This window comes from Oryzias latipes, chromosome 7 (genome assembly GCF_002234675.1).
Source record: "Oryzias latipes chromosome 7, ASM223467v1".
In the NCBI taxonomy this organism is placed as follows: Eukaryota; Metazoa; Chordata; class Actinopteri; order Beloniformes; family Adrianichthyidae; genus Oryzias; species Oryzias latipes.
Window position 1 is genome coordinate 21,798,104 of NC_019865.2, and position 142,942 is coordinate 21,941,045.

At 40.7% G+C, this 142,942-nt stretch overlaps 7 protein-coding genes and 2 long non-coding RNA genes across 11 annotated transcripts; 4 read left to right on the plus strand and 5 right to left on the minus strand.

The window, feature by feature from the left end:
- Positions 1-1,959: 1,959 nt before the first annotated feature.
- Positions 1,960-21,025, minus strand: LOC101155110 (lysine-specific demethylase 5B-B). Of its 2 annotated transcripts, XM_011477513.3 has the most exons (28): positions 20,682-21,025; positions 19,375-19,452; positions 19,016-19,138; positions 18,781-18,951; positions 18,362-18,418; positions 17,386-17,523; positions 17,181-17,274; positions 16,887-17,005; positions 16,633-16,791; positions 14,035-14,154; positions 13,795-13,953; positions 13,506-13,687; positions 13,217-13,379; positions 13,017-13,136; positions 11,438-11,632; positions 11,125-11,306; positions 10,861-10,985; positions 10,613-10,763; positions 10,397-10,511; positions 9,274-9,629; positions 8,553-8,691; positions 8,290-8,469; positions 7,771-7,926; positions 6,240-6,719; positions 6,069-6,153; positions 5,784-5,992; positions 5,450-5,710; positions 1,960-2,917 (listed from the first exon to the last, which is right to left on the minus strand). In XM_011477513.3, exons 1-28 carry the CDS (start codon positions 20,865-20,867, stop codon positions 2,780-2,782), a joined length of 4,641 nt encoding a protein of 1,546 aa, XP_011475815.2. In that variant the 5' UTR covers positions 20,868-21,025; the 3' UTR covers positions 1,960-2,779. The 2 variants fall into 2 exon arrangements, with proteins under 2 accessions (XP_011475815.2, XP_020560513.1); XM_020704854.2 differs by lacking the exon at positions 18,362-18,418.
- Positions 21,026-24,961: 3,936 nt separating this feature from the next.
- Positions 24,962-30,691, minus strand: LOC101155351 (tubulin alpha-8 chain). The gene is made up of 5 exons (XM_011477514.2): positions 29,649-30,691; positions 28,438-28,663; positions 27,830-27,978; positions 25,960-26,640; positions 24,962-25,879 (listed from the first exon to the last, which is right to left on the minus strand). The coding sequence occupies exons 1-5, from the start codon at positions 29,649-29,651 to the stop codon at positions 25,586-25,588; spliced, it is 1,353 nt and encodes a 450-aa protein (XP_011475816.1). The 5' UTR covers positions 29,652-30,691; the 3' UTR covers positions 24,962-25,585.
- Positions 30,692-32,954: 2,263 nt separating this feature from the next.
- Positions 32,955-44,748, minus strand: klhl12 (kelch like family member 12). 2 transcript variants are annotated; one of them, XM_004070865.3, is made up of 13 exons: positions 44,397-44,748; positions 44,183-44,297; positions 42,757-42,983; positions 42,190-42,343; positions 40,343-40,560; positions 37,107-37,256; positions 36,879-36,993; positions 36,680-36,786; positions 36,411-36,606; positions 36,149-36,307; positions 35,910-36,008; positions 35,027-35,213; positions 32,955-33,801 (listed from the first exon to the last, which is right to left on the minus strand). In XM_004070865.3, the coding sequence occupies exons 2-13, from the start codon at positions 44,238-44,240 to the stop codon at positions 33,675-33,677; spliced, it is 1,797 nt and encodes a 598-aa protein (XP_004070913.1). In that variant the 5' UTR covers positions 44,241-44,297; positions 44,397-44,748; the 3' UTR covers positions 32,955-33,674. The 2 variants fall into 2 exon arrangements, with proteins under 2 accessions (XP_004070913.1, XP_011475818.1); XM_011477516.2 differs by lacking the exon at positions 44,183-44,297.
- Positions 44,749-44,775: 27 nt separating this feature from the next.
- On the plus strand, positions 44,776-57,142 carry ptpn1 (protein tyrosine phosphatase, non-receptor type 1). The gene is made up of 9 exons (XM_004070866.4): positions 44,776-45,184; positions 45,731-45,821; positions 46,595-46,695; positions 48,290-48,388; positions 50,057-50,194; positions 52,670-52,879; positions 53,004-53,165; positions 53,254-53,414; positions 55,718-57,142. The coding sequence occupies exons 1-9, from the start codon at positions 45,128-45,130 to the stop codon at positions 55,995-55,997; spliced, it is 1,299 nt and encodes a 432-aa protein (XP_004070914.1). The 5' UTR covers positions 44,776-45,127; the 3' UTR covers positions 55,998-57,142.
- Positions 57,143-59,088: 1,946 nt separating this feature from the next.
- On the plus strand, positions 59,089-63,070 carry LOC110015371. The gene is made up of 3 exons (XR_002290569.1): positions 59,089-59,188; positions 59,408-59,629; positions 62,924-63,070. It is a non-coding gene; the product is annotated as an uncharacterized LOC110015371 (long non-coding RNA).
- Positions 63,071-73,680: 10,610 nt separating this feature from the next.
- LOC101155601 (CCAAT/enhancer-binding protein beta) lies at positions 73,681-75,209 on the minus strand. Its single transcript, XM_011477517.3, has one exon. The coding sequence runs from the start codon at positions 75,011-75,013 to the stop codon at positions 74,153-74,155; it is 861 nt and encodes a 286-aa protein (XP_011475819.1). The 5' UTR covers positions 75,014-75,209; the 3' UTR covers positions 73,681-74,152.
- An 8,906-nt stretch (positions 75,210-84,115) lies between these two features.
- On the plus strand, positions 84,116-104,163 carry LOC101171992 (transmembrane protein 189). The gene is made up of 8 exons (XM_004070867.4): positions 84,116-84,307; positions 84,998-85,117; positions 85,193-85,284; positions 86,990-87,134; positions 87,282-87,494; positions 97,437-97,585; positions 101,177-101,302; positions 103,653-104,163. The coding sequence occupies exons 1-8, from the start codon at positions 84,172-84,174 to the stop codon at positions 103,797-103,799; spliced, it is 1,128 nt and encodes a 375-aa protein (XP_004070915.1). The 5' UTR covers positions 84,116-84,171; the 3' UTR covers positions 103,800-104,163.
- A 2,658-nt stretch (positions 104,164-106,821) lies between these two features.
- Positions 106,822-112,234, plus strand: slc52a3 (solute carrier family 52 member 3). The gene is made up of 4 exons (XM_004070868.4): positions 106,822-107,056; positions 109,037-110,084; positions 111,471-111,594; positions 111,740-112,234. Exons 2-4 carry the CDS (start codon positions 109,087-109,089, stop codon positions 111,950-111,952), a joined length of 1,335 nt encoding a protein of 444 aa, XP_004070916.1. The 5' UTR covers positions 106,822-107,056; positions 109,037-109,086; the 3' UTR covers positions 111,953-112,234.
- Positions 112,235-142,194: 29,960 nt separating this feature from the next.
- On the minus strand, positions 142,195-142,564 carry LOC110015374. Its single transcript, XR_002290572.2, has 2 exons — positions 142,524-142,564; positions 142,195-142,436 (listed from the first exon to the last, which is right to left on the minus strand). It is a non-coding gene; the product is annotated as an uncharacterized LOC110015374 (long non-coding RNA).
- Between the last annotated feature and the right edge of the window lie 378 nt (positions 142,565-142,942).

Here is a 142,942-nt window from a genome sequence, read left to right on the forward strand (position 1 = left end):
TCCGGGACTTCCCCTGCCTCTTCTGGAATCCCTGCGAACACTAGATTGTCCCTCATGCTCCTCGCCTGAAGATCCAGGAGGGTTTCCTTGATGGATCGGTTTTCCTCAGAGAGACGGGCGGTGTCGTGGCCCAAGATCTTCACGGTCTCTCTGAGGGCCTGGTTCTCCGCTGCGAGCTCCTGCACCTGCTGTTGGCTGAACTCCAGAGACTCTCGCAGACCTTGGAATTCCTTATGGAGGATCTCCAGCAGATTTAAACGGCAATCAAGGCTGGAGAGCCTTTTATCAATTGAATCCAGGATATCACTCATGTTGCTGCCTGGGGAGGAGGCAGCCCCCGGGGAGTCTTCGGGACGGTTGCGTTTGGTGGACGGAGTGGCGGTGTTGGATTTCTTCATGAGGCAGGTATTGAAACACTCGTCGATGTAATTCTCCAGATCCTCCAGGTCCTCCAGGTCATCCAGGCTGGCAAATGCTTGACAAACTTTTTCAGATTTTTATTTTTTAAACTTTCTGGATTATTTAAATATGGCGGTGTAATTAAATAAATCAAAAATGTTTGTTCACAACTTACGCGCCGCCAAGTAAACTCACCACACTCCTCTCGTCGGATCTCGCGATACTACAGCATCACGTGTCCTACTGCTGACTCCTGTCCTATGAATATTTCAAGCATCAGTAGCTCCCAACCTGCACATATTGTTGATCGCGCAATTAGAGTTAAAGCCACAATCTAATCATCCAGCCATGATAATCTTCAGCAAACAGAGCCTGTCAACAAAAGTAAAAGAACTGTGGCCATTAGCTGGACAAATAATTACTTTAAGGAAGTGTAATCAACAGTGTTTTACATTATTAACCCCCTCATGCCTGAATTTGTTTCCAATTACACAAAAAGTATGTTAATGGTTTTTCCGTTTAAATAAAGTGAAGTCCTGGAGCAAATGCTGTGTTCCGAATTTTTGACTTGCAGAGCAAAGGGATAAAACTATCGTAAAAAAAAACAGTTTGGCAAATTGTTCATTCTTTTGGTTAAGAATGGAAGAAGGTTTTTCTAGAAACTTAAAAAGCCTGTAACAAAATGAATTAAAAAAAATAAAAACTCTCTGGAGCATGAAGGTCCATGAGAATCACAGCAGAACCCAATGCAGAATCCTTCTGCTTTGGATTTGAACTACAACTACACATGGAACAGGCAGCTCCTCTTTGAAGATTCAAAAATAATTGCAAAAATCCTTTAGGCATAAGGGTTTTTGCTTTTAACAAACATATTCTGTATTTTAAAAACTAATTTTGTATGTTTATCAAAATTACTTTGCCAAAGGTTTCCTTTTCTTAACCCCTCTCGAATAACCTTGTTTGGGTTTGACATGTTTATCATTCACCTGGCAACATTCAGAAAGGCGGTGCTGTTTGGAAGGAATGTGATTCATGGCGGTGGAGAATAGCTGAGATGTTTCCCAATTTCACAGCATATTTGTACCATAGTCAGAGCAGACACCATTTGCCCACAATATAGAGGTGAATATTTAATGAACTACTGCCGCTCTGCAGAAACTATGTCCCAGAAAACACGTTTTTTGATTTTGGATAAAAATGGCATAATCCTAATTGATAGACCACTAGGAATGCTTTTACAGTAGATGATCTGATTGGAACATCAATATGATTAAATAACTTTATCTACTTGAGCGCTTTTCTTTTGTCTTTTCACTGCTGCCTTTTAGAATTAATGAATGAATGCTTCAGAGGCTTTGGCGCCCCCTGCTGGCTAACTAGCTTCTGCTACATCTGCTTCTGTTGACCTTCCCATGGCTTTCATGACCCATCACGTCCACAGAACTCCAGTCTCTGCTAACATGTTGGCAATGTAAGAGTTAAAGCCTAAAAAAGAGGCATTTTAGAACAACTTTTGAAATGTTTTCACCCCAACTATAAGGCAATAAAACAGGCTGTCACTTAGAACAAAAAGGGTTTTATTCCACGATATAACCTTAACATTTTGACTTCCGCAATGCGCCCCTCTGTATCATACGTTGGTTAGATGCTGTGGGTCTGCACGTCAGCAGCGTGTGTGTCCGGTGCGTCCACCAGAACTGCAGCCCATCCACCTGAGCAGCTTCATCATCATCATCGCTACAACACCTATTGAGACGCAGTCACTTCAGTCAACTCGTTATTGCTCAGATAAATAAACCTATGCTACAAGAAAAGAAAGATAAGGACAGGGAAAGGAAAAAAAACCCACAATTCTTATATTAAAATGAATGTACTACACACTGAAGTTAAAAAAAAAGTAATATTTTACTTTGGGGAGAGTTTTAGGGGATGAATACCTCAACTTCAGACCCCATGACTCTGACTGAGCATGCAAAGAGGTTCCAACGGAAATAAATGTAATCCTCCTCACTCTTAATCTGGGATTTTATGGCGTAAAACTCCTTTGCGCTGACGTAAAATCCCATGCAGCACACTTTACATCCTATTTTTGTTCTTTTTTTTTATCATTTACACAATCACAAACAATTTATAAGAAGAAATATATATAATATATGTAAAAATACAAAAAAACCCTAAACATTGTAGATCTGGACAACAATTGAAAGAGGAGATAGCACCGTTGTTACAATGGATGGAGGGACGGGTCAGGGTGTGAGGAGACGAGGGAACGCATCAGTGACACATCCAGGCTTGGGACTCCAGTAACGGTCAAACTTCAGAAACATCAACATAAAATGTTTTTTTTTCTAAAAAAAACGGCTGATTCTCCTCCATCTCTTCATTTTCTCATGTGTCCGTCCTTCAGTGTACAAGTGACACAAACGTAGTCCTCCTTCTCGGCCATCTCCGGCGTCACCCCAACGCACACCTGGTGGAACCACTGGTTGCAGCTGCCATCACACTGGACCCAGTCCACCTGCAGACACACACCACCACCCAAGCGATCCATGAAAAAGCAACAACAAAAAGAACTCTTTTGAGCTGTTTTAAGAGTTCCCAGTGGTCTTTTATGGTTATGATTATGCAGTTTTTGGGCGAAAATGAAAAAAGTATGTGCCATTTTCTAGGACATAGTTTCTGCTAAGCGGCAGTAGTTCATTAGAAATTCACCTCTGAGTTGACTTCTCTGTTGTAGAGTGGACCGCAGGTTGTAGCCTGCCTAGTGTAGTTTCTACGTCACAAATAAACTCTTTTTCAAACAGCAGTTTTGCGTCTGCTCCTGATTCACAATGATTTGAATAAAAAAATACTTAGAAATGCCATTTTGAGCTTAACTTTCTTCATATATGTCCTCCATCATCAGAAAAAGGCCACAAGGACATTTTAAAAACACCAAAAACACATTTTATTAGCAGAAAATCTGTTTTCAGCTGTTCAGAGACTTCTTGCAAACGTACTTGTTAATAAGTAAACCGCAGTTCCTCCCGTGACGACTTTTTAAAAAATTGCATCTGATCCATTTTAACAAGAAAAAACGGTGTTGAAATTAGGGTTGCACGATATGAGGAAAACTCGCGATATGCGATATTATTGATCAATGTTGTGATGACGATATAACTTGCAGTACATGAAGAAGTAGCAAAAACAACAAAAACATTTCCATTTCACAGCATATCTTAATTTAAATAAGAGTTAAAATACCTTAAATTATTCTCCAAATGACCCTCATCAAATTAGGACGGCAACGTCTAGCATAAAGGCTCCATCCGATTGGTCACAGGAATAAAGGGATTTACAGTGATCCCTTGCTATATCACGGTTTACTTTTCACGGTTTCGCTACTTCACGGATTTGGATTGTGCATTGTGTTCTGCATTCTAATTGGCTAAAAAGTCACTCAGCGAGTAGCTCAAGAATGGGACCCTTTGATGAGCCGTTCATTACAGTTCTCCAACATAATCGATGGTGGCATGTCGGTGTATAAGGATCTTTAGCAAAGAAGAAAAAAGAGCGACAACAACTGCCTATCAATATGTTCCTCTCCCGAACAAACACACCTGCAGCTGCACCGCGGGCTTCAAAAGGAAAAAACGCTGCAGAGGATGCAGCGGCTCAGTATGAAGAGCAGTGAAAAAGAAGACCGGAGTCACTATCTGTCCCACTGTACTTTTTTATTTTTTTCATAATCATTTTAAATTTTCTTCCGTTTAATCCACTCGGGTCGCGGTGGGCGGGGCTAATCTCCGCAATTTAAAGCCTTCTGTTCTTATCGATGATTGGAATTATTATTTGACAGCACACTACAGAAGTTATTTGTTGAAAAAACGTTTCTAAAGTACTTTTATTCTTTAAAAAAACAATTGATTTAGCCTGTTAAATGGTTTGTTCTTTCTTTTCAATGTATAATAGTGTATTTCATTGTATAATAATTGTAAAAAAAATAAAGGTTTCTACTTCACGGGTTTTGCTTATCACGGGTTCTATTTGGAACGTAACCCCCGCGATAATCAAGGGATCACTGTATTCAATTCATTAAATAGTTCAAGTTGCCATAACATTTTTTTGGCACATTTACGGTTTACCATTTATTGCGATGTTTGCTGCGATAAATTTGTGATTAATTGTGCAGGCCTAGTTGAAATGCATTACTAACCTTACTCCTCCGACCTTCATGCGCTGCCTCAACATGCAGACGTTTGCAAGATACTTAACACCAAATGAAAGCTCGCAAGATTTTCTGTAACAAGTTGACTTGGGATCTCTGAGTAAAATATAGAGATGTAGTCACCTCAAAAGTAGACAATCCAGCCTTTTTCCCTCTGCTTTTGAGCAGAAACAGCTCAACTCAACTGGGACGATCTGACAAACTGATAGAATTGAATGTAAAACTGGTTTAGGATGAGTTCAAATGTTGGAAGATTTGATACTGAGCACAACAGTACAAGCTACAACTTGTTGGAAGAATCGGTTGTACAAAAAATAGAAAATAGAATTTCAATTTGATAAAACCATGGAGGTGCAGGAGTTTGGAGATTGAAAACAGGGGAGAGACTCTGGTTTGGTTTTTGAAGTGACTTCACTAGTGAATAAACTAAAACATAAGAGTAAAATGTATGTTAGTAGAACTGCATTCCTCACATTTTTTTTTACATTTTGCATTCTGTTTTGCAAGTACAAGTTTGCAATGTGTGTTATGAAAAATAATATTGTAAAAAATATTAAGAACGAGGATTGTAAATAAAATAAAACTTGTAGTGTAGTCTAGAGAAAGTGCGCTTATTAAAAAAAACAGAAGTTTTCAAACAGGGTAGTTCAAAAGTTTCTGTTCCCAGATACAGATTTGAATCTCTCTTACTGAATATCACCTGTTGATTGGGCGTCATTTGAGAGGTGGAGCTGTTTTAATCCACAGAACCTTAAGCTCATTAAAACACTTAAATATTTAGCTTTGAGTTTCCAATACCGTTTGTTTTGAAGTCAGGCATAGACCCTGCTCATTTTTTCTCACCTCGTCTCCTTCTGGTAACTGACAGTCCTCCGCTGGACACACAGCCATCTCCTCATCCGAGTCCTCGGACTGGGAGAAGTCGGAGCGTGGAGAGGATGACGTTGAAGCCGACCTGCGCTGAGACTTCTTTTTAGTCATCTTCTGTCTTTTGTGAGAGTGCTTTCTGTCCTTCCCCCTGTGTTCTGCATCCAAACCCTCCTTCTCCAGATGCCTCTTTATTTTCCTCTCAGAACCAGCTTCTTTGGAGCTGCCGGTACCATCCTGAAACACCGGATCAACCCATTACAAACAAACCCCCCGAAAGGGTGAGTTTGTTCCCTCTGCACTGCCTTACCTGGTTGAGCGACACGTTTGTTCCCTGAGAGATAAACTGCATGTGTTTGTCGCGGTCCGTGGGTTCCTCCAGGAGGGGCGATCTGCATCTCTTGGCTTGCTGGCTGCTGGCTCTGTCCAGTAAAAAATGATAGAGGCTCTGGACTTGGGGCAGGCACACCTGCAGCAGCAGCCCTTCCACCATCAAACCCTCCAGCTCTGGGCTCAGGCCTGACAAAGACACAAAGGTTTTGGGGTGAAGCAGAGAGAGGGCTAGTTTTTATCAGCCTCTGGAGGACGCCCGTACCCTGCAGGGGGATGCATCTCTGCTCCGTGTAGAAGACGGTCTGAGCATGGCTTGTCCTGTTCCACTCTGGAGTCAAAGAAGGAGCCTGCATCGAAACATTCAACCCCAAATTTAGCATCTACAAAAGGTTACCTGCTAATATGACGTATCAAGGAAGACAATATCAATGACCTGAGTGTTTTTGGGATCGTTTTCACAGCCTGACACCCAATGGGTTAGAGTGGGAGGAGTTCTAGGCCTCTCCTCCAGCTCTGGTAGCTTACACAAGACCTGCTGCGCTCGCTCCTGCCAGTTGTGTGTCCTCTCCACCAGATATCCAAGTGCATCGCCTTCTGGCAGGCGCACCCCAATGCGCTGTAGGGATTCCAGCAGAGAGAGCACTTTGCTGAGCGGAAGCTTCTCTGAGCGCTGGCAGTGCGGGCAGAGCCACGGCTGGGTGTCGCAGGAGCCCGACGAGTCCCTGACGCAAACGCTGTGGAAGGCGTCCCTGCAGAGCTCACACTGCAGCATGGCGCCCATGGGAGCCTTCTGGCAGAAGCACACCTTCAGGTCCATACAGTCTGCTGTGGGAAGGAGCTTTGATTCATTTGCTGCCCTGAGATTATAGAAGGTTTCCATCTCCCTCACACGCAGCTCCTCCAGAGTCGCCACCTGTGGAATAGAACGATAGCAGCCGCTCATTTCCCTCCAATCCTAAACCAAAAGAATTCCACCAAAAGGATCTGCCCATCTATCTTTGTTTCTGACCAAAAAACTAGTTTGTGCTGCCTGCTCAGTGTTTATGTCGTTAATAAAATGACACACATTTTCTCCTCCTGGGAAAAAAACTCCAAAATCATACACATCCTATTTACAGGAAACAGATTCACAAGCAAACGTGGAACCCTTAAAGCAGAACTGTTGCTGTTTTTCTCCAGTGGAGGAAAACCTGCAGTCATCTGAACTGCAGACGTGCCTTTACGGAGCACAGGTTATGATATTTTAACAGGGAGAGATACCATCTTCTCTGGAAGAGCATCATTGCAGCAGGCTCGCTTCACCATTTGTTTCTAGTGAAATTCATGTTTGTCAGAAAACAAATAAGGAAGTTTGCGCTGGAAACTCACATACCGGTTTGTTCTGTTTTAAAACCAGCTCTACTGTTATGTTTATGGAGCCTAAGGTTTGCTGTACATTTTCAGAGAATTGCCTGTCTTTAAATTATTATTTTTATTACTTATATCTCCAGATTAAACTAATAAAAAGGTATTTGGACATTTTTTTCTTGTCTGTGAAGGTAACACGTGGCCTTTTTGAGTCTCCTACTTTGTGTTTTACAGTTTTATGCTCAAAACTACACATAAAACTTGTGTTTTTATATTTATTCTGACACTTGCTTGTGATATAATCGACAGAAACGAACAGATAATCCCATAATTGCCTGGATTCTGTCCTATAAAAAGCTTAACATTGTTGTTCACCTAAATGTGAGCATTAGGAAGGACTTTATTGGTGTGTAAACTGTGCCGGTAATTAAATTGAGGTGTTTTACAAATGTGTGCAATTGTGATGATTATTGCTTCATAAAACAACTTTTAAAAACTCAACCACTTTAGCTCTAAATGTCGTCTTTGTATCCAGAATAACGTACAGAGCCGGTCTGTCTGTTCCGGTATTATGCCGGTAAAAACAGTAACATGTACCAGCTGATGGTTAAACTCACTGCAGAGGTAGGATCTTTGGTCCCCAAAAGACTTTTCTCCACGTCGCTGATGGTGTTGAGCCGCGCCGTTTTCTTTTTGTTACTTTTCATCGCGTCTTTTCCTTTCCTGGCCTTCCTCTTGAAAAGACCTGCAGCCTCAAGCCGGGGACACAGAACCTGGACGGAGGATAAAGACGTGAGTTTTGACTGGGAGACGATAACTAGAACGTCTCTTTCTGCTGCTCCTCCCGTCTGTTTTTTATAAATACGAAATAATCCGTAATATTAGGTAAATGACTCATATGCTATTTAACATGTGTAGTTTGTCACTATTTTAACAGTTAGAAATATTGAGGCTAAAATAAAGACTAGTGTTTTTCAATGTGCCGACCCATTGCTTGACCATTTTAAATAAAGATTTACCGGTAAATGAATTTTTTTTTTTACAAACCTTATATTTTTACACAAACAGTTAGTTTTACATTGAAATAAGAAACCATAAGGGGGAATTTGCGATTTCCACTTTAGTGAAGGACTTACCTCCAGTAAGTTCTTGGTTAAGTCCTTCTGAAGGAAAGCGGCTGCAGCAGATTCCTTCCACTCCTGCACAGCTACCAACAAAGTCTCCAGCTGGTCCAAAGGCTCCAGGTGGACCTGAATGGCTTGTCCCCGTAACACCATGTCAGAGAGGCTGTCCACCATCAGCACACAGCCACTGGTCTAAATGGAACAGATTAAAGCCATAACTCTTAGAATATTCTTTGCGTAAACGCATCAAAAATGTTTGACTTTTTTGTTCTAACCTGAAGCTCGTCGGCCTCCTGAAGCCACTCGCTGGCTTTTCTGATGGTGTCCTTCAGGAGGAGACAGTTTGGGAGGTAGGCGGGGATTCCAGATGCTTTTTCAGCAGCAGCGCTAAGAGTCTCTATGGAGTGGGGGGGTCTAATGGGAAAGACATACGCCTCAGTACATTATCAGCTCAATTCTCTTTGTAAAGATCCTTTAAAATGACCTATTCTCCAAACATTTAGTAACTGATAAAAGCTCTTCTTTTAAGCAAAGCTTCTTTATGAAAGTATAAAATTTCAATTATGTCAAGCTCTATTAAAACTGTAGTAAACTTTAAAAAAAAAAAGTCTAAACACTTAAGAGAGTTCTAGGAATTGGCCCTGAGATTAGTTTTTTGAATGAAGGTAGGAAGTGAAGTGCATTCCTGACAGCCATGCCATTAAAGCCATTAAGAAGCACTAATGACAGTTAAACTGAGTACCAATGAAATGAGGGCAAAACTAAACGGGATGCTCACTTTTTTGTTGTTCATGTTGGATATTCTAGCAGCAGCATTTTGCACTAGCTGTAATTAAAATGAAGCAAAATCAGGAGCACCGACGACTGAATTTAGTCATAATCAGTGCGACTCTAGGAAAAAGGCCAATGTTTAACACATGATCAGTGTTTGGTTCACAGGATCTTTTTGGTGTCCTTCCTCCGTTCTTCGGAACATCCTGGAGTGCTCCCTCTCACCTCGCCTTAAGGAGGCTGCTCGCTTTGTCCTCCCAGTGCTCTGACATGGTGAGCTGCTCCTGAAGACGTGCCATGGCTTTTTCCACAGACGAGTGGGGTGCCAGGCCCACTCCCTGGTCAATGAGCATCCTCATGGTCTCCAGAGTGAGGGTGGCGGGCTGGGTGGCGGCCTGCTGCACCGCCTCCAGCCACCGCGCCTGCTCCAGCCTCACTCTGAGTTTGGGCAGCTCTGGCAGATCCACGTCAAAGTCGAAGCTGACGTCTAACAGGCTCTGGATCTCGGCCACGCTGAGAGATTCCTCTGCCAAGACCTTCTCGCTGTGCTGCTGGAAGTCTTCGATGCGATTCAAGAGTTCCTAAGAGCAAAGAGATCAAACACAGAGCGAGTAAATACCAATGAGGATGGTCAGGTTTGAGTCCCACTCCAATCATTTGTTTTTATCTATTTTCAAAGCTTTCCCAGTGGTCTTTTAATTATAAATATGCCGTTTTGAGCTAAAATGTAAAAACCTGTGTTGTTTTCTATGAAAGTTTCTGCAAAGCTGCAGGAGTTTATTAGAAATTCACCTCCGAGTTGTGGGCAGGACGTCTGGCGCAGAATAAGCCCGCCCCCACTTTCCGTCACCCATCTGTGTACACGTTCTCCTGCTAGCTTACAGCCCTTTACACCCCCCACCAAACATTAATGGTGCTACAAAAATGGTGAGCAACATTGGAGTTATCCAGTCGTACAGTTCAGAGCCAGATTCCAGCTCAGACTACATGGATCTATTTGTCTGCTAGTGGATCCATCAGAACGCAGCGGAGCGGGGAGCCTGTGACCCGCTAATTTTAATTTCTACGTCACACCTCCAAGCTTTTCCAAACGGCATTTCTGCATCTGCTCCCTGATTCACATTGATTTGAATAAAGAAATACTCAGAAACACTATTTTAAGCTTAACTTTCTTTGTAAATGTCCTCCATCATCAGAAAAATGCCAGAAGAACATGTTAAAAACACCAAAATGATGATTTTCATCTGAGTGGGTCTTTAAAAAGAATTAGCGATCAGGCTTTGTGCTACAGACTTAAACATGATCATACTGCTGTAGGACCAGACATTGGAGCTTCTCCTCCGATTACCTTCAGCATGGGGGCCTGAGGGAGGCTGCAGCACAGGTTATACAGCTGCCTCACAAAGGAACTGAGCTCCTCCACAGTCAACTGGCTGCGTGACTTCCCACTTCCACATCGATACCTGTTTGACGATGATAACCATTTCTTTGGAGGTACAACTGGATAAGGAATGTGTTTATCAGATCGAATTCGATGGGATGTCTGGTCAGGTCTGAAAGTTACCTGGTCTGTTTCTTGCCGTTTAGCAGCTGTTGAGCCACTGAGGCGCACTTCTCTGCATCCTGTGTGACGAGACGCAACCGCCGCCGCAGGTCGTTGTCAGGGAACAGCTTGGACTCGGACTCAGAGAGTAAAGAGCGAAAGACGGGCAGGCCTGAGGAGAGAGCACAAAGTCAGTCACAAACACAGGTCTCCAAAATGAAACAACCCCACTCTCTGCTGGATCCTTTTTCTGCTGGTTTTCTCCTCACCTTTCTTCTTTTCTAGCTTAGCTTCCAGAGTCTCTGTCACACGACAGGCCCATTCATCGTACAGCTCAGCTCTCTGCTTGACAGCACTCATCATGGGGTACAGCTCATCCAGCGTGTATCTGTAACTGCAGCCACAAGAACTTCTCTCAATTCATGGATGCAAGACCCTAAACACCAAACTAGTTCTGCCGTTTACCGTCAAAACCTGCCTTTAAAACACACAGTCACTTTGATGCATCATGAGTCTCAATCCACTGGACTTACTTGAGTGTGTAGTTGGTGACGGGGCAGCTGCAGAGGTCACCGATGTGGTACAAACAGACCAGAACTCCAGGGCTGCAGGGGCAGGTGATGGCAGAAAGGTAGCAGGTGGTCCTGCACTTGGCACACTGCCGCTCGTCATCCTGGAGGTGATCGTACTTTGCCTCTTTGAAGTCCAAGACGCCCTGAAGGAAGGAGGGAGAAAGAAATAACAAAGCAAATCAGGTAAAAGCAACAAAATATAAACTTTTTTTTTAAAGCGACAGAAAAAAACCCATATAGCTTTAAGACGAGGATGGAAGGCAGAGTGCAGTACCATTTTCTTCGCTTTCTCTCTCAGTTCCCGCTCCTCTTGGATCATGAAGACCATGTCTTTGTGGACGGCTGAGGCCAGGACCATGTTGAGCGTGTCTGCTTTGGCGGCCATGTTGCAAACCATCTCATCGTGGGAGAACACGTTGTAGCGGTGCAGCATGCGGTAGTGGTCCACACACTGTCGGCCAAGTGGCATCTGGAGATGTGTGCAGAACAAAAGACAGAAAAAAAAGAGTTAGTTTAGATTCTGAGCGATGGATTTTATAGTGCTGTATTTTTTACAGATTGTACTTAATTAATCTTTCATGAAGTATAAACGTTTGATGTCAACGGGGATAGATGAGAGTTTGAATGACAGTGTTCCCTCGTTTAATCGCAGTTCACCTGGCTCCTGCTCTCACTGTTTCACAGATTGTTTTTTTTTGGTGCAATTATTCAGCACACCGTGTTCTGCGTCCAGATTGGTTGTTGACCTTGTCAATCAATCCCCTCTGTGCCATGTCTCCTGTTTTCAGTTTGCCACATTTACACAAATCTTCGATGGCGATCAGATCTTGGTTTGATCCTATAATCCTGGACTTATTTCTATGTGGGGGTTTGAACTTTGAGAGTTTAAACAGAACAGAAAAGTGTGAAAATGTTCATGTCTGTCTGAAAAAAGTGCATAAGGTGTGTAGTGAGGGGTTTTACAGCCTTAAAACATCTATTATCCTACTAAATTTCACATATCGCAGGTTATTTTTGGGACGCAACTCCCACGATAAACAAGGGAACACAGCACTCTTTTTTGTCATTTTAAACCTGCATAACTTTGTGTGTAAGGGGGGGGAGCGACAAACATTTTAGGGCTGAAAGAAACACGGCAGCTCAATGGAAACACTATAACGGAGAGACATAGCGGAGGACATGAAGAAATAAAAAAGGGCTAATTCTCCAGCATAGAAACAGCAAGACAGAAATTAAATAACTTGATTACTTTTCTAATTTTTTTAATGTTCTGATTTGGGCAGCCGTGGCGCAGAGGTAGTGCGGTCAACCTATGATCAGAATCTCGCAGGTTTGGTTCCCACCATGCCTGTCCTTGAGCAAGACACTGAACCCCACATTTCTCTTGGTGGTTTTGGTTGACACAAGTGTTAGGCACCTGGGCTGCCGTCAGTGTGTGAATTGGATTGTGATTGTAGAGCGCTTTGGGCCTTCAGGTAAGGAAGACAACTGCTATACAAGGATACACCTTTAAAATAAACTTCCTGCTGTAAACCGTAACAAAACAATTCTTATACTCTGACTTCAATATTAGAATGTGAACCTGAAGCTTTAATGGTTTTGTTTTCCCTCTCCAGGATCCAGGAATGGAGCAGAACTCTTTTGTTCACAGCTGGAGCAGAAGCTGAGATTCAGTAACTAACAGAGATTTCTAGAATTAACTTAGAAGTGGTAAATTAACATTTAAAGTAAACGTCTGAACACGCAGCGGTTGGATTTTCTAAAATGTGAATGACATTAATGTTTTGGGCTTGTGTGACTGTAAGGCATAAACATTTTGTTTTTGGGGTACAGCTCATATGAGTGAAGCATACCCAGTCTACAGTGCAGAAGTTGACCGCCTCGGCAAAGTTAAAGCCTTGGTTGAAGCCGCTGTGATACGCTCTAGGAAACGTGATGACAAACTCTCCAGCACACTGGTTTGTTCTGTAAATCTGAAACAGAGAGACGTTCAGAGCGTTGCTCGCTTGAACAGACAGCAGAGGATCGTGAGCGCAGTCTCCTTCATATTTACTGGGACTCCGTAGGCCATCAGGGTGTTGGGGTTCATGATGGTGACCAGCTGGTGCAGCAGGTCAGGCTGGGACTCGAACAGCTCTGGAGCCAGTTTCTTCATCACACTCTCCAGCTGCTCTGCAGCAAAACCAGGCGCTCCGTACCAGGTTTTGGGTTCCCCCCTTACAGAGAAAAAGGATCAGAGCATATAAACTAAAGCCAACCAGCTTAGTTTCTCTAAATATTTTCTGAGAAATAGAGAATGCATAAACAAAGGAGGAAGGCTGGAATCACTAATGAGGTGGTACCAGTGCAGGTAGTTGATGGAGTAGCTCCAGTGATCCTCGATGTGCCAGCAGAAGGAGGAAAAGCACATGCCCACATAAAGCCACGGCAGTGTCATCCCACAGATGTCAGCCGTTACGTGAGTCAACACAGACGGGTTCATCATTGCCAGGTTGTTGAGGTTCCAGCCACATTTGAGGTATTTCTGCCAGAAGGACACAGAAATGAGGACAAGTCAACAAAAAGATCAACTCCTACAGAGAAAGCCACCTGTCTCCAGACGCTTTTGGGAGTTTGGTTTCAGAGTCTTACCTCATCTGCTGGGGAAACCTTAAATTTCCCGTTGGGAATGGGGAATCCACTCCCAAACTCCTTCGAGGCAATATCTGCTCCATATTCAACGGTAACGTCCTCATCGATGGCTCCAACCAGACGCCAAAACTCTTTCTCCACCAGCTCTGTGGGTACCATCTGTATGGATAAAAGCAGAGATGTCTACCTTTATTAAAAAAAAAAAGGAGTATAATTAAAAAAAGAACTCAATCTACTTACATGAACTGGCATATTAAAATAATCTGATTTGAATGCATCAGCCATTTGTCCAAAAGCTCGGAGGGAGTAATCTCTGGAGGCTTGTTCGAACCCAAACGCCTCATGAGGTTTGCTGCACTCCTGTGGGTACAATTCAAAACAAACGTGAACTTCGTGTCACAAATAAGTTAAGTGGCTGTTTAAAAAAACGCTAAACAAACATAATATGGTTACTTGTACAGTATTTTATTGTTCTTGTCAGTAAAGTTAGAGAGATTGCTCTTCGAATACCAGTTGTCTGCTTGTCAGGATTGAGTAAGTATTAATTTTGTCTTTACAGACACTGGCTATGCAATGCATTGTGGTCCATATTTGCCAATCTACTAAGCATCAATGCACACTAGTTTTTTGCAGAGACTTTTGGGAAATTTCTTTTTGGAATAGTACATTTGGACAGCACCACAAAATGGCAAACACACTATATAGCGCACTATGTAGTGAGTAGTGAAGGAATTCGGACAAAGCCCAACTCTACCATCTTAAAATTTCCTGTGAGCCAACTGCATGCCCCTCCCCCACCTGTGAGGGCGTTTCTGTCTAAAGCCCACAATGAATAAGCAACGCTTTCCATTGAAGTTATTGATGTTTCTTATTATACTTTCCTAAGTAAACTCTGGCTCTAAAAGCTCTCAACTCGAATGTCAACCATTTGAACAAAGTTCCATCTGCTAATCTCTGATCAGACCCACAAATGGAAGTGAACTTTTGTTAGGAGGGCCGGCCAGCTTTTCTGTCTTTAGCGGATCAGCTTTCAGCTTTCTTTAGTTTTTAACAGAACACTGTGTCTCTTCAGAACTACAACTGAATTTACACCTGAAAAACAAGCTCAAACTGAAATGGGTTCTTTTTGTGAATCATTTTCCCCGTTTTCTGTCTTGTTCCTACCTGTTGACTAACTGACCACATGATCCGACTTCACCTTGGCACATTATTTATTATCTGATTATTATAATCTCTCTGTGGATGCTGTCACATTGTGTCAACACTGGAAACCTGACTGGCCTTATAAACTGAGGGCTAAAAACAAAAGCTCTCAATTCAAGATGTATAAAAATGGTTCAAATATGGTTGGCAGCTTTACAAGAAGGACATTTTAATATGCTTTACTCAGATAAAAAGCTTGATCACATCTTAAATATCTCATGGCAGCATATTTTCCTAGAATGAAAAAACTAGAATAGGATGGAGAGTGTTCATCTGTCAGGCTGGTCTGTAGGGAAACAATGTTCCTGCAGATTGAACTCTCCTTCTTTATGGGTCTGGGTGACCATGACCCATGCTCTTAGTTATGCTGCTCTGAGCTAAGGCTGACAGGGACGTCTTTTAGGGAGCACTGGGTGTCTTTCCTCGCCTTCTCCATGTCAGACCTTCAGCCACCTGATCTCTACTTGGTCCTTAAATGTAAATTTCATTGCTTTAAGTACCAACTTGTCTTTTTTGTGTGTGTTTTGGATCTGTGTCTGTCTTGTTTTCGCCCAAGAACAAGCTGGGTACAGGGGAATATGCTAAAAATAATTGAATATTTTCAGTTTGTTATTTTTCCTTTAACAGATGGAATGACTGAACTAGACCCAACTGCTTTAAAAATAATCTTGAGTAGCTTCATTTTTTGTTTAGCTCTTTAAAACAAACACAGTTAATGCTTTACAAATGAATATCATAGAACTAAAAAAAACAAAAAACTATTTTTTTACTGTGAAAGGATGCGCCCCATGTGGGTTTGTCTGCAGGTCAGGTGCAGGTGGCCCCTCCTAAGTGGAATAACTGTCACTATCATACCCATTTGCATTGCTTATGGGTTCCATGCATTGACTGTATACGAGAACTGAACTGAGTGACCCCTCCCCTCTCGCGTCCAAACAGGAAGTACCGGTTTCCACTGGTGCCAAAAAATCAAAATCTCATCGACTTCTATTGAGGAATAAACAGCTCTTACTCCGTCATTAGTTTTTGTCAGAATAATCATTCTTGCTCGGATCCGTTTTTTTAACATGTTCTTGCAAATCTTTTTTTTTTTCCAAAATATTTTTATTTATTTCAAGTTATAAACCGATCAATCGGATGCTTCCATAAAACTATTTGGTCTCGTGTCAAACATTTGAAGTGTTTGATTGGCAGATTCTCCCGAGCACACTTTCAAGTGGTAGTAGGGACGAACAAGATCACTCCTGGTTAGTGCAAATGGTTGCCATAGAAACGGTGACTCAGCCTGATTCCTGACCAATTACTCCTTCCTGATGTTGTCTGGTTCCAACATGGTGGCATCCATATCGTGAAAAAACGGCGACTGAATTGACTTCATTTGGTTGGAGCTGGTAGTAAGTCGTGGATCTATGGATGACATCACACTCACTGGCTCCTGTTCTCATATAGTCAATGGTTCCATACTTTTTGACCTAATGTTCCTGAATTCCCATGGGACCCACGTTTTGGTCCGTTTGCAGCCCACTCCCATTTACAACCCAAACGGATAATAAACGTTGGGCTCATTTACCCACATCGGCATGGTTTGGGTTAAAAACCTTTAAAGAGGTTAGTCTAGGGTGTGTTTATTGTCACCTGAGCCAGACACTTGGGGCACCTCCAGTCTCCTCTGGGAACGTCGTGGAGGGGGGGAATCAGACAGTAGGTGTGGTAGCTGTCGTCACAGCCGTCACACAGCAACAGGCGGTCCTCGTCTCCCCCACTGGCACAAACCAGACACACAACCAGATCCACCTGGACAACAAAATAACAGAACACACAAACTAGCTTCTTTGTGTCTCTGTTTTGTTAAAAGTTTGCAAAAACCTGAAACAAGGTGGTTTACTGACTGGATTTGAAGTAACCAGGGGGATCATCTTCTTGTACCGTGACTTGGATTTGTCATCTTCACTGATTGGTTCTTTACTTTCCAGCGGTTCCTGCTTCACTGAGATAGGAATCTCTTTTTCTACAAGACAGCAACAAACACCAACATGATTGGAACTTAATGACTTTGCTTTTACAAGCAACAAAACTGGGTTTTAGACGTTCATCATCTTTTCTATCAGGTTGGTAGATCTGAGTAGGAGTGTAAGTGCTTTCACATGGTTTTAAATGTCACAGCAGATAAAAAAACGTCTGACCTGGTTCTGGTTTGGCGACAAAAGAGCCCATCCTACGCCTCAAATTGGGTTTGTTTTCCCCGGCCTCACCTGGTTCCGTCTTCACACAGGTGATCTATTTAAGAGGAGACAAGTGAAACTGGTGGGCGCTTGAGACAACATAAAACGTGACGTTACAGGAAGCGTGCGGCGAGCAGAGCAAAAGCCGAATGTGTGCGGTTCTCACCTCACACTTCATGCGCTTGGCTCGGCGCGCACTGGGGCAAGTGTCAGTCATGGGGGGGGGCAGCCTCTGAGCCTGTTCCTGCAGCTTGTGCTCCTTGTTGTCGACAGTCTCCTCTTGTGGGACAGGCTTCTGAACGCACTGCAGGAACACAGTGGGCTGTTAAAACCACAACCTGCCGGCTGTTGAGCAGCACTTGGGTGACTGTGGAAACACCTTCAAGAGCAGCGAACAACTGGACTAGTAAAAAAATTTAAAAAACAGGTGCAGAAGGTCAAAAAACATGAGAAATTAAAGCAGAAAGTGGATTTAAATGTATATTCTAATTTGTTGGCATAAATATTTTGAAGATCCACCACTGCAGAGAGTAAACTTGGTAGAAAAAGTAGGTCAAACTCCATCACAAGCTATTTGGCATCCATAGGAAGAAGACTGTGAGGAGGATTTGGTTAGTAAAAGTGGGTTGCCTTATCAAAAGTATCGGAAATAAAACATGCCGAATCGAAAAGGAAGGACTGAGTGGTGCTGAGGCAGCAGGCTACTTTCATAGATCACTGTGTTCACAAAACTGTTAGAAAGCGTGTGCAAGACCATGACACGTCACAATAAAAGCAGGAAATTAAAAGGAAATATGTTTGCAGAAAGAAGAGAGCAGTTTGATAGCTATATAAATTGATATTTGTGTAGATATCTGAGCCTCAGACTGCTGTTTAAATGTGGAAGTCTGCTTTAAAGCCTGATGTTGATGCTTCTCCATAAAGTCTCTGCAGCAGCAGAACATACATCACATTTTAAACCACAAAAATAAGACAAATAGTAAAAAGTTCAAAACAAAAAGATATATTTTTTTAAAATGATTTAAAAAAACAACAACAACCTGTGCCTGCTTTAAGTCTGCACATATGAACCCCCAAAACCTACGGGTAAACATGCATTTTGTTAATAATGATGAAGAGCGGCTTCGCGATCACAAACATACCTGTTCAAGTTCAGGATCAGCCTCCAAACGCATCAGTTTGGAAGCCAGATCTGGTGCCTAAGGCAAGAGAGAGCTTTTGTAATTACACAATTTAAAGTGACCCGTCGAAGAGGCCACGCAGAACCAATTCAGAGGTCTTAGACGCTCTCTTGTTATGGAATGTTAGGGCTTGAAAGGACAACACATGGCGCCCTCTGATAATTAGACTTCACGTTCATACTTTTTTTAAAAAGGGAAAGCTGGATGAGCTTAAAAACGACAGCAGTGTTATAGAAACTTATCTTTGGTCAGTTTGGGATAGGCACAAATCTTTTACACAACCGTTTGGTCCTTAAATACAAACGTTTCAGCTGAAATAACATGCTCACTAGCAGGAGAAGGGAACCATTTTTTGGGCAGAGCGTCCTTCCAATGCTCACCAGTAGGTTGGCGCCGTTCTGAAACAGGGTGTAGGGATAGAGGATCCTCTCATAGTGCCCCCGCAGGTGCGACCCGATGGCTTTGCCGGGTGAGTAGCCCATCTGCAGAGCAATCTTGGTCCATCGCCGATCCTGGCAGACAATTTCGAATCCCCCCTCATCTGCTACCAGCTGAGACGACAGAGACTTCGGTCAGAGCTGAGATCAGCACGTCACACTGCAATCAACAACCAACCTTATACAGCTTATACAGATCCAGAATCTTCCGCTCTACATGAGGAATCTTCAGGGAACATCCCTGCAGATCCCAAAATTTGGCAATCTTGTCCAAGAAGTTGAGCTTGACTCTGGTTTGTGCCTAAAAGAAAACAGTGAGACAATCAGAAAAAGACCCAAAAATACAACAACAAATCAATAAACTCTATAAATATAATAATAACAAGTAAAAAAAACAGTTAATAATCACACAAACCCGGTAAAACAGTTTGTAATTTAGCAGAAGAGTAACAGGAAGAGGGAACTAGATTTTTTTTTAGCACAGCAGCACAAAGAGATAACAGTCAAAACCGACATAATCTGATTAACAAAACTCACCTCCAGCTCATTGAGCCTCTGAATACGAGGAACAAAATGCAGTTTGTCAACATCACAAGCAAATGGAGGCTGCCAGTCCTAAAAACAACCACAGGGAAGTTTGAAGGTCAAATATCTGTTGCAGTCGCCGAACATCTCACCAGCAAAGCTTTTGGTTTCTGCCATCAAACTTTTGGGGGACTTTGAGGCCGATTTTCAGGGCTAAGAAATGAATCAAAGGTGATATAGAAAAGTGAAAGAATTCAAATGAGGACATTTTTTTTAGGTTGAGAATCAGGGCCTGCTGGTAGTGAATCACACACTGCTCCTTTTTCACTTAGACGCACGATCAAAAGTGCAAAATGGACTTTAAAAGTGCAATAAACACATGAAGGACCCCAGGTTTTGGGTGCCAAGGGTAATCAACATCCCCCCTAACGTTGCACAAAATGGCCAGATGGAAGACTCACTCACCATCCAAGCTTACCACAAAGCCAACATGGAGGACAACACCCTCCAACAAGAAGACTGTTGGACTGTTTATCAGCTTGTTTTCATGTCAGTGTTGAAGATCGTGCTAATTTAACCACAACTTTTAAGATCACGCCAATTGTAGTGGAATATCTTTGGTTTATTAATAAAATAAACTGTATTTTCTTTAGCTTCATTGTAGGTTAAATGGTTTAAATTTGTATTTTATTGTGAAATAGAATATAAATAAAATGTTTTTGTTCTGCCATGATGAAGGTTTCAGAGAAGGGCGCGAGCTCAAAGAAAGTGATCAACCTTCAACTGCCACTTCAGGATGCCAATATTCACGTCAGTTTTACGGGACATTTTGTTAGAAATATTGTTTACTGTTTTTAATTTTGAAGAATATGTCACGCATTTGCACGCTATTTTACTATCAGAATGGCTTCCGCATTGCCACTTATGTCAACGCCGCGAGCCTCATGATGACAGCTCGCGGGTGAGCTGTGCTAGCCTTAGCCGAGCTGAGAAGAGGCTCGCTCCGGCCGGGCTGCGAGCACCAACGGCGAGCAGGGACGACAAACCCGCCGTAAAATCACCCACTAGGTCGCTCCCACGCCGCGGGGTCAGCAGCGGACCGGCAGACAGAGCGTTTGGGATTAAAAAAAAGAGACGGTAGAAAAAAGAAAGAAAAAAAAACGGCAGGCGGCTAGCAGCGGCAGCACAAAGAATGAACACAACCGAGCATCCGCCATGTTGAACAGTCCCTTTAAATCCCAGGGCTCGGTTCATCCACGGCCAAACTAAACTCAGCATCCGCGCCGCGGAAACGTTGCAAAGCATTTCTTCGCACTCACCGGGGGTGGTCGGACTTTACAAATCCCCGTTTTCTCAGCGATGGGGCGGATCTTATTGATAAACGCATAAGGATCTCGAAATTCTTCCCAGCTGGGCTCGAAGACCGGGCACTCCGGAGGAGGCTTAAACTCGTCCGGTCGAGGCTGGCTTCCAGTTTCGACCCGGTGGAAGCTCGGACTGGACATGTCAGGGCAGGAGCCGACGTGTTATAACTGAGAGACTTTTCACCCCCTATTAGTTTGATTGGATCCCGTATATCGGTCGCCAGAGTCGGTTGCAGCAAGTCGACATCAACACGAGATGAGGCAGATTACACACATACTCTATACACACACACACACACACGTACACATCCACGCACAGTGAAGAGAATGTTCCAAGGCAGAGAGCACGTCCGCCCAAAAAACTAGTTACTAGACAATTTTCTAGTTAAATGGCCTCAATTTCAGCAATTTTTGGTTATCAAATTGCTTTATTACACAGGTATTGACAGTAAGATTTGCGAATTCAATCCATTTCCTTAATGTGTTTTTATTTATACTTTACAACTACTTTACAGTTAATGTCTAAAATTATGAATATGTATGAGGGTATGTTAAGTTAAATTGCAGCACGTTGGAAACAAGCTGAGTTATTAGAAAACCATTTAAAAAAATATTCACTAGAGTAATCAAGACTCCAGAAAAATGAGGAGCACATTTATGTACTTCGGATGTTTTTCCCCCCTAAATAAACAATGTACAATAATTTCATCTATCATTCATGTAAAGTTACATAAATGTACTAAATTTTAGCAAAGTTGTTCATTCTTAAATAGATTTAGATATACCTGCAACATAGTTTTATTTCAACCCTAGCTATCATAATAACAATAATAATAAAGATTATTATTTTCTTTCTTTTTTTTTGGGGGGGGGGGGTGTTTACTTGACACTGCTTTCACTTTAACTTTTAACAAATACTAAAGCAGAATGCATGTTTATGTTTTTATTTTTGTTGATTGTGGTGTACTTTAATCACATATATGCCATTTCTGTCAAGTTTTAAAGCATTAAAATCGGAATGGAGCAATAGTATGATTTTTTTAGACTCAAATGCAGACAATCTTTCATGGTAACAGCGTCAAAGGCGGCCATAATAGTAAAAAAATTCTATTCAAAACTGAATCAACGGATTCTGACTTTTTATTTATTTTTTAAACCGTCGAACAGCTGGACATGACAACGAAGTGTGGTCAACGGGAAAGACCAAATGTTAAACATTTGGCCACTTTCTGCTGTAATATTGACATTGAAAGCCTGTTTTAAGACGTTATTATATGTTTACACTCGCGCGGATGGATACCAGCAGGTGACACCTCCTGGCTACCGGGAGTCGTTGTTTAAATAGCCAGAGTGAGAAATTTGATTGGTTGTTGCTCACAAATGTTTGAAAACATCTGCCACTCAACACCAGCTTCGTCAGTCAGTCAGTGGAGGACAAAAATGGACTCCATTAATAAATAGGGCTTTTTCTCTATTTATTTTTTCACATCTTATTATTTTTATTATTTGAGAACCGTTAAATATATTTATTTTATGTGGCAAAAAAGGAAAGTTTTTTTTTGATGCTTCATTTTTGCTGGCAGATTGGAGTTAGTGTTTGGAGGTTTGGGGGAAAGCAGATTCAACTAACACTGATCAATCTTTGTTCAAAAAAAAAAAAGCAACAATTTTTAATAGAAAGAACCACACACGATTTAAAGATCTGACCTGGATCATAATGATGTTCTCAACATCCCCTTATAGCACTTTATTTTGACGATGGAGGACATATATAAATACAAATAAGCGTAAAGCTGAATTTCTCAGTATTTCTTTATTCAAACCATTGTGAATCAGATGCAGATGGGGAAAAAAAGCCGCTGGAATAAGCTTGGAGGTCTGACGTAGAAACATCAAGACACCACAAGTTCCCTGCTCCACTCCATTCTGTGGCGTCCACTTGTAGTCAAATAGATCCATGTACGTCTTTGTTTTTCCTCGTCCGAGCTAGAATCTGGATCAAAACTGTACAGCTGGATATCTCAGATGTTGCTTTTCATTTTGTTGCACCATTAATGTTAGGTTGGGATTATGAGGGGCTGTAAAACAGCAGAAGAGGGTGTATACAAAGGCATGATGGGAAGTGTGAGAGGCTTACACTGAACCAATAGTCCCGCCCACAACTCAGAGGTAAATTTCTAATGAACTCCTGCTGCTCTGCAGATACTATGTCCTAGAAAACAACACTTTTCTTTTTTATTTTTGGCATTTACAATAGATTTGTACAGATTAGAATAGACAGTACACATCAATGTCTTTTATTTCTGGTCCCAAAAAGTAGTCCATCTAAACATTTTCCAAAGCCACTGAATACCCTTCGGGGTCACAGGGTTGCTGGAGCCTATCCACAATGTGCGTAATCACATTGTGGATGAATTAGAGAGAATGAGACAAAAAACTCATTGTTTTTGGGATAAGTGTAACAAAATTAGTAAATATAATACAAAAGCACAGCTTATGGGAGTGAAGCTGAAGATGCGATGTTTATTTTCTAAAATAGGCTAAATAAATGTGACCCTCATTTTATAGAATCAGTTAAACCAGTTCTGGTGTAAAATTGTTTTAATCAAGCATTTGTTTCTTCCCTGACATCTCCATCACGTACATAGTATTTTTTCAGCCAATGGAAAAGAGCTGCAACCTTCATTGCAAAAGCAATAAATTACTAAAGTTTTAAAATAAATTATTTTATCTCAGTAAAATACAGTACTAAAGTAAAAGATTACTTTTTTATCTGTACCTTTGTGAATTTTTAGAAATATTTTCTTTATCACATGTCCAGTATCTTGTAAAGAACAGACCAACTACACAAAATTTAGTTGTTCAAAGCAGCAAGACCACGAGGCCTGAACAAATAAAAAATGCCACAAATAAAAACTTTTTTGTGCTTGTTCTCAGTCACTTTAAGCATCTTAAGTTCATGTCAACTGAAATTAATGAGCCATTTTTTTGGTTATAGGCTTCACTGACACTAGTACCGTATTTTCCAGACTATAAGTCGCCCTTTTTTTCATAGTTTGGCAAGGGGTGCGACTTATACTCCACAGCGACTTATATTAGAAATAAATTGAAATAAATACATTGTTGACCCTCCTGTTATGTTCATTTGTGAGGAACAGAGATGATGTTCCTGGGTCAATTTGATGTATGAGGTATGTTAAGTGTTAAGAGTATGTTAAGTGACACAGAGAATCAGTAAACTTTTTTTTACAACAAGATCTTGAAGGCAAACAACATAATATTTTATTTTCCAATGATTTCATAGATTCAGAAATGCAATAAAAATGACAACTGTTTCTACAAATACAGGATGAAAACAGAGTGTTAGTTGGCCAATGATGCTTCATGAAAGGAATAAATAAATATGAGAAAGAATTACTGTGAAATTATGAGATAAACAGTCTGCTATGATTGTGTCATATGAGTTTGTGCAAGTTATTATATCTTGGTCTCAGATTTTGTCAAAAAAAATTCCCGTCAAAATGCGACTTATAGTCCAGTGCGACTTATCTGTGTTTTTTTTCTACTTTATAATGGATTTTTGGGCTGGTGAGACTTATACTCCGCAGCGACTTATAGTCCAGAAAATAAGATACTACATTTGAGGGTTGTGTTCTTAATAAATGTGTTTATTCCTCTAATTCACATAGCCATTAGCTGTTGGTCCTGTGGTTGAAAGCTGTAGGTGAATCTGCTTTTTTAAATTTTACGTAGCATTATTTTTAGCACACAGGTCTCTGCTTCTTTGGTTGGTTTCTGTCTTCTTGTTGTTCACAGTAGATAGCATGAATTCACGGCTTTGAACTAAACTGGATGAACATAAGGGCCCTCTCATTGTTTTCCCCGGTGCTTTAACTTTACCCCAAATGTACAATATTATTAAAGTTATCTATACAGTATATCACCAGCCCTGAAATACATTAATCGCTTTATATCAAATCTGCTTCTGCAGGTGTTGCATAGAAAATAAGCAGTTATTTGATGAAATGTAGTCATCCCTACATCCATCCATCTAGCTAGAAAAAAAAAATGTTAAACTTTATTACATTTTTAACTGTTTGCAGTTGTTAAATTCTTTCAAAGTATGTGAACCTGCAGCCACAACTGTATGATCAGTTTATAGAACTTGAAATGGAAGGATTTGTGCACATTTTTATTAAATCTTTATTCAACTCTGTGTAAAGAACAGCAACAAACAAGGAGAAGAAAACTTTATTTGGTAAAATGAAAATTGACATTTTAAGAATAATAATACCCATTTTTCATGGTAACCAAAAGGTAATAGCGTAATGTGACATCATAGGTAATGATTTTCACAGGTTTCAGATTTAAATGCCTACCTAGAAGATATGTTTTATTCAATTTCTGTGCTTGAGCTGGAAACAAGCTGGTTGGATCTGGTAGCGAAGTTAAGTCAAGCTACGTGTACACTGCAATGGGCATTCACTCCCCACAAAAAGTCTATATAAACATGCGTAAATGTGGTTCGGGAGTTCAGGCTTAACTTAGACCAATCAGGGACTCTGGTTTGGTAGTGATGTATAAATGGAGTCCCTTTTAATTCACAGAAGTACCAACCGTTTCAAAATTCGATTTTCTTTCACACCAAGGGTCTCGTATATCGGAAAAGAGCTGTGAAACAAAAAGCCTGGAGCAAGATTTACAAGATTTGCACTGCTTTCACATTTCGCACCAAGCCTACTCCAACTGTAGGTGGTGGACAATCGCTATAAAAAAGTAGAAGAAGAAGCCCCTCCCTGCTTGTCCAGTGTGAACACCATATGCTAAACTGCTGTCACATGGCCAGTGTGAACCCAGCATTAGACTTCTTCATCATCATTTTCAGAGTCAGAACTCATTCGGCCCAGCTCTTCATAATCCTTTTCCAGGCAGGCTAGGTCCTCTCTGGCCTCTGCAAATTCCCCCTCCTCCATGCCCTCGCCCACATACCAATGAACGAACGCACGCTTAGCGTACATCAGGTCAAACTTGTGGTCGAGGCGGGACCAGGCCTCAGCAATGGCGGTGGTGTTGCTCAGCATGCACACAGCACGCTGGACTTTGGCCAGGTCGCCACCAGGGACTGCAGTTGGAGGCTGATAATTGATGCCGACCTGTCCAGAAAACCCCCCCACAATATTTGTTAGAATGTGGAACGCCAAGCCGCACTTTTACGTTTGGTAGCTGTACCCACCTTGAAGCCAGTGGGGCACCAGTCAACAAACTGGATCGAACGGCGGGTCTTGATACTTGCTATGGCAGCGTTCACGTCTTTGGGGAGAACATCCCCTCTGTAGAGCATGCAGCAGGCCATGTACTTGCCTTGACGAGGATCACATTTGACCATCTGATTGGTCGGTTCAAAGCAGGAACTTGTAATCTCGGACACGGTCAGCTGCTCGTGGTACGCCTTCTCCGCAGAGATGATGGGCGAATAAGTAACCAGAGGGAAGTGGATGCGAGGGAATGGAACCAGGTTGGTCTGGAACTCCGTCAGGTCAACGTTTAGGGCTCCGTCGAAACGGAGAGAGGCCGTGATGGAGGACACAATCTGACCTATCAGTCTGTTCAGGTTGGTGTAGCCAGGACGCTCGATGTCCATGTTGCGCCGACATATGTCGTAGATGGCCTCGTTGTCCACCATAAAAGCACAATCGGTGTGCTCCAAGGTGGTGTGGGTGGTCAAGATGGCATTGTAGGGCTCCACCACAGCCGTGGACACCTGGGGAGCTGGATACACAGCAAACTCCAGCTTGGCTTTCTTGCCATAGTCTAGCGATAGACGCTCCATTAGGAGAGAGGTGAAACCAGAACCGGTGCCTCCTCCAAAGCTGTGGAAGACGAGGAATCCCTGTAGACCCGTGCACTGATCCGTCTGAGGAGAGGAGTTAGGGGTTTAATGAAGCCTCAACCATTTCAATTGATGTCTAAACTTTACCATTTGTATTTATGGTGTCTCTATCACCAAAAAAGATCATCCAATATCACTTTATTGTTAGCATCCACCAGCAGACAGACAGACAGACAGGGTTGTGAACAAATTCCCTTCTGTGATGGATTGATACTGACCAAGTAAAAACAAAAACAAAGTTCAAGAAAAAAACATTCTAAAATAGACACAAGAAAAATTCCGTAATCATTTCTCGTAGAAAATCTACTGTTTTCATTTTTTTTAACGGTAATTGAAAGTTGTGTGGGAGTTCAGTCTATGCCAAAAAAAGAAAAAAGCACTGGACAAACCATCAAAAGAGGGTGGTGGTTCTGAATGGACTCAGCTGATGCTTTAAATTAAAAGATAATTGTTTCAATATGGAAGCGGCATGTTGATGTAGTGGTTAGCATTCTCGCCTCGCAGCAAGAAAGCTCTAGTTCAAATCCCAGCGGAGTTCCCCGTGTGCATGCTCGGGTTTTCTTTGGGCACTCCAGCTTCCTCCCACAGTCCAAAAACATGCTTCATAGGTTAATTGGTTTGTCTAAATTTCCCCTTTAGGTGTGAATGGAAGAGTCTGTGCGTCTGTGTGGACCTCCAACAGACTGGAGACCTGTCCAGGGTGTACCCGCCTTTGCGCAAGAGTAGCTGGGATAGGCTCCAGCAACCCCATGACCCCCAAAAGGGATTCTGGTTTATTGATTTTCCTGAAATACGTTTTCTTGTAACTGCAAAAAGAATATCCTCAGACAAAATAAATGAAAAATATGTTAGTCGATGCTTGTTTGTTTGTTAAATAATTGAAAGCTACATGGAGTTGATGGTTTCACTCAATGAGATATGGTATATGAAGAGTACGGTAACCTGCATCATAAATGCACCAAAAGCTTTGAAGAAAGGTTAAGGAGCATCATGTGCTGTCTGTGCAGCAAGAAGGTGGGTGCAGTTCTAAATCTAAAAATAATATATTTAAGAAAAAAAGGAAAACTGATTCAGCTGGAAAACGTACACATAAATAAACAAGCAAACTAATAAAAAACAAAGCTACAGTGTCATCTTGATAATTTAGAAGTGGTACCTTCAGGGTTAACCAAAGGTTAGATGGGCTAAGTAAACGCATCGACTATCTCCTCACCATTTTCCGAATCCGCTCCATGACTCCATCGATGATTTCTTTCCCGACGGTGTAGTGGCCTCGGGCGTAGTTGTTGGCTGCATCTTCCTTTCCGGAGATCAGCTGTTCAGGGTGGAAGAGTTCCCTGTACTTTCCAACCCTCACTTCATCTGAAGAAACATCCAGATCAGTCTATTACCACACATTAACATTGAGGAAAATAACATGATTAACTTTTAGCCAAGGAGTTTTATATGCAAATCTCAAATAGATCAGATCAGCAACTTCCTAGCAGAAAGGTCAAAGGTCACAGGAATAAGAACATTAGATCGACTCGGAATTTTTTGGAACAATATTTAGCTTTTCTAAGAATTTTTTGCCACATGTAGTCAGTCTAAGAAAGCATTACTTCTAAATCTGTTTGAAACTTTTAAATTCACAGCAGAAATTGGACAAAAACCTTATTTTTGGCTGAAATCTGTTTCCTGTTGACTTTCTATAGTTTACTTACTGCCTAAAGAGAAAGACTGCAGTTGTTGCTTTATAGTTCTTCTGAGCGGTCACCTCCATGTTCAGTGTGGATAAGGATGGTGGAAGTTAAAATGAAGAATGATGTTAGAAATGTTTACCAATGACCGAAGGCTCCAGGTCGACGTAAATGGCTCTTGGAACGTGACGGCCAAAGCTCCCGGTGTTGAAGAAAGTGTTGAACGGATCTTCTCGTGAGTTGGGCTCGGACGGATCGTTCAGAAAGATTCCATCAGGACCAACGCCGTGCTCCAGGCAGAACAGTTCCCAGCATGCATTTCCCGTCTGGACACCCGCCTGACCCACATGGATGGAGATGCACTCTCTCTGTGCAGAGGAACACCAAATTGTCAGAAAATGTTTTGGTGCTTAAAGTCAAAATCATGTTTAAGTAAACCGGTTTACGCACCACATTCATGTGCAGGAACCTTCTTCCTGCAATAATTCTACTTAAAAATGTTCTGTTTGAGAAAATCCTTCATGTAAGAGTAAAATAAATTCTGATGCACTTCTGAAAAACGTATATTATGAAAGATAAAAACAAAATGTGTAAATCCAGCAAGTTTACATTTAGTATTTCTAATTCTAAATTTTCTTTATTTGGCAAAATTTCCCTTTAAAACCAATAACAACTAACGCTAATAAAGTAATATTTATTAGGAAATGAAAAAGGTGATAAAACAGTGAAAATGATTAACTGTTATTCCAAATAGTTGAGTGAGAGAAACATTTTAAGCTCTGACATTTAGTTAGACTAAAAAGATTACTTGATTATTAAACGTATAAGATTTTCAGAATAAAATTTTAAAACGAGGTTTGTTCTTTTTGGCAGAGGGCAAATCAAAAGTTTCTTTACTAAATGAATTCCCTCAAAAAGCATTCAAAGTACGTTGGAACCCCCATATCAGAGCCCCACTTTTCTGACGTCTAAACCCAGACAAGCTAATTCCTCCTCACTTCCACCTCCACCAGCATTCCTGTTTCAACTTGTGTGAAATTTCCACTTGTTGTCTCTGGGGGGAGAACGTCCCATTAGATGATTTTTTAAGTGTTGATTGACATTAGTGAGACATAGGAAGAGTCGGGCAAGAGCACAAGCAGAGGTTAAAATAATTAAAAAGTTTAAAAAAAAGAAAAAAAAAGAGGGGAAGAAATGATGCTTTGAATTTGGAAGTGCAGAGAGCTTTGAAGGACAAATAAACCTATGCAGTTTGGAAAAGTACTACAGTAGGGTTTATTAGGCAATAAAAAAAAGAAAACTTAGGGTCGATTCAAATGATCCAAAAAATTATCTTAAGGAAATCTCTCTTACCATGTTCCTCCAGGAGAGATAAAGCTGCTGCAGAAAGTTTCTGTTCTTCCTCAGACAGTAGGGCTGCAGTAGTGGTGAGCTTCACCTCTGCAGGGTCTTGGAGAGCCGCTCTTTATATGTGCTTACAAGAGGAGGGAGCTCGCATGGAGGGAGGGGAAGGATGGCAAACTTTCTTTTCACATTAAGTTACTTCTTCTCCCCCCCGTTGTTGTTTCTGTCCATTTTCAGGCTTGTCATTACTTGCAGGCGTTGAAAGGAGGCACATTTGGGCAACACTCTGTCATCTTAATCGTTTCTCGTGCTTCTCTTTATGTTTTGCAGACTTGATGAGATTTTTTTTTTTAAAAAGCACACATGCTGGTTATTTTTAATCTTTTGATCAGAAAATGAAAAGGAATAAGTGGAACCTGAAATTGTGATTGAAGCTTTTCGTCATGGTTTATTACTACGTTCATGATGAGGAAAGATGAGATAAAACCTAAAGCATTTGGTGCGTGCTGCATAGTTCTGCACACCACTGCTTTTACTGTTTAGCTGGTAAACAACAGGCTAGAGCAACATTAAGTTAAAACGTAGCAGCCAAGCAATTAAGCTAGAGGCATAAGTTGAAGTTTTGAAGAAAAAATTAAGCCTGAGCCTGCACATTCAGAAGGAAAACTGTGCTGGACAAGTCCAGAAGCAGGCTTTTTTGGTTAAAGAGTGAGCAGAAGTGTGCCAAAATGTAGACTCTTCCATGCAGAAGCATAGGAACAATAAGGGCATTGGCTTTAGTTTTTGTCTAAACTAAAAATATTCAGGTTTCACATCAAAAGATGGAATATCAGACAAGACAGTAAAACTTTTCCTCCCAGCTGTTCACATCAGGGTCTGGCAGACACAGTAGAGGATATCACTGTATGTTTGAACCCATCTCTGTTTCACGCTAGCAAAAGTGTATCTAAAACCTTGCCCCTGATAAACTCCCTTGTTGTTTTGGATGTTTGTTTTGGGTCCTATACCGTCTAAAGCAGGGGTGGGCAATTATTTTGACTCATGGGCCACATAGGGTTCTAAAATTGGATAGAAGGGCAGGACCAGGAGCAGATGTTTGGAGTGAGAAAGAAATAACATGGAATCTGAATGAAAACATTTGGATTGAAAATTATATTTTAAAACAGAGCATTCTAGAGTTTTTAAGTTAAAACTTTTGTTTTCATTTTAGAGCCAATTGCACCAACGGCTTGATGTACCTCATGCAAAACTTAGAGAAATGCTGCGTGTATGTGGTGTTTGAATGATGGGAAGAATGAAAAACAACAAATCTTCCAACACCACATGGATGCTAGAGCAGAGTCCCCAAACTTTTTCTTGTGAGGGCCACAATAAGTCTTTTTCTGTAAACTTCTTTTATCTTTCTTTTATTGTAAAGCCTTATAATAAAGTTTTATTAACTCATGATCATTTTAATAAAATGAATAACACTATTTATGAAATAAAAACATGACCAAATAACTGTGATTTTCAAAGACAAAAAGTCAGGAAAAAATATACTGATACAATAAAAGGAAAAACCAAAAAATAGTGGATCCTCTCCCGTCTTCGTCCCGCTGAGACTTTGAGGGCTGCAGCTCCTCACACGTCTCACAGTTTGTGCTCAAACTGAGCAGCTGTGCTGTGTCCTGCACGTCTGTTTCTCATCCAGTAATAAGGAAAAAAGCACATTTCTATGTCTTCTGCTGGAGCTATGCATATATCTGCATTACCTTTTCACCGGTACAGAGTTCCCTCGTTTATTGCAGGAGTTACGTTCTAAAAATAACCCGTGATCGATGAAATCCACAGAGTCTGATTATAGACGTTTAGTTCATGGCAGTAAAACTCCTCACTGCCTAAATACACGTTTCTCAGACAGACATGAACATTTTCACCCTTTCCTCTTGTTAAAATTCTCAACCCTTCATAGAAATCAGAATAAAAACAAAGATCTGATCAATCTCAGATTTCTATAGATCTGAAGCTCCGCGTTTCTGTACAGGTGACACGGCACGGATGAGATTGATTGACAAGGTCTCCAGCCAATCAGGACACAGAACAGGGTTCGCTGTTAAAAACCCCCCAGCATAATCACTCTAAAAGAATGAGCTAAACCGGGAAAGATGAACTGCGACGTAGAAAGGGAAGACTGTCTTCTCTTCTATTTGAGGGTTTCAGGTTGGAGCACAGACTGCAGAAGGGTGGAATTTCATTGCCTTTGTTGACATGTTTCACCTGACTTCTCCATTAAAATGTATGTCATTGTAAAGTCACTAACTTGAATCTGTCTGGTCTTGTAACTGTTGATCCAGTGTTTCTGTGTTTGTCTATCTCAGGTTCTCTTTCATAATTGGTTGTATCCTAATTTCCTCACTACTCCCTAACTACAAAAAAAAACTATTTTTTTTTTGAAACGGCAATTATGACCTCACCAATTTCCCCTAAGTAAAAACTTAGTAAATATGAGTATTTTACACAGACTATGAATCCACTGTGTTCTGATGATGCAAACATGAATTATTTATAAAAAATAAATTATAATACAGTTTTCTCACGTGAAAAATTGTTAAACCACAATGCATTGTGGTCTATTTTTCACCAATCTAGTGAGTATCGATGCACTTTATTTTTCTTACCAATTTCTAAATCACTCAATTTTTAAAAGTGTATTTCAAAATCCAGTACCCTGGAAATTTCTCAGAAGTTTTGCGAAAAACTTGTCTGCATCAGTGCTCACTAGATTGGCAAATATCGACCACAATGCATTGCATTTGAATGATTTGACACATTAGGAAAAAATGGGTGTCAATTATTGATTTTATTAAGTCATCCCAGTTTTTATTATTAGAACACTGTGGATTCAGAAATTGTCTTTGTAAAATGTTCATTTATATTAGGTTTTCACTTCAGGAAATGGATGACGTCGTGTCAGGTATTTTAAAAATGTCCCCCAAAATAGTGAGCACGTGAATTACATTAAAACTGCATAGTCCTGCACAACATGGTCTTTTAGGGGTTAGAAGGTAGTGAGGGAATTTGGACACAGACGGTCTGTTTCTCTTTGTATAATTGATGTTTTGCCGTTTCTGTATCTCCTTGTTCTCCATTGTTACCATCTGATGTTGTTTTTAGAATTATGTGGACTGTAAAAATCTTAAAGCATTTGTAAGAAATTGGACCTGATTAATTCTAATGTTTAATTGTAGTTAATTCTTATGTGATTTAAAATCAATTGAACTCTTTGGCCAACAACTGCCTTCTGTCAGGCGTTTGGCGGCATCCCAGATAAAAATGTTTCTTTTTTAGATTGTTTTTATTTTTCTTTTCTTCTCAATGACATCAGGACTTTGTATCCTATTTATACAGAGTCCCAACTTTAGATGCAACATGGAAACAAAAATAATAAAAAAAAAAGAAAAGAAAATATCATGCAACTCAAAGTCTTTCTAAAAGCATCTTTGAATATAACTTTTAAGAAATAAGGTTTTTGTAGTAAAGTGATTTTCATTCCAAAGTAAAGCTTACAGGCAACGAAATGCACGACAGGGTTTAATACCCAATAATGACAGTGTAAATGTCACATCGAGTCCATTCAGTCATGTTTAAGTGTCAGTAAAATAGAGGCAACATGAATGTTTGATGTTGGATGTAAGGCGTATAGCAGCAACTGGAGTCTAAACATGCTCCATGGTTTTTCTTTTCTTTTGATGAGTAAAAATATATTGCACTTTGAAGACACTGAAAATATAATCTCACAGGTATGACAGACACAGGTACCACCCAAGAGTCATGCATTAGTGATGGGCTCTTTGGAGGTGAAATGTACCACCGTGATGCTGTGGCAGTTTGACTGAAGAAGGCCTAACCGTCCTCTGGAGGCGTAACTGCGGCACGTTTTTTATTTATCTGAGCTTCTGTTTGCATCTTACATACTTCTCTGTGGCTCTGTTTCTTTCAGATGCCGCATGTCCTTCTGTCTGCTCGTCCTCCTACGGGTCTAACATGAGCTGAATGTCACTTTTCTCGAAGAACGCAGACGCCTGCATCGCAGCGCTGGGTTGCCATTGACGTGACGACCTCCCAGGAGTCAACAACTGGGTCATAACATTCAATACTGCTGAGGAGCGAGTTCCCGTCGTACCTGCAGGAACACAGAAGAACCACAGCTGTGAACTCAACAGATTTTCAACTGCAATCACGGTGCAACACTTGTTTCGGCATGCTGGGAAAACCACAGCAGGTTGGAGTATTTTGCTGCACCTTCCTTTGTGTGGAACATAATAATAGTCTGTTGGGTTTTGCCCCCAATTTCTCATTGTACAAATCAATGCACTTTGCATTTTTCTCACAATGGAGAACATGTATAAAGAAAATTAAGCTTAAAATTCCATTTCTGACTTTTTCTTTATGCAAATCGTTGTGAATCAGGAGCAGAAAAAAGTGCTTAAAATTTTTTCAAAATAAAGGTCAGGTATCCTAACAGATTTGGTTAAAAAATGTTTTTATTATGTAATCGTTCATAAAAATGTTTCAACAATAAGTAAAAATTAACTTTTCTTTACTGATCTTCACTTACCTGCTGGAATAATGAATGGATCTTTAAAGCATTTTTTGGGTGAAAAAATTTTTTTTTATTAAATATTTTATGCATCAACTCATAATTTTATTAATTTAAGTTCTACCTTTGTTCCGTTTAAATTCCCATTTAAGCAAAACTGATTTTTAAAGGGCAGTTTGATAAATTATTCAGCATTTAAATGAAACATAATAAACAATAAATTAAACAAAATCTGAAATTACACTGATTTAGGAATTTTGGAGTGACACCCCCCACTATTAATAAATAATCAACCAGTGTTTCTAGTTTAAGAGTGGAATCAGCCTGAATAAAGAGGCCCTGACACCTTCTGCCTTAGTCATCATCACACTGAGGGAATATGACAGCACCTTGTAATGAACAGAAATACCCTTAAAACCTGACCAGGACATTCTGATGATAACCAAACCATTTAAACCGGTTCATCTCAAAGATGACGGTGCTCCTCACCCTGCCAACCTGAGAACAAAGCTTATTTTGTTACCTGTATCTGTCATCTTATTCTTTTGTTCTCTACAGATCATGACCGCAGGTGAGAGAAGAAACCTTAAGAAGCTTAACTTCTGCTCCAGCCCTATAGGTCAAGGCAGAGCAGAGTCTCTCCATAACAATAGATGAATACAGAACAAGGACCTCATGCTCCAGTCCGACCCATTCATAATGAAAACTTCAAAGTGGCAGAATCCAAACCAAAAACTGCCACACGGTTCTCAGCACCTGCCGGCCATATTTGCATTGTTCAAACAGGGGGAAGGGCATTCTTTCTTACCCTGCAATGGCATAAAGTCGCCCTCGTAGGACAGTTGCGCCAACGTAACATCGAGGTGTGGTCATACTGGCTACAGTAGTCCAGTAGTCTGTTCTGATGTTGTACACCTCTACAGAATCGAGATGTGAAATGCCATCAAAGCCTCCCACCACGTAAATGTGGTCGTTGAGTAAAGCCACGCCAGCTCCTGAAAAACAGTTCAGAGGGGTCAGAAGCAGCAGCAGACGGAGCTGGGATGTTTCAGGCTTTAAACATGACTGTCCTTATGCATGTCTGCAGGGGGGGAAACGGGCAAACCTATACGAGGCATGCAGGTGGTCCACACAAAATATCACAGTCATAGATTGTAGAGTGATTATGTTCATCTACATTTTTTTTCTACGGGCATGCTGCAACTGACCGCACCTAGGGAATACTTTTACAAAACACGAGGGTAAAGTAAGGGTGAGGTCACTGAGATGTGTCATACGGATTTTCCATTTTTAAAGCCCCCCAAACCCCAAACCCACCACTCAAGAGGCCCCTTGGTGTTGTTCAAGTGAATGAGGGCGTAGTTTGTGAGAGCGTAGTTTATGTGGGCACCTTAAGGTTGTGGGACATTGAGACATTCACACAGGGTCATCAAGGGACCATTACACACACCTTAGCAACGAGCCGTTGTGTGGCGTAAGGGCACCATACGACAACGTCACCAGTTCGTCATAAGTGCGTGTAACTTACATTAGCTTAACAAAGGCTTGAGAGAATTACAAGATACACCTGTGGTCCCCTTAAGATGCAACCGCTGCTCTCTATGACCCTCCACGGGTCCGGACAGCCCAAAATCCTTTAGCGTCTGTACAGGGTGCATGTGAGCAAGGCTTTACCTCTTGTTTTTACCCACCAGAGCGCTTTGTGGCCATGGGTGTGACACTCGTCCAGTGTCCCGTGTGAGGGTCATACCGCTCCACTGAATTCAAGATGTTAAGGCCATCGTATCCACCTGTGACAAAAGACAAAAGGTAACTTTATACAAGAGATCTAATAACACATTATGTTTATAGATGAAATAGGAGGGAATCCCAACAGCAAGCATTTTGACTGCAGGTTCTGTGACTTCTTTGTAAATGCGTTACTTCTTACCTAGACAGTATATTAGCCCACTCGCCACCACCAGACCAGCTCCCTCCCTCGCCGTCTGCATATCTCCCAGCATGCTCCACTGGTCAATGTTGGGATCATATCGTTCCATGCTGGTATGCCGGCGGCTTCCATCAAAGCCTCCAGCAACATATATCATATCTGTCGAAGCCAATGAAAGCACAGCTGTTTGGTAAGGACTGTCTCTCCACAGGGAGGAGGAAACAGAGACACGGGGGAATTCTCAGAAAGGAAACACTTTCACCTCCGAGTGTTGTGGCTCCAGCAAGCCCTCGGCGCACATTCATGGTGGCGACGGTGTACCACACGCCATCTTCGTCTGCTGTGTAGTCCAGGCACTCCACGGAGCTGAGTCTGGATCGGCCATCGTAGCCTCCGATCACGTAGACTCGATCGTGTAAGGAAACCGTAGCCACGTAACGCCTTTTACGGGCAATATTCTGTTCAAGACGCAAAACGGTGTTTGAGCAAAACACTAAAGCAAGGTTGTCTTTCAACAAAGTAAAGACTCACAGGTAGAAAGCTCCATTCTTGAGTTTTGGGATCATATTTCTCTACTATGTCTATGGGTGACTGCTGGCTGCCAAACCCCCCAATAACCAGCAGGACTTCTTTGGCACCTGGGAGGAAAAAGTTGTGGATTACAAGGCTTCTATCCCGGTAATCAGAAACATGGATTTATCTAAATTACAGTTAAAAGCAGGGTTCCAACCTAATCTGGCTTGAGTTCGCGGTCCCTGCATCTCGCTTCTCAGCTCTGGTCGTAAGTGGAATTTCTTGGCCTCATCAACAAGGTCTCGACACGGCAGGCTACACCGAATGAGAGGCTAGGACATGCAAAAACCTGCTTAATTGTGATGCAATAAATACTTCAGCAGAACAAAATCTTTCATCTGAATCTTCCTGCGTGATTACTTAACAATCGGTTGTCCCGGCTCACCTCAGCATCAATGACATCCGTGATGTAGCGGGGGGTAAGCAGGGGCATTCGGACAAACTCCAGCATGTCGGGGAGGTAAGGCTCTCGCTCTTTTCTGTTGTGTTTCACCCAATTCAGCACAGCTTCAAACACAGGCTCCTCCGAGTCCACCTGTACGCAAAAGAGCTGCAGTTAAAGACCCACTCTGATGAAAATCATGTTTTTGCTGTTTTCAACATGACCTTGTGGCATTTTTCTGATGATGGAGAACATGAAGAAAATGATGAAATGACATCGCAATTTAGTAAAATTGTTGTGAATCATCAGCAGATAAAAAAAAACTGGGGTTTGAAAAAGGTCATATTTGGGATGTAGAAAATACGATGGGCGGACCACAAGTGCTCTGCTTTGCACCAACAGTCCAACTTACAACTCAGAGGTGAATTTCTAATGAACTCGTGCTGTTCTGCAGAAACTAAGTCCTAGTAAACAACACAGGTTTTTGGATTTTGGGTGCCCATATTTCATGACATTAACCTAGAGCCGTCCTCGGCCCACGAAAACCAACATCCAAACGTTTGCAAAGATGGATGTGCGTATTGTGCAATGAAACACTGCTAGCTCCCCGGAGAAAGTGGGTGTGTGTGTTAGCCTGGGGGCGGGGCTGGCAGCACAGACTCATTCTGGAGGGGGCGGTTCCTCACTTATCTACGTCACAATGTGAGGAGGACCCAGTTGTTTTTGTGGATTGGGAGGGGCTGGTGCTTGGAGCGCAGCAGGTTTTGCGTTAATGGGGTTCTTTATAGTGAGGAAATAACATTATAATACACTTAAGAGCTCAAAAATTGATTTAGCATGATATAAACCCTTCAAGAAAAACCATACATTCATACCAGAAACAGTTCAGATGTAGGAAGTCTGAAGTACCAGCAAGGCTACTTAGCAACATCTTACAAAATATGAATTTGAATAAATAAACAGAAACGTTTGTATGTAAAGATGTTATTTTACAAACTACATACATCCCTAGTATTCCTGAAAGATTCAGAAAATCCTGAGAAATTTTAAAGGAGATTAAACAGACACACAAAGCCAAGACTGTTGGGCTTTTATGGAACAAAAAACACAAGTCACAGAAATCTCTCTAAATAAATTCAACAACAGAGCTTTTCCCTGCTAAAGGCACAACCACATGTACTAACACGCATGCGAGTGCAAACCTAAGGGAAGGGATTACAAGACCCACTGAATCCAACAGCAGCATTACTTTGATTGTAGGATTGCACAAGACTTTGTCGTTTTCCTCAGAAGAAAACGCAACGGTTGTGATCCAAACTTTGGATTATGGTCATTTTAGGCTCTAGAGACAGTGCTAGCAGAGGGATGAAAAGGGATTTTTGGATAAAATTCTGATCAACAATATGAACCATTTTGAGTTTAATGACAGCACTAAAAGAAGTAGCTTTTGATTTTCACATATTAAATGATTTTTTTTATATAATTGAGACTTCTTTTGGAAGCTGAAGAAAACACAAGTTAAACAAATGTGCCAAGGGAGAAGGACCGCCTGGCGTAAAGCAGGCCTGTCACGATTTCACGATTTTTGAGCGAGTTCACAAGCATTGTGTAAAGATAACAACTAAGATCAACGGGTCACTGACTTTGAGGTAGCTTTTCACCAATTTTTCTGAAAACGATGTTAGTTGTGGTGGACATTTAGGATCTGCAATGTTTCCCCTAAGTTTTTTTCATTATAAAGTATTTATTCAGATATTACTATCCTACTTGCTGCTGATTACCTGGATCTGGTGCATTTTGCTAAAATAAAGTTGCAGGGGCAGAATAAATGAAAAACCACATTGGACAGCAGCCCTAAAAGACTAGAGTTTGTGTTTTAAGACGCTCTTCAACGAAAATTGTGTTTTTGTTGTTTTTAACATGTTCTTGTGGCATTTTTCTGATGTTGGAGCACATAGACAAAGAAAATTAAGCTTGAAATTGCATTTCTGAGTTTTTCTTTATATTGCTCACGTTTCTGTTGCACCACTGATGTTAAGTTGGGAGTTAGTGGGGAAGGGGAATAGTGTGGGGTTCCTGCGCTCCCACAGTCCCGCCAGCATCTCACAGGTGAATTTCTGATTAACTTCTGCAGAAACTATATTCTAGAAAACGACACGGACTGTTAGATTTGGGGTAAAAACGACATCATCATAATTAAAAGACCTCTAGGAAACCTTCTGGGTCTTTAAAGAAGCCAATTAAACAGTCAAATCAGAAAAAAAGAATATGTTTAAATAGATTAAATAGCCTTAAAACTGCATATGACATATTTAATAATAATGTTTCAAATTTACATTATAGGGGATCATTTTTGTAAATAATTTTCGAAAAAGTTCTCCTGGAAGCTATTTCTTTTTTTTAAACTTTTTTTTATTTTTTTTACTTATTAAACTTTTTTTTTTTAGGGCAGAACGATGCCAAACTTTATTGCAACACATCAAGCTATTCTGCCTGTAGTCCACTAAAGTTAGATGTTTCTGGTCAACAGTTGTGGTGCTATTGTCATATTTAAAATGGACTATTTCCTGACTTTTGTACTATTGTCAGCCTTTCAGTAACTTAAGAAAGAATAAAGGGATTTCTATGTACACTTTGAAAAACATAATCGGCATAAACAAATGGTGGGTCTTTACGTTTTGAACATAAAAGAAAAACCTCAGATCACAGCAAATTATGTGCGACTGTTTTTGAATCAGCAGTCTAGTTTCTAAAACAACAGAAATGACAGGACGAACAATTTGACACAAATGACGCTCTATAAATCATCGGGTGATAATAAGCAGTGTTTTCACAAAGCAATGCATGGGGTTTGGAAAACAGGAATTTTCTGAGTACAAAGGCAAACTTAAATCAGGTTCACTTCTCTACAATTTCACTGTCAGACCAGTTAAAAAACGGAGGGGGGGGGGGTGACCTCCATGAGTTTACTGCAGGTTTGTGCTCGCTTTACTCTTGTCTTATTTAGGTGTTGACAGACAATAGAAAACTGTGAAAGACGAGCTAAATTCACGCCAAGCTAAGCCAGTCCTGAGGAAACGTAATTACAATAATGACTTCTTCAGTGGTGCAGACGATTGAGGTGAAATGGGCCGTTTGTGGCACTCTTTCGCCGAAATGTTTCGGAACATCTAAGAGTAAAAAAGTAAATAGTAAATTTAAAAAGACGGCACAAGGCTGCAGACATTTGCTTTCCTTACCTGGATTTCGTCACATTTTATGAGCTTTTCAACTTCTGTCTGACTCAGCAGCATAAACTCCTCGTGTTGAACCACCTCAGAGAAATGCTTCTGTGAGAAGAGCTCAGCCGCCTGCATCAGGTCGAGGCAGTTGTGGGTTTCAGCAAAATCTCGAATACCCAGACAGTTGGAGGGATCCAGCTGGCTCTCCAGAAAGTCACAACAGGCCCTTTTCACTCCTGAGGGAAGAAAAAGAGCCAAGCACAGTTGACAAATTCACTTTAAGTATCATTTCAAGGAAAACAAACACAACAAAACAGGATTTACACTGTTTATTTCGCATGTCTGACAATTTGTGAAAAGACAATAAGACTAAATAACTTTAACAGACTCCTAATGACTTTATATTAGAAGACAAAGACAACTAACTACACCTTTTAAAAGCAAAATAAAGAATCTTAAATGTGACTTTTGCGCACAATCAGACGTTGCAGACAACCAAAAAAGTAATGGTGATGCAGACTCCACAGGTATGAAAGCCTGCTCACATATGATGCATTTTTAGTTACTTTGGTCAGTCAGGACATTTAAAAACAAGACAAAAAACAGAGAAACAATGTTTCTTTGGTCAGTACAGTGTTCCTTGCTATATTGTTCATCTTTGTGTCTCTGCTTGGCAGAATGTTTTGGTGCATGTTTGAGTGTCTTTTTATGTATTCATTTTTTTAAAGAGCAAATTGTGTCCTGCTTTCTTCACATAAATCTTCAATGGCAATCAGATAATTTTATAATCCTGGACTAATTTTTCTATAAAGATCTGAATTTTGAGAGTTTAAACAAGAGACACAATTGTGAAAATGTTCACGTTGTCTGAGAAAAGTGAAGAAAGTGTGTAGTGACAATCTATAACGATTGTAAGAAAAAGACTAATGTTGTCGATTGTGGGCTATTATTACAATGCAAGTCTTGTGATAAACGAGGGAACATTGTACTGATGTTTAATTAAATTCATGTTAATGTCAATTGATTAAAACGTAAAAATCCAAAATTAAAATGTGAGCTTCAGGAAAATAGAATTTCAAGATGTAAAAGCTGCTTTTTCTTTTTCTTTTTTTTTTAACAGCGGCTACTTTCTGCTCCATAGACACAACAAAGTTATAGAAGGGTATAAACTATATGTGGAGCTGCAAAAGTTTCAAAAACATTCAAATGTTCCTTAAAATGACAGAACTATAGGTACAAATGTGTTCTTTGGTAAGGCTAGACCTTGCAATTGTTCTTCTGGGTTCCTGCAAATCATTTTTCTTTTTCTTTTTCACTGGGATTTCATTTTTAGTCGCTTGTTTTTGGCATTTAACTAACATTTAAACTTCTAAAGACTATAAAAGATGTTTGTTTTTTCAATAAATAACAAAAAAATAATCTTGTCACTTGAAATTATGAGATTTACTTGTGAATGTTTCATCCATCTTAAACAAATATGGAAGGACTTTATTCTTGTTTTGTTTCTAATAAAGAGGTGTCTGTTATTCTGTTTTTGAAGTTTACTCCAAATACAAATACAGAATACTAAAAACAAACTAAAAAGAAAGACACACGTCTGGGTACTTTTAAGAGAATTATAAAAAAAAGTGAATGTGTCTTATACCTCTAACCCCAATAATGTTTTTAACAACATTTATTAACTTTCTGTGTGTCCTCCATCTCTTTTTCTTGTATTTTATCAGTAACAGCTCCTAGCAAGTAGAGCCAGCCTCAGCTATTTTATTTCATGTCTGTTGCATTAGACAGACGATAAATATGTCACTATAAAGCCTGTTCTCTGGAGAATCTTTATATTTAGCCATTAGAACAGGCATTAAAATTACCTTTCAGCTGAAGCAAACAGGCTGCAGGGAGTAATTCTTGAACATTTTCCACCGTGACAAGCACCGTTTCTGTGTAGACGAAGTCCAACAAGATCTCCATGGTAGATGCAGTCAGTCCTTGAATGTCAACAAAAGACTTCCCCTTTTCTGCAAGCTGGAGGACCAAAACAAAGGCTTAACTGGATGATTTTTTTTATCTTTAAGCTGTAATCCTGTACTTTATGGAACACATAACAGATGTGGGGCTAAAAGGGCAAAAACTAAGAAAAAAAAGTCACTTTAGAAAGTAATATACTACTTTGAAAAGTTTTATTGTAGTTTATCTATATTCAGAAAAATGTTTCTCATATTTCTGAGACTGCCCTCAAGTGGCAGGAGCATGCTACAGTATCTTTATCACATTGAATCAAACTCTTTTTGTTTAGTTTAACATTTTTTTTAAGCAACATTACTCAAAACTCTGAAACACATCAGTTTAATCAGTATAATGACATAAGAAGTACATTTGACACAGATGGTGAAAAACAGGGATTGATGATCAGACTGATGAAGATGACAGACTATTACCTCACTAGTAAACATGGCACAGAAATAGTCACTGCAGGCTGCCAAGACAATCCGATGGGCGGGAAAATCTGTATTCTCAACCCTCAGAGTGATGTCGCAGAGTGTGTTACTCTTGCGAAGCGAGTTCATGGCATTGAGAATGGATTTGGCGTGGGAATTGGTCATGATGTCTTTAGGAGCCATGTTGCTTTGAGAATCCCTCAAGGACCTCAAACTTCCACAAGAGTCTAAAGGAATAAATACAGAAAATCTCTGTGAATACGGCATCTCATTGAACATTCTCTTTTAACAATGTGCTCCTGCAGCCTTAAAAGACATACAAAAACAACTGACACAAACAAAACTGCTTTAATCAACGTGTCTTTGACAAATTGGCCGTTTTATTATTTTAAATATAAACGTTACAAACATTCGAAATATAAAATGTTAGTGGCTTAAAGGGACAAAGATGATCACTGTTCAGACCAGGAGTCTGCAAACCTTAATGCTAAATAAGTCATTTAGTCCAGTTCTTACCAACCAAAAACCACAGAGAGCCGCAAAGTCCCACTTCATTGTTTAGAAACACTTACTTAGGTTTTTGTGGTCATTAAGCTGTTTATTTATAAAAAATAATTTTTCAGTAACAATTTTACTTCTATTACTTTTAACAGCATCACATTCAAGTCTCTTTCAAAATAAAGTACACCCTAAGTTAAAAAAAAAAGATCCTCCTGCTGCAGCAGGTTTACTTGGATCAAAAATGCATTATGTCAAATTTGACATCTGACTTTAGTGCACCATAATCCTTTTTCCTCTTTTATCATTGAGTATCAACATGACAACATTGGTGTAAAATCCCTTTTTTAATGCATACATACACGTGAATCCAATCATATACTTTAAAGACTGTATGAACAGCTACTTGCAGCAGTAGATAATAGGTGCTTTGATCTAAATTTAGTAATAAACCACTCTGACACTAGGATTTGGTAAGTTACTTGACATGTTAAAAGTTTAAACATAAGACTTAAATAACTAAATCCAATGAGTGAAACTACAAACCCATCTTTTAATGGTTAGCATTTTCTTATAAACCACGATAGAAGGATTAAAAAAAGGGCTTAGGAGTATGATGAATGAGGCTGAAGACAAAAAAACAGAGAACCAAGGAGAACAAACGTACAGTAAACACTATCAAGCACTTTCATTCATTTTTGAGGCAAGCAATTGTCTATATTTAGTCGGCCGCGGCAGACTAGCTAATTTATATTAGTATACAACTGCAGTGTCATATAAAAATCAAGAACAAAAAACATTTTTATTCACTGCAGTTTTTCCCACAATACCCGATAACAAAAGACCTTCCCCGGTTTATAACCACGATATTAATGTTAAATATGATCCCTATTAACACTGTGACTTTAGTATTGCTAAAACAACTTACCGTTAAAGGACCTGAACACTTTTTCCACCACTGGGAGGCAATAACTATAGCTACACATGGGCTAGCTAGCAGCAGTAGCCAGCGACAGCTGATGGCTAACATAGACAGACAGAAACTTTGGAAAAGAGAGCCACATGAAGTACACTGACGGCCAGAGTGAGACAGCACATAAAAGCGACACACAGTAAGAACTTCGAAAAATTGTGCGTAATACCTGTCACTGCGGTAAGGCTGATTCAACCCCTACACCTAAGTTGCTTTCCTAGCTACTGTACTAGCCTTAGCATCAAAGTCTGTCGTCCCAGCTCGTGCTGTCCGAAAAATAAATAATTACTCCATCACGGCATGATTTAAGTCAGCCTACATGCGGCTTCTGGAAGGACTTTCATGAACGAAATGTTAAAAAAGCCCCATGCTATGGCGCTAAGCGGTGTTTACAAGCAACACTTTCGTTGCTCAAACTGAAGCTTCGACCCCCTCAGATTGGACGTAAACAGACCGCTACGTAAATGTACGTGCGCGCTCCCCGTCAAGCCGGACGCTCTTCTTTCCAGAAACAAGATGCCTTCGGCGCGCACTCGCCTGTCTGTGTTACTCCTGTGGGGGTGGTAAAATGACCGCTTAAAAAGGGGAAAGAGTTGCATTAAAAGTTAAAAATCGAGTTACATCGCCAAAACAGCCAAAAGCAGTTGTTTTACTGGAGCCTAAAAACTCACTTTACTCTTTTTTAGCCACCAAGGACGTCAGCTACACGGTAGGAGGAGCTAGCAGCGTGTTTCCGCTCAGCCGCGGTATAATCTATGCAGCCGTACTAAGAATCGCAACGGCCAAACACTTGGCAGCTAATACAGGAAACTGTTCAAGTTTCATTCGTTTAATCTTCGCTGTGTTGTCGCTGTCGCATCATTGAGGAGAACAAAAAGACTGTCCGCTGGATCGTAAGCAATGGAAGCCGAATTTTTAGAAATCGATGAAAACGGGAGTTGGAACGCCATTTATCAGGTAGGAACTCTCGACATGTCAAGGTGGAAAGCAGCAATGGGTGAAGCTGTCACTTTTTGAGCCAACATTTTTCTCACTTTCGCCACGATACATGAGCAGAGTCGTACAGTTCAGTCCCCGTGTTTCTCCGTATATTTTTTTTAACTAACCGCCGGCTTTGTTCCCTGTGTGGCCGGTCCATGTTTTTTTTTCTTTCTTTTTTTTCCGCTTGGTGCTCGGACCTTTTTTTTGTTGATGGATGTGTCTGCCCGGGTCCTAAACCGGCAGCACGTCCCATGAGGCAATTCAACACATGTCATTTTAAAGCTTTAAATTATTTTTGCACCATAGCTGTTAAGTTTATGACACTTTCAGCGTTTAAAAAAGCATTTCTCAGAAAAAAATTATTCACATTATTATTTGAGAAGGATTGATAACTGTTATATGACATATTATTGATCGTTTTTTCGGAGTATTCACACACTTATGCAGTTATAAAGGACAAAAATGGCACCATTAACATTTTGACAATGTTAAACAAATGTGATTGTTTTTTTATCTTAACAGGAGATTCGGCAACAATCGTGTGAACTTCCCTGTAAGATCGCCAAGTTACCCGAAAACAAGAATCGGAACCGTTACAGAGATGTCAGCCCCTGTAAGTAACGCCTCACACATCACAACATTACAGAGTTTTTAGATGTTTCATTTAGGGGTATGTAATTTAATCTACAGCCAATATCAAATACTATAATGTTATGTATAGCAGTGTTTATCAACACATCCATCTATTTAGTCAGTGGTTGCATCATTGGTAATAATGGCTGCATTCACCAGCTAATATAAAAGTAACTGATTGAACAAAATGTTTACCTTAGCTTCTGATTAACTTACAAGCTTTCCGTCAGCCTAAATATATACATTGTCCATTTAAGTATAAAAAGTTCTCTTGTTTTACTCATACATATTAAATATAGATGGGTAAATTCCAATAATATTAGTTAATTTTGAACAGATTACCAAATATTTTTGGTGAAACTAATCAACCAATCAAAACTGTCTTTAAAAAAAAAATCATTTTGGAGGAACTATTCAGACAATGCATTCAAAATGTATTATAATAAATGAAATATAACCTCCCAGTTCAAGAGCTGAACTTCAGTGGTTTCCTCTTTTTCACATTAAAGAAGCTATGCAAATTGTGAAGCATATTTTTGCTGTTTGTATTCCCCACCTTTAGTCAGACGTGAAAATGGGGAACCTGAAACCAGTTCACGCTGTTTTCAGTTGTGCTCTGAGGTTCTGTCGTAGTCACAACGCTCACTCTCAGTTCAGAAACTCCGTGACCGCTCATTTTAAACCTTTGGAGAGCCGTGTTTTTTTACCATTTGTTGCTGATTTAGAAATACAATTGGACGTCCTTCTCCGCAGTTGACCACAGCAGAATATGCCTGCAGCTGGGTGCAAATGACTACATCAACGCCAGCCTAATAACAGTTGAAGAGGCACAGAGGAACTATATTCTTACTCAGGTATGGAAATATTCCCACAGAGTTAATGTCAAAATGATTACAGCCATGATAAAAATATCTGTTTTAACAAGACTGATATTACAGAGCAGGAGTTTCCTTATTCCTTAACAAAAAGTTTAGCTTGGATTGTTTTAAGGATGTCAAGAAGCTTTTATCCACTGTCTAACATAACTGTCTTTGTATTATTTCTAGAATCTATAGTATGTGTGTGAAAGTAGATTTTAGACCATTTTTAAAGCATTGTAACTGATAATAGAACAGGAAAGTCAGTAAGCGTGATTTAAGGCGTCCTGCGTTTAGCCTGTGTACATATCTAGAGACAGACGTGCTGACAAAACGGCAAAAATGTTAGATTCCAGTCACTTGTCAGTAACGTAATGCGACATGCACCAAACAATGGTTAGAGATATGTTTCCTCTTGTGTGAAAAGGAATACCTGCAAGGGGCTGCTATGGTTCATAAATCATTAGGGATGCACTGAATACTTTAAAACTGAATATATTTCAACGAAAATCGCAAAAGAAAAATAAAAAATAGCCACATTCAGCCTTTGGTGGGCTCAAAGTTTTGTTACTTAATGTGCATCAATGATCTTGTTTATTGTGTAAAATGTAAGTAGTGCAGAGGTATTTTAAGAACTGCAGTTTGCAGCAAAAGCGTCCAAAATTTCTCCAATTTTTATAAATATAATGAAAAACTCAACATCCACCTTTTATATTCAGTAACTATTTGGTGTTCGGCCAAGCATTTTCCTTTCTTTGTTCTGCTTCTGTCACAATTTTTTCATTTCTGTGCATCCCTAATAAACATACTTGCTTTTAAAAAGTCATGGCGCTACTGTCCTGGAAACAAAAGCGTGTGAAAAATGCAATGTTTTGCCCTATAAATGATGGTCACACGCCTGAAGAGTTTCCATCTCTAGTAGGAATGGTCTAGGCTGGCGCATCAGCGGCATGTCTTCTCGTAAAGGATCATCTACAAAGGCTCGTATTATTATTTATAAGAGAAAATATGTTTATTGCAAAATATCAAAAGTGGCCGATTAGAGGGAGGTGGAGTTACTTGGTCTAATTGCTGCTCTGTGATTGGTCCAGAACTTTCTAGTGTCAACAAGACTTGTAGGTTTTTTTTATGATCCCAACAACTAGAGATGTTGTGTAAAAGCAAGTATGTGTTGGTAAAAGTTTTTGGTTTATGGATTGAAACATAAAATACTTTAAAATGCTTTTACATTTGAATAAAAAGGACTAAAAGAGGGGAAAAAAGGACACATAAAAAGACCCTTTTTGTGTTGGATTTATGAACATTTGATTCCTTTTAGACAAATACAGTGAGGTTTTTGTTTTTTTTGTATTTTTATGTGATGAAAGCTCTTGGAAACATTTCCAAAGAGGTTTTATGTTCTTATGTTTTGAACAGTCTCAAAGATAAAGCCATAAGTGGTTGAAGCAGCTTTTTTTTTTTCTTCTTCTTCAATTATTTTCTTTTTTGAAATAAAACTTCTTGGAAACTACTCCAAAGATGTTTTATGTTCTGAAAAATCCCTAGTATAAATATAAAGACAAGTGGTTAAAGCAGCTTTTTTTATTTTTAGGGACCCCTTCCAAGTACATGTGGTCACTTCTGGGAGATGGTGTGGGAGCAGAGGAGCCGTGGCGTGGTGATGCTGAACCGAGTCATCGAGAAAGGATCTGTAAGTTGGTGTTTTCCTTCATCCACAGTGGTAACCGGAGCCCTTTTTCAGACACTAGAGCTGAATCACATGGTCTGACCAGGAAAGGTCACCACCTGGATTTAACCAGGCATTTTGGGTAATCGTTTCACCTCAGAGAACGGCTGCACGGATTATGTTTCAACTTAAGTCGAGTTATTAATTTGACCCCAAGTGAAGCAGTGAGAAGCTTCTGGTTTCAACAGAAAGAAGGGTCTAAAATATTTGTTAAGTGGCTTTAACAAAAAAAAAAACCCCACTGGAGTCACGCTGATCATTAAGGAAAAATGCCAGTTTTCTAAGAAGATGAAAGATTTATCTCCAGGGAAAAAGAAATGAAGTGATGCTGTCTGATGGATCCAGAAGAACCTGTTCCATTGGGACGGAAGACGCGCTGCAGTTGTTCAGGTTGAGGTTCAGCATCATCAATAAATGAGGTTGTGATGACAATGCTTCCAAAGATGACAATGCAGGGATTCACCAAATCCTTTCTACTCATGAATTGAGCTCCACTAAGTCCAGACTGTGGAGAATCCTTGGGATGTGTTTGAGAAGACGGCCTGTTGCTTGATGGAACTCAGGCAGGAAGAAATGTGACTTTGCCGAGGTTTGTCAAAATGATCATGGGGAAAGACGGCTATAATCAAAGCTAAAGGTGGTCCAGCAACATATGAATGGTTTAGTCAACCTGTTTCAAACTTCATAGACTGCTGTCCATCAGCCTGAAGATGTTTCTTTGCTCAAACTCAGCTGGCTGTCATTATCGGGGCTCTGCAGGATTTCACGATTCAGATGCCGTTTAAGCTTAAGTCACATGCACCTGGACAGGTGCTGCCGGTTTTTGGGTTGTCGGCGTGCGTAGAGGGTTGTGGCGGCTGCATCTTAAGGGGAGCACAGGTGTGTCGTGTAGTTCCCTGGGGGGACATCATAAAAACGTATGACTGCCTTGTGGTAAGTGTATTGGGATGTATTTGTAAGGTAAAGGTAGTTGCATGACTCAGACAACAGGTGATACAGATGCCCTTATGCCACACTAGTCATCAGTAGGGTCAAACACAGGCCACTTGCTGGCTGCGCTCAAATGCGGCACGCATGGGGTGTAGGTAAGTGCCTGTAGGACTGTAAGTCTGTATCCACCCAGAAGGGCAGTTGTGGTTTCCAAATTTGACAGCCAGTGAGTCCTAACATGGTTCCCCCTGGATTCATTAATTCAACCTGTGGAAGTTTTGTCTTTGCGTATCTGTGCTAGATCAATCGGTAAAGTTTATTCACAAAGATTATTTAGATTTTTAGAAATATTACAGCATGTTATCATGACATTTTAAACAAGTGTGCAGAGCACTTATTTGTGTAAAATGACGAATGGCAACGCCTCAAATTGTGTTTTCTCTATCATTTCAGCAAGTTTGATTGTTTTAGCTGACACAGCTAAAACAACTACAGCACAGCTTTGGAGATCTAATCACTGGTTCCACCTAATCAGATGCAGGGTGAAGGAAAATGTGGACAAAACTGTAAAATCTCCTTCTAGATATTAAAAGCAGTTTTTCCCAATAAATACTGGAATAACGGTTATCGTTCATCTTCCCTGAGAATTGCACTGCTTTTCCTTTTTCCTGTTGTTTATCTTTCCTTGCCATGTGGTTTCAGATTAAATGCGCCCAGTATTGGCCCTACAAAGAGGAGAAAGATGCGATCTTTGAAGACACCAACTTCAAGCTGACGCTTGTCTCAGAGGACGTCAAGTCTTATTACACAATCCGTCAGCTGGAGTTAGAAAACCTGTCGGTAAGTTTTCTGCCTCGGTTTATTGCCCATTCATAAAACACATATGGTTGCACAACTTATATTGACTGCAAAAAAAACCATTTTCTCTCTTAAAAATAGGATTTTTGGTTAAACCTCTGTAATTTTCAGTGAATTTCCCGATAAAAATGTTATTGTGAACTATCGTTATTGCTCCCTAAAGGAAAGTTTGTGCTAGCTTTCTATATTATTGTCATTTGGGAGTTAAGATGTAATAAAGGAGATTGATAAGTTTACAAGAACTGCATGTCAATCACAGTTTAAAGACCCACTCCGATGAAAATTGTGCTTCTGCTGTTTGTTTTTTTTGAACATGTGCTTGTGGCATTTACCGGCATTTGTTACGTAGAAAACAAAAGCTTCCTGCTCCGCTGCATTCTGGTGCATCCACTTCAGACAAATGGATGCATGTACGTCTTTGTTTTCCTCGTCTCAGCTGGCATCTGGATCAAAACTCTACGGCTGGATAGCCCAGATATTCCTCGCCATTTTTGTTGCACCGGTAATGTTAGGTTGGGGTTGTGAGGGGCTGTAAGCTAGTTGGAGAGTGTAAACCGATAGGTTACAGGATTTAGGGAAGGGATTGCTCCGTGCTCTGCAAAAACTATGTTCTAGAAAATTTGATTCAATTTATTGATTTATTTCAAGCATTGTAGTCAAAGCAATAAAGAATTTACACATCTTATCAAACTCATGACAGAAATGTTGAAATGCATAGATTAATAAGACAGAAAATAAAACAAAAAGTCACATAAATCACATTTGCTTAATTAAATACAGTGATCATTAACTAAAGTCACGTAGAGCTTGATTTATTGCTTGAAAGGGAGCGGGAAGAAGCAAATTTATATAATCCCACCCCTGCTGAGTTAATTCATTTGATAGTTTTACATAGTTTTGGTAATTTGGTTCTGATTCGATACATTCTTTTTGAGTAAAAAGATCCTGTGCCTATTAATGATTTATCTTCAGAAAACATTTACCGGTATTCATGACTTTAGTAAACAGTTAACGGTAACATTATGTAATAATCATTGATTATTAGAACACAATATCACATTAAACCAGTAATTATTGCTACACATTCAGATCAAGTAAAGAAAATCAATAGCTTATTGATTGTAATTTAAACATTTCAGTGATCATTATTGCACATTACAATGTAATAATCATTGATTGTAATTAAAAGAGCTTTGATTATTTCACCACAATCAAGTTCAAACATTTATTTGGAATTATTCAAACACCTGTTGATCCTTAACTCTTCTTATCTTTATATCGTGAAATCAGAGTTTCTTTATACCTTTTCTTGAATATTTGAATATTTTTTTAGCTCATTACTAAACCCGTTCCAAAATTTAGTGCCACACACCGACACAGAGAAACATTTCTTTGTGATTCTTATCAATTTGATCTTGAAGTTCCTACATCCCCTCAGTCTGTAGCCTCCTTCATTTTCTAAAAACTGTTTTTGGATATTGAATGGTAACGATTTACCACTGACTCGTATAAAGGTTGCGCACTGTAAAAATCCACAAGGTCATACAGTTTTCAAAGTCTGGATTCATAAAATAAATTGTATGATCAAGATAGCCAGCTTTATGACGGCTCGTTTTTGAAGTAAAAGATGTAGTGAGCTCTTGTAATCATTCCCCAGATTTCTATACAGTAGGTGAAATATGGCAATATTAAACAGTACAATACATATCTTCAGTTTTATTGTAAAATGTATTTGGATTTACTTATAACTGAAATACTTTGTGAGACTTTAGTTTGTATGTGTCTGATGTGCAGCTTCCAACTTAGTTTGTCATCGATAACAAGCCCTAAGAACTTGTAACATCTGTAACACTTTCAATTAGGGCATTATTTATTTATTTCAACTGAGAGCTCGGTACTGGCGTTGTAGTTACCAAAAACATCACTTTGGTTTTATCTAGGTTCCAAGATAATTTGTTGTAATCCATCCATGATTTTATTTTGGTTAACTCTGTGTTTACCACATGTTCCCTATGATTGTCTGTAGAATAGAATATGTTTGTGTCATCAGCCAATAATGAGTTTCATAAGCTTTGAAACATTGAATATATCCTTTATGTATATATTGAATTGCAGCGGGCCCAGAATTGATCTTTGTGGGACACCTCAACTTATCTCAAAATGACACATGTTTTTTTGATATTGGGTCAAATGGCATATTGATAATTAAAAGACCACTGGGAACGTTTTTAAAATAGGTCAAACGATGATCTGAGTGAGACAAAATACAAAATATCTTCACTGTATTTTTTTATGCAACTGTGACCATAAAACGGAGAAATGTAATGTTTTTTTTGTGACTTTCATCTAAACTTAAATTTTAGCTTTGATGCTTTTGATTGTTGCATTTGTCTATAGTTACACAATCCCTGCTTTTGTTCGGCTGCCTAACACATCCCGCTGCTCCTCCTCCCGCAGACTCAGGAGACGCGGGAGATTCTACATTTTCACTACACCACCTGGCCAGACTTTGGGGTACCAGAATCTCCCGCCTCTTTCTTAAACTTCCTGTTCAAGGTGAGGGAGTCCGGCTGTCTGAATTCCGACCAGGGACCAGTGGTGGTGCACTGCAGCGCTGGCATTGGGCGCTCTGGGACCTTCTGTCTCGTGGACACCTGCCTCTTGTTGGTTTGTACCCAAACTTCATTTGTGATTGACATTGTTCAGGACGTTTTGAGAATTAAGAAGCTGAAGCGTGACTATAAAGATGTGGAACATGGAGGCTGACGTCCTGCATGCCTTTGCTGTTCAGATGTCTCTTCGTAAGGACCCATCCTCTGTGCGTATTCGCGACGTGCTGCTCGAGATGCGTCGCTATCGAATGGGCTTGATACAAACTGCAGATCAGCTTCGCTTTTCTTACCTGGCTGTAATAGAAGGTGCCAAGTACATCAAAGGGGATGTATCTCTGCAGGTAACTTCTTGTCGTCCTCTCCCCTGCTCAGATGTTTGCAGGCTGTTGTCAGATGCACGTCGATAACTTCAAGCATCTTGCTTTTAAGGAGTCGTGGAAAGAGCTCTCAAATGAGGAAGACGACCCTCCAGAGTTCACACCTCCCCCTCCTCTTCCTCCTCCGAGGGACCCTTACAACGGGAAAACCGGGAGGTCCTTTTTCCCTGAACATGTAGAGATCATCCCTGAGATGAGGATTCCCACTCTTGGGTAATATTTTCAACCATGTTCTGATTCTGTGAACAAAGGTTGACTTCCATGGCTGCTTTTTATTGAACAGAAATGCATTTCAATAGTGAGGTTTACTTTGAATGAGGGCTTGATACTCAAAAAGGAAGAAAACAAAACATCCTTACATCCGTCATCACAGACCTGAGCTTGTCCCCCCCCCTCAATTTAACCCTTAATGTCCATTGATAAAGTGATGGAGAAGCTGCAGACAAGATGGTGCCTGACATCATCATCCGGAAGCAGAAATTATACAACTAACCCTAACCCAAAAGTGTTTAGAGTTGGAAAAAGTAAACTTTTATTAAAGCTTAAAACAGGAAAAATGGTAACTCTTGGCGCCGCCAGTAAAATAGTTTTCTTCGAGCGATATGGGGAGACTTCTGGTTGAGGAGTTCCGGTTTTGGCAGTTGATGTCTGCAGCTAGGTCCTCTTGCACTGATGATGTTGAGAGCTTACCTTTATTTTGGAGCTGCCACTGGATGACGGCCGCTTCCAGCTGGATTTGTTTTTGATGACTTGCTGTCCCACAACAGTCCGAAGAAGGCAAAAATCTAAAATAAGAATGAAATTTGAGGATGTTTTTACTACAGTCTCGATACAAATAAAAAAAAAACATAAAGTTCAGGAGCAGCTCAACAATCAACTCCTTCCAATTTATTTGTTTGGAGGATAAGCCCCTTGAGATGTGTCATCTCGTTTTCAAGGGGGTCCTCAACATACAACAAAACAAGCAAATGCCGACAGATACAGTTGAGCAAACTTTACATATGTCAAAACAGAGAAAAACTTAAAATTTCCAAAACAACGAGCAGACACACACACATACCCACACACACACAAACATTGACATTTAATGCTCCTACTAGCAGTTAGTTTAAGGTAAGGAAACAAAAATAATAAATAAAAAGCAGAAAAGAAATCACTCCTCCATGTTGGTTTTGGACTCCAGCCGCTGTTCACATCATGAAGTCGTCACTGCCAAAGCTTCAAAATGCACCGCAGGACTTCCTATCACATCAGCACAATAACTTATCCCTGAAAGGCCCCTGCCACACAAATCTCGTTTTAGAGCTGATCGCCCTTGTCAAACCTGAAAGTCCTCATTAGGTTGTTGTAGAAGCTGTGGAACTGTAGGGCAGCTCTGGCAGAAGAAGCAGTGATGCAGAACCTCCCATCAGTGCAGCGTGACTGAAAGGAGCTGGAGCCTGTGAGGGATCTTTGCTAGAATGACGGCATGCCGATCCTTCAGCCGTCAGCTGCAAACTGCTTGCTGCACGTCATTTCGCATGTTGTAGCTTGCAGTTTGCTCAAGCAGGAGTTAATTTTGTTTTTTCAAACTGTCAATATCAAATATGCATTGATGTGCGACTTCTATTACTTCAACAGTGACGCATTTTGTAAAAAAAACAAACAAACATGAAGATCTTTTCAGGATAAGACAGTGATCCAACAGTCATGCTTTGGAATATTTGAACCTCAGACTCTGTTTCAGTATTTTGAGGTCATTTGTATTTGGAGAGCAACCAGATTCTCCTTCATGTTGGTTTTTTGACTCTACTCGCTGATCGCATCATCAACGCCTCACAGCCAAAGCTGAGTCGCTGATTGGTTGACGCAAAGCAAATTCTTCACCAAAGTTCAAGTTCTCGTCTGTACGTTGACTTAATATTAAAACTGCGCACATCGCGTTCAGTGTGAACGCAGCTTTAGTCACATGCACCCAAACAGGGGTCCTTACGTTGTTGGTAAGGTGCGAGCACTGGCTCCTTACTGACCACTGAATGCTGCACGCATTGGATGAGCAGGTGACGCGCAAGTGCCTGTGGGTCGGACGTCCACACAAACAACACTCTGTTTGATTTCCACATTTCTAACAGCCAGGCTGCTCACAGAGGCTTTACAAACCTGTACGGGGCATGCAGGAGGGCTGCACAAATGTTGTACAGGCCACCTGCATGCCCCGTACAGGTTTGCCCATTTTTCACCAGGAGACAGCCCGCATTTACCCGTAAGGAGGTCAGCAGAGGGAAGTGTGAAGCACTCTTGGACTGAGTAAAGCACAGCAAACCAACAGCAGAGGTTCTTGAAAACCTCTTGATCCATATTTCTCAAATAAAACAACTTTTAGTCATAATATACTGGAATGCACATATATATAAATAAACCTTTATTCAGAGGTTTACTGGGTTGATCCTTGGCTGGGAATTTTTTTCTCATTTTGGCTGTTATGTGCATGAAATGAGAAGCAAAACTTCACAATCTGACACTGTTCTCCCATTCAGGTTGTCACGAGACGGAGATGTTCGCAAGAGGAACATAGCTGACCCCCAGCCCCCTTCAGGCGGTGATGATCTGCCGGATGTGGAAGAAGCTCCCTCCAAGCCTTTAAGGAAACCCCATCAGCAGTGGGAGGAAGGGGAGCAGGAGCTGCCTGAAGTGCAGGAGCAGCCAACAGGAAAGTCTCCTGCCCCGGGGAACTGGTCCCCTCTTCTAACCAACGTGTGCCTGTGCACGGCGCTGGCCCTCAGTGCTTACGTTTGGTATCGAGCCTATTTCCACTGATGTCTGTCCGCCCTCTTCTGATTTACTCCTGTTATTCCACCGTCGCCACAAAAATGGACTCGGATGGCCAACCGGCATTCTTTGACTCTGCAGCCGGGTGGATGCTGGCATTCGGGAGATTCAGGTTCAGCTGTTTTTTAATTGTTTGAATGCGTTGTGGGACGAGGCTGGCCGCCACCCACAATTTACCCAAACCTTCTTTCCGTACGCCATCTTAGGTGCTCAGGGCCTCACTTTTTTCAGGTGCCACATCGCCAAACACGTGTACAGACCTACACACGGACTCGAAACGCATCGCGATGTTTTCGGAACCACGTTTGTGAAGCCGGAGCTTTACAAACCAGAAAAACGGCTTCTGTCCTTCAAAAATGCATCTCTGCTTAGTTACCAAAATGACACCTGAATGTGTTCTTTGATTTTTTTTTTTTTTCCATCTTTAAATCATGTTATACAGATTTTATTCCTGTGCTTGCATAAATCAAACGGTAAACTCTGATATTTTATTTTTTGACAAGACGCTGTGACTAAATGCTCGTGGGAAGCTCAACTTTGATTGTAGGTCAACCCGACGCTGAGAGGAGAGATGCGCCCGGCGGATGGCAAGCAGGCGTGGGCGCTGTTCTCCGCCCCCGCTGGAGGCCTGTGTTTGACCGACTGAGTACATATGGTGTGTGTGTGTGTGTGTGTTTGTGTACATTTGAGCGTCATGTAAATTTAACCTGCTCAGTAAAAAATATTAATGCATTAGTGGCAGTTAGTCAGATGTGAGCTCCAGATGGGACAGGCTCTGTTTTTTGTTTTTGGTTTGGAGGAGGGCGTTGATCTGTGATTTCTACCTTTGGAAATGCATCAGTGTTATGCGAATCAGAAAAGTAGTGACATGGAGCTTTGATAAAAGAGACACCGCCCTCCCCGTCGCCTTTTGCCTGGATCGAACCCAGGAGGCGTCAGACGAATGTTGAAAACTGTTTTGAATCTGTGCAGCTTCTGAGATGATATGACTTTTCAAAGGAACACATGCCCTCCTCCATTTGTTAGCAATAAAATAAAAATGAAAAAGTAGTCAGCATGTAGTAATAAACGTATCCCCCCTTTACGTTGTTAGAGAGGGTTGGAGCAGAAATTACAAATAATCCCAAAAAAAATAAAAGAAAGAGAAAAAACAATCCAAACACCAGCACGAGGATGAGAACAGAGATGTAGAGATGGTACATTGTGACACGGTGTGCTCCTGAGCTGGCAGCATTGTTTTCTATGATTATTTTTGAAGCATGTTGCATTTGTGAATTGACAGTTTAATCCTAAAGTGAGATTAGTTAAGATGCTACCATCCGTTTAGCTTTGGGACTCGAAAAGTTCTTCATTTTGTCCAACGGCTGTACTTTTCTTTAGAATGTATAAATGTCCTCTGCAGGGACACACATGTATATTTATATATACGTATGTATGCATATACATACATACATACATACATATATATTCCAATCATCAGGTTTAAGTGTACTGAGTCTTTTTTTCTGCTCTTGCCACAGATAAAATCTCAGCACCTGTGCAGTAATTGCACCAGGTTTTCCTGTTTTTCTAAACGTATGCTGAGCTCAATAACATGTATTTTTTTATTTACATTTGTTGTTAAAGAAATAAATAAAACCCAACCTGGACTGAAGATGACTGTCTGATTAGATCATTTACTTCTCAGGTCTGAGTATTTGTAGTTTGAAAAAAATAGGCTTTGTTATAAATTCAAAGAGATCAAGTAAGTTTATTGTAAAGAAAAACAACGTCTGAACCTGTAGATATAACCTCTGATTGGTCCTATCCAAGTTTCCACCTTCATCCGTACATCTTTGGAGCCTGCTGAATCCCTTTCAGTATCGTGGGGTTGCTGGAGCCTATCCCAGCTACTGTTGGACAAAGATGGGGCCCACCCTGAAAAGGTCGCCAGGCCCTTCCAACCTTTGCGTTTGTATTATTGTCACAGTGTGAGAAGCTTTTTGTAAGACAGACTTCTGTGTCAGTAATAAACTGATAAAGACCAACGAGACGAACCTTGGTGGCTAAGGAGCCGGAAGTCTGGTAGCACATTTTAGTGCACAAATCAGCCATTTCAACAGATAAAATCAAAGTTTAATTTATGTAGTGTTTAATTTGGCCTGTTGACCATCAGCATCACCGCTCTGCAACATCGATTAAATAAATATTATGGGTCTTTATTGAATTATTTTTAATAGAAAAAGGCCTTATACTCTCAACAAATTAGGTTGCCAATATTTTACACATAATTGTATTTTTTCAAACTGTTTAGGCATCTTGACCTTGAATGGAGTTTAGACATGAAAAAAACTGATAGTGTCCCTCTTGTAAAAGAAAATCCTAGAATGGGCACTGAAATGAAAACGGGTGAAAGTGATAATTAATTTAAAAAAATAAAAAATGTAAATCAGAGGATTCTTTTGAGTTGATATCCCACAAAATTATAAAAAATAAAAATCAAACAGGCCTGGACTTATCTGAACATTTTCAACTAGAATGTGTCTTCAATAGTCAGTGTGCTACACTTAACATGGACTACAGAAAGAGGAGATAAGCATGGACAAGCATGTTAAAGGTAAATGCTGTAAGAAGATCTTTAAGCAGCTTGATGTTCCTGTGACCACAGCTGCACATATTCAGAAGAGCCTTTATACAGACATGAACATTGAGCTCCAGGGTCGAATCACAGCACTTGTCAACCAAAGAAGACTCCATGCAGCCGACCAGGGAGGACGCCAATGTCAGAAATAAACCATAAAAAGAAAAAACTGGAATTTTAAAGAGACACTTTTGGTTCCAGAGCCTCAGGTTCAAACCCCTGGTCTGGACAAATAAATAAAAAAGAAAAAGAAAATATTTGTCACCTGATTTAATGCATCCATTTATTAGGAGAAAATGCAGGAAATTAAATTGAACGTGTGTTGAATTGAGATGGCTCAAGGGCAGTCGGTTTTTAAACTCATTGCAAGGGTTGTGCTAGTGCTGAGATGTAGTGTTTTAAAAGCACCACATGGTGGATCTGTAGAGCTGTCTTAGTCATCGTCTCTCTGCTGTTGCAGCTGTTCTTTCTGGCGTCCTCCATGGTACCTGGGCTGACACACAGCTGGCAGCTCGGCCTTCCCTGTTGGTACATGCACTGCCTTCACCTTTGTCAGCAGGTAGAAAACAAGTTTCTTTTTTTTTCATTTTAAAGTAACTATCATTTTGGGTTTTTTTTTTAGAGAAAAAATGGCTTTTTATCTTGTCTGTGCCTTCAAAAAATGAACTTTGCCTTCAAAATCTGGACTTTAAATTTCAATATTTATTCTGGCTCACATCAAGTGTCAGTGATTAACCCCCTTTTTTTTCTCCTCCTGTTTGTTGATCAAACACATCAGCATCCAAAACCGTTGCTCTACTTTATGATGATCTTATGCCCATTTTGAAGTGGGGGTTGTGAAAATGAAGAACAAGACAAGTGGCCGCGTGTTGCTGGAGGAAAATCCACCGCATGGGTGTGTGGTGCAGATGATTTGGCAAGAGTCTTGGCTCAAACTTCCTGTTTGGGAAATAAGGAGGAGGCACTGGTACGTGCTGTACAGGAATGCAGCTTAAGCACGGTGAGTAATAGCACTCCCAACCAACGATCGGCTGACGTCAAACTTCAAGATAGAACATGCTGCCAGAGAAAAAGCTGTGGGTGTGACCTGCTGCCGGAAGTCACCTCCAAGCCACGGTTACATCTACTGAAACTACTACCAATGTGACGGGTTGTCATGACTCATGTGTCTTGTGGTAAAAGTTTTCTCATTTCATTATTGAAAATAATGTGAATGGGGCTTCAGTGTGTTTAAAGTCTGTGTTGTTGATAGACACAATGACTTCCTTTTGGGGGGATAAACTTCAGAGGATCCCTTTAAGATATGTCGCGTCCAAACTTACTCGGACTAATGCTGAGTCCACTTGCACGCCGAGCAGGATATCGACCCTGCCCTGCTGACTCTTCCCGCATGTGTCCTTTGTCTGATCATTAACCTGGAACTTCCCAACAGCTGGCCAGCTGTGAGGAGGGTGGGCGGGACCACTGATGTCTGTAAGTCAGCTTTGCAGCCTGTGGATGAATATCAAACTGGAGAAGGGGGGCTCCAGGGATCAGGAAATTCCTAACTGCAGGAGAGTCAGGTCTTTCCAAATGTGACTCGGCAAAGAATGAGTCAACACAATGTACACAGAGCACAAAGACAGCTCGATGAGACCGGCTTTAGCTGGCACACGGTTGGGAATGTCATGCCTCTGCCTGCCCAAGTCATTACAACACTGCTGCTAATGAACCAGACAGCTTTAAATGTTGGTCAATGATCAAAACAACAAGAGCGTTTACTCAGGTGTAATTACTTCTAATTCCGTGTTTGCCAGACAACTATGACAGCCTTCTGTTCATCTACATGCTGACAGCTTTTAATAACCCTACATTTTCTGGGATGGCAATGGGAAATATAAATTCACCGTAGTGAAGACTCCGTGGCGAGTGAGCTTTGGTTTAGAAAACAGAGAGGAAGAAGCACATTCTACCTTTTTGCTAAACCAGTTTGAGATCGTGACAAAGATTGAAAATAAAAATTCAAAATGCAATTTTCTTTAGTTTTTGTGTAGCTGCATGTGAACTACAAGTCTACTAAAGATGTAAAATCAATTTTGATCTTAAAGTAGTTCATATTTTACAACTACATGACAGAGAACATAAGCATAGACACTTTTCTAGCAAATATATGAGATTTGAAATGTTCATATGGAGAGGCTCTGCGTACAAGCATAGGTCAGCAGGGACTGCAGGGAAAAACATACAACTCTCTTTGAACTGTAATGGGATTGTTGAATGTAAATCTTGACACAATGTACAGTTGCTGGTGTGATTCCATTCACAGTTCAGACCCAACAATAATAAGAACACACTTCTCCTGGTTGTAGGTCCTGTCTTCAAAACTACTTGTTCTTTGATCTCAATGATCGCATTAGAAAAATGGGCAGATTATTAGACCAATTCATTTAAAAATAGAACAAACACCATCATCTTTTACCCTCATAAGGCCCGAGCTTTTGTTTGATATGCCTTTTTATTTTGTAGTCACATGGCTCCAGTTAAGTAGATTTAACTAGTGTGGTAATATGAATGTGATGTCCACGCATGTGGACGACAGATCTTGAGAGGTTAATGAAATCCTAAAGTGATCAGGACACTTATCAGGGAGGAAAGCATTGCAGTTTCGTGTGCGAGTGGTCGGATGTTGGTTCAAAGATGCAGAACTGTGTTTCACACTGAACATAAACAAGAAACTGCCTTTTGTCTGATCCTAAAGTGGAATTTGTTACAGTAGTCCACTGGAATAAAACCTTTTTTTTTATGGCAGCTTTCATGTAAAACTATATTTTCATGCAAAAAAGTAAAATAGTGTGACCCTGCCCAGTGAGGGCATTCAGAGGTGCATTGTCGGAGTTCATACACTTTTCTTTTCTTTTCTAGCCAAGTTTGTGTTGCTTGATCGTGTATTGGAGTGATTTTTCAGGCTTGTGTCATTTAAAATGTCACCTAGGCCAGCACAGTGCTTAGAGTTAAATTGTGTCGGTGGGGTATGCTGCTGTCATGACTGCTCCTACAGTCGCACAATGCATTTCACTGCTTGTTGTACAATGAATGTCTGTGTAAATGACAAATTAAATTTACATTTTGATTTGAGTTCAACAGAAACACAATTCACAAGAGCTATAAAAAATAAAAATGCTTGTTTTTTTAAGTCAAAGATATATAGGCTTCTTTTTTGTCAAATCTAAAATCACAGTGACTCCAAGTGTCTCCACTACCTTAAAAGGGTTCAAATCCATGTATGGGTGTTGGGACAAAAAAGAGCACATATTTTCTCATGAGGCATAGGGATCCAATGGTCACTTACATATACCCTGGGCACCCCGTGCGCATTTGTGCTCGTTCAGTAAGGAGCCAGTACACGGACCTTACTGACGACTAACGTGGGGCATAAGGGAATCGTACAGCAGCATGACTTGTACATTATTAGTGCGTGCAACTTACATTATCCTTAGAAATTCTTCGCCAATACACTTACCACATGCACAATGTTCCGTTTTATTTGACGTGGCCATAGGAGCCCCAAGGGAACTGCAAGACACCTGCGCGCCCCTTAAGATTCACCCGCTCCGGTCTATGACCCTCCACGGGCCAGGACAACCCAAAAACCTGCGTACCTATGACTGAAGACATCAAATCTGTGCTAACCAAGGCACAACCAACTTCATTTAGTGTCACCAAGCATCCCCTGTTTTCTCTGAGTGACTCACAGCTTCATCAATCATCTGAAAATTAAACAAAGACTGATTTGCAGAGAACTCATACAAAAAGAAGATTCAACGGAAAAAAACATGCACTTGTTTGCTAAGTTTTTCCTTATTCAAATGTGCAGTTCAAGGTTCAGCCAAGAGGTGTTACTTCCATAGGGGGCGCCTGAGAATTGAACTTTAGGTGACCTTTCCATGCAGAGATGATATGATATGGGGTTTACCCCAATAATAAAACCGAATCTAAGCATGAAAGTAACAGTACTGTGACGAGATTTCAGGCACTTTCTTTGCTTTAAAAAAGCAGGATTGCTGTTTTAGATTCAGATGGAAAAGTCTGATGCCAGATTACATCTGTTGACAAATTCACTTGTGAGCACTTCGTCTTCCTCTTCCTCTATTTGGCCCCCCTGAGCTATAAGGGCCAACCGTTCCACACACCTCACTGTGACATACAAGTCGCCTGTCGCATGCTCACTTTTGTGTATGTAGGTCACAGCGTAAATACTAAGAGGTTGAAGCCGGTGCTTCCTCCCATCAAAGCTCTGACATCCTTCCTCTTGCAGGAGAGTGACGTTGACGTCGTCAAGTGGTCCGCATGTAAACAAACCTGCGACCTGCCTGCTTCACCACAGACGTCACCACTGCACGCCGTGTCTTCAGCGTTGATGTTTTCTTTGTGGAAGCACTGGAAAATAAAATGACGCATCTGATGTAGTGTTTTGAGTTTGTTTGGCTGTAGCGTCCTTGAATGGACGGTGAGAAGGGACGCACTGCTTGTGTCAATAAAAACAATCAACAAAAAAGCCCTCGTCTGCGGGGTTACTGGTAAGACGCGGTGAGCGTGAGGATGGACACGCTGTTGTGTGGGTGGTGAATATTTTTATGGTTACCACCCACATCAACACACCCGACTTCCTGTTGCGTAATCGTCTTGTGCCGAAAAGCATAAGCATTGTTTACTATATGATAGTGGGTTGCTGTCTGTGATTTCACATCTGCGTGTGTGAAAGTATGTGGCACTTTTTCAGCTGCTGAACATCTGATCAAACTGTTTTATCACTGAAAAGATATCTGTCAATGACACATTTACAATAAAGCTATTTCTTTTGTTTTGACCTTCTTTTCTTGTGTTTGTCCCACTGAAAGATTTGAGGTCATCAAACTGTGTTTAGTGCAATGCAAAGCAACTTTCATGAGGTTGGTGGTTGAAAGACCTCAATGAGGAGAGCAGAAGCCATCCATCCGTTCGTTGTCTTAACCCGTTGGAACCCTTTCAGGGTCACGGGGTTGCCAAAGCCTGTCCCGGCTACTGTTAAGTTAAGACAGGGTGCACCCTGGACAGGTCGCCAGCAGTACACACAATCACTCGCACACAGTCACACCTAGAGACACTTCAGAGTCATTAATTAATCTATGAAGCATGTTTTGGTGCTGTGGGAGGAGTTTGGACCGTCCAGAGAAAACCCATGCACACCATGCAAACTCCACAAAGAAAAGTTCCAATCAGGATTTAAACAAGGGACTTAACCCTTGTGCTATCTTAGATGACCCCACCCTTACATTGACGTGTTCTCCCGACCATGACAAAAGTGGATAAAGGTGGAAAGATTTCATGTAATCCATGGACACCAGTGAAGATCACAAATCATTGAAGAAAAATGGTTCAGAGCACTGTCTAGTGGGTCTAGATGACCCAACTCCCAATAGTAAAGTGCCTAGGATAGCACAAGGGTTACACTGTAATGCTAACCACTGCGCAACCAAGCAGCCCAAGAGCAGAAGCAGAAGGACAAAAAAAACGAATGAATCCAAAGAGCCTGAGAGTACGGTGGCCCTGAAGTGCAAATCCCGACAACAATTCTCTCAATGCAAAAACATTAAAGATCACAAAAACAACTTAAAAATCAAAACAGATACGAAAAAAAAACAACATTACAGATTAAGAATGAAAACAAAATACTAGAAACCAAAAACCAATTCCAAAAAAGCAAACAAAATAAAAATGAAACGTTTTAGAAAACTAAAAAATTAAAATGTTAAAAAACAAAACACAATAAGAAATTGATTGGATGATGACGTCTGAGTTTTGACGTTTGAGTTTTTCAAATGAGTCTTCAATCTCTGCATACTAATAAAGGTTTTAGATAAGTATGAAGAATATCCTGTATCGCCTTATGACAATGAAATGATAGAGAAACGTTCTCATCCAATCAGTGACGTCCCGTAGACCCTACCTTTTCCAGTTTCTTCTTTTGTTTCTTTTTTTTACATTTCTGGAAATTGCTTTTGTTTTCCAAAAAGTTTTATTTTGTTTCATTTTTTGTAATTGTGCTTTGATTTCTGGAACTTTGCTGTCATTTCTAAAATGTTTTTTTATTATTTGTTTAGCTTTTTTAATTGTCGATGTGATCTTTAAAATCTGATTTGTTGGTTTGATTTGGACGTCAGGGCCACCGTATGAGCGTGACCTGAAACCTAAGAAAAACAAAAAGGTGACAGGAAGATCTGACTTGGAACAACTGAAATCAAAGATTTACAGACACTTTAACAGAAACGGAAACAGCTGGGCTGATTAGTAACTCAAACCTATCGACATTTAGGATGGGGGAAGAATCAACAACCTGGAGAGAACAATGCAAGCTTTAAATGATAATTTCATTTTTCAGAAGGGAAACCTGTTTGATTGTGCCTGAGTCTATACACCATTGCTCCCTTGTAACGTCATAAATCAACTGCATCTCCTCCATTTCTTGGGAAGCTGAGGTAACCTATACTTGCACCGACTGGGCTTTATTAACTCTCGGACCTGCCCTTGTGCTATCTTAGATGACCCCACCCTTACATTGACGTGTTATTCCTACCATGACAAAGGTGGATAAAGGTGGAAAGATTTCATATAATCCATGGACACCAGTGAGGTTCACAAAACATTGAAGAAAAAAGGTTCAACGCACTGTCTAGTGGGTCTAGATGACCCAACTCCCAATGGTAAAGTGCCTAGGATAGCACAAGGGTTACTTGAGAAAGCAGACGTCTCCATGTGGTAGCACAATCGAAAAGATTCCAAAAACCCATGAAACGCAGCTGTTCCTGCCCTTCTGTCTGGAAAGGCTTGTTCAGTCATCTGTAAAAATTTAGGATTCCAGAGAAAGACAGCGAGAAGCATTAACCAGAAATGGGGAAAAAAAGAAAAACTTGTAAAAGTGGTGAATCCTACCATAAAAAGGCCGGCCTAAACGATTCCAGTTTAAAAAAAGTGACTCATGCTTGCCACCTTTTTAGCAAGTGTGCTTTGAGTTCTGAGGACTAAAACGCCAGTGACCAAAATGAGCTCAAATGCTTCTTCTACAATTAACAAAGACTTCATTATTTTTCCCAAAACTTTACATAAGTATTCTGTGGACTGATGAAACGAAAGTTAAGCTAAAAATATGTGCTATGCTGCATTCAGAATATAGCAACATTGCATTAAAGATCCACTCTGATAAAAAATGTGTTTTGGGTGTTTTTAAAGGGGTTCTTTGGCCATTTTCTCAGGATGGAGGACAAGTATAACATTCATCCATCTCAACTCGTTGAATCCCTTTGGGAGGTCACAGGAGCCTGTCCGTACTATTGGGCAAAGGCAGAGTTCACCTTGGACAGGTTGCCAGTCTGTTGCAGGGCAGCACAACCACACCATTTAGGGTAACCAATTAACCTATGAAGCATGTTTTTGGACTGCGGGAAGAAGCCGGAGTGTCTGGAGAAAACCCACACATGCACGAGGAGGACATACAAACTCTACACAGAAAGGACCCAGCTTGGATTTGAATCAGGGCCTTTTTGCTGTGAGGTGCTAAACACTACTCCATTGTGCAGCCCACAATCTGGAACAATATATGAATAAATAAAGTATTAATTTAAAGCATAAATCATGACTTCCCTTTCACCTATAGTTGCTTTATCCTTAAATTTGTTTAATGAATATACTTTTCATTTCATTGTAGACTTTCATAATAGACTATTTAAGTTGCAGTTCCATTCATTTAGACAGTTGAACGCACACTATTTCATTTTTCTTGACAGTCCCTTAAAAAGAGGAGGATGAGTTTTCACTTCCATAATGCAGTCAAAGTAAAACCGGATGCTGGCTCAACTGCCAGCGAGTCAGATGTCTAGTAATCTAGGAAATTTTGGAATAGCGCTTTGAGGAACAGTGCGGCCGGCCAAACTTTCACTTTGATAAACTCTTTGACACCTTCACAGGGTTGTGGTGCAGATCTCTGTTTTCTTTGAAACCGGGATAGATTAAAGGAAAACACAAATACTAAAATCCAGCAGTAAGAGGATCCACTGTTAGGCAGAGGTTAGGTCAACACAAATATTCTTTCACATAAAATCGATTTAGTATTAAATCAACTCTTAGAATTTTTTATTATCTTTTACAATATTTCCTTTTCATAACTGAATGCAGACAGATATTAGTTTGTAAATGTATGCCTTGTGTATGTTGGGCCTAGAACCAAAAAAGAATCTCAATGAAAATAAAATAAAGAAAAAACTATTAGTATTCCACAAGTTTTTTAAGTGCTCAAAAATATCCTGGTAGGACATCAATGCCAAGCTACCAAATCCCTTTGAATCAGTGATTCAACACAATTAAATTGAATTTTGATTTTTTTTTACATATTCTATCCTAAAACCAGTTTTATTGAATATGAAAACGCCTTCTATTGTGGAACTTCTCATTTCAACTCAACAGAAGTGAAATATCATGAACTCTTATTGAGAAACTAACAGAAAAGCACAAATACTTAAAGAAAGTACCAGAAACAGTTTGAAATGAAGATCTTTTTATGGAATTTACCAACAGGTAGTCCATTTACTTTGTGAAGATCAATTTCATTAATCAAATGTTGTAAACCTGCTTTATTGCCCAATATTTTTCATGAGGGTTTGATTTTATCAAGGGTCTTAAGGGGTTCAAATGTTACAACCCACCGACCTTTTTGAAAATCTGAAGCGGCTGTGGTGCAGAGGTATAGTAGACGACCTCTGATCAGAAGGTATTGGGCTCAGTTCCCACCGTGCTTGCTAAAGTGTTTCTGAGCAAGATAATAAAAAACCACACTGATCCAGGTGGTTACAGGTTGGTTCCATGAATGTGTGTGGGTAAATGGGGCTGACAGTAAAGCACTTTGGGCTTTAATATAAAGTAGAAGAGGAAATGGAATTTTTTATAAGTAGAAAATAATATTTTATCAATGTATTTCCCCCACTTTAACTTGTGATGCTTTTTACATTTTCCCACATCATGGTGCGTTAAAACGTTGACATTAATAACGCTCTAATAATCAGCGGGAGGTCATTGTGCAAGGAAGTGAGCTGTTGCACAAGATCTGTGCAGTGGCATTTGCTGTGTAGTGACCACAAGTTACTTTTTTGCTCGTCAGTTTTGTCTCTTTCACAGTCATCCATTCGACAGAATAGCAGAAGTGAACCAAGATGTTGAAATTTTGGTTCACTTCAAGACAGCTCATGTTCTGGTCCTTTTACCGTATCTTATGCAGCCTGGTTTCCCGTTACAACCTTTGGTCCGGATGTCCGGTGCGGTTTTCAGTGAGCGAAGACACTGGAATTCATGAAAATCACAGTGTTAAAACCAACTGTAAATTTAGAAAAAAATATTGTTTTTTGTCAAAAGAGGGGCTGTAATTTTTGGAGGGAGTTCGTTCATGCCTCTCAGTCCTGCTTGTCTTCAAATATCATGTAATTGCAGATCTGAGTGTTTCACAACTAAAGGAGGTGAAGTCTTCACTCTGATCAAACTTTGTGGGTAAAGGCAACAACAGTTGGAGACAGATTTCAAAATTAATCGGAGAATGTCATCATCGACGCCACAAAACATTTAGAGAAATCTAAGCAAACAAGACGCAAGACAGAGAGCTGGCGTTGATCTCGAGACCCGCTGCTGAAACCACATTGAAAACAGGCACAATCGAAGGGGAAAACCCATTTACCGCCACAGGAACACTTCTGAGCTCCTCTTAACAGGGCTGACATGAAAACAAATGAGATTGAAAATGATCACTGAAAGTCTTGCGTTGCTCCGACTAATGAAAGCCTGATTAGTAAGCAATTTCAAAGCCTTTGTTTAGTGTTGGAGGAAAAATATTGTCATCATGAAGAAGCATTTCTCAGGAAGTATTGTTTTTTTTTTCTTGTGAATTAATATACAGCAAAGTGGTGGAAATGGTTGAACTGGATCCCATTACATTTCAACAAGAATGAGGAAACATGTTGCATTTTAAAGCTTTTTGAACATATCAATAAAAGTGTGGTAACCAGTGCAAAGGTCAGACAGTCTCCAAAACGTAGGAAATCTTTTTGCAAAGGTCCTATTGCAAGGACTTTTGCAGTACTGTTTATGAAGGGGAATCAGAAAGCTCTCACTTTAATGCAAATACTTTTATTTTAGCACCTTAAGGATTACCAACTAAACCTTTATTGAACAGGGTAAAACAGGACACACTTTTGGAAGGACAGTCATTCATTTTCCTAATAAAACAACCGCTGATGTTTTAAATGTGTCTCGCTATGAAGAAATTCCACAAAGATCATGCATTAATAAACTGTCTCTTTCTTGGATGCTAAGTTTCTCTGTCTTCTTTGGCAACTGATTATCTTGGCTGCTAAGGGGTAACAAGCATTTCGTCACAGGATAAAGATAATAACTCTGAGGTGGATCCAAATCCCCACTGCAGGATTCTGCACAACTTCATGATCTGGCAATTTTACAGGTCACAAGTTCAGAGTATTTCTTTAAAGACCCACTCTGATGAAAATTGTGTTTCATTGCTTTAAGGATGGAGGACATTTATAAAGAAAAATATGCTGAAAATTGCATTTCTGAGATTTTTTTTGTATTCAAATCGTTGTGAATCAGGAGCAGACGAAAACTGCAGTTTGAAGGTTGTAGTTGTGATGTAAAAATAATAAAAAAATACAACAGGATGCCTCAAGCTCCCCGCTCTGCTCCATTTCAGTGCATCTACTTACAGACAAATAGATTCATTGGCTCAAAACTGAACGACTGGATATCTACACCATGCTCACCATAATTGTTGCACCAGTAATGTTAGCTTGGAGTAGTGGGAGGCTGTAAGCTGGCTAAAAGTGTCAACAAAGGGATGATGGGAAGTGGGGACATGCTTTACTCTGTGACAGGAGTTACACATTAGAGGTAAATTTCTAATGAACGCCTTCTGCTCTGCACAAGTTTGAGTTGGGCTAAAAACTGCCTAATCATAATTGAGAGACCACTGAAAATAGATGAAAAGATATTTAGAGTGGCACTTATTTCCTCTGTAGGTCATCTGCATTTTGCTCTAAAAGGATCACTTTTTAGTAAATGACTAATACTGATGTTCTTTAAAAATAAAAAAAAGTGTATCAATCATTAAAAACATCCAGGCAGAAGTTTAAAAACTGTTTGAACTTTGACAGGCAAAGCTAGAGAGTTGATGGAAATTAGATATCCTGTGTGTTCAGGAGACCAGATGGAAGGAGAACAAGGCTTATAGATTGGGAGCAGAGTTCAAGCTGTTTTTATCATGATGTGGATGGAAAGAGGAACAGAATGGGAGTGATCCTGAAGGAGGAGTTTGCTAAAAATGTTCTGGAGTTGAACATGGGGTCAGATAGGAAGATGAGTTGAAGGTGTGATGTTGGATGATGTGTCTTATGGTCATCAAGTAGGATGTGAGCTGGAGGAGAAGGAGAAGTTCTAGAGGGGAGAGACCAGTGATTAGACAGACATTAATGGACGTGTGGAGGAGGGGGGGGGGGGTAGATGAGGAAGTGATAGTGTTCAGGAGAGGTATGCAGGAGGACAGATGGTGGTGAACTTCACCAAAAGAATGAAAAAAAAGGAGTGGCGAACATTTTTCCAGAAAAAGTGAGGCGCATAGGGTGATACAGGAGGAACATCTAAAGAGGTGGAGGTTTGCTGTGGAAAGGAGAGGAATTAAGATCAGCCGCAGAGAATCTGTTCATAAATGAGAAGAACTGAAGTGGGAAGGGGGAAGAAGGTGGAGGATTTAACGTTCTGAGTGTCAACTGTCCAGAGGAACAGAGAGTGTAGGAAAGATGTCTGCAAAGAGGGTTGGAAGAGTGAAAGAGGGTTTTGGGTGTGATGTGCGACAAAAAGGTCTTAGAAGAATGAAAACAACAGCTCATGTTAGGTTTTCTGGAGATAAATGCAGGACAGCAGATTGAGATGGTTTGGACACACTGAAAAAAAGGGACAGTTGGTCAAAGGATGCTGAGGTTGGAGCTACCAGGAAAAACCAAAGCGGTGCTTTATGGATGCAATGACAGAGGACCTGATGGTGGTTGGTGTGAGCAAGGAGGATGCAGAGGAGAGGGTTAGATGGAGGCAGATGATTAGCTGTGGCGAGTCCTAAAGGGAGCAGCCTAAAAGGAAAAGGCGATGAGGAAGCAAAAGAGGGAAAACTGGTTAGTCCTGTTAGTCTTTAGACTTGCATAGATTTATTTGAGTGCCTTCACTTCTGCAACAACCTATTTATTAAGATGACATGTTTTTGACTGCCACTTCCTTGGATTCATGCTAGGGGCTGTGTTTTTCCCCAACTGAAAATGCACAGTGCTTACGCCATGGATTATTTTGGTTTGCTTCCACATTTTAGTCAGCTGGAGAGTCCATCTGCGTTTACACTTTTGCTGAAACACCCCACAGTACACTTGCTAGTGAACCATAGACCCAAATAACCGGATTATCAACTACTGCCCCTCTGCAGAAACTATATCATAGAAATCGACACAGTTTTTTTATTTAGAAATAAAAATTAAATAAACGTAAATAAGAAACCACTGGGAAGGATTTTCCAATAGATTAAGATGATCGGAATGGGACTTTAAGGGGATGTTAATTGGAGTTCACTTGGCTCACTTCAACATTGTTAAAAAAAAACAGCTTTTGGGTGGGACAAAGTAAACATTGAAGTTCTGTTGGTTTGACCCTAAAGCAGCTTTGGTAAATGGTAAACTTATTTAGTGCTTTACTGCCTTCATAGAATCAAAAAACATGCCCCCCCACCAAAAAAAAAAAAAAAAAAAAAAAAAAATTGAGCTCTAATAAAATCAGAATTCTTTTATTCATACCTTTCTCATTTGTCACAATTAGCAAAAAATCTTACTGTTACTTTTGGTGTAAGTTTTGGCTTTTTTAACAGGGATTTCAATGGAAAACTGCTCTCCTCTGTAACCTGCCCCTAGTGGTTTCAAGAGGTACTGTCACATATGGTACAGCGGGAGTGGAATGAGTAAAACGTAAGGTGGAATTGTGAACACAGTTAACTCGTTTGATCAACATAAGAGTAAACTTTCACACCTCCCCTAAAAACCCAGATCACCTGAGGAAACAAAATATGGTACTGACCAAACAGCACATTGTGAAAGTGCCCAGAGCTATTTTCTGAACACTGTTTTAAATATTTGGGCTTAAGTTGAATAATAGACTTTGTTATCTCTGTGTAACTCCTGAACAATGTGTGAAAAATAAGATTGTGTTTATAAATCACCAAAACAAAGCTTGAGGAACTTCTTCATTCATCTTAGCATGACTCAGGGGAGGAAAAGTTTCTTCTATTTCGTAACCAGTACAAAGCGGACAAAAGGATGATAGGTGTACGTGTGTGTTGCTTTATTGGGAGTTTTTGTTTTTAGGGACGATTTTGGAGGGGGGGTTGTGATGCAATGAAGAGTTTACAGATAGACACTGCCCATTGCCAGTAAGATGTGGAAAGGAAGGCTGGGCTAAACTCTCCAGAGGTCATCCTGTATGGGAATTTCCCTCTGGCCTGTCAGCATGCGAGCTGGGAGCAGAGGAGGCCCGCATGCAGCGCCAATAGTTAACAAGGGGTCATCGAAGAAAGAATGCCTAGAATGTTTGAAGCCAAGACAGGCCCGTTGAAGAAAACCGCAGGAGCAGCACGGCGAGCCAAAAATGTTTCTCTGAAACATCCCGCTGCTTGTGTGATCATTTCAAGACTGAGCTTACATTTTACACTCAGCTAAAAAAAATGTGTTCTTGGTTTTTTACTCAGTTTCTTCTGCCCTGTGAGGCTGAAACCAAACCACAGCTTCTTACAGCTATTGTAAGACAGACAGAGGATAACAATGTCGTATTCAAGCATCGCTCTTCTTGTGGTGATGTGTTGGAAAGGGAGGATGTTGCATAATTCTAAAGCTAAACAGTTTATCATTGAGTGTGTTGAAATATCCAAAATGTCATCTCTCGCTGCACAAACAGCAAAGCGCAGTTTTCAGGCTTCTTTCACTGAACGTGCGCTGACTTTTTTGCGGCTTTTAAAAGAAATTGTGATGCAAAAAGGAGAAAAGGCTGCACACGTCTCTTGTTTATCTGCTCCGTCAGGGGTGTGCTTGCCTGATACGATTCAAACCAGTCAAATACATTCTGACGGCCTGGAAAAATTCCACCACTTGTGAGCTTATCTGCTCCTTCCACTTTAAAGGAAACTTTAATGTTTTCTTTATTTCAACTTTGGTTTAAAATATAAAAGTTTGCAAAGGATTAACAGGCATCTGTCACGTCAGCCAGGTCTCTGCTGCCTGAGCGTGACCTGAAATGGTGTGATGAGGTTAGTTGTTGATTAATTTCTGTGCAACCTTGAACCCCTCTCTAGGCCAGTGGACCCAGCAGACTATTGACAGAGCCCTGTGCTAAAGATAAAGCCAACACTTCTGTGCTGCGTGCAGCGACCGACTCTTTTCTGCCCTCTCAGCAGTATCATTTCAGCATAAATGGGTTTGATTTATTTTAGGACCCTTGGGAGAATGCGTCAATTATTTAAAATAAACAGAAACGAAAATGAACCTGTTTAAAAAGAGGAAAAAAAAGAGTGTGAGGAGTTAGGTTGTGTTTTGTGTAAAAGGTTATCTGCAAGAGATGTTTGTTTTAAGTGCAATTTGACAAAAACCAATGACTAAAAAGATTCCAAACTATATTTTTTAAAGCTTTTTAACTACAGAGAACTATATTTTCTACTTTATAATGAAATACGTATGATTAATTAATAACGTTTTGTGCAACAAAGGTTCAAATATTTAAAGGCCTGTAGGATTCTTTTCGTGATTTGTAGTTTATTTTACGCAAACCTGGATTATAAAAACAGCCGTTTTCCTCAACGCAATATGCTGTAACGGATTAAGTGTGAGTCTGAGTGTGAACGCCCATGTCTGTGTGCCTGTCTGCACCCTAAACCTGCGGAGGAAAGGACAGAAAAGAGCGTGCAAATTCCTTTAAACAAAGTATAAATCTATTTAATCCAATGTCAAGTACAATTAAAGCATTTCACCTTTTTAAATCTTAAATAATTAGACTTATTTCATTCATTGCCAATACTATTACAAAGAGTTGCATCATTTCACTGCAGCACAACTCTCCCCGTTGACAGCCATTGCTGCAGACACACACACACACACACACACACACAAAAATCTAGAAATTCAAGGGTATGAATGTATGTATGTAAAACCTGCACAGAAATACTGCATACACAAACATTACATGTGAGGAAAAAGCCACAGTGACATGTAAAGAGTGGTGAACGGTTGCGCAATCCATGCACCCACTTGTTCAGTCTTATTCAGTGTCCATTGTAAACTGGGGATGGCCGCCTTCACCTGTGTACCGTTTGGATCACCGTGCACTCTCCAGTCCACTTGAGGGAGCGGCACAGGGGGGTTCTCTCGTGGGAGGGGGGTACCTAACATTGTCCAGTTGCTGAGAGCAGGTTGCGCAGCGTGGCCAGCTCCCTAGACAGCTGCTCCACGCGCTTTTGTAAACGGTCGTTCTCCGCGGCCAGTTCCAGCACTTTGTGTTGAGTCTCCAAGTTGCGCATTTTGGCTTTGTCCCTGCTCTTCCTCACGGCGAGGTTGTTCCTCTCCCTCCTCAGCTTGTACTCTTCACTGTCCTTGTCCAATCGTTTTTTAGACTTCCCGCTGCTCCCCTTGCCGCCGTGAGACGGTGACCTGCCTTTACCTGAGGGCGCAGGTGTGCCGGGCGGGCTGGAGCAGGTGGAGGACGCAGTGGAGATGTTCCCCAGACTGCTGCTGGTGGACTGGTAATGAAGATAGGACCTCATGTCGAACCCGGACGAGCCGTTCTCCATCTTGGCGTCTTCCAGGTTGTCGTCTCTGTCGGCGGCTGCGGCGGCGGTTCTGTAGCGGCTCAGTTCGGGGCTCAGGACGCTGTCCGCGCGCGTCTCCTGCAGCTCCGAGTAGCCCAGCGAGTAGGGCTGCCGGGGGTCGCACTGGCTCGACTCCAGCTCGCCCAGCAAAGAGTAGTTCCTGTAGCTCTGGAGAGCTGAGACTCTCTTGATCTTGCTCTCCGCCAGAAAGTCAGAGTACGCGTCCCCCTGCGGCTGCGTCTGCGCCGCCAGCTGCGCGCAGTGGAAGGCTGGGTCCAGGTAAACGCTCAGGTCTATCGCTCTCTCCCGCTCCTCAATGCCCAGCTCCGTCATCGAGTCACCGAGCCGCCAGTACGAGCCGCCGACGATGGGACTGATGATACCGTCTCTGCCGTGGATAGCAAAGCTTCCCTCCTCGTACAAGCCGGCCACTTCCATGGATCTGCACTCCCGCCGGACTGCAGGAGCGGGCAGGGCTGAGGTGAGGCGCCCCGAGTTCTTCAAGTTCAGCTGAGTAACTGGAGAAAACGTGTCGGAATGCAGCGAGCTGAAAGCACCCGCGTCACTTCATGTGGCAACAACAAGAAGCAACTTTTTTTTTCTGTGGCGGATTGGGAGGAATTGACAGACCTTCCTGTCTCGAGAGGGTTTTATTCCACAGCGCGGGGGGCGGGGCCTAACAGGGCAGGTGTGACGAGCGGAGCCTGTCAGCGAACAACCTGTTCCACTTTGGAGAACGTTTCCCGCATTCATCTGTTTATGTCGGGACAAACGAAAACCTGAACTTGACTTGTTGTCTATTTAAAGTGAAGTCTTTCATTGTTTGTCAGTAAGCATCAATACAAGTTATTATAAATAATTACTTTGCTCCTTTCTGGACACATTTCCTTAACTCCTGCAGCAGAAAATCACATTCAGTTGTAATCAAAACATCTCTGAACACATTATTTCCAAAACAAAAATGAACAGTTGTGGAAGTGATGCACACATCCCCATCCATCACTGTGCTGGTTTGTGTCAGAAACATTTCACTGTCGTCAAAGACAGATGTGACTGTCTCGTGGGATCAGTGTTATCCCACAACATGACTTCAAGCATGACCCAATGACTCACAGCAAGAACAAAATAGAAGCCTCTCCTGGACAATCATGAGGCCCCAAAAATAAACTGACTCTGAATAAGATCAGATAAGAATTACACGTTTGCTTTAAACGTGCACGTAGATTGAGAAGAAATACCTACAATTTATTTATTGGTGAGAAACTGGTTTGCAAATTGGGATTTACTGCCACCGTGTGGCTAAGAGTATTTAGAAAATTACTTGTCAAGCACTTGTCAATTTGGTGCTTCGAGCATCTTTTGCATATTTTAAGACACGTGTGTGACATTTCTTGTGTGATTTGCTGAAGAAAACAGAGGTAGTCACTTTCCATTTGAAGTCACCATGACTTGCATGTTAGGAAGCGGTCGGTGCAGAATATCATGACAAGACTGTACTGGAGAGAAAAAAAAACTCCAAATGGTATCTAAAGGCTTTTAACATCAGGCCTGGCTGATGTTTGAATATAATCGCACATAAATCAAAGGGATTAAATTGATAATGTATACATTTTTTTGTTGTTTGAGTGAAAAACCTTTTTTTTTGGCTTAAGTTTAATTCTTGCTCCATTAAAACTGCTTTGAAACAGTTTGAAGTTTTCCCTTTGCTTCCAACTTTTCTTCGATGTTTGCATTTTACTTTCAGCTCCCTGTCAGGCAGCTCCATCAAACAGAATGACAGATGACATCTGTAGTGCCTCCATGGGAGTGCTCCCTTCTCTTCCTATAGCGTCACATACAGACAACGTTTTCATCTGAGATGTCATTCTGGATCAGCATTCAAATTTTTCCTGTGACATGTTACACAAAAACACGTGACTTTGATGCTGCACATTTCTGAGTAGGGGTGCAATGATGCATTTTAACGGCGATTTGATTCATATCATAATTTGTGGTTGCTGCTACGATTAATAGTTGATCCGACTCGATGCGATTCACTGATCTAAATTGATTCAGGACATCTGCAACCAAAAATTCAACCACTAATACTTGGCACTGAACAGTGTTCAAACAGACAAACAAACAAGTAAAAAAGAACTAATGGATAATCCTTTCATAAGTTATAAAACATAAAGTTCAGTCCACTGTTGTTTTTCCACCTCAAAATAATCCAAAGGGAACATTATGAGAACATTCTACCACACTGCATGGTCACATGTGTTTGCTAAATTCAAAGTGTTTCCTTCTCCTCTGAGATGAATATATTTCACTATATCTGCTACAACTGGGTGTTTTTGACCTCACGCTGCATATTCGTGCAAATCAGAGACACTTGTGAGTGTGGAACACTATTTTTCGGCTTCATTTTTCGTTCACGTACCTGTAAAGGGCATTAAAGTGGAAAATATCTTTGTGCTGATGAACTGCCACTGCAACATTTTGATTCAAAACATTTCCTGACAGCTTATTTTTGCTTAACTTTCATTTTAAAAAATTGCCCTCTACTACTCTTTCAACAGAAAAACCACAACTTCATTTTTGACCTACTTTGAAAGGCTGATAAAGGAAACCATTTAAGGTTTGGAGAGAATTGTCTTTTTTTTAACAGTGCTTTCTCTCACTGAAACATCAAACTTTGTAAAGGAATTTGAACTGCAGGCCACAAAAACATTTCAAATTCATGAACCTTCTCATAAAGTGGATTGTTGGTAAACTGTTGAGCTCATTGAATGCTTCCCTGAAAAACAACTGACCCTCATTTGCTTTATCTCTGCTTCCAGTCACAGCACTGGGGTAACTTAACACCTGAATGTTAAGAGAAGTAGAGTACATGAACTAATTATAAACTATTTTTTCTTTTTCTTTGCATTTCTATCATGAGTGCGTTGGGCGTTACTGCCAACTAAGTTATCTGTGTTTCAGTGTAAAGTTTTGACATACTTAAATCTATTTATGGGCTAACTTTTTAAAACAAAGGTAACATTTTTGGGGTTTTTGTAATGTTTGTAATCTTAAGATCAACCAATCACTGAGTCTTCACATCACCTGCACCAATCAGATCACACCTGCATCACAGAAGGTGGAAAGTGTATACTGGGAACAGGACAAACTTGAAATACTTGAAAAACAAAAATACGAGAAAAAAAAAAGGAACAATAAGGCAAAGTTCCTGTGGTGTGTAAAGAAAACAGAGGAGCTCCTGTGATCGTCTTCTATGTACTTTTCGTTTCCTGTAATATTTTTACTTCTTACCTGTATATATGTATTTAAAATTAATAATTGGCTTTATTAAGGACTCATTCATTTTCTGAACCCATTTTGTCCCTTTCGGGGTCACGGGGCTGCCGGAGCCAGGGGACATCCTGGACAGGTCACCAGTCTGTCACAGGGCCACAAATCACACACCCATGCACACTCACATTCACACCGAGGGACAATTTAGAGTAACCTATTAACCTATGAAGCACGTTTTTGGACTAGTAAGGACTAATCAAGTAAAATGATCCATTTTGGACAGTGACATTCTTGCCTTTAGTTATCATCATGCATCTATTCTGTTTGGTTGTGGTTCAATATTGTGATGTTCTCCCACCAACAGAGGGCGGTCGACCCATGATCGTAAGATTGCAGGTTCGATTCCCGCCTTGCACGCCCATGAGTCAAAGTGTCCTTGGGCAAGACACTGAACCCCACCTTGCCTCTGGTGGTAGGGCGGGCGCCTGTGTTCAGCAGCGGAGCGGCCACCAGTGTGTCAATGTGTGTGTGACTGGATGAATGGGTCTGTGACTGTACAGCGCTTTGTCCTTGTAGGTAGAAATGCGCTATATAAATATACGCCATTTACGCCAGTATCAAAGCTCAGACACGCATGCAGACAGGAAAAAAATCTGAGAGGATAGTGAGCATCGCATTTTACAGCTGAAGCTAATCATTAAAATCGTAAGTGGAGATTTCACTGCTTCCACTTGAGCTCGTATCTGCTCCTCAAATCTCTCTTTATAATGTGTAAAAGAAGATGTGAATATGTGTGGACCTCTGATAGACTTGAGTTGTCTTCAGGGGGTTCAGGCTTAAAACAGCAAGGATATGCTTCTTAATGAGAAAGAAAGGATTACAAAAATTGTCAAATGAATCATAAATAGTGAATTTTGCCTTTTTAATGATGAGAAATAAATTAGAACAAATTGTGGCCAATTGTGCTCATATTCTTCTTCAAAGTCAGCCATGAGAGAGAGATGTGCAAAAGCACTACTAAATTGCCAGGAGGTGGCGCTAATAACAAATTCTATCAGATATGAAGGTGTTCAAAGCAAAAAGTCTCCAGTAATGTTCATTTGTGAGTTTTCTGTTTGAGGCTACCTTAATTTTAATTACTAGACAACCAAAACTTAGCCAAAAGTGTACAGAAAAAAGTGCACAAACTGGAATCAAAGCACAAGTTCACGCAGATTAAGGATGATTCCAAATGAACCTGCTTGGCACTTCCTGTTGCTTACCTGTTAGGCCTCATTTTTAAGGGCTACAAAAAGCTTTGCAGGAGTTGGATCAGCTATGACTACACATGATGATGAACTTATTTTGTATCTTGTAAATAAGAAATTAACTTAACCAATTACGTATTCCCTACAAGGATTCCTTAAAAGCCAAGAGGGAACACTTCGGTTCAAATTTGCAAACATGCCAGATTAATACATAAAATAAATTGGCAGTAGATACGCCACAGAGAATCAGCCATCACTGATCTGCACAATTGGTTGGGCAGAGTGTTTTACACCAGATGCCCTTCCTGACACAACCTTGTATTTTATTCGGACCACAGGGTCCCCAGCCTGGACTTGAGCCCCCTGCGTCTGCATAACCCACAATGGATGCTGGGAAATGAATCCTGATTTCCCGCGTGCCAGTCTTACACGCAGCCAACCGGGCCATCCAGCCGCTTCCAGGTACATAAAGCGACAAAATGACAATGACATTTTTAAAATAGTCTTTACACCTTTAATACAAATAAGGCTTAGTACATCTGTATATTTTGTATATCAACGAGTTCCAATATTTAAGCCTTTTTATTATTTATTTTGGTAATAGTAACTTACATGTAACAGTTTTCCAGGAAAAGATCAATGGCATCCTGAACAAGGAGGGAGACATTGAAGGTCATTGCTAAAGAGTGTGGTATGCAAGTGCAGTAATGGAAAGCTGAGCAGAAAGACAAAATGTGGGATAAACGGTCTGCATTCCAAAAAATACAACCAGTTTCTCTTGTGGTATTTTACTGGAAAGCCCATTTAATAATTTGAGGGAGATTCCAGGAGTGCACTGCTGCGTAACAGTCACAGCACACAGACATATCCACAAACTTTGACATCTCTTCTTTTAGTCCAATCTTTAAACAACATCAGATGTGTCTAATCTAGGCAAATTTATCGACTAAGAACTGGACTGTACCCCAATTATTTAAATTTCTCTTTTATGAATAAATTACTTTTGCCTTTCTTCTGAAAAAAAAAAGACAAACAAACAACATCATCACAAATTTAAGATGACTGAGGTCCATTGCAAAGGTTCCTCAGTCTATTGTGCTTTGGAACTCGTGTTTAATCTGATCTGAGGTCAGGGCAACCCTCTCTTTGGTCCAGGTACAAGTTCTGAAGCATTTTAAGTTTCCATTTACAGATTTCTTTAAAGGCCTATATCAACCTTTTCTTAAGTCTTTCAGAGCAAAATATATTCATATTTATGATCATATATTACCTCTGGAACACAAACAAACAAGTTGTTTGTGAAATATAAGTTATTTTTGAGAACTCTTTTCCTACCCTGAATAAAGACGACTTGAACTCTGAGACTCCGCCTTTCACTCCTTGTGGATCCCGCCCATTTCATGACACCAAGCTAGAGCCCTTGACAGCGTGCCTGCGTTTTCCCTGAAAACAAATATCCACATTTTTCAAAGATGGCTGTGCATATTGTCCAACTGCCTTAATTAGCCCCAGCGTTTATTCCAAATATTTGGCAGCCAATCCTACATTTATTAGAGACCGGTGTTTCTTCCATCACAGATGCCGGTGTCGGCTAATGGGTTCATATTTCTGTGAAATTTGGTCACAAAATGCCACCAGATGAACATTTCAGGATTTATTGATTGATTAGAACATTGTTTTATGTTCTGGTTAGCACTGGATGTAAACGTTTCTTTTCTCTTTAAAGCCTCAACAATCTCCGTATCAAAAATCGTCTTTGCTTCCACGTGGATCATTTTCCTGGAGAGGTGCACATTTTTCCGTCTTTGCTCAATAATCCATGTTAAAACAAGTTCTTCTATTTCATCGCTCGCTTTCTTTGTACCTCCACCAAGAAATCGTTTGCTCCCTTTCCATAGCCGTCTTCTCAATATCATCCATCTGCTCGTGCCATTCTCTGAAACGTTTAGGATCCACCCCAAAAGGGCCGCGCAGATTCCTCACCAGACTGTTCTTTGGTGTATGCCACCACGCGAAGTTTAAACACTATTTCGAATGCGCGTTTCTTGGCCATCGCTACTCTGGCTTACAATACAAATACCACAGCCTCCCCCACGTCTGCACGACCTTGCATGACCTGGTGGAGGGGAGGTGTCTTACAGGAGCCCGGCCACTATTAGAGACCAACGTCTAAAGTAACTAACACCTACCTGTTAGACCAGGGAAATATTATAGATGGGACACAATTGATAGAAATACTTAAATGCAAAAGTTCTGCTGATCACCACTAGCTCTGCAGAGAAAGTGTGTGTTTTTGTGTCAGCCTGGGGGTGGTGCTGGCAGTGCAGACTCTTCCTGGAAGAGGCTTTTCTTCACTTTCATAGGTCACAATGTCAGGACCCGTTTGTTTTTGTGTGTTGGGAGGGGCTGGTGCTCAGAGAGCAGGTTTTTAGACAGAAAAATGGTTTATAATGAAGAATGAACATTGTAAAACACATAAAAGCTCAAAAAAGTGGAATTTGCATGTTATCTTTAAATGACACTGTTTTCAATGTGAAAAGATGCCAAGGACTGCAGGAAAATGAAACCAACTTATCATTTAAAGGACCTATCCCATGCAAAATCAACATCTCTGACCATTCCTCTAAAAACTTGCTCTCTGAGCACCACTCCCTCCCAATCCACAAAAACAAGTGGGTCCTCACATTGTGACGTATGAAAGTGAGGAACAGCCCCTTCCAGGAAGAGTCTGCACTGTAACTACCACACCCAGGCTGACACACAAACACACACAAACACTTTCTAAGCCGAGCTAGTGGTAATTGGCTAATGGCTTTCCTTTTATATGCACAATATTCAACTCCATCTTTGCAAAAGTTCAGATGCTGTTTGCTTTCATGGGGGGAGACACTGCTGAGGCTGGCTCTAGGCTGACGTCATGAAATGGGCGGCACCCACAAGGAACGTAAGCCAGGGCCTCAGAAATCGAGTCGTCTTACTTCGGGGTAGGAAAATAAACTAAAATAATACATTTCTTTTAAAAAATCATTCTTAGAGTGCCAAAGGTGATATATTGTCATATTTAATAATATAGATTACTCTGAAAGACGTCAGAAAAGCATGATATAAGCCCTTTAATGTTTGGGGACCGTAGTTTCCCTGTCTTATCATGGCCAGCAAACTCACATTAAACACCATCTAAAATCTATGTAACTGTGAAGAAGAACATAAAACCCAAGATCCAAAAATGCAGAAGAACTTAGGGACACCAGCACAGAAACCTAAACTTTCATGACATCCCATAGACTCATCTCCACCATGCTACGAACACAGCTGTGATTAATGGGTCTAAAATCTTTATTAGTTCTATGAAAACGATCAAGAGCACTAAAAATATGTTAGTTTGCATGTGACAAATCTAGAGAATAAAGCTGTGTAACCTTTTGAAATACATAACTGACAGAAAATGTACTCTAGATTATATTTTCATTTACAGCATTGCACAAGAAGGGTGTTTATTTTTCTCAAGAGACTGGAAATGTGGGCATCCGTGAAATAAGTTTATAAGCAAAATTCAGAAACATTCTCCCATTGAGAGTATTATTATTATGAATAATATTTACCCATGAGACAAGCAGTTAAGCATATTTTGATATTCATAGAAATATTTTGAGCTGAATGGAAGCACAGCATGAAATAGGGAGGTTTCAGGAATCACACAGAAGAAGAAGAAGAAAAAACTTTAGAAAGAGGACCCATAATTTGGTGTCATTTTAGTCTGTTTACTCAAAAGTGTAAATGGGAGCTCAGCCCTGTACTTCTCAAAAAGGGGATAACTTTTGAGTTGCAGAAACTGATATGCCTTTTTGTAAAAGGATGTTTAAATACAATGAAACAGAAAAAGAAAGTTCTTATAAAAGAGAGCATCATCCAAGTATGAAATGAGCTAAAATTTGAGTTTGAGTTTGGAGGTGTGAAGCTGCTCAAAATCCGCAATGAGGAGAGCTTTGGGTTCAAAGCTGCACACTAACAAAATGTTTTGCATCCTTTTCAAAAATAAATTAATCTTAATATTCATTGATTAAACTCAACTTACAACACCACCCAAACTCTAGAACATGGGAGTTGCATCAAAGGCTTCAGGGTGGCTCTGCTACAGGAGAAACTTGTGCTCCTGGATATTTTGATGGCTTTCTTAGGACAAAAAAAAAACAAAAAAACAATGATATTCAGCTAATGACCTTACCCAGAAGTTAAAATTTGAGAAAAGATGTCCTTTAACAACAAAACAACCCAAAACACACGTGACGAGTTTGAGGACAACAAAGAAAACAGGTGTGGTCGGTTCCACGAAAAACAACATTCAAGAATATAGACAGAGTGAATCATCTGTACTTCAATGCTTTACTGCTAATTCCACTAAATTCTAACCATATGCAGCTTCTGAGTTCACAGAAAAAATAAGAAAATTTTAAGAGAGACTAATTGATACCCAGAACAGCTATATAACCTTGATGTTCTTATTTTGGCATTAAACAGAAAAGTCAGTTTGCTACCAGGGTGTCTTCAAAGAAATGGTGACTTAGCATTTTTAGTAAGTACTAAAATTGTTAGCATTTTGTGTTCTTTTTCTAACAATTTAACACCTGAATCTCTAATTGTTGGTTAAAACCCTCTTCTAAAAATGGCTTCAACGTCTGCCTATTAGGAAAGGGAATTTGAAAAGAGGTTTCAGCAGATGAGTATAGCATTAACAAGACAAAGAACTTTCCAGAACACTTGATTTTGTGTGGCTGTTGTGTATCAGTGGCTTCGTTTGTTTGTTTTTTGAGGGGTTTCTGTCTGGGCTGAAAAAGCAGAGCGAATAGAGACAGGACGGGAGGGGCCAGGAAATGCACCCTGTAACTCCCCTTCTGATTGGTCGCTTGATTTTCAGGGGATATTTGTCCGCGCTGTGATTGGCTAATACGCTCGCTGCCTGGTGTGCAATTGGCTGAAATCACCACGGCGTATGTGGGCTGAGAAGTGGACGCTGCAGTTGGTTCCTGGCTGTGATCGGAGAGATTGAAGGGAAGGGGCCGGGCCCATAGCGGGGAAATGGCGAGTATGGTTCACGAAGACGGGCGTGGAGGGGCTACAGAGAACTCCGAGCCGCAGGGACCGGGCCGGGGCGCGGTGAGGTGGGGTCCACAGCACGCCGGTGCTCAAGAACTAGCCAACTTGTACTCGCCGGGTGAGTCGATCCTCTCTGCTCCGCCTTTTCGTAGCTTCGGTTCTGCCGGTTGAAATGTGACATAATGTCTGTTTTTTTTTTGGCTCGTGGCAGAAACAAACAAACAAACCACCAAAAGAGCGGGTAAATAATAAAAACAATGGAGAATGCTCATCGACCAATTATTTTGAGCTTTGGGCTTGTTGGTTTCACAAAAGAGATCATGTGAGCTGACCTGACATTTGGAGCATCGGACAGACAGAGGTTACAAAAGCCTCCAGTCATGCTTTAGGCTGGGATTCAATGATAACCTTTCAGATCGGGGCAGCTGTTTTTCAGGACAGCCTCTCCAACAGCAGTTGCATCATTCAAAAGTAATGCCAGAGATTGTTGTGAGGTTTGTCATTCGCGCCCTTAACACAACTTCCATCAACAGTGAAGCCCACTTTCCTCTGTTGTGATTTGACGTTGGGTTGAGCTGGCCTTCCTGTCTACAGTGGTTTACATTTTAACCCCTGATTGAAGAAATGTGACCTAGTTTTGAATTTTCACAGCAGAAATGGGCATTCCAGCAGCTGCATGACACAGACAGAGAAATGTTGTTTCGCTCTTACTGAGGGTTTGCAGTTTTATTTTTAGTCTGGATGATAAGTGCAGCTGGAAAACCTGACAGACCCCCCCCCCCAATGTCTGTTCTTTCCCTCCTAAAAGGCAAAAGGCTTCAGGAATGGATCAGCGTCGTGCTTTGCTTCTCTCTTATGGCCTTCAACTTCATTCACCTTCTTGCCAATTTCCATTTGGGACACTCGTGGTCCATCCTGCTGGCCATTGGTGAGTAGTTTAATTCTGAAATCACATCATGCCACGTGGTGGTGATTTGTGTGCCTTCAAAAACTCCTTTTTTAGTCGCAGGAATACTCACTGCCGACTTTGCATCCGGAATGGTTCATTGGGGGGCTGACACGTGGGGATCTGTTGACCTGCCCATCTTTGGAAAGGTGAGTTCCTACTTTGAGCTACGTTCACGCCACACTCAGCAATGCACATCCTCTCACATTCAGGCAAAGCTACACAAGTTCTTGGACTCTACGTACAAAACACATAGCCACTGAACGTGGGTTGCCAGTTAAACCAGGTCTAACTTTGACCAGGCAAGGACTCTGATTTGATAGAAATGCAGGGAAACTCATCAAACTCCGTGTAGCGGGTTTATGTGGTAAACATAGACATGGTGACGAGCCTGACAACTTCTGTGTTTGTTTTTCAAGTAAAGATAAACCAAGGCCACTCTCCTGACATGATGGTTATCCATATCCGCTGCTAGCAATGAACTGAACGATTTTGTTTTGTGCACAAATCACGACACTTGCACCGCTTCGGCATTTCGCACCAAGCCTCTTTCAACTGCAGGTGTGCTAGTATGCCGTAGGAAGAAGAAGCCCCTCCCTGCTTTTCCAGTGTGAACACTAGGGGTTGTGATGGGTGACTGACCTCACGATGGAGAGACACCATCATGATTCCACGCCCCCGCCCATTGCGAGTCGACATCATAAGCCGCGGTTACATGTGCAAAATATCTTGATCGGATCAATAGTCGGATTAGAGTCCAACCGTGTACATGGGCCCAGAAAAACTTTTTCCGTTTATAACAAACGTTCAAATGGGGCACACTTTCGGTCGGAATAAATCATTCGCAGATGCGCAGTAGTCTTTGAAATACCGGAAGGGGAAATGAGTTCCGCTGGGGAGCTACATACAGATATATGGCAGCTCCGTAATATACTAGATGATCTTCTAAACGCGCTTTTATTAATGTTACGGTTATTATGAAGCGCCTGTTCGCTTATCATTTTAATTTTAATCCGTGTGGTCAGTGCTTTTTCTGCTGAAGAACGGAGCTGGAAGAGGCCAGGGCTAGAGAGGCTAACACGGGCTAACAACATTTAGCCTTGGATGAACATAAAATCCATGCGGGAAATGCTGCAATCTGCATCCTGGCTGCACGAAAACATATGGGAATAACATCAGCCTTTTATTTTGTCGGGACACGACTGGAAACACAAATCCACGTGATTGTTTGAGCATTTTCTAAGGACTGAGTGACATTTCTGCTACACACAGCGCTGTGTGAGCTGGCAGTCCGAGCTCTGTCCGGTCACACACTTTAACCGGAAGACCCGGTTCTCCTGAGTTCGGCAGCTTGTTCAAGTAGAGCTGCGGGACGTGTCACAGTCTGAAGTCTCCATAACATAGCGCACACGTTACAAAGCATCCTCCCTTCCCTTCAAACACAAAGTGCGTCTGCTCTGCTCAGAGCCACGGTCGCTCGCTCCACCTGACTAATCAAGTGCGGGAGCGGACTACTTCTTTTCTATTTTATTTTGTTTATTTATTTTTGTTAAAGTCACTTCCCTCAGTTTATACTGGATCATCACGGATGAGTCATTTGTTGGGAAATAAAATAAATGAAGTAATAAAGTAAAATAACAAATAATAATGATATAAAAACAAAAAATTAAAAATACCCCCCCCGGACGATATCATCGTCCATCCCAATGGTTTACTGCAAACATCGTCAACTAAGAGACATTGCTCAACCCTAGTGAACACCATGTGCTATCAAATGCCTGGTGTGGACTGTACGTTAAACCGCCACGCTTTTGAAAGGCTTTCCACTTCACCAATACATATACTCTCCTGCAGGCTTTCATACGCCCCTTCAGGGAGCACCACATCGACCCCACGGCCATCACGCGCCATGACTTCATCGAGACCAATGGGGATAACTGCATGCTGACTCTTCTCCCTCTTGCAAACATGGCCTTCAACTTTCTCACCCTCTCCCCTGGTAAGTTTTGTATCAACAAAAGTGACATTATTGCCACCCTGAAGAAGCTGTAACCTGAACCAATGTGTTTCTTTAAAAATAATCCTTCAGAGACACGAAACCAAAATAAATAATACAAAAATACATCTTCTTTCTGTCTCCTTTCAGCTGAGATTTACCATAACTACCCGTGGTACTGCTACTTGTTTGCACTGGCCATTTTCGTGACTCTGACCAATCAGATTCATAAGTGGTCTCACACGTACTTCGGCCTTCCCCGCTGGGTGGTGTTCCTGCAGGACTGCCAAATCATCCTGCCCCGCAAGCACCACCGCATCCATCATGTCTCCCCTCATGAGACGTACTTCTGCATCACCACTGGTTCGTCTTGAACACATCAGGCTTTCGATAAAACAAAATAACAAAAAAAAAATCGTCATTATGGTGCTAAGTTGATATCGAGTTTATGTTTTTTCCTTTCCGTAAAGGTTGGCTAAACTATCCCTTGGAGAAGCTGGGTTTCTGGAGGTACTTGGAGGATCTCATTCAAGGAGTGACGGGAGAGAAGCCCAGGGCGGATGACTTGAAATGGGCCAAAAAAGTGAAGTAACAGAGCAGGCTTCTTCATCCTACCTCAGAAGACTCTGACTATTGTCCATGCTTCCGCCAGCCCTCATCTCTCTTTTTGTGCCACTTAAACTGTTATCCAAACGGTTTCTGGTGCCATAGCTTTAAGTTTTGCACCTTTTCTGTCTGCTTCTTCAAATGACAGCTTTGTTCCAAATTTCCATTGATCTCACACAAATGTTTTAAGGCTGCAGTACCTTCTTTGAGCATCTAACATGACAAATAGCAATGGGTGTTCTTTTTTTATGGTAGCGTAATTGGATACACTAATTCAGATCACCTGCCAGAGGATAAAACCATTTCCTTAAACCCCCTAAAACTCAAACAAAGGAAAGGGCACCTGGGAAAAATAACATCTTTTACTTTCCTCTACTGTGTTTACAGTGGATCAGTTTCTTATCTTCACAAAAGCTGTACTGATTTGTAAATAACAATACCAGATTAATCAAAGTGAACACCTGAAGGTCAAATAAGTTAATGGCTGTTACATTTGCTCTCGCCTTGCACATTTTGGCTTAGTTTGACAAGCTCTAGATACTTTTTTTTTTTTAGGGTGTGATGACAAGATGGCCTTAAATAGTAGGAAGCGTTTTCCTTTTTAAAATGATCGATCTTTTGTAAGCACCGCCAAGGAATTTGCGCTGTACAGGGGAAGAATCAGAGCTTCTTTGGAAACACCCAGGAATAAAGTGACATGCAGAACTGGAAGGAAAAAAAGACTGCATTTAGTTGTTGCTTCTCAGCCATCAGATAATTTGAGTACATTTGCTCAAAAACCTTTGGGGACTTTTCTGCAAAGCACTTCATGGCAGACATGCAGCTTCTCAAAAAAGAGGTGCATGCATTTTTTTTTTTTGCCAAGTTGCCTTAACACACCATAAATGCAGTAGTGAGGTTAGGTTTTCTTTAGCCGCACAGGTCCATGTTGCATTCAAAACTCTTGTGTCTCTGTTTCTCTGTTCTAAAGTTTTGTGCCAGCCGTGTGAGGCATCAGTGTCCTTGTGTCCTGCCGTTTGTTTTTTTTAATTGTGGGAAATTGACTGTCAGAGTGTAACATTCCTGATCTGTGACGTTGTGTACCTTCTTGGTATCAAGGCAAAGAGATTTTATGATGTTCAAAGGGCTTCAATGAAAGCTGACGATCCAGAAGTTTCTCAGTCATAGATTAAACAGTTTTTTCTTGGTTCTTTTAAAGCTTAAGCCAGTAAGTTGTAAATGTATTGTACTGCTAGTTGCTATGCATTGTATGTTTGAAAGCCCTTAATTATGTCTTAATTCATCTGCTTTGGTTAAATGCCTTTCTTTTTCAATAGTTTACACGTATTTGCTTAGTTAAAAAAACGGAGTTACAGAGAGTGGCCTAATTAAACACGATGCATGCGAAAATTAACTCTAGTGAAGATGTCACTTGCGCAGATGGAAGGCGTGGATGCGGCTTGTGTAGGCTATGCGGCGGCATTCCTAGATCAATCTGCTTTCTATCGGATTTGGCCAAATGTTGCCGGGTTTCAAATGCCAACATCTTCATGAAACCCCTGGGAAAATAGTTTGGGATTTGAATCAGTTTTCTGAGTTGAAGCACACAATGAATGGTTATTCTTAATTTGTAGAGACAAGGTTACTTTTTCTGTTACATAATGAATTCAAACTGTGTCCGTTTGGTTTTTGCTGTAGGGCAGCAGTAGTCTAGCACACTGCCGCTGGTGCAGTCGAGGACTGTGGGAGGATTATTTGCGCTTAATCATGTAGTTTAAATTTAATAGATTCTTGCATTTGCATCACACCCAACAAAGCCCCCCCCCCCCCCCCCCCCCCCCCCCATGTAGCTGTTTGTGATCAGTATTAGGGAAGATGCTTAGACGGCTATGGGCCCCTCTCTGAAAAGGAGCTTTGTGTTTGGCTCTGCTTTGTTGTCTTAGAGAATTTTAAGGTTATTTGTTCTCATGTTTGCTGAGAACATTGGTCAATAGGTGTAAGATTAAGCTTAAAAAGTACCAACACAGGGTAATCAACTAAGGAGACTAGCAAGTTAAAAAAAATGCATACTGAGCTCAGAAGTATAAATGATAACAATAACCCTGGCTTGAAGGAAAAATGTGCTTTAATTTCCTTTTTTTTTCACAGGTGTTTTGGTGTAAATCCCGCACAAATAAATTTATTCTTCAAATTTCTCAGGATTATGATTAAAGTGGTTAAAGTAGAATTAACTAAATTTGGAGAAAAGCCACATTATTTGTAAATCTTAATAAAATATTGATTATTTTTAAGTTGACTGTAAATTAGTTTATCAGACTTCTGCTAGCTCATCAGCAGTTTATTCTCTTAGCTGTCAGTCCTTACAGTTAAATGTGGTTGTTATTATAAAGGAAAAGCTAATTTGGGCATTTTAACTTCTGTTTTAAAATATGAGCTCTGGTAGCAGTTTTCATAATTTTTGTGCAGACATCGTGTCGGGTTTGTGGAAAACCTCTCCTGTGATCCTCTGACTTTTAATGGAACTGCCTTAACATTCTGTTGATTTGTTTTTCTATTACTTCCCAAGGATGTAGGACAAATTGCTCTTTATGGGACGGTCACTTTTTCTAAGGCAAGACCCACATGTTTGTTGTTGCTTATAATTGCCAGTGGTTATGGAGTTTTAGCTATCAAAATAATGCCTCAATGCCTTCTTGTTGCCTTCTACTTGGGAGGCTTACAATGTATATAAGAAATTGTATTTATAAATAAACTAATGCAGAACCTTCTGTGATTATTTTGTCTTTTTTTTGCATTTAGAACAAGGCAATATTGTTAGCAAACAGCACACAAGATAAAAGTATTGAAAGAAGGTACAGGGTGGATTTGTGTTCAAATGTGTACTGACCATAGAACAAGCATTTAAGAGAAATTGTGTAAGGTTCTTTGAGCTGTAACATGCCGTACTGATGTATTAAAGGAAGTGCACAACTTACAACTTCATTAACAAAAAACAAAGGAAGTATAAAAACCTACATTTCTGCTTTCAAATTAAATTCTTACAATGTGAAATGAATTCAGACAATGCACCTAAAATCTATATTCACCATTGTCAAAGTAGCAAAACTACAATTTTGCTAAACCAGTAAAAAACATTTAACTTAAGAATCCAAAAGTGATTGGCAAAACATTTAATGATGGTTGTGTTTGTATGATTATTTGTTTCACCAATGCTCCTTGGCATTGTAAATAAAATATATATATAAATATATCCTTAAAAAAACATGTTTTTTGCGCTTTTAAATATGTCTCTGTTGCAATAAACATGTACGTGTGAAATAAGCATCCGAACGGAGGATCTTCCACGCTAACATCAGAGAATCGATTCTGCTATTGACTAATATTTATTGGGTTGAATTTTGAAGAACACAAACAAATAGTAAAATGAAAAAAAAAACCAGTTCTAAACCAATGTAATGACTTTTTCAATATAATCTTAGAAAAATATCAATCTGGTTTTAGGATAAACAGAGACACCCCTGGTTAAAATAGTTAATGATATTAGATGTAACCTGGACTGTCAGAAACTCCTGGTAATACCGAATCTGAGTGCTGGGGTAGCTATGGTGCACTGGGGTTCTGTCCTCTTTTCTTATCTACTTCTCCCCTCCTTCTCTCTCTATTCTCGATTATTATTCATCATTTAGTTCTCCATGCCTCTGTTTGGAGCAGTGCTATTCATGTACTGTCCCTCAGTCAGGGGCAATTACCGATTCGAAGCCCATCGAGACGACTGTTGTGAATTTGGGCTAAATAAATGAAACTGAATTGAGTTGAATTGAGTGCAGCATTTAACACAACAGTATTTATTTTAACAGGCTAAGAGGTTTGGGCATTTCTGGGACTGTTCTGAAGTGGTTTTATTCCTATCTCACAGATCGAGGATTTTATGTAAGTATAAGGTCTTTGAAATCAATTGTGGGATTCCCCCAAGGTTTAATATTAGGCCCACTACTTTTTAATCTATGTATGCTGCCACTTATCAGTATCTAGCCACAGGGGTTGCAAGCAAGTAACTTCTGTGCCGGTCCCAAGCCCGGATAAATAGAGAGGGTTGCGTCAGGAAGGGCATCCGGCGTAAAAATTGCCAAAATAACCATGCGAATCATCCACAACACTTTAGACATACCGGATCGGTCGAGGCCCGGGTTAACAACGACCGCCACCGATGCTGTTAACCTACAGGGTGTCGGTGGAAATTTGACTACTGTTGGTGGAAAAAAGAGGGGAGGCAGAAGGGTCCGTGGCCAGAGAGAGAAGGGAAAAGGCAGGAACATAGGTTTGAGAATAGGGACTCTTAACGTTGGCACAATGACAGGGAAAGGCAGAGAGCTGGCAGACATGATGGAGAGAAGGAAGGTAGATGTACTGTGTGTGCAGGAGACAAGGTGGAAGGGCAGCAAGGCACGTAGTATTGGAGGAGGATACAAACTGTTCTATCATGGTGTTGATAGGAAGAGAAACGGGGTAGGAGTGATTCTGAAGGGGGAGTTTGTAAACAGTGTTCTAGAAGTGAAAAGAGTCTCAGACAGGATGATGAGCTTAAAGTTAGAAATCGAAGGGGTGATGGTGAATGTAGTCAGTGGGTATGCGCCACAGGTTGGCTGTGACTTAGAAGTGAAGGAGAGATTCTGGAGTGAGTTGGATGAGGTCATAGAGAGTTTTCCCAGAGGAGAGAGAGTTGTTATTGGAGCAGACTTTAATGGGCATGTTGGTGAGGGCAACAGAGGTGATGAGGAGGTGATGGGCAGGTTTGGTGTGAAGGAAAGGAATCTGGAGGGACAGATGGTGGTGGACTTTGCGAAGAGGATGGAAATGGCTGTAGTCAACACTTACTTCCAGAAGAGAGAGGAACATAGAGTGACATACAGAAGTGGAGGTAGGAGTACTCAGGTGGACTACATCCTATGTAGACGAGGTCATTTGAGAGAGGTTAATGACTGCAAAGTGGTGGTAGGAGAGAGTGTAGCCAGACAGCACCGCATGGTGGTGTGTAAAATGACTCTGGAGGTCAGGAAGAAGAAGAGAGGGAAAACAGAAAAGAAGACCAAGTGGTGGAAGCTACAGAATGAAGAAACTTGTGAGGAATTTAGGCAGAAGTTGAGGCAGGTCCTGGGTGGTCAGGATGAGCTTCCAGAGGACTGGGAAACTACAGCAGAGATTATCAGGGAAACAGGTAGGAAGGTGCTAGGTGTGTCATCTGGAAAGAGGAAAGACGGTAAAGAGACTTGGTGGTGGAATGAGGAAGTACAGGAATGCGTCCAGAGGAAGAGGTTGGCTAAAAGGAAGTGGGATGTAGAAAGGACTGAGGAAGGTAGACAGGAGTACAAGGAAGCGCAGCGTAGAGTGAAGAGAGAGGTGGCAAAGGCCAAACAAAAAGCTTACGATGAGCTATATGACAGGTTAGACACAAAGGAAGGAGAAAAGGACTTGTACAGGCTAGCCAGACAGAGAGACAGAGATGGGAAGGACGTGCAACAGATAAGGGTGATTAAGGACAGAGATGGAAAGGTGCTAACAACCCAAGAGAGTGTACAGAAAAGATGGAAGGAGTATTTTGAGGAGCTGATGAACGAGGAAAATGACAGGGAAAGAAGGGAGGAAGATGTGGTTGTTGTGGAGCAGGAAGTAGCAGAGATTGGAAAGGATGAGGTTAGGAAGGCTCTGAAAAGGATGAAGAGCGGAAAGGCCGTTGGTCCTGATGACGTACCTGTGGAGGTATGGAAGTGCCTAGGAGAGACAGCAGTGAAATTTCTAACAAGGTTGTTCAATAGGATTCTAGAGAGTGAGAAGATGCCTGAGGAATGGAGGAGAAGCGTTCTGGTCCCGATCTTTAAGAACAAGGGTGACACGCAGAACTGCAGCAACTATAGAGGAATAAAGTTGATGAGCCACACAATGAAGCTGTGGGAAAGAGTAGTGGAAGCCAGGCTTAGGAAGAAGGTGGAGATCTGTGAGCAGCAGTATGGTTTCATGCCCCGTAAGAGCACCACTGATGCCATTTTTGCTTTGAGAATGTTGATGGAAAAGTACAGAGAAGGTCAGAAGGAGCTGCATTGTGTGTTCGTAGATTTAGAGAAGGCGTATGACAGGGTGCCGAGGGAGGAGCTGTGGTACTGTATGAGGTCGTCTGGAGTGGCAGAGAAGTATGTCAGAGTAGTTCAGGACATGTATGAGAGAAGTATGACGGTGGTGAGATGTGCTGTAGGTCAGACAGAGGAGTTCAAGGTGGAGGTGGGACTACACCAAGGATCAGCTTTGAGTCCTTTTTTGTTTGCTATGCTGATGGACAGGCTGACAGACAAGGTAAGACAGGAATCTCCCTGGACAATGATGTTTGCGGATGACATTGTAATTTGCAGTGAGAGTAGAGAGCAGGTGGAGGAACAGCTAGAGAGGTGGAGGTTTGCTCTGGAAAGAAGAGGTATGAAGGGTCAGTCGTAGTAAGACAGAATACATGTGTCTGAACGAGAGGGATCAAGGTAGAAGCGTTAGGTTACAGGGGACTGAGGTGAAGAAGGTGCAGGAGTTTAAGTACTTGGGGTCAACAGTTCAGTGTGATGGGGATTGTGGAAAAGAGGTGAAGAGGCGAGTGCAGGCAGGTTGGAGCGGTTGGAGGAAAGTGTCAGGAGTGTTGTGTGACAGAAGAGTGTCAGCAAGACTCAAAGGAAAGGTGTACAAGACAGTGGTGAGACCAGCTCTGCTCTATGGGTTAGAGACGGTAGCAGTGAGACAGAGACAAGAGGCTGAGATGGAGGTAGCAGAGATGAAGATGTTGAGGTTCTCCTTAGGAGTGACCAGGTTAGACAGGATAAGGAACGAGTACATCAGAGGGACGGCTCATGTTGCCTGTGTTAGCGACAAAGTCAGAGAAGCCAGACTGAGATGGTTTGGACATGTTCAGAGGAGGGATAGTGGATATATTGGTAGAAGGATGTTGGAGATGGAGCTGCCTGGCCGGAGGGCAAGAGGACGACCAAAGAGGAGATATTTGGATGTCTTAACAGAGGACATGAAGTTGGCTAATGTTAGGGTAGAAGATGTCCATGATAGAGTGAGGTGGAAAAGGATGATTCGCTGTGGCGACCCCTGATGGGAAAAGCCGAAAGAGAAAGAAGATGCTGCCACTTATCAGGAGGTATGGCGTTTGTTTTCACAGGTATGCTGATGACATACAACTCAACATTGCAGTGTCTCCTGACAACGAAGAGTCAGTCAACGTTCTTTTAAATTGAATTTTAGGCATTAAGTAATGGATGGCAGATAACTTCCTGCAGCTCTACCAGGACAAAACAGAGGTTTTAGTGATCGGTTCTGAAGACAAGACAGAGATTATTTTATCCAAACTAAAAAAATTATAAAACTTCTCGGTGTGTGAGGAACCTGGGTGTTATTTTTGACTTTGAAATCTCTGAAACTCTATTTTCCTCACAGGGATCCCCCACATCAGTGACTGACCGTTCTCAGTGAACAGGAACGCTGCAGAGGGATCTTCCAGGTCTAGCTGTTCGCTTAGATCTGAGGGGTCCTGTGGTAGCGTAATCTGTGAAGTGGGGGGGTCACTGGTGTGGACATGTCCCCAAAATGTTGCCTCCTCCCTTCAGTTCAAAGCCAGATTTCTACTGTGCATCATTTTAGTAATTCATTGTATGCTTTACCATGGTGTGCATACAGTATATGTGTGTGTGTATATGTGTGTGTGTTGTGGACATTGTATGGGTATACATATTTTTTGTCTTGCTATTGGGTGTTATCATTCGATTATGTTTTTATGCAAAGCATTTTGAGTAACACAAGTTGGAAATGTGCTATACAAATAAAGTTTGATTTGATTTGATTGACAGTTTATTTATTTATAGGTAATACAAGAGTCTAAGCTGTATGTAGAAGCTTCTGATGCTTTACATAAAAAATATTTGCCTAGTGTTACTCTAAATAATTCAAATAGATTTTTTTAAATTCTTGTAGTTAAATTGTAAAAGGGGATTACTTTTCTTCTGTCAGCCGATATCATCATGAAAACTGAACTGTAACACAGAGGTCCATCATCTTCTCACCCACTACTCAAGCTACAGAGAAACAACAGTTCTGGAGAATCTCAAGTACAAAACCAGCTTTTTATATACTTTTTGCCACTAAATCAAATGAATCAAATATTCACATTCAATTTTGAATCAATCATTTCGAAACAGTTTATTTTTTCTATTTTTGTTTTACAATAATTCACAACCACAGAAATACTCTCACTATTAAACATATACTTTTGGAACTACAGGTTTACTTCTGGTACATGTTTTAAAAGTAGATGCTACTAAATAAAAGAAAAAGAACAAAGAAACACTTTAAGAATGTCTGACAGCCACTGGTGCCATCTTTAAAGAAGTTGTGAAGGAACCAAAAGAAAAACAGGAAATGAGGTCAGTTTCACATCCTGTCACAATAACGAAATAGCTCATTTTAAACCGACATTTTCTCTAATGGTGTACAGAAAACGTCAGAGATATTTATTTCAAATGCACATTACTTTGCTGTAAACCAAATTTTAGAAATATATTTCAATTTAATTTTCAATTATATATAGTGAAGTAGAACCAAATGTTTCATTTAAATATATTTTATCACACTGGAAATTGTAAATACACTCCCCCCCCCCCCTATATTGAGTAATATTAGTCTGATTAATGTGTAATGATTAGTTATAATATTTAAAGTGTTATTAATCACAGGTTAGTGAATAGATTTAAAATATGATTTTTGTTTTTCGTGTTTGGGTGGAAACTGTTTTACATTTTTTCTCTTTTAAGAAAAAGACAAAAAGGATGCTTCGCGTTTCTGCCTCGCGCACGCACGCACGCACGCACCCCTGGCCACAACAGCAAAATCACGTGCGCGCCCCCGCTGTGCAGCGACAAGATGGCGCTGGCCGCCGGATCAGGTAAATGACTGAGTCGTTTAGCGGGCAGAAGAAGCTGTTGTCGAATTCTCCGATCAAATAGTGTTTGCTAGAAAGCTGTGAAACTTCGCTCGGACGCTGGTAGCACACATAGAGGGGAGCTATGTGAAAAGGGCAGACGCTTAAAGCAATTCTTAAACGACACCGACTAGAAGCCATGCCCCCCCCACGTTCGTTACTGGCTCGAAGTTAAGATGGATCGTTTTTCATCGTGTGCCAATTTAGCGAGGCTTTAGCTATCTTTTCACGGAAACACGCAATGCGGGATTCTGAACCTCACTGTTGCTGCTGTATTGTGAGATTTGGGGGGGATTAGTTGACGCAGAAATCGGATGTCACAAAGCGGATGTGTTGCTCAAATGTCACCGTCATCAGTTGTGGCTGCATCCGCGTTCAAACTGCCCGCATAGCTGTTTAACGTCAACACACGGCTCTGGGTGGTGGTGGTGGTGGTGGTGGTGGTGGTGGGGGGGGGGTGTCTCTGACTGCCCTCCCCGTTGATGAGGAGGCAGGGCGGCTCTAGTTAACGGCTTCGCCCCGGTGTCTCACTGCAGAGGCCAGGTGATGCGGCACCGTCGCCGCCCGCAGAAACCCCTCCACACACACGCACGCACCCTCTCCACAGTGCCTCTTCATTCACGCAGTTTCCTTCACTTCCAGATACAGCTCCGCCGAGGGATGTGCACGCTCATCCGCGTGACGGCTTTCTTGTGTTTGTCCACAAACAGGCGTGAAAGTTCCCCGCAATTTCCGTCTGCTGGAGGAGCTGGAGGAAGGACAGAAAGGTGTGGGTGACGGAACAGTGAGCTGGGGCCTGGAGGATGACGAGGACATGACCTTAACGCGGTGGAGAGGGGTGATCCTAGGTCCTCCAAGGGTTAGTGGCACCACCTTAACACCTCAGTAAAAACTGAGCTGCAAGCTGTTAAAGAACTAAGCCAGAAGGGGAATATGACTAGTATGTGACTGAAGGAGCTTAGCTTCCACCCTGTCACACCTTAGACATTCTTCCTCCAAGAAGTAGTTTGCCATCCAAATGGCAGCTGAGATTTTTGCCTACTAAGGAGTTTACATCGTACTTTGCAAGTGTGGTATCATTTTAAACACCCACTCCGATGAAAATTGTGCTTTTAACATGTTCTCGTTGTTCAGATGATGGAGAACATATATAAAGAAAATTAGGCTTATAATTGCATTTCTAAGTTGGAAAAATCCTGTAACAGTGATATAGGTGCAATAGATTTGTTAATGTCTGCATTTCCATTATTCTGGGCAATTATCTGGGTCAAAAGTGTACGACTGGATAGCTCTGATATTGTAGCTAGCTGTAAGCTAGCGGTAGAGCGTGTAAACAAAGGGATAATGGGAAATAAAGGCAGGGCTCCAGACTAAATTTTTTTTTTACTAGGAGCACAGTGGCCCCCAACTGAAAATTTTAGGGGCACAACCAGAAAATTTAGGGGCGCATACCGTAAATCAACATTCTAACCAAATCTACTCATTTCCACTGTATTAAATAAATACTTTAATAATAGATGCAGAAATTACAATGTGTTGTTTCAAATTCAGTGTCACATTTTATTCTGCACTTTTGAAGATGCAACAACGAGGTAGACAACAGCACCATCACTGTCATGACAGTACAAATAGCAAACAAAATACCATAAATTTAGAATTAAAAAAATTTATTAGTAACAAAGTGATTACAGTAGTAACCTTTCGGTCATTTCACAGTTTCAAACAATACTTAAATGTATGTAAATATTAGGGGATGGAAATTCATGTTGGCGACACCAAATAGGTGCAGCCAAGATGCACAATAATTGAGATCACACAGATGGACGCAACACTGCACAGATCACCTGGTGTGAGACATATTTTTGTTTTTGCTCTAACATCACCTGTCAATCAAAACAAAAATATCACCAGAAAGGGGCGGAAGCAAGACCCCAACCTGAGCGAACGCAGCTGGAAATTTAGTACTGAACTGACTGAAAGCTGCCCTACAGACTACAAAACAATGCATTATGGGACATGTGTCCTGATGGGTTTTTGTAGTTCACTGATCAATTAAAATAATTTAAAAAACAACTGATTAAAAAAAGGCTACATCCATTACAAAACATTAAAATAATTATAAAAGATCTAATATCACTGATCATACTTAGGGGGAGAGGCATATTAAAACTAAATTGAATGTTAAGGACAACTCCTAATTCCTGTTCTCCTTCAGTCTCGCTGCAGCTTTGCGTTCATGGCCCCCCCCCCCCGCGCGCTGGTTCATCTTAAACACGTCTATTGTTGCATTTTCCCCGCCTGTTTTAAATCGTGTTGTCGCTCACACGTGTTTAATGTTAGAGCCCCGTAAGCTGTCACGCATGTAGGTGTGGGACATTTATGCTCCTCAGCTGACCATCTCCCGCAGGAGCGGTGTGCTACCGTATAACACAGCCGTGCATGAGAGCCGTGGTTTGCTTCGCGAGTTTGAGACCCCTGCTGTAGACTCTGGCACTGGTACACTAGCCGCAGGTCTGAAGGACGAATCAATAGTTCGCTTGCTCATAGCTCAGACGCACATATCAGGTTGTGATATTTGTCTCAGTTTCCTTCCCACAGATGTTTACGCGCACTCAATTATCTCTAGGCCCCGCCCCTCCACATATTTTAGCCACACGCAGTGACCTTCCCTATTCTTCTCACACGCATTGGCCGCCTCAGGCATCGCTCAAAGACACGCGAGTGTGCGCTCGCGTGTGCTCCAGTCTCATGAGTATTCGCGCGAGTGTGTGTGTCTGTCTGCGTGTGTGTGCGCTCGCGTCTCATTGAGGATTTCATTGCTCATTTCATAGATCATTGACGTGCCCCTTCCACGTTTAATGTATAAAAAATACGGAGGGTGGGGGAGGTAAATTTACCGGTAGCACATGTAGCACACTCTCAAATTTTGGTCGCAAAATGCGACCAAATGGTCGCAGTCTGGAGCCCTGAAAGGGAAGGCTTACTCCATAACAACGATCCGGCCCACAACTCAGATGCAAATTTCTGACAAACTCCTTTGATTCAGTTGAAACTAAGCCCTAGAAAACAATAAAGGTTGTTTAAAATTGTCGGCTAAAACGCCTTAATCATAATGAAAAGACCCCTGGGGACACTGCAAATGCATCAAAAGGTAATCGGAGTGAGATTTTAAGTACTTCACAAATATTTCTCTAATAGAAGTAAAAGAGTTGTTTCTATAGTAACAGGGTAAGCAGACGTCTCCCATCAGAAGGACAAGTGGATCGATTCCCATATATCACAGTGGCATGTCAATATGTCCTTGGGCAAGGCACTGAACCCTCAGTTGCCTGGGGCAGCTTAGGTTAGACAGCACCCATACAGTATGTAAATGTGTAGACCAAGAACTGGGTAAATGCACTTAAAAGTGCCAAGAGTTTAACATAAATGTTGGACTTTTGTGGATTTTTCAACCATGATGTGCTATTTAAAGACCCACTCTGATGAAAATAGTGTTTTTGGTGTTTTTAACACGAGGCCTTTCTCTGAAGAGTGATGACGTGTATAAAAAAAAGGCTTAAAATTGCCTTTCTGAGTTTTTCTTTATTCAAATCGTTGTGAATGAGGAGCAGACGAGCTGTCCGAGCTGGGATCTGTCAGTTATCTAGCTTGAGGCTGTGAGGGACTTTAAGGTAGCGGGAGGGCATGTAAACAGAGAGCTCTCAATTATGAAGGCTGGGAATGGGGGGCAGGTTAGCCTGGCACAACTCAAAGGTGAAGATTTAATGGCCTAATCCTGCTCTGCAGAAAATGACACAATTTTTTATTTATTTATTTATTTTTGGCTAAACACGTCATAGTCATAATTAATAGACCACTGGGGATGCTATTGAAAGAGCTCAAAAGAGGATCAGAGTGGGACTTTAAACTTTTCTGTCCTGTACTGAAAATGTAACGTCAGATCTCCCTTAGTTTTCTGTCAATAAAAGTATTTCAGCGCTGCTGCTTTACAAACATCAAGTCTGTCTCTGAGATTTCAAAATCTTGTCTCAGGCACTTTAAAGTTTTTTTGGGTGGTTGTAAAGTCAAAGCTAAACTATAAAAGCACAACACTTTATTATGGCACATGCAAATACAAACATTTTTCTGCAATCGCCTGTCGATGCTGATATTGTACCGATGTATACACGATCCACATTTTACAGAGGTATTTTAAATCATAAATCTACTTAAATTTTAAGGATTATTACTTTCTTCCTCTTTACACAATCCCACCAGTGTCACCAGCATGTCATTCCATCCTATGCTGTGATTGGTTGGTTCAGAGAGATGAATCTAGTGATAGAACTGACCAACACATTTTTAAAGAGTAATGATATTTCCCCCAACAGGTTCCTGTGCTGCTGTTATCAAAATGAAAGCCTTTGTCCTCTGCTGATGTTCTGTGTGGTCTCCTCTCCTCTGTTCACAGACGAGCTATGAAAACAGGATGTACAATCTGAAGGTTGAATGTGGGCCCGGTTACCCAGAGTCTCCACCGTTTGTCAGATTTGTGACAAAGATAAACTTGAATGGTGTGCACAACTCCAATGGTGTGGTATGTAAATCTTCCAAAAGTCATGCTTTTGTTTCCTGTAACACCCCAACAGTTGTCTGCTTGTGTTTAAATGTTATGATTGTTTGCATATGTTTCTTTCCTGATCAGCATGTTTCTGTTGTGTCAGAGATTACAGTGGTGTTGAAAAGGGCTGTCGGGCTTTAGCTCTAGCTAGTTGTTTGGTTCTGAATTCACCTAATATATGGCTTTCCAAAACGACTATTTATCGGCTATTTTTGACGTGGCCAGCTTAGCATCTCTATTTTTATTTTGAACTTTTTTCCTCTTTCCTGTGTGCATGTCTGTGTGTAATCAGCCCTTCCTAAACTGTCTGTTGTTAGTTAAAATAAAGTACGTCAAGTTCAGCGTTACAGATGAGGTCATTGACGGGATCACACTCTCACCTAAAATAGATGATAAAGTCACAACACGTCAACGACTTTTGTAAAGGGGTACACGGTGGTGTTGTGGTTAGCGCTTTCACCTCACAATGAGAAGGTTGTGGTTCAAAAAACCAGTTGGGTTCTTTCTGTGTGGAGTTCAAAATCTTCTCATGCAGCATGTCTGCAGGAGAAGATGGGTTAATTAATTAGTGTCTCTAAATTGTCCGTAAGTGTGTGGCCCTGCAGCAGACTGGCAACCTGTTCAGCTACAGCTGGGCGATATGGCCTAAAAATAAAATCTCAGATTTTATTACAAATAATATGTCAGATTTTATTAAAAATGAAATCTCAGATTTAATTTTTTTTAAATCAGAGATTTCTGATTTTTTCCTTATTCCCCCCCTACTTGAGGAAAGCAATAAGTACAAACTTATTGCTGCGTCGTAAAGGAATACCGGTACAAGTAATAATTACAAAGTAATATTCTTTATAAACAAATAACAGTAACAACGATCAGCATGCTGCACGTGTGTGTAAGAGGAAGAAGCTTGTGCCACGCGAGAATGACTGAGAGCGTGCACAAGTGTTGGGGGTGAGCGTGCAAATGTTGCAGCGTGGGGTCTCTTCCTCCACGTCTGTGGCAGCAAACCCCTACCAGTTCCAAACAACAGATGATTTTATTCCTTTCTTGGGAACAAGCTTCCCACTCTCACCGGCTTGCTGTTTCGTGTGTGCTACGATGTTGTTGTTTTTTGCTTGCCATACCGCTGTGTGAAACTAACGGTACGGAAGCTCTGGGAGCCAAAAATGCGCCATTACACAAAAACTCGATTTAGTCATTTTTGAAATTGCCCGTAACAAAAAATTCGAATTAATTCATTCAATCGATTTTTTTTTTTTTTTTTTTTTTTTTTTTTTTTTTTGCCCAGGCCTATGTTCAGCGTGTATCCCGCTTGTACCCAACAGTTGGGATAGGCTCCAGCAACCTTGTGACCTCCCCCAAAGGGATTCAGCAGGTTCTGAAGATAAATGGATGGACTTGCGAGACTCAAAAACTCTTGTTCAAAACGGCAACTAGCATCACATTTTCTTGACTTCTTTTGTTCTCACAGACATGTAGTGAATTTGCCCTCGTTGCTCCTTTTGAAGAGCAGTTGATGGTACTGCTGTGCTGACCTCCTATGTCCACAGAAGACCCCTTCAACACAGGGGCTGTTGCTGTTGACAGCAAAGTAACACACCCTCTTTACACTACCTTAACTCTTTGACTGATGTGGAGAAAAGCAGCTTTGTGCTAATATGCAACACTTTCCATTAATAAAGTTAAAAAAGGCGCCAAGCTTGTTTTTCTCTGCACCAGAATATGTTGGAATTACATTAGTTGCATAAAGGGTTAAAGAGTTACGACAGAGGTGTCAGACTCCTGGCCTTGATGGCCCTGCTGGTTTTTTCAGAAATCCTGCCTTATCTGCCGCTGATTATCTGGATCAAGTGTGGTTAGCCAATAAGGAGCTTCAGTGGCAGGTTAGTTAGAAAACATGTAGGACACTTGCCCTCGACGCCTGCAGTCTGACACCTGTGAGCTACGGTACTTCAAGGATCGTCCTGTGTTAATCCTTGGGTTAACCATTCAGTCTTTGAGGCAGTACTTCTTAAAGGCATTCCAAACAGAAACTGTCACAAACTTCTCTTGTAGTGGATCCTAACTTGCGTGATCCGAGGTGCTGTTTTATTTCAAATGATCTGACAGAAATGCAGAAAAAACCAAAAGGCAGATCAAAAACCAGCATTTCTGCATCACATGAAAAGCAAAGTCAGCAGGTTGTTGAAGAAGGATTGACATTTGGTTTGACAAGGTTTTTTACTGACCAGTTTGTCTCCTTGTATAACAGGTGGAACCATGCAAGCAGGAACAACTTCCTGTAATTTCTGTGCGTTTCTGAAAGCTGACCTCTTTGTGTTTGCAGGTTGACATGCATGCAGTGACTGCTCTGGCCAAGTGGCAGAACTCCTACAGTATCCGCATGGTGCTGCTGGAGCTCAGGCGGCTCATGACCTGCAAGGAGAACATGAAACTTCCTCAGCCGCCAGAGGGCCAGATCTACACCAACTGAAAAACTGTTGCTGTTTTTGCCTCTACTTTTTTCTCTTCTTCCTTCCGTCTGACTATCCTTCCTCTGTGTTTTCGCTATCATCCCTTTCATTTGCGACACTCCACTTCTCACCATCAGACATAGCTGAAGACCAGTACAGTCAGACCTACATTTACATACACACTCATCCGCATGCACACACACACACACACACACACACACATTCCATGGTGGCCATTCCAGTTCCTGCCCCCTCCTCTTTTTCATCTGTGGCCCTCTGTGGACTCACTCTAGAGATGATCATTTGAAATCTGTACATCTTTTTACTTTTTGTTTGTTCAAAAATGCGGATTGTACATTAACATAAATAATCTTACTGAGTGTTTCTCTTTGTGTTTTGTCTTTTTGTAGCTGTCATTTTATACGGGAAAAGAGAAGGGAAATCGGATACTACTTCTAGTTTGACATCAAAGCAGCTTTAATGACATTGAGGATTTAAATGTGATACCAGCTATGAAAAGGTTCAGTTTCTGCACAGTTTCCATTAAATTCTATTTTAAGTATAAAGGGCTGCATTATGCTGAAGATGAAGGAAGCAGGGCAGATGTAATGAAGTGAGTTCATAATTTCTGCTAGTCTTAATCTGCATGTGGATTATTTATAGGCTAAATCATGAAGTTAAAAAAAGACTAGAAGTGGTAGCAAAACAGTGAAACCCTTTGATGCTCAACAGTAGAATAGTTATCATTACAGACTATGACTGTACAATTTTAAGTCATTTAAAAAGTGAAGGAATTTTAGAGCATATATATAGAGATGAACCAAAAGGAATTCTTTCAGGCATAACTGCTGGAGAATATAAAACAATGAGATTTATCAAAAGACTCAAAGGAATGGCAAAATAAAAGGGCTCCTGAAGCCAAGTCTGACAGCAGGGGCAAGCTGAGAAAACAGATCCGTCTCAGGAAATTCAGCTGCCACTGGAGCAGGGGCTACTGAGGCTTTCATGCTTCCCGCCCAGCCTGGTGATGGGAGGAAGGAGGTGGAGTCAGGCAGCGTGGCGGAGTAGGTCTCTGCAGGGGATAAACACACACATACAATACACATACACACACAAAAATACACACTAAAGGCCTAGGGCCGTAAAAACACATCAAGTGCTATGTGCTGTATGAAATCAAAGCAGCTTGTCTGTCCTCAAGCGACTCAAATCTGTTGTTTTATTGGCCAATAATCTAATAAAATACCACATTATGATCCAGTTGCTTTAGAATTTACACAAGCTAAACTAACCTGAATGATTGTGAGTATTTGTTTATCATCAAACATCAAACAGAGCCGTCGACTCAATAACTGTAACTATAAGATTTTTTCAAAAAGGTCAAGATTTTCGCAATAGTTTTGTATTTGGTGAAGCTGAAAGTATTTTTAAATGGTACATGCCATTCCTCTGATGTAAAAATTGTGTTCAACAATGGAAAAATACCTAAATGTAAAACAAAACATTCACTTTATGGACAAATGTACCTGTGACATTATAGCAAACACGTTATGACAAATTTACTGATGGCTCAAAGTGGGTATGTTTAGGCAATTAATGCTCACGAGACAAGTGAAGACTTGTGGAAAGAGAGGAAAAATGGCCTTTTTAACCTTTATCTTTTTGAGTTTTTTTGTACGTAAACAAATGTTGAATTTTTCAATGTTATTATTTTTTTGGTTTTTCTTCAGGTTTTTAGATAAAATGCTTATGAATACATTCTTTAGACGAACTGAGTGCTTCTTGTGATACAATCACAATTTAAAAAAAAAGTACGATCAGAAAATGTTGATCTCACTGGGAACAAGGTTTCATGCATGAAAATAACTACAATACATCAAAATAAGCGAGACAAATGTAGTAAGCAATAGAGGAGAGATACATCTGTTAAACTCTGACTAAAGCGCCGACAAGCTAATCTTTGACGGCTGAAGATGCACTAAGAGGTTTGTGAGTAAAGAGCAGCATTTTTTAGTGAGAAAAAAGTTTACAAAGCAGAGAAATCTCGCTCACGGATTTCTTTTCAAGCTACCCTTCAAAAACACCAGCTCAGCGATGCTCAGTTTTGACTCCATGTTTTCATAAACTTAAAGTAGATTCAGATAAAGTTTTGCAAATGAAAGTTTCACCTTAGTTTGAGTGTTTGCTTCTATGTTTACTTGTATTTTCTAACCAAAACAGTGTTTTCATCTGTGGCTCAACCAGCAGAATCCCCAGCTGGGTCATCATCAGCTGACCAGCTTTATTTCAGTTCCCTAAAACCAGTCAAATATAGTTTGTGCAAATAAAAGAGCACTATTCCTTTTTTGTCTTTTAGTCACAGATTTTATTTTATTTTTACAAGCAAACAAGCCAGATTCAGTGTTTAGGTTTTGCTGGATTATTCATTGTGAAAAATGTTAACTTCTTTTAGCTATGAGCACAGAGACAGTTGTTCCTGTGTTTGTTGCACTGATATTTGTAAGTGCTTTAGTACTGGGATTGAACGGGTGTTGCTGCATCATTTACAAACTGTGCAGAATGCAACAGCTTGCTTTTGAACCAACACTTAACACCACAAGCAGAGTAAAGCCGCACTGCCTCCACTTGCTTCCTGAACATTTCAGGATCCAGTACAATATTTTATGATTTGCTCTTACAACTCTGAAAAGCCCTTTAGTACACTGTGTTTGAACGTGCTATACAATTAAATTAATTAGTTACTGTTATTGTGTTTTGACTGTTGCACATGACGTTTTAGTCAGTGTGGTAAAGTGATGCCTGTCACAAGGTTTGTTACTCAATTTTAGTTGTGATGCTGTCCAGTGGGTGGCAGTGCTGACTAAAGACCCTCCTTTGGACTGCAGATCCTGTGAAATTTGAAAGTTTTGTAACACTGGAGGAAGGGAAAATGTCTTGCACTAGAAGGAAGTCCTAAAACAGGAATTCAAAACTGAAGCTTCAGCTCCTTTACTGACCTCATTTAACTTTCATTTCTCAACCCTGCTTTTCCATCACCATAACAAAGTAGCATCTAGAGCTTTCTGTGTTTCTCCCACATATCTGTGACAGTGTGTCAAGAATGAACTTGACCCATATAGAGCAGCATCTAGACTCCGCCCACAGCTGTGCTGTGGACTCTGACCCACACGACTGAAGCCATGTGAGTCTAATCGTTGACAACCGCAGGAGATCTGTCACAAACCCTTCATGAACAATGAGCAGACCTTTCCAAGGCCATCACAAACTGAACCGACTTGTAAGTACACAACATGTTTAAAAGAAATCTGTGCTGAGTGTGCTCAAAGCACGCTCTCCGTTCTAAGGTCATGTCATAATCAGTTTTGACCTATTCAGTGTTTTTTTTTAGGCGACCTTTGTGTTGATTGTTTTAATTAAAGCCGGATTTTTGAGAAAGGCAGCCGTTTGTTGAATTCAGAACGGTGAAAGGACATGAAACTGGTGAAACGTGAACTCTCTGCTAAGACTTTATTGCTGTTGCTGGACTCTCTTCATTACATGGATGAAATCCTCAGACTGATAAAGGAGAAAACTTATCTGTTCTTTCTTCAAAGTCAAATTTATACAACAGATTAGACCGTAGATTTAAAGCAGACTTCAAAACTGCAAAATACTTGATTACACCTTTCATTCTTGAAATCTCTACATCAATGCTGTTAGTTGTTAAATTGTTACATTTCAAGCAACATTTTACGTTAAAACCCCAAATCAGGATGCATACGGATTTGACATCATTCCTTGTGTTGTAAGCATTCATGAGAAACAACTCAGTTGACCAACACCTCCTAAAATAATCAGTGAGCAAAACTAATCAGAGAGATATGTGATTCTTAACCAGATAAGGGGACAGATAAGGGCCTCTCAAAAAATTCGAACAGTGGGTGAGCCTGGTCGGACCATGTTTACAACGCTCTTTGGGGCCCCCCACTTCTCTTCACTGTCGTCCACTGTCTCTTGGATGTCCTCCTCCTGAGGAGGAGTGGGCGGCCCCTGCCTCGCTCTCTTCTGGATCTCCCGTGGGCTGGATGGGTGGCTGCCTGGAGTGAGGGGCGGGTCTCCCTTGGGGGGCCCTGGCTCGTTCCTGGGGTTGTGGTGGTGGGATGTTTAGAACTCCTGGGTGGTGGTGGGCTGCTCATCTGAGGCTGGAGATGCTTTCCAGGGTGGGGGGCACTGCGTTGTGCCCCCAGGTGCATGTTTCACATGTTTGCCCGGTGGGCGGTTTTCCTCATCTGGTATGCTGTGCGGTTGTTGGGGTGTTCCTGGCTGCCACTGCTACTTCGACGGGGGTCTTGATGTGGGGATGACTGGACACTTATCCACTTTTGTTTTTTACATTCCATCATCGACCCCAGAAAAACATAAACACCCACCTGAGCACAGGTGTCAGCTCACCGTTGCACAAATAGTTTGCATGACTGAATGAAGTGCTTTACATGTGTTGGTTTTGTATGCATAAGTATGCGTGTGCGAACGGCAGTTGTATTGTGTACATGTTGACATGTTTGTTTCTGAAGAATTTAGGAGCCAGTTGTGTAACAGTTGTGTGTGTGGACAGGCCCCGCCCCTTTCAAATTTGTTATACCTTTACACCAGTAATGATTATGAACTTCCAGCAACTTGTTGCTTTATGATTTATGATGCTTTAAGATTTTACCCCCGCCCCCTCTTATAATCACCCCCCCCCAACACCTCTGTCTCTTCCTCCCTCCTCTTCATTTCTGTCCAGACCAACAAAAAACGGTTACAAATATAGTCAATATAAATAAAGTTTAGCCTAAATTACAAAAGGGTTTTATTCAAATATACATGTCAGAAGACTCATAACCGCATGTTGTACCAGTAAAATATGTCCAACATAAGAGGCCTTCGGTTCTCTTGTGTTTGCTCAGTTGTTGGACAGGACAAGTTATAAATCTCTTTGATTTCCATTTGTAATGGGAATAAATAAGGCAATGATTTACTATTTTGAAGCAGTGAGAAACAAGCGGTCAGAAGAACTGCAATCAAATATAATACTGAGCGTAAAGATGCTCTGTAAAAACCCCAAATTTAATTGTTTAACCTTTATAGAGGGAATGGGACTTCAGAATACTCAAAGAATTAAGTTGAATAATTTTGAGTAACAAAGAATCATAAAAAAAGGGTTGCTCCAGCTTTCTTTTGAACTTTCAAGTATTTCAAAACTTCAAAATACTTTCGTGTGTTTTGTTTTTTTCAGGTATGACACACAGAGGTAAAAGGCGGTGTTCACACTGATCTGGAGGCATCATGGCTCTGCTCGTGCATGTGCTGGCTTGCGCCTTTGGGCTCGGCTCCTGGGTTGCAATAAACGGTCTGTGGGTGGAACTGCCGCTTATCGTCAACACTCTGCCTGAGGCCTGGGAGCTCCCTTCCTACCTGACAGTCATCATTCAGCTAGCTAACCTGGGGCCCCTGTTGGTCACCGTCATGCACAAACAGTGTCCGGGCCGCCTTAACGAGCGTTTTGTTATTTATTTCATCCTCTCCATTGGTGTTGTGTCTTGTGTCCTGCTTGCCTTTTTTTGGGAGAGGACCACCATTGTGGCTGGGGCTCCACACAGCACAGCCTTCTTCATCATCACCTTCTTCCTCTCTCTGGTGGACTGCACGTCTTCAGTTACTTCCCTTCCTTTTATGATGCAGCTTCCAGCAAAATACATCACCACGTATTTTATAGGAGAGGGGCTGAGTGGCTTTATTCCTGGTGTCATTGCTTTGGCACAAGGTGTCGGCATCGCCAAGTGTGTCAACTCATCTAAGACACATGGAAACCACACAGACGAAGAGCAATGGTCCATGCAAACTGAGTATCTTTCTCCGAACTTCTCCACACAGGTGTTTTTCTTTTTCCTGGCAGCCATGATGTGCGTTAGTTTGGCTGCTTTTATTGGACTGAACAGGCTTCCTCGGACATACGAACTATCCACAGAAAACCTTGTGCAGGACACTGCAGCATCAGTCAGCTCTGGATTAGACAACTCAGGAGCAGACACCGACGGAGGGGTTGATAAGAGCTCAGCAGCCAAGAGCGGGCAGCTGCCGGCTGAACTGCAGCCCTCCAAGTACCAGCTGATCTACATCTACTGCCTGGTGGTGTGGGTAAATTCCTCCACCAATGGTCTGCTGCCCTCTGTGCAGACGTACTCCTGCATGCCATATGGGAACCTTGCCTATCACCTGTCTGCAGCTTTGTCTTCAGTGGCAAACCCAGTGGCCTGCACAATTGCAATGTTCTTTCAAAACAGGTAATTTTGCTCTTTCTTTGAAGAATAATTTTAATGACGTAAAGCTGCTTTCTGCTGCCATTCTGAACCTGGTTTGTTGATAACATCTTCAGCAAAGTTAGACATAGGGAATTTATCAGGAGAAGAAGTCTGTACTTGTTGTTTGGTCAGAATCAGTGCGGGAGGTGTGAAAACCGACGAGGACAATATACACAAACACTGGTTCTATCAAATTCCTTATTCTGAAATTTTTATTTATGATTTAGCCATTTTTAGCCAAAATCCAAGAACCTGTGACGTTTTCTAGGACATATTTTCTGCAGAGCAGCAGTAGTTCCTTATATATTCGGTTCTGTCTGAGTCGGACATAGGCAGGACTTTTGGCACAGAGAAACCGCGCCCCCTTCCCCATTGCTGAGAGCTCCTGATTCACAACAATTTGCAAAAAGGGATATTCAGAAATGCAGCTTGTTCTTAATTTCTTCGTTTAGACAAGTAAAATAACAAAAAAACAGATTTTCATTACAGCGGGTCTTAAAAAATACTTGTTTTATGGGTTAATAGAGTAAATAGTGTTTGGGTTTTAACTTGGCTTATAGATCCGCATCATCTTTGGTAAATTAAAAGTAAATTAAAATAGCTATTTTTGCTGTCTATATACAAACAGTAAATTGCAGCACATTTTTTTATAGTAGTTAACAATTTGCCCTCCCCTACTGTGACCTAGCATGCCCCACTGTATTTCTCTGCTAATTTTTTCATTAAGTGAGTTTACAAACTGGATTAATGCATTTACATGGGACATAATGAAAGGATCTTGATGTTAGCAGGCATCATACTCTTTTTCCAACAGAACCTTTCAAGACAAAATTCAAAATTAAATGTAGGTAAATATCAACACCTGCAGAGGTCCCATATGTCAGTGATGAATGTTGATAATTTGACAGTCATGAATACATGAAAAGAAAGCTTGAATGAGTTAACATGCCTCACAGAATCACATTGTTTTGATTGGTCAGCTACACCAGAAAAGAAGCATGCAGGTAAAATTTAAAGCTGATGTAAAACAGCCACTTTTTGCTGTTATTATATGAAGAAAACCCCATGAGAATTTGAGGGTTTTTTTGAACTTCTGTTTTTTTATTTTATTCTTTTAGTAAAAAACTATTTTTTACATGCTTTTTTTTATTTCTGGCATATGGAAACGGTTGATGTCATGATCACATCAAGATCATGCAACTAAACCCTTTTTACTGTACCAAAATATAGTTTCAGTCAGATTCTGAGATTCTACAGTATTTTGGCTTTTTTTTTCCTCAGGAAAACTGTTTCCTGAGAAAAAAACTGTTTGTTGTCAACTGTATATGGCATAATGAGGCTGCTGCTGACACATGTTTTTCTGCTTAGATCCCTGATCTTTCTTGGTGTGTTGACCTTATTGGGGACAGGCTTTGGTGGCTACAACATGGCTATGGCAGCTATGAGCCCCTGCCCTTTGCTCATTGGCTCTGCGGTGGGAGAGGCTGTGATTGTGAGTAAAACTCCAAAATCCCCACTCTAAAGGAAATGGCCAAGTTCCAGAGTAGTCCCATCTTTAACTCAGATTGTGTTATCCCGTTTGTAGATTATTGATGAGATATGATTATGAGTGCATAATGTTCTCTTGTCCTTGCCAGGTGTTGTCGTGGCTCTTTTTCACTGGGACGCTGTCATATGTTAAAGTGATGGTCGGTGTCATCCTGAGAGACCACAGCCACAGCGCCCTGGTGTGGTGTGGAGCAGCCGCTCAGATGGGCTCACTGGTTGGTTCCATCACCATGTTCCCACTGGTTAACATCTACCACCTGTTTAAGTCAGGAGACTTCTGCAACACCCAGTGTCCATCATGACAGATGATCAGAGTCTATTTGTTGAAGGAACTGAATTTCCCTTTTGGATGAAGACTTCTTGACTTATATTCATTCCGATTACCAATGAAAAAAATCCAATCGGTTTGTTTGTCTTTTGAACGAATGACAATTCACAAAATAAATATAAAGCATGTGTCTGTCCAAAGTACACTCATTCAGATAGGATATGAATGTCCTCTCTGTGTTTGTTTTATGTATGTATTACAGCCCTGTGTCTCACCTCATTTTCTGACTCTATTATTAAAAGGATCTTAAACAGCAGTACAAGCTTTCGGAAAAATTCTGTTTGTTACCTTTAAGACGGACTCATGAACAAATCAGTGGTAATTTAAACAAAATACAAATGATGAGTCTGAACATTGAGATCCTGGGCCAAAATGTAATAATTACAATACAGTACACAAAGACAACCATCAGAAACCTTTCATGACAATAGGAAAGCTGTTGTCCAGATTAAGGTTTGCCTTTTTTCCATCTAGGCCTATATAAAAGACGCTCAGTAAGGCATGAAACAGTAGGACTAAAATAAAGGTCAGAGGTGAAAGACACACATGCAGGAAACACCCGATGGCTAATTAAACTCATTTAATAAAGTTGTACAAAAAGCAAAAACCTAACATGACTTCACAAAAGTAGGAAGACTAAAGGATCTGAAACAGACAAATTGAAATTCACTGGCAGAAAGCAGTGGTCATGATCATAAATTGAAACTTAGGATGTGTCTGAATTCCTTTTAAAAAATTCAGTCTATCGCTTTTTTATGTGCTTTTTTTTCTCCTCACCAATTGTCATTGGTCAAAGTAGAGGAGACAGGAAGTATTCTGAAGGAAGAATTAATGAATTAAATGAATTAAACACTTCTGAACTTAATTTTTCTTAAAGTTATGCAACTGAGCAGAGATATATTGATATCACTCCACTGAAATACAAACATAAAAGATGGACAACAAAAAGTGCACTAAAAGCTGCAAACATGTTAACATAAAAGCCTGGATGGCATTGCATCTGTGTCGTAACATAACAAAGACTCCGAGTATCGTTTTTTCTAGTTTTTTCAAATTTGTTTAAAAAGTTTTTACAACTTTTTATCGACAGAATGTGAATTTAAAGTAAATCAGTTTACTGGCTGTTTGACGTGTCTTAATGTGTGGTTTTAACTCAGTCTTAGTTAAAGACTAACTCCAATTATAAATTGTTTTTTTTTTAACATGTTCTTGTTGCATTTTTCTCATGATGGAGAACTTGTATACAGAAAATTAAGCTTACTGTACCGTAATTCAATTACTGAGCTTTTGTTTAGTTAAACTTTAAGTTCTTTGCAATCATTGTTTAATTTCACACAAAGTTCAGATTTATTTTCCTGTTTTAGGTAAACTAAAAAATCCCTTTAGAACGTTAAAGTATTAAGGCAAAGTATTCAAACGTTGTCTCAGGAGTTTTTTACATGTACTTCTCTGATTTTTAAATTCTTAGCAAAATGACCACTAGGTGTCACAAGTGCACTTCTTAAACATATAAATACAAGCTTCAGGTTTTCCACCTGACACCAAGTGCTTAGCTCAAAACCAAAGAATGGAAGAATTTAATGGGCTAAAAGACATTTTCATGTCGAGAATTAGAAGATGGACGACATTTTTTAATAATTTGAAAATGCTTATTCATGTTTAACCTTTTGATTTGGTTCACACAGTAACTGAATATGCATACCTAATTAAAACCTTTAAATGGTACAGATTTTAAGTTTTGTCTAGTTCAGAAAATAATAACACAAACTGAATATATGTTTGCGCCTTTCAAAGAGCAGCAACAGCAAAATTCCGCTTTCACTGAAAAACATAATTAGTTCAAAAAGTCTTTTGTCTATATAAGATGAAAACAACACTTGTCATCTAATGTTGCGGTGTAGAGCAACAAAAATTGATAAAAAGAAACCAGATCCTCTGAGATGTTTACTGCGAGCCCCCATCATCCTGGTGTAAAATGCTGCTGCACATCCTCCAGAGAGGACAGAGGGTCATCCATGGGAACCAAAGAGCGGTTTCCCGTCAGCAGCTGTCTGACCTCTTTGCCCCCCAGTGCCCTTCAGAAGGGGACGGAGAGGGTACTCGGGCCGGGTCTATTGGGGGGAGCACACGGAAGAGGGGGGCTCTAATTACTGAGGCTCAGCAGGGGGGCGATGGCTGTTGCTCCTGCCGCTGGTCACTTGGGATATTCTCTGACCCCGACACTGAGTAAAAACAAAAAGATAAGGGAGGAAAACGGGAGCACAATTAGCCCTGTGCAGCCTCCAGGGCCCGGGATCAGCGGAGGAGAAGCACAGATGGGACTTTCTCACTTGGATATGTTGAATCCACTTTGCAGTGTGTGGAAGTCGAGCAGAAATCAGCACACAGTTTGCTGATGCCGATTCAAAGGAAGGGTTTGAATGAAATGTTAACAAATTCAGAATATGAAAAAAATAAATCTGGATGTTCACCTTGAAGAATGTTTTAAGTTCTGCTCTCCAGTGGTGAACCTGACCTTGAATGCTTGTGTGCAATCAAAAGGATTTTCTCTAAGCTTGATTAGCTAAATTCCTTGATTGGCTCTGGGCTTTTGTGTCAAGACAAAACAAAGCGGCAAAGAAAAGTGTATAATTTTCCTCCGAGTGTCAGATGGTCCCATCGCTCCTCCAGCTGGTCAGGAGGGGCCGTGGCCACCTGGATGCTGCGTCCCGGTCCTGTGAGATCCTGCAGTCTTCTCCGCCATGTGAAGGCTCCACTTACTACGCCACTGAGAAGTCCATCTGCTTGGGTCGACCCCCCCCCCCGAAAAACTCCCCCCTCAACACCACCCTAGCTCCCCTCCTTTGCTGCATCCCTCCCTTCCTTTCTCCAGACAGCCGCCGTGGCTCTCAACTAAATGAGCAGCATGTCAAATAGAAGAAGGATTTACCCTTCCTTTATGGATAAGAGAATGAGTTCACAGCACTGTGATGCAATGAAAGCTAAACCCACCTGCAAGCCTGCAGTGTCGCTGCTGAATCGACACATATGTCACCTGGGTCTGACTTTGCACAATTCTATCTTTCTTGAGGTTCAGCTGGAGCTGTCTTAGCCTTTTGAGCCACAAAAATGCTTCACAATTTGTGAAATTTTCGGTCTAAAAAGGCAAAGGAAACACGGACATGATCTTGGGTGCATTTTGGCACATTGATGTGCAGGTGAACAGCTTGCGGGGTAAACCAATTGCTGATGCACGCGGACAGGCACGGCTCAGACAGCATTCTGCTGCCTCCCTTCCATCAATTTCCATGCACGTTCTCTTTAATAAATGCTGTCCATTTATTTGAAATGAGATGTGACAGGCCTGTGTCATTTCACTACAGCATCTCGGAGCAGACAGTGATGCTCTCGGGCCCACTCCTCGTTTTCTATCAGCAGGTATTGATGTTGCTTTAATGAAGTGCCTAGCACTCCACCCTAGGAAGAGACAAGTCTGTCAGCATATGTAAATGCTTCCTGCCTGTCATTGTTGTGAAGAGTTCAGCATGGGTCAGCACAGACTCCCCTTCTGGGAACTCTTTGTTCTGGGGCCCGACTGTGCTACATGAGGGGACCAATTACAGAGGTTCACAGCAGGACGGGGGTGCAAACTTGTTACCCTGCTGCAGTGAGCTAATTATTACCTCGACACTGTGGGCAGCATAGGGCCACTGTAGCAGAAAGTGGCAACAAAAACATGGTTGTTTTTGTGTGTATTTGGAACAAACTGTGGTATACGACAACACAGTTCTTGCTATGAAAAGAATCCCCCTAGAAAGTTAAGGTAAAAATATATTTCCAGCAATAAACAATTCCTTCTTAAATCCCAGCATAGCTTTTCTGCATCATCAACGCTAACGCCGTATTCAGGCAACAGACTGCCAACAACATAATCTTGATTTGTTGTCAAGAAGTGATTTATGAAAATGCATCCTGCTCTCTCTGTCCAGACTGAGACCTCGCTGGACCTGGGATGTTGACACAAAGCCCATATGGCCGAGCAAACACGCCCGCTGAACTATCATTCATGTCGGAACAGCTTTGCCAGTTGCTGATGAGATTCTGGCAGCGTGCTGCTCGCTGAAAAGTGCAAGCAGGATTTTTGAGGAGCGGGATTTTTAGTGGACACGCAAACCGGTGTTTTTATTTTGACCCTAGTCAGTCAGGTGTTTGCAGAGCTGCAACAGTAAACAGGTCAGCTTGAGTACCCACATCTGGGCATCATGGCATGCGTTTGAAGGGCAAAGTAGAGGATAATGCTAGATGCATATACGCCTATCTTATCTGCCATTAGTTCACTCTCCATTTTATCAAGCCATTCATCTTCTTCTCCCCACCCCCCCAGTGACCAGCCAAGCCCAGCTGCTGGGGGCTACCAGTCCCCCTTCATGTGTGGGACCAGTCAAGTGGAAAATGGCTGCCATCGAGAGAGCCCATTTTAGAGAGCCATCATCCTTTGAAGGAGCATGATGGCCTTTGACAGCCACAGTGTTAACATGGAGCCCACACGTACACAACACTGCTATTATCATGTTTGCTAAAGCAAAAGGAAAGGAAAGGGGATCAAGAGGACAACCCTGTAGGTTGATGTTTGAATCCGGGGGTAGTGGGGAGCTTCGCCGCAGTGGCATTGTGGGGAAATATGACACAGGATCACTTACAGTCAGGTGGAGATTGTATTTCAACAAGTCAGCTGAGCTTTTACTGAACCAGTCGTTCAATATATGTGTATGTGTGTGTTGATGTGCTGTTGTTTGCCTTGTGTGCTCCTGTCTGGGAGCAATGTAATTACCATCGAACTGCACTACAGTTTTAGTCAGATCCTGCTGCTAACATTCTTTAAAGCCGGGGCCAAAAAGAAAAAAAAAAACGGCAAAAAACTCTGGCTGGGAACCTCAGCGCTGCAGCCTAAATTCCTGCATCTGTGGTCGCCTCTCAGATCACTCAAGCGCAAATGTTTCATCTGACAAACAGTCCAGAAGTGTTTAATTAACTTAATTCATTAATTTAATCCCACAATTGTAGGTGGAAATCAGATGAGAAGATCCCGTTTGCGTTTGAAATGGTGGTTTTGCTGCTTGTTGGCTTTGTCATGGAGCCACACTTTCATTTGTCATGCTCCAGAGCAGCTGAGCAGGTCGCTCTGTCTGGACTTGAGTTTCCTATCTCCCTTTCTCATCTCATAACCTGATAGCACCTGAAGTGTCTGTCAGCGGTGAGTTTCAACAGTATTTGGGTGACGACGTTTTTAGTTCAACAAGCATTTTCTGGGTGGAAGATTATCTTCTTTTAACAGTTCAAACACACAAGAAAAGTACAAGTAAAATACAATTAAACGATAAAACTGAATTGTAATAAAAAACTGTGGTGACAGATAAACAAACAATGATAATGTCAAAGAAATATTGTTTCATTTTCTTGCATTAGCGCCCTCTCTTGGTTAAATAAATGCTATTTGATTCTTGGATGTAATGAGTTCAAGCTTAAACAAGCATAAGGTGGGATCAGGCATTGCACAAGGTCAAGTAATCCCTGAACTACAACAAATGCTGCTGCATATTTCAAGTTTACAAACTTCTGTCATCCTCCTGATAAATTAAAAGCAAACCAACATATTTCACAAGACAGGAAGATGACTATTTTTCAAAACTGACTTTACACAAGGTTTGAAAACTATATTAAAGGCGAGGCAATATATCTGAAGCTTACTTTTTCTTTACTATCTATAAATTATGAACTTAAAATGTTCTAATTTAGTCTAAAAAAGTATTCAGTTAGTTTACGTCCTGCACTACACTTACATGGTCATGTATCGGTACTATATACGCATACTCAAGTATAATTAATAAAATAAACTTCATATATACTACTTTTGCTAAGGGCACGTAACTATTTTATCTTCATATTCAAAAGCAGGTAGTTGTCAGAAATAGTTTTTAACACAAGAAATGCTTTGAACTATTGCATGATTGCCATTCTTATTGTACCGACCTCAAAAAAACATTTGAATACACACAACTTTAGAAAATACTGAGACTCAAACTGTTAAACTGTACAAGCTGAGTGTGGCTAAACTGCTCAGCAGGGCACGAAGCAAGACAAAGCCTGAGGCTCCACCTGACCTCATGTCTCTTGCTTTTATCTAACAGAATAATCTAGCAAAATAAAAAAAGTTGAAACAGGGTTTCAGAAGACACGATCTACCAGTACAAGACATCTCAAGACTCCAGTAGTATTCCATTAAAAGGTTACATTTTTTTCCCTCAAGCATTAACACATTTATCTTTGAATTAAGATCAAATTTCAGGAGTGATATAAGCATATTTGTGTATATAATTGTATTGGTTTGATAACTGTGTTAGTTTTTGACAAAGAAAACAAAAGAAGCTAGCACAAAAAACCCACTAATTTGCTCATTAGCGGATGCTGCTCTAATCTACCTTTGACCTAATGCAATGTGTGCTTCCCAATTTCTGGATGCAGCAGATAAAAGCTGAAAGCATTTCATCTGCCTCTGTTCAAGCTGGCTCCTTTCCAACACCAGCTGTATGGCTGCAGCTCGCTCAGGCCGCTCACACAGCTCCGGCACATGTTGCTGCAGGACACATGTGGAGCTTAGAATGAGCAACAGTGATTTTAACTGCAACAAATGGTCAAGGTATGTCATTATCCAGATTTTTGGTGAGGGGATCATTACCTGCCACAGATGCCATAGTTGTTTTGTGTCTCCATTTGTCCCAAGGCTACCAACCACAGCACTTGAAAAGAGCAGAAGGTGCCTTTGTGCAAGGGCACACCTGATCTTAGCAATCAATTGGCAGCTAAACCCTCAAACGCAACTCTCAGGCTCTGCCTCAAGGCTGTCCATCTGTTGCTGCAAGGAAGTGCGTCTGTGGGTGAGTGTGAGTGTGCTGGTAACAGGTTGGCATCTATTAACTCCGCGTGCGCGTTTGTGTCAGAAACAGGAGGCTGCATAAAACAGGTGATTTGTGGTTGTGCTCCTTTTGACACCTTCACTCCCAGAGGTGTGGGTCTCTCACTTTCTGCACTGAAAACAGATTCCTGGTGAAAAAAAATACGACAACTGTATGAGTTGCTGAATGTATTATTAGCACAAACAGAAAGACAATGAGAACCCAAAAATACAAAGACTGCAAAAAGCCTTCGACCCACAGCAATGAAAATTGTATTTTTAACATGTTCTTGTGACTTTTTTGTTTTTGTGATGTAGGATACATATAAAGAAAATTAAGAATAAAATTGGAATTGTGAGTATTTCTTAATTTAAATGATTGCAATCAGGTGCAAAAGAAAAAATAATGTTGGAAATAGCTTGCAGCAGTGACGTAGGCACTACAGTCAGCGGGCCATAAGCTCCCAGTCCGCTCCATAATGATGCATCCACCTACAGACAAATAGATCCATGTACGTCAGGCCTCTGGCTCAAACTGTACGCCTGGATAGCTCCAATATTGCTCCCCATTTTCGTTGCACCTGTAAAGTTGCGTTGGGGGTTGTGAGAGGCTAGCAAGAGAACGTATAAACGTATAATGATAAGAAATGGGGGCAGGCTTACTCCGCCCACAACTCGGAGGTAAATTTCTGATCAACTACTGTTGCTCTGCAGAAAACTATGTCCAAGAAAACAACAGAGGTTTTTTTTTTTTATTTTGGCTGAAAACGGCAAAAATCATAATTAAAAGACCAAGAATAAAGAGACCATGTAAAGCTCACATGTGATTTTTTACTGTCTTCCTCGTTTCAACATTACTGCTAATGAACTAGTCCTTGGGTGTAGTATTTTAAATTATAAAGGAGTCCAGAGAGGCATCTCCTTGTTTCGTACATGAAACAAGCAGCTTTAGCCACTCTCTGGGACGCTGTAGCTCAGAAGCTACAACGATTGTCCACCAACAGGAAGGTCACTGGATCAATTCCTGGTGTTTTAGCTCCTCATGTTCCCGGTGTGTTAAATTGTTTGTAAGTGCATGCATGAAAGAAAAAAAGCTTTTTTATACAAAGGAGTACTGAACTTGCTGTAGGCTGGTTGCACAGGTATATTTGCTGCAGTTACATGGACAAATTTAATCTGAATAAACACCTGATCAGAATAAAAATGCGTCATGTAAACACACTGTTCGGAATACTCTGACCGGATCAGGCTCATTCGGATCAAAATTTCCTTCCGATAGAGACGTGGGATATGCCAATTGTTGATCCGATCGTGGTGCATGTAAACAATGTATTCTGATTGTGGGTTGTTACTGTTCTGGCTTCATGCGTAAGGAGGCTTTTGACCGGGCAGCTGCTCCGTGTGAGTAAAACAAGTCTCTAAGCAGAGCAGCCGCACTCATAGCTTTGTGTTTGCCGGCAAGGGATGGGTGTTCTGTTACGGTGTGTGCTCTGGAGGAGGCTTCGGACCACACTGTGTCTTCCGGGGGGACTGGGTCACCAAGCAGAGGAGTGGCTTTGGGAAGGTGGATGAGCTGGTGGAGGCAGAAATGCCACTCCACACAGTCCTGAGAAACAGTGCAAATAAATGTGAATTTGTGTTTCCACTCCTGTCTAGACAAAATAAAGGGTGATTTTATTCCTACATATTTACGGCCAGTCAAGATGCACATTGCGGCATTGCAGATTTTGAGTGCATCCACGGCTGAATGTTGTTGGCATGTATTAGCCTAATCCTAACCCTTCTTCTAGGCCAATAATAAAGCTTCTGAGTTGTTCTGAGATGTTACTTATTAAGGATTTCAAAAATTCCTTAAACACTCAAACATGTACTTGTTCTTTCTTTTTTCAATGATTAAACCTGAGAATTTCATATGTTTGTATTGTTGCTGATTTATGCAGGAAACCAAATGAAAGCTGCAAAATATTATGGTTAAACTGAAATGTTAACACCTTTACAACTGCTGTAATCTTGACACATTTAAGACAAGGTCTCTGAGCTCAAACATCCCCATTCAAAAACTTAGCAGACACACATAGAAAAGTCAAACATATTAACATGTTATACTTTGTCAGAGGTAAAAAGACTGGATTGTTACTTCAATATTTTTTTAGCCTGTCTGAAGAGAGAACGATTTTCCTTTTTTTACTGTGTGACTTTGATGGGTTGTAATGCATCAGCACGAATGCATCACGGTGAGGAATATCTGCTTCCGAGGAGCTCCTGGGAATGTGATTTTTGATACTAGCGACCTTGCAAGTATTGAACTTCACTGATGGTTATATGATACATAACTCGATCCAGGGTTGTTCTGCGTCTATTCAGTCATATTTGATGTACATAATAGATAAGGAGCTGATGAATAATTTAGTTAAAAACCAAAGGAAGCATGTGTTACACTGCTGGTTGTTCTGTTGCTCTGCAAAGCTTAAATCTGTGGTGTATTCAATTACAGACATTCCATCCTATTAATTGGAATCAGAGCAGAACCAGTTAAACTTTAATTGTACGTTTTTATTTTATTTCCTTGCCGCTTCTACCCCTCTTTTTATACAGATGAAGACAAGAAAATAATGTACCCACAGGTGCCCCCTCTCTCTCTTGCATTCCCAGGTTAGCATGGTTTACTTCATTACAGGCATTTGCTGCTGAAGAAAATCTGGAATGTTATGTTAACCTCTGCCTGCATCCCTGGCTCGCTGCCATTTATCAAAGGACACCAGCATGGACGCGCTGCCTTTGACGGTGACAACAGGCAAAGTCCCCAACCTTTCAAACAACTCCAGCCGCTGCTAGATGTATCTAATGGTGTGAGTGCACTCAATAAATCTGCGAAGGTTTGATTCAGACTCCCACGCGCCGCCATTCAGTGTCCTTGAGAGCCTCTAAAGCCGTATCAGCTCAGAAAACAGAAGATCCATTCGTTCTGCCACATGTCAATGAGTCACTGAGAGCACTTTTAATTGTGTGGCTGGTGAGTGATGTCCATTTCCTAAATATATTGAGTAAAATACCAACAGATCATTTCGATCCTGCCTTCCGAGCTTGTCTTTTCATTGTACGGCGTACTGTGAGGACAGCCAACAATCCCATTGAGAAATTAGCAGGGTCTCTTGTGCTTTCCTCTCCTTTAATGAATAATTCAGCTGTCAGGGTGAAAGCAGTGCTAGGAGACCTTGTCACTGACGACTGACTCAGCACTCTGTGGCCTGAGGGTGACTCTAAACCCGAGAATTGCTTCCTGTGTCCTTCCTAATAGACGGCAATGCTTCAGCCCATGTCCTGTATTGGTAGTCTCATGATCTCCAAAAACAAAGAGGAAGTACAAAAAAATAAACCACAGGAGGCTCTGTGATGCACACCTGACATCAGAAAATCAGTTCCTGTTACCTTTTATTTTAGGCCACTATAGTTTTCAAAGCCAAAGACACTCTTTGTTTTTGATAAGAGCAAAAAAATTCAATATGACACTAAAGAACAAACTTATTTCGTAACTAAAACCTAGTCATCTTTCTTTAAATCAATAGATTTACTTGTTACTATGTTATTTTCAAACAATTCAGTAAAGTATTTAATCGTTTTGGGGAATAACTGAACAAGAATTTATCCACCAGAAATACAAACTACACTTTCATTATCAATTTGTTGCTATTTTTATTCAACTTCATTTTTTCTCCTCGTTTTTTTCCAAATTAGGACGGATTACTAAATCTTTGTGATCAGTAATCGTAACAAACTGTTAAACACTGACCCAGTCTCAGAGCAGAAGGAAAAAAAGCATTACTGGTGTGCAATAAGTTAAGTCTTATAATGAATGTTCAAGTATAATAGAATTTCTTCTCTTAAAATATGGTCATATGCACCAACATAGGGGTTGGCATGTATGGGTGGGGCAGGTTTCAGGGGTGTCTGGGCCCGTGTAGGGTCCTAGAGAGGAGTGGCCAGTTCAAAGATGCATCTTAAGAGGAGCGTAGGTGTGTCTTTAAGTTACCTTGAAGCTCATTGAAAATGGAAAGTATGATTGCTGTGGGTGGGGTAAAGGTATTGTGAGGTACTGTCAAAGCTAATCTAAGTTGCATGCACTTATGACATTCAGGTGATGCCGTGAAGCCACACCAGAGCCTTAGTCATAACTGTCCTTACGGCTACAGTAGATATGGGCTGTCTGCGGGTGAGAAATTGTCAAACCTGTATTGAGGACACAAGGCTACTTGTGCAGTCTGCAGTTTGGGGTGGGGGGCAAGAAAATGAATAATTTGCATGACACGACTGCCTTTGCCTAACTTCACTCTTATTTATCCTTGCATGTTGTACAAGTGTTCACTACAACCTGTCACTTGCAGCATCCTCACATAAAAAAATACAAAAATAAAAGAGAAAAAAATAAACCTTTTTTCTTTGTCTTAGCTGCACATCTAAAAAAAGCATGTCTCAGTTTACATTGAGATGCTACATCAAGAGCCAAACTATTTATACTATCACAGCTTATTGCACTCAATATAGATACATAATTAGATTGTTAAAGAACAATAAATGATCACATTGGCCTTTCTGCTTTATTTTTTGCTATGAGTTTAGGTTAACATATCAAGGACATCTTTTTTTGCCACGCTGGTGTTTGAAATGTCTTTTTTGCTTGAATAAAAAAGGATAAAGAGCCATGACATTTAGCCTGAGCCTTTATGGTTTTAGAGGCCTAATGCTTTGGTGCAGGTAATTCACCCACACTGTGCTACACTAAAGCTACCTACTCTAATCATGAATGTTTTGCTTCTACTGCCACTGCCTGCCTGTAACCCACTGATCACCTCCTGTCCACACTCAGCCAGCCTGCCCACTCGTCACCTGTAAACCTGCCACCTTGTTCCTGCCTGTCTGCTCACCACTTTCCAACAGCACTGCACAGCATTCCTCTATCTTGCTGCCTGCTCACCACACATTCTGTATCCACATGATAAAAAAGCTACTTTTAATGGTTTAGACATGTTTATCCCTAAAGATAGCAGTTTGGGAACCCAGAGGAAACAGTCTAATCTGAGAGGAAGGACTATTATTTGTTGGCCTTCAGAGCAGCCAGTGGGTACGTTTTTGTTGTGTTTGCTCTGGTCACTGTTTGAAAAACTATACATGCAATAAATTATATGGATCCATAACAAATAAAAAGCTTTTAGTGTCAAAAGTATTTTTTTTCCCGCTTCTGCTGGTTACATGGTAACCAGACTTAAAAGACATTTGTCATTTCACATTATCATAAACGCTTTTGTTTATTGCTTTAAAACTATAAACATTCACATTTCAGACTTTTTGCCACTACATACCAAGACATTGAAAAAGACACAACAAGTAACGTGAGGCTAAGGGACCCTGCCAAGGACATGAGTGTGACAGTCAAATGTTCAGTGATAAACCTTTAATTTATAAAACAACTATTATTTAAAAGACTTGTAAACTTGATTGCGTGATACATATTCTGTGTTGTTTCTGAACTCAGAATGTCAGATTGACTCACATTTATCAGTTACTTATATTTGATATGCTTTCAATCTTGAGGTTATGCTACCAGCAATTTACAAAGCATTAATTTTAAGTTGATTGGACTTTTCTTAGAAGGTGGTACTTGTAAGCTACACATAGGTTTAGTGGTTAGCACTCTTGTCTCACAGCAAGAAGGCTTTGGTTGAAATCTCTGGGACCTTTCTGTGACGTTTGCATGTTCTCCCAGTGCATGCGTGGGTTTTCTCTGGACACTCCAGCTTCCTCCCACAGTCCAGAAACATGCTTCATACGTTAGATGGTGACCTATAAATTGTCCCTCGGTGTGAAAGTGGGTGTATAGTCATGTGGCCGTGTGACAGAGCGGGGACCTGTCCAAGGTGTACCCTGTCTTCACCCATAAGTAGCTGGGACAGGGTCCAGCAACACTGTGACCCCGAAAGAGATTCAGTGGGCTTAGAAAAAGAATGGATGGTAGTTGAATTTCCTTAACCTTACAGCAACTGGCACTGCTTCATAACATGATTGTTATCAAATTAGCATTTGGTTCTGACTAGCAGCTGCCTCCTTTGACTACTAAATAAACCAACAACAACCTGCACTTGTTGAAATAAAAGGATGTTCCCTTCATGTATCTTTCTTTGTTAGATTGCACCTTTCAATAAATTTCTAGCTAAACTAAATTTGACAGAGAAACATATTTCCTCAGTTCAGATTTACTTTTTTTTGCAAAACACTAGAAATTATAATAGGTCAATTTAGACAGCTGTTTTTTTGTGTCAACGAAAGTTCAAGATTTTTTTCAGTGTGAACACAAGTCTTAAATGCTGAGTAGACTAAAGAACAGTTTTGGTTTTCATCTCCACAGGCAGCTATGTCCCTCCTTGTGTGTACTGCTGTTAATGGGAAAGCATGATGTAATTAGACTAAATAAATCAGAATTCAGGTATTGATTATGTACTAATTAAAACCTGCTGCAAAGCCTTAAAAGCCTCTGCTGGATATGGCAAATACCTCCTGGAGCGAAACCTATGGTATGTTCGTATACTTGATTAACAATTATCGGTCCAAATCTCAAAAAGTACATTCGATTTTAAGTGAGTTTTTACAGGAGCAGTATTCTTTATTTGAGGAAAACTGATTGCACTATAAAACGTCTTTTCTCCTTTTTTTATCCTTCTCCTAGAAATCTATCACAGCACTGTCAAGCAGGCAAAGTTAATCTTCCATCTGTCCACTCCTGCCTCATTTATTTGCTTTTAACATGTCAACCAAAACAAAGTTTATCTCATTGTAGGCAGGATATTATGTCACAATAAATAACGAGTTATAATTTTATATGTTTTATGACAAAAACACAACATAGTGTGCAATGTTTATGAAATTCTGCAAAAAACAGACAAAAAAGATCAATAAACCAATTCTATTTGCCCACCAGACAATGGAACAATTAAAAAAAAAGCCTCCAGCACAGATTGCTGATTCCTCTGCCTATTTACTGTTCTCTACAGTACAACTATAGATAGATTAGATTGGACAGATCTGTTGTGTTGCTTTAGTTCAAAGAGAAAATTGGGAACTACTTTAATTCCTGTCCAGATGGAGATGTATGCTTCAACACCTCCGAAATGTTTGACCTTTGAAAGGTGACTCTAGAACCATTGGGAACACAACCATAAACTGCCACAAAAGAAAAAGATATATTATTGTCGGCTTTGTGCGAAAAACGGCGTCAATCATGGGTGACATTGAGAGAGATTAAGTGACAACAGCCTTCTTCCTGACGTAAAAAAAGCCTTTTATTGAGGATTCAAACAGGTGTCATACGGGTTTCTGAGAGGCAAAACAAATGACAGACTACTGAGCCGTAAATAGCACAGCAGACGATGGAAGATTGGCCATATGTCCACTGTGTGTGTGTGTGTGTGTGTGTGTTTGCGTATGAGCGCCAGCTACATTGGCTTGGTTTAAGATTGGATTCTTTTGGGAATGTCCCAGTGACAGCTCCTTTGAGACGGAAAGAGCTGCAACATTCATTCCCTCATTTTTGGTCAGCTAAAACGACTAAACTGCTCGCTTTTCTCCTCTGAGGTCTGCATGTGTTCAAATTTTGCTGAGTGTTTTCAGCTGCACTGCAGCTAATAGTCTCAGAGAACTGCCAAGCTTAGTGACAAAGCGTTAAAGGGAAAATGTCATTCGTTTCAAATCTCTGTAGCTCATTAGGCTTCTTCATGTTCTTGCTGCATTCAGTACCAAGAGAGTGCAGGTTCTCTCTGTGTGCATGTGCATGGGTGTAAGCCAAGGATAGGATGTTCTCCGAGGAGCACACAGCTCCATCTGGGCCAGAGTAATTGGTCTACTATTCATATTCAGCAGTCTAATAGCCTCTGGCCATTCATACAGTCGCACGTGAACTAGTTACAGTGGGAACAACCAAAAGACGGGCTGACCTAAGTGACAGTTTTCCACGAGAGTATGCTGAGGGAACACTAAATTGAACGCAGTTTGAGTGGATGCAGAAACAGTCAAATCCAACTCTGAATGCATTTTCAAACATTCACCACATGAATCTAAGAGGCACTGGTGTTGTTATGAAGGTGGAAAAAAACTGGAGTTTATTTCAGCAAATCAGCGAATATTGCCTTATGATGAACTGCTATTAAGCTGCCAGTGGGAAAAAAAAAATAATAATCTGCCCTCCTTTCCTGGAGAATAGCCTGCAGCAACGCTGCACTTGGAAATGCAGGCAATGAATCATCAATTACAGTGGCAGATTCTGCTGAAGTGGTTTGTAAAATAAATACTGAAGTGCCACACAGCTGAGTGCACGCTCTGTATTTGTACATAAACATTTCCTCGGCAATCGCGGAACATAACCTGAATGTTTTTCACCATTGCAACCGTTACTTACCACTGACGGCGCAATGAACTGTACAGCCCCATGCTGCTCAGGTAAGCTGCTGCTGCTGTTTTCTTGCCTGTGCAAAAACACCTACAATTACTGGTTTGATGAAAGGAAGCACCTTTCATCATCTGATCATTCCTCAACAAGATAAATATGGTGGTCAAGGCATTTAGAGACAAATGTCATCCTCCTGTTGACAAGGGTTTTGAGAGGTGTATTTATCAGGGTTTGAAGTGGTGTCTGAGTCTAACCAAAGTACTGATTATTCCGAGTGAAGAGGAGCTGCCAGCCCATTACCTCCCTGAATATAACAATGTGAACACCCGCCTCCTCGGCCCTTCCCAATGTAGTCTGTCAGAGCTTGTCAGCTGCAGCACCATTCATTCAATCTCAACAACTGCAGAGCTCTAGGATTCACTCCTTCTCCTGCTCCGTCTCTCCCCTTTTCCCTGTGCTGCCTCGCATTACCTCCCAGTGTCTTGCAGGTTGCCCCCACTCTTCAGCCCCACCCCACACGCTCACTTCCTCCCATTCTGCAAGCCCTCTGTCGCTCCACCCCTCCACCCTACTTGGTCTTGATGAGCCATTGTGAGATTCAAGCAGATGGATGGGGAACAAAGGGGTGAGAGGGGGGCCCCCTCTGCTTGTCCCCCTTGTATCACTGCCAACCAGGCTCTGGGTAATCTTCTCAAGCTTTCACAGCAGAGCAATGAATAACCTCAGCCTCTACTCTGAGACCCAGGCTCCACCGCAGCCGCCCCCTCTTATCTCACCCTCTGCAGACTCGCCAAGGCCGGCTGCTCCTCGGATAGCATCTCTCACCCTCGCTTTCGACTCACTGTCTCTGCCCTCCACACCCAATCAGTTTCTCCTTCTTTTTTTTTTGTTTCTCAGGGTGTGTTACAAGGCCCAGAGATTAATTGGGGCTGTGGCTGGATGACATCTGGTCCTAGCTTCATAAAAGGTCTCCTGGCTTTATAATAGACTCCATATAAGTTCATTTTATCATTTAGAGCGTTAATCAGAGCTTTTTCAACACATTGAAATACCTAATTTGATTACAACCTCAAAAAAATAATAAACATTCTGAAAAAAACACATCTTGCTAAAATTTTGAGGGATGTTGGTTTAGATGTTTCTTTCAATTTGATCACATAAGCAAACAGACAGTGAACCCATCCAACTAATAATTCTTTGGGGTGACTAACTGCTGACATTTATTCCTCTGTGCCACATGGGTTGAATGCAGTCCTAAAATTATTAAAACCTGTCAGTTAGCTGCACTGTAGCATGTTCTCTTTTTATTGCAATGCAGTTTAGTTTACCCCACAGATACATAGAAGATGCGTATTTAAAGTCTATACACATAGATGCAGCTAAAACCGTTATTAAACATTCATTACATGTTTTACCAACTCCTTAAAAATGATTAAAATAAAAACATCCATGAGGAGGAGAAACAGTCTTAAGTTAAAACAGTAATGTTGCATTTCCTGAAAAAATACTCCCCGTAAGCTTAACAGAAATATGACTGTGCAGCTATTATTTCTCGAGTTTATTGTGCTTACAGTTGACATCTCAAGCACTGAACTATCAAATTCCTTTTTGCAGATAAAGAATCCCCACAGAAATGCCACTAGAAGTGCACATTCAAAGAAGTTCATCTAGAAACTTCCTGAGACACAAAATACCAGTGGAACTGACAAAACACAGTGTTTCACAGGGCTGATGCACAATAAAGAATAAATACACATCTATTAAGAGGATTTTACAACTACAACTGAACAGAAGCACATTGTTTTGGGTTTTTCCCCCATAAATTGGTTTAAAAAAAGAACAGTATAGCCCCCTTTTTTTTTTTAAAATGAAACAAACTTACAAACCATAATTATAGAACAATAATAACAGCCTCGTAGTATAACTATATCACCGCTCTATTGACTCGCATTTCCGAGGGAATCATTAGACCTGATACAAAAGGTCCTTGGTCAATAGTAATAGCTCCTTGCCTGCTTGCCTCAACATTAAAAACAATCTACCTGTTCTGCTTTACAGGAACAGCTCAGCCACAGCACTGCTTCCTCGCACGGCCCTGTTGAAATATTGAGCATGTGCTTAAGTGCTATTTGGCCAAGTGTCATTTAGGCTGAGGGGCTCTCCATCCACCCAAGATGTCTTGAAGTGACTGGATCAGAGTTGGTGGAGAACCACAGAGGAATACACAGGTGTTGAATTATTTACATGCAATGAAAAATTTACACTTTTGTCCCATAAACTACATACTACCACCATAAAACAGCACTGCAGTTTTAGTGAACTCAAAAAAAGTGTTTTCTTAAGCTGTTTTTAATAAGGTTGCAGTGAGACTTTAAAGTGATATCTCTATGTCCTCATAGTGTACATAATTTCTTACTTACTTTTTACTTTTTCTATTTTTGCACATTTTTGTATACTTGCACATTTTGGAACACCCCTCACTTTTGCACATTGCTGTCACTTTTCTCTGCTTTTTGGAACTGCTGTGACAATTGAATTTCCCCAATGTGGGATCAATAAAGAATATCTTATCTTATCTTAAATGTAATAACATGGAGAAAATAGTTTTGTACTTCAGTGACTAGAATATTTATTTTACCAATGATCCAACAAACCAATAGATGTTTTAACTTAAATCTATTTTATTCTGTGACTAAAATAAAGTCTCTTCAAGAAACAGAGAGGCGATCAGCACAAGTAAACTGTCCATTTTGCTGCGCAAACATGACATGACATTTCCTGATTAAATTACAGCTTTATTGACTTTCAGGAACCACTTGCCTAAATCTACAAGATTAGCCAACGATTAATGCTGGACGCTTAATCCTTTAGTCAAATTGAACCGTTCAAAAAAGATTGCAGCTGAAGAAGACAAAAAGCGTTCGTTCTCTTTCTCCAGCACCTTCCACCTGCTGCAGCTCTGCAGAGCGACTGAGAGAAGAAAACAGACTGTAACTAAAGAACCACAGCATGCCTGTTTGCATCATTTGCCCTTTCAAAAATGCCACACAGTGCGGGTGTAACGCTTTCATACAAATAAAATGTTAACAGCCTGCAAGTCTGTCATGGAGCATTATGTGATGTAAAATATCTTGTCTGGTTTTGTGAGCTCAAAGATTCAAATTCTGGGGGAGAACAAGATAAAAAGAACAAGGATTAGTCACATTTTCAACTGGTAATTGAGGCTTTCAGGCTTTCAGTATGACCAAAATACACAGTGAAAACAAGATAGCAGAGCAACTTATTTCACTGCAACATTTGATTTGTTTCACATTTTCCGAATACATCTGATAATTTCCAATTACAACCTTTTAGGTAAATGAACAGGTAGCTATGAAATGACCTTTTCATTTCGACTTTAGGTGATTTCCTTTTAGAGTAACTGTTTCCAAACATAAGTAATCTTTAACTCCTTTAACTCCTGCTGTGTGATATGTGTAACAACACAGCTCAGATCTAATGGGTGGCACTGCCTGCACCTTTTTATGTGGCATTGTTTTTTTTGTTTTTTTTATTGGGTGGCGGTACTGTCAAATCTAATTAAACATGAAGCTTTCAAGGAACAATTATTTAAAAGAAGTTGATATCTTCTTTCTCTTTCGGCTTTTCCCATCAGGGGTCGCCACAGCGAATCATCCTTTTCCACCTCACTCTATCATGGACATCTTCTACCCTAACATTAGCCAACTTCATGTCCTCTATTAAGACATCCATGTATCTCCTCTTTGGCCGTCCTCTTGCCCTCCTGCCAGGCAGCTCCATCTCCAACATCCTTCTACCAATATATCCACTATCCCTCCTCTGAACATGTCCAAACCATCTCAGTCTGGCTTCTCTGACTTTGTCGCTGACACAGGCAACATGAGCCGTCCCTCTGATGTACTCGTTCCTTATCCTGTCTAACCTGGTCACTCCTAAGGAGAACCTCAACATCTTCATCTCTGCTACCTCCATCTCAGCCTCTTGTCTCTGTCTCACTGCTACCGTCTCTAACCCATAGAGCAGAGCTGGTCTCACCACTGTCTTGTACACCTTTCCTTTGAGTCTTGCTGGCACTCTTCTGTCACACAACACTCCTGACACTTTCCTCCAACCGCTCCAACCTGCCTGCACTCGCCTCTTCACCTCTTTTCCACAATCCCCATCACACTGAACTGTTGACCCCAAGTACTTAAACTCCTGCACCTTCTTCACCTCAGCCCCCTGTAACCTAACGCTTCTACCTTGATCCCTCTCGTTCAGACACATGTATTCTGTCTTACTACGACTGACCTTCATACCTCTTCTTTCCAGAGCAAACCTCCACCTCTCTAGCTGTTCCTCCACCTGCTCTCTACTCTCACTGCAAATTACAATGTCATCCGCAAACATCATTGTCCAGGGAGATTCCTGTCTTACCTCGTCTGTCAGCCTGTCCATCAGCATAGCAAACAATTTAAACAATTTAAAAGAAGTTGATATAATTGGTTATAAATTCAGCCAATTAGCTGCAGAATGTTTAAGTGCAGGTGAAAAGGGGACAAATAGGTGTTTGAAATGTTTAAGCAATGTTATGATCGCACTGATGTTCATTTTGTTTGGGGTTGCCAGCTGCATTAACTGCAGCTGCTGCTGTTGGTATTCACTCACCAGATACTGTATTAGGTGATCAAGAGCTTGTTAACACAAAAGCTAATCAGATGATCACATGACAGCAACACAGATTATATTTATCAAAACAGATCCAAGAATCAATTTGGGGAAGAAAATGATTAGAGTACATTTGAATGTTGGTATCATACAACCTAATTGATCTACATGATCTACTGATCTATTGGCATTTTTGCATAACCTTCTCAATGACAGAGAATGATCTACAAGAACCAGATGAGCAGCAGTTATATAAAAAAACGGTTTATGTCTTTCATCAAAGGAAATTCAGAATAAGATGATAGAAAGGCAACAAAAACTCAGATAAAATCAGGCCAAAAACAAAAGCTAATGTATTACAGTGATGGATAACCACATGTTACAGTTGGGTACAATTTCATATCCATAAAAGTGACCGTACTGGTCCTCGACCATATATGTTGCATAATGGTACCATACAGGGTTATGCAAACAGCACAAACCAATTTCTCAATGCTTTGTTTCAGTTGTCAAGAATTGCCATGGAATGAGTCAGTGACCATCTGAAAGGGGAGTTATCTAAGTTTTGAATGGCTGCCACAAGATGACCTTAAACACTGAATAACAACAGTGATCAGCTCAGATGATTGTGATACACTGATTCATCCCCATGAGAAATTCTCTTATAACATTGATGCTGCTCGTAGTGCAAGTGGTAGCCACACAATGAACTCTGAGTAGAATATTTGCAACAAGGATGAAGTTTTGTATTATTTTTCATATTAAAATACTGTGTATTTAAGTGTTTTTTTAGATTAACCCTGAAACTATAAGATCAGGATCTGTTGCTTATCAACAGAATCGTGTGCCTGACAAAGTTAGCGATCGTAACAAATTGGCAGTCAAACCAATTCTCCTTTGGAGAATTGTAGCTTAACACAAATATGCCCTAATGGGGAAAGCCAGTTTACAGTCTAAACGGATAATTGTGCAGTTATTACCACACAACCTTCCCTTTTTTCCTTGAGGGGTTTTACCAGACAAACACTGTTTTGCTCATTGTCAACTATTAGGTCCAAGTAATGAAATAGAATTAACACTAAGACAATTGGCATATAAAGCACTAACACTGACTTGCTCCTGTTAACCAATATCTAAAATGCAGCTTTAAAGCAAATATGATGATAAGACTGAGTAATGCTTAACAATGAATCTGTAAAAAAAAAACCTGAAGTTAAATAAAAAGTTTCACCACTTATATTAGTAAAATAAAACAGTAAAATCTCTTTAATACAATCACACTAGAACAAGAAGTGCTATTTGGTTAAAAGCCTGGTGATACCAGTGTTCAGTGGTTCTGACACCACAGAGTCCACTGCCCTTTGAAAAGAGTAGATTAGGACTTTGGACACCATCTGGGTTTAACAGCACATTGACCTTCTGCAGCAGGTTTCACGTCTACAACAAAGTCAAGGTAAGTTTACAGTTTTACTGTTTCAGGATGAAGTGATCAAAGATATTTCACATTGCTCTTCTAATAAAGTTGAAGTTATAGAAGCTGATGGCTTCATACATGCTCCAGATTTAGCCCATCTCATTAAAAAGATGTGAGGATGTTGCACAGGACTTTTTCTATAGAGACTGAAAAACATAATCACTACTAACAGTATTGGAGTGACAAATCAGCTTCAGATTCTTTTCTTTTAAAAGTATGTCATAAAACAGAAAACATGCTATTTTTGTTGCAGTCTGCATTACCTGTCAGAGGAGAGCACAATCATGTGTCACATAAAGAGAGATTTATGGATATTTATGAAAGACAATGAAGAATACAGAATGGTAGCCTTATTTAGATGAAAAGGGTTTGCTGGGACATCAGACATCAATGTGTGACACTTTAATCACAGACAGCATGCAGGTTTATACATAATTCCTTTGTACTTTCGTGAGCTTATACTGTGGTTGATCGTATTCTTCTGTATCTGTGTTCAGAAGCTGACCTGTTGTGCAGAGATGTGCATATTTACTCTATTCCAGGCTTCGCATGCTACAGGCACATATTCATTACTTAGTAGCCTGTGGCGACTGTCATGTGTAGACAATGGTTGAAGACAAAAACAGTGTATCTAGCACGCAGGAAAGCTTCCACACTTGTAGCCCCGCCATGCAGATTGCACACCCAACCAGGAGTCTTTTTAATCATATTCACATAATCTTGTGAGAGTCGTTTGTGAAATCTCAGATAAGCCTCCTTATGTTGCTCACATATTCCTGCAAATGAGCATGTCTGAGAAATGTAACACCTTGCACAGACTCTTGCATTTTAATTTCTGTGGCATCTGTGACCGGTCCGTCGTGTCCCTAACCCCCTCGGGGGGACCCCCAACCTTTCTGCTGCAGACCCCCAAAACCCAAGAGGATGGGGACAGCATGGGGAGGGGGACACATTTGATTGATGATGGTGTGAATTAAACAGAAAGAGATGGAGAGAATCCTTTTATCAGGCCAGAAACACGAGTGGATTAAAATGTAGTTGTACAACCCCTCTGTATAATGCAGCAGCCGGACTTCATATCACAAGGCAGCAGAAGCCAAGTCGAGAGACGTACGCTATTATTGCATCTACCTCGGCACAAGGCTTTGCTCAAGCAGGAAAACACGACAGAGACAAGACAAAAAAGGTTGAAGGTTCACCCTATACAAACGGTTAAAGATTTATCTGAATCTAAGCTGTGATTGTGTACAGTTTTTTGTTTTTGGTTAAAAATAAACTAAACAAATTTCTATTTTGATTTGTTGGGCTCACAAAAAATGACAAAAAAAACAAAACAAAATACTATTATTAATAATTAAAATTGTCATTGTATATTGTAAGACAACAGGGCTATGTCCCAATTCCCACCCTACTCCATAACTACGAAAACACTATATAGTGCGGGACTATCTAGGACCCTGGATTTTAAAAGGAATTCACTACCTTTTTTTAAAAAACGGTAAATATGATGTCATCGATTTCACATAGTGAAAATCTAATTGATATGGGCGTTTTTTGCGATGATCGTTTATGAATCCACTGAGTTCTAAAGATGAAAACACTGATGGTTTATCAAAAAACACATTTAAACATCTTTTGATCTATTCTCAAAGCAATCCTAGTGGTCTTTTTATGATTATGCTGCTTTTAGACAAACTCTAAAAACCTGTTTTGTTTTCTAGGACATAGTTTCTGCAAAGGAAGTAGTTTATTAGAAATTTAACTCTTAGTTGTGGGTAGGACTGTTGGCGCGGAGCAAGGCCACCCCCATTTCCTATCATCTGTCTGTTTACAAGCTCTCCTGCTAGCCTCTTATAACCCCAACATGACATATTAAAGCTGTCCAGTTATACAATTTTGAGCCAGATGTCAGCTTAGACAAGGAAAACAAAGACGTCCATGGATCTGGTTATCTGCATTGAACTGAAGCATAGCAGGGAGCTTGTTGCCGACCAATTGTAGCACAATGTATCTGCTACAGGCTTTTTCCAGTGGCATTTTATTGTCTGCTCCTTATTGACAACAATATGTCCTCCAACATCAGAAAAATTGCACAAGATCATGTTAAAAGCACCAAAAACAAAATTTTCATCGGAGTGGGTCTTTAAAGAAGAGATATTCTGACTGACATCTCATTTTTCCTTTTTGTGCATATCTAAAACAACTACAAACTCAAGAAAACCTCAGTAAAACAAGCATAAACATATAATAACATAGAGGTGTGATTTCAGATTTATGTTTTATCCATCAGTTCAGATTAAAACTGAATCCTTCTTATTAAATACATTTACATTTTAATTAAAAAAAGAGCTGCAGCCAGAAGTGTGTAAAGATGTAGCACAAGGGTATATTTTGACCATACTTAATAATATCACATGAAATGGTCTTAATGAAATACAAAGTCCATGATCTTTAAACAGCATCACAGAGTCAAAATTTGCACGAGTGCTTCTTCTGCTTTTATAGACCAGCAGCATGTTTCCTTCACTGCCAGTCTCTGTTGCTGCAGTGCTGATGTTTTGTGCCACTGCATAATTTATTGCCCTCTTTGCAGGCCCATCCGTGCATATCCCCTTCTCATCAGGCAGGTGAGAGTTCAGCTGTTTGCTTTAACTGAGAAAGGTCTCAGACCAGGCTCTACAGCTATGGACCCCACATGTGACTGAGAAAAATAACAGGGAAACATACAATTACGGCAATCCTCACTCATCAACGTGGCCAGGCAAGGACAATTTTTCAATGAAGCCCTCAGTGGCATCTATCAAACCTTGATAGGAACCTATTGTCCCTGATTTCTATTCAAGAACTGGATAGATGAACTGTGGTGTTGGATGGACCACTGTAGGCTTGGGAGATAAAAATATATGCTCATGGAAAAGATGGACGTTGAATAATAAAGACAACACTTCTGTGATTAACCTTTTTCTTACACAATGTCTTCTTAAAGCCAGTAGGGACACATGTGAACATGGACAGCAGAAAAATGTTTTTTTCTGTAATATTTTGCAAAAATGCATATTTCTATGTTTATAATAAAACAACATATCTTATTTATGTTTTGATAACTGTATGCACATTTTTCAAAAAATGTTGTCTAAATGTTTGAATTTTATAGAATGAGTAAAATGAAGGTAATGTCACATCCAACCATAGAGAGGTTGACCCATACAGGTGCTGCAAGATTTTGGGTTGATTGTTCTTGTGGAGGATCGTAAAAAATTGGGACGGTTCAAGGTGCATCTTAAGGGTAGTGAAGGTCTGTATTGCTGTTCCCTTGAGGCTTGTTGAAAATGAAATGTGCGACTGTCATGCGTGTGGTAAGTGTGTCGTGAAGTATTCGTAAGTATTTGTAATTTAAACGCATTTAAGATGTATAGGTGATGCTGTCATGCACTCTAGTTATTAGACAAAAGGGATGCAAACTCAAACAAAGCAAGGCAAACAAAGACAGAAGACTGGAACAACTGAGAAACTCTAAAACAAAGAAACAGGACTAATTCAATTGATCCTGACACCCAAACCCAAACTAGAACCGGTTACTGCTATACTCTAATTTCTAACCTCCATTCATAGTTTACCTAATTAGCTTAGCAGAATCCTAGAAATGATGTTGTTCTGCACATTTTATACACTTAGTCTCTGTTGGGAGCATTGCTTCTAGCAAGATTAATGATTACTCAAAAAAAAAAAAAAAGGTCCCAATACATTAACATAAAACATGTAGCTGTTTCTTATTATAAATACACAGTGGGGCAAAAACATATTTGACAGTTACAGATTCTGCTTGTTGTCCCACTTAAAGATGAGTTTAGTCTCTAATGTTCATCATAGATACACTTGAACAGCGAAAGACAAAATGTGATAAAAAAAACCCCGAAAAAAACATACTGTCTGATTTTTAAAGAATATATATTTATAACAGAGCTGAAAATAAGTCTTTGGTCAATAGCCAAAGTCCAACTCAGTACTTTGTTAATTAACCCTGGTTGGTACTGACAGAGGTCAAAGGTTTCTTATAGGCACTCTTCAAGTTGCACTAGCTGCGATTTTGGTCCATTCTTCCATGCAGATCTTCTTATGAGCTGTTATGTTTTGGGGCTGTTGCTGGCAATCCCAGACTTTTAATTTCCTCTACAGATTCTCTGTTGGATTGAGACTGACACTTTAGAACTTTGAAATGTGTTTTATGTAGCCACGCCTTCGTTCCCAATGTGTTTGGGATCATTGTCATTCGGGGAGATCTAGAGATGTTTCATCCTAAATGCTCTCACTGGTGGAAGGGTGTTTTTGCCCAAAATCTAACTACAGGGCTAAATACATGGCCCCATTCATTTTTTCTTCATATGGATCAGTTATCTTGTCCCCTTTCTGAAAAACAACCTCAAAACATGCTTCTTTTCCACCACCATGATTCATTGTGGGTTAGGTATGCTTGGGGATGCAGCTATTTTCTTCCCCATGAAGTGAGTTATTGTAAATACTGCTAAACGTTTATTTTCTGCTCTATTATACAAAACAAAACCCTCAAAAATGTAACAATTTCCTGTTGTCCTTTTTATTGTCTGGGTCTTTACCAAGAATACTTTTCGTGTTCTGGCCTTGACAGCCCTTGGACAAGACACTTAACCCCAGGAGGGCTCTGAAGTGTGAATGTGAAAAACCGTGTAAGTCAACCATCTGCTAAATGGCTAAAATGTATAAATATTGCCTATGTTTGTTTTTTTGCTGTACTTCCTATTGTTTCTCATATTACAGATATTTTTAAACTAGAAAACACCTTCCTAATATGAACAAGCCAAGCCAACCCAATTTTAATGACTTTCTGCAATAGGCATGCAAGCAGTCATTACAATGGTAAACTAAAGCTTAATGAGTGAAATAATTTAGGTTAGAACATAGAGCTTATAGAATCTTGTTTTATTTACTAAAGGAATGCACCTCAGTGTCAAACAGACAGATCTAAAGATCTAAGTAACTCATGTTTGTCTGAAGATGAACAGCAGTGTTTGCAACTAGCTAAAGTCAACTATCAGAGAGTCGTTAGATTACAAAAACATAAAACATGGAATATTTCAAAAGCCAATAAAGCTTGAACTTTGTTCATTAGTTGTAAGTAACTTTGGATAAAAGCGTATTTTAAATTATTAAATGTGATACTAAAGTGCTTACACTGATGGATTAGCTCAGCTACTCTACCTTTGAAAGCCTTGGAGGCTGTATAAAATATGTGCATGTCTTTTAAGCAAACACACGCATATGTTAATAGTTTAAGTGGGTTAATGCTACATTTATCTGCCATTTCTTTGCAGTAAGAACCTTCATTTTAATACAGAGAGAAATGCACAAAAAAAGAAAGTGAGTGGTTATTACAAGGCACTGACCAAAATCTGGAGGCAAAGCCAACATCCTATGAAAGGTGAACAATAAAAATATGATGCTTTCCTTAATAGTAATTAAGGCTTCACCAAAACTTTCAATGTAAAAACACTTATCTCTATTTTTATTTCATTTGAAATAAAACACCATTGGGTTAATTTATTTTTATTTCTTAGGAACTTTGGGAATGTTTTTGTCAGTAATGCTAAATAATTAGAAGAGTCAAAAGTTTGAAAATAAATAAAAAACTAAGTTGATGGCTCTCTTTATTTTATTCTGAGTCCTTTTAGACCAGTTCTTTGCCCAACCACATCTGATACAACTTTAGGTTTATGGTACATGTTTTTTCAAAGGTACAGCCCTTTGTTTTAGCTATTCTGTAGTAAATTTATAATACAGATTGTCTGAACGTCAACATTTAAATCCAGTGACTTTGAGTAAGACTTTCGACTCTCGCGTCCCCACTTGTCCTAAATTGACCAAGCCCCATTGCAGAATTAGATGCTAACCTGGAGGTACAAAATGTTGCATTTCCATGTAAGACCACTAACAGGAATGTTGTCATTGAATACTATGTTCAAAAGTTTGATTAGACACCAAAAATGAATGTATTTACAGTATGGTTTCAGTTTCTTTCAAATTTTATTACTTTTTCTTTAACAACTCCAGGACTGAAATCTTTTTAAAATTTGTATTTTTACCTTTACAGTTTGGGGATGTGTCAAGACTAAATATTTTTTTGGTGGTAAAAGTAGAACAGTAAAGGCCAGGACACTCATTTTGAGCTTTACCTGGAATGGTTGCCCTTTTGTTTTCAAAACACAACACTTCCTGTGGACACCACACACTACCTTTGTGTGTACTGTAGGGGTGTCAAACTCATTTTCACCGAGGGCCACATCAGCATAGTGGTTGTCCTCAAAGGGCCAGATATAACTTATACATGTAACTAAATGTAATGAAAAATAAATGTGACTCCTTAGTATAAAATAACTTATTATTTATTTACAATAACTTTTTAAAGTGACAATTACAGTTGCATAGAAAACATATATTGTTGTTACTCTAGCATACATCCTTTTAAATTTTATTCTGTCAGGTTAGATCATATGGACAGTGTTTAAATCCTAATGTATAGTTGCCTAATCTGGTAGTTCAAGTCTGATTCCCCCTAGATATGAATAAACACAGACCCCCAAAACCCATTTTTTATTCTATGTATTCCAAAACCTATTTTTTATTCTAAAAAATTAAAAACTATTATGATCACGCGGGCCACATGAAATGACATGGCGGGCCAAATTTGGGCCTTGAGTTTGACACATGTGGTGTACTGGGTAACATATCCTGCTGAACTGCAACACCCCTGATCTGGTGGGATTTTTAAATTAGGTTGAGGTGAGGCAAAAGTGCCTTGCTAATACTGCAAGTTGTGACTGTACCTAATGGTCTTGGCACAGGTTAATTCAGTGCTGACAGGCTGACGCTGTGCTGGAGTCTGAGAAGACCTGATTGAATAAAAAGAGGATGAATCAAATACATATTAAAGAGCAATAGCAAAACAATTAATGAACACAGAAGTGCAATGAAAAATAGATTTAAAGTCTCCGTTTTATGCAATGGAAAAAGTTATTTTGTGGACTGAAGCTAATCACCATCAGCAGCAAAACAATGAGTGTAACCCCCACTTGTGATTGATACAAAGAGCACCAGTAACCGGGCATACTATGTGAGGCACCAACATATTGGGAACAGAATGCAGTTAAAGGCCTCAGTCTCTCTGGTTTTGAATGGTCTCAACAAGTCATGACCTCACACTCGAAACAATGAAGATTTATGTGTGTGTGACTGAAACACTCATCTTTACTACTCAGCACCAGCTGACATGTGAAGCAGATAAACTGCTGCATGCCTTTGTTTCGTCTTTGAGTGGACTTGATAGATAGAATCGGAGCAATGAAGGCGGAGACCATGACCATTTGAGCACTGACCTGGTTTTCACTGTAGTCACCATAAAACACAGAGCCAGCATCCTGGGGACATGTAATAACATCAGGCCTTTGGTGTAATTCACTATCTCAGTCTGTGGCTATATAGCAAAACCCATTACATTTGCCTTGTAATTTGATGCCATTCCGGCGAGAGGATTCAGGTGACTGCAACCCCCCGTTAATGGAGTTCCAGTGATAAGGACAGGTCTGTTTATTAGCCACATGCAGTCATGCGCAGCAAGAACAGCTGAGCGCAGGCAGGTGTCAGGCTGGCGAGGGCTCAGGCACCGCTGGCAGGCCCCGGCACTCATTTCACGCACGTTATTGTCACAGTAGCTCGGTGAATAAGGAGGTCACTTGGTGCACAACAATATAACTGCTGAGTGATGAGGTTTCCTCAGAAGCACATTGGTGTGAACGAGTCTCTGCAATTTGGTTTGTTTCTAGAAATCAATGAGTCATCTGCGGTTTTTGTTTCGGTAAAGAAAGGGGAGGAGCTTCCTTCACTGAGGCATTTCCCAGTATTATTTTGTTTTGTGGAAGCATCCAATTTCAAAGGCTCTGACAGACTACAAGGGTTCACAGTCTTACACAATACCAAAATCTTGAAAATGACGAATGAAAATTTCATAAGGACACAAAACGCAAAAGATAACACTGAAAGGTTATCTCCTAAAATGTGCGCTCGCAGACATTTACAGAGCCTAGAGGAGAAGATGAACTTCAAATTAAAATGTCTATTTGATACATTATCCTAATAGGCAGGGAAGGGAGGAGAGAACTCCATGGTGCTCTCATCCTTCAGCCCGAGGGGACAGACTTGGAGAGTTGTCATTACCAACTTAGCCCATCAAAATGAGCCTGTTGGGACGTGGATTTACAAAGATTGTCTGCTGTTTTGACAGGTGTCTGTGCTGCTTAGTTTATCAAGCAATTACAGAAGTAAATTGAGCTATCTTTCCATAAGAAACATGATTGATCCTTCTTGAAGTCATACGATTTAAACCTAGGTTTGATTTGAGTATTGAAGAAATGGAAAGCAGCTGGACGTGAACTGGCCTATCCTAATATAAGCTACCTGAAGGTTTCATCGTTCAGAGGCTAATTTGTCAAATTCTAAGACAATTTCGCTTTTTCAGCAAAAAACCCTTTTGCACCAAGCTGTGTAAGACAACAACATGCATCAAATGCTGTTCTGTCCAAAAAGAGATTTATTTTTAACTGCTCATAATGTCATGACTATAGAACGACTGAGACCCAGATGCTGAAACCCGGAATGAGACACAGGACAGAGATGTCTTGTGAGAAGGTAGATTTAATATGATGGCCAGACAGGTAGGTAACTGTTACTGGAGGTCCGAGAATGTAACTGCGGCTCGTGGCGTCACTGGTGGAACTGCTCGTTCGGGTCTGGAGTCGGCAGCGTGGGTCCGTTTCGTGAGGCAGCTGGTTCGGCAGAGGCTCGTGGTGAGGATGGGGGGGAACAGACCAGTAGAGGAGTCCGGATTACGGCTGCTGTGGGTGACCACTCGTGGCTGAGGTTTCCTGGAGACAGGTAAGACAGCATATGTTAACTACTTGGCTTAAGGCAAGGCAACAAAGCATGAACTTGACGTGAGGCCAAATATGCACCATCAGGGGCAACGGACTGGCGTTGAATGAAGATCCTGGAGCTCCTTAAGAAGGCAGGTGTGTCGATGAGGTGAGTGGAAGCAGCTGGGGATAATCAGGAACCAAGCGGAGAGGAGAGGGGGGAGGAGTCTGACAGAGGCACCATGACAGTACCCCCCCCTCAACGACCGCCTCCAGGCGGTCAAGGGCGGCGATCCGGGTGGGCCCGGTAGAAATCCACAATGAGCGAGGGGTCCAAAATGAGAGAGCGGGAAATCCAGGAGCGCTCCTCCGGCCCGTAACCCACCCAGTCGACCAGGAACTGGAATCCGCGACCCCGACGGCGGACATCCAGGATCCGATTGACGTCGTAAGCCGGAGCACCGTCGATGAGCCGGGCGGGTGGCGGGGAAGCGGACGGCGGGCACAGAGGACTGTCC

Excerpts from the sequence above, each read along its gene's own strand:
- klhl12 (XM_004070865.3), bottom strand. The coding sequence starts at position 44,240 with ATGTGTAGCTATAGTTATTGCCTCCCAGTGGTGGAAAAAGTGTTCAGG. Across the intron at positions 37,257-40,342 it reads TAAAATGTGACGAAATCCAG|GTGGACTCGGAGGAGCCTGT; the intron begins GTAAGGAAAGCA and ends TTTTGCGTACAG. Across the intron at positions 35,214-35,909 it reads CATGGCCACAAAGCGCTCTG|GAGCTGGCGTGGCTTTACTC; the intron begins GTGGGTAAAAAC and ends ACTGTTTTTCAG.
- LOC101171992 (XM_004070867.4), top strand. The coding sequence starts at position 84,172 with ATGGCGAGTATGGTTCACGAAGACGGGCGTGGAGGGGCTACAGAGAAC. Across the intron at positions 85,118-85,192 it reads GTCCATCCTGCTGGCCATTG|TCGCAGGAATACTCACTGCC; the intron begins GTGAGTAGTTTA and ends CTCCTTTTTTAG. Across the intron at positions 87,495-97,436 it reads GTACTTCTGCATCACCACTG|GCGTGAAAGTTCCCCGCAAT; the intron begins GTTCGTCTTGAA and ends GTCCACAAACAG.
- LOC101155110 (XM_011477513.3), bottom strand. The coding sequence starts at position 20,867 with ATGTCCAGTCCGAGCTTCCACCGGGTCGAAACTGGAAGCCAGCCTCGA. Across the intron at positions 10,986-11,124 it reads GTCACCAACTACACACTCAA|TTACAGATACACGCTGGATG; the intron begins GTAAGTCCAGTG and ends TTGTGGCTGCAG. Across the intron at positions 5,711-5,783 it reads CAAACGTGTCGCTCAACCAG|GATGGTACCGGCAGCTCCAA; the intron begins GTAAGGCAGTGC and ends CCGGTGTTTCAG.
- LOC101155351 (XM_011477514.2), bottom strand. Across the intron at positions 27,979-28,437 it reads CCTGGAGCCTTCGGTCATTG|ATGAAGTGAGGGTTGGAAAG; the intron begins GTAAACATTTCT and ends ATGTTTCTTCAG. Across the intron at positions 26,641-27,829 it reads TGGAGCGGATTCGGAAAATG|ACGGATCAGTGCACGGGTCT; the intron begins GTGAGGAGATAG and ends TCCTCTCCTCAG.
- slc52a3 (XM_004070868.4), top strand. The coding sequence starts at position 109,087 with ATGGCTCTGCTCGTGCATGTGCTGGCTTGCGCCTTTGGGCTCGGCTCC. Across the intron at positions 110,085-111,470 it reads GCAATGTTCTTTCAAAACAG|ATCCCTGATCTTTCTTGGTG; the intron begins GTAATTTTGCTC and ends TTTTCTGCTTAG. Across the intron at positions 111,595-111,739 it reads CGGTGGGAGAGGCTGTGATT|GTGTTGTCGTGGCTCTTTTT; the intron begins GTGAGTAAAACT and ends TGTCCTTGCCAG.
- ptpn1 (XM_004070866.4), top strand. The coding sequence starts at position 45,128 with ATGGAAGCCGAATTTTTAGAAATCGATGAAAACGGGAGTTGGAACGCC. Across the intron at positions 52,880-53,003 it reads TGGACACCTGCCTCTTGTTG|ATGTCTCTTCGTAAGGACCC; the intron begins GTTTGTACCCAA and ends TTTGCTGTTCAG. Across the intron at positions 53,415-55,717 it reads ATGAGGATTCCCACTCTTGG|GTTGTCACGAGACGGAGATG; the intron begins GTAATATTTTCA and ends TCTCCCATTCAG.
- LOC101155601 (XM_011477517.3), bottom strand. The coding sequence starts at position 75,013 with ATGGAAGTGGCCGGCTTGTACGAGGAGGGAAGCTTTGCTATCCACGGC.